The 143792-nt window shown below is 37.3% G+C and overlaps 12 protein-coding genes and 1 long non-coding RNA gene across 22 annotated transcripts; 9 read left to right on the forward strand and 4 right to left on the reverse strand.

The window, feature by feature from the left end:
• The first annotated feature begins 10655 nt into the window (after positions 1–10655).
• Positions 10656–17866, forward strand: LOC131019791 (helicase-like transcription factor CHR28). Of its 5 annotated transcripts, none has more exons than XM_057948363.1 (13): positions 10656–10897; positions 11423–11550; positions 11638–11881; positions 11961–12095; positions 12173–12600; positions 13486–13557; positions 13639–13713; positions 13831–14731; positions 14891–15021; positions 15813–16034; positions 16594–17127; positions 17284–17493; positions 17565–17866. In XM_057948363.1, the coding sequence occupies exons 2-13, from the start codon at positions 11449–11451 to the stop codon at positions 17676–17678; spliced, it is 3168 nt and encodes a 1055-aa protein (XP_057804346.1). In that variant the 5' UTR covers positions 10656–10897; positions 11423–11448; the 3' UTR covers positions 17679–17866. The 5 variants fall into 5 exon arrangements, with proteins under 5 accessions (XP_057804346.1, XP_057804347.1, XP_057804349.1 ...); XM_057948364.1 differs by having other exon boundaries at positions 10664–10897; positions 11406–11550; XM_057948366.1 differs by having other exon boundaries at positions 10664–10897; positions 11406–11550; positions 12197–12600.
• A 20804-nt stretch (positions 17867–38670) lies between these two features.
• Positions 38671–43776, reverse strand: LOC131019793 (probable LRR receptor-like serine/threonine-protein kinase At1g06840). Its single transcript, XM_057948369.1, has 20 exons — positions 43451–43776; positions 43284–43374; positions 43048–43195; positions 42899–42970; positions 42745–42816; positions 42526–42669; positions 42361–42432; positions 42203–42274; positions 42046–42120; positions 41887–41955; positions 41597–41665; positions 41391–41462; positions 41208–41294; positions 41060–41128; positions 40470–40987; positions 40223–40396; positions 39808–40137; positions 39470–39720; positions 39243–39377; positions 38671–39163 (listed from the first exon to the last, which is right to left on the reverse strand). Exons 2-20 carry the CDS (start codon positions 43372–43374, stop codon positions 38828–38830), a joined length of 2856 nt encoding a protein of 951 aa, XP_057804352.1. The 5' UTR covers positions 43451–43776; the 3' UTR covers positions 38671–38827.
• A 489-nt stretch (positions 43777–44265) lies between these two features.
• LOC131019820 (histone acetyltransferase TAP1) lies at positions 44266–46501 on the reverse strand. Its single transcript, XM_057948432.1, has 8 exons — positions 46359–46501; positions 46215–46285; positions 45940–46000; positions 45622–45805; positions 45172–45271; positions 44897–44997; positions 44660–44753; positions 44266–44580 (listed from the first exon to the last, which is right to left on the reverse strand). The coding sequence occupies exons 1-8, from the start codon at positions 46409–46411 to the stop codon at positions 44501–44503; spliced, it is 744 nt and encodes a 247-aa protein (XP_057804415.1). The 5' UTR covers positions 46412–46501; the 3' UTR covers positions 44266–44500.
• An 84-nt stretch (positions 46502–46585) lies between these two features.
• LOC131019827 (uncharacterized) lies at positions 46586–47486 on the forward strand. The gene is made up of 2 exons (XR_009100465.1): positions 46586–46723; positions 46836–47486. It is a non-coding gene; the product is annotated as an uncharacterized LOC131019827 (long non-coding RNA).
• A 76-nt stretch (positions 47487–47562) lies between these two features.
• LOC131019798 (BTB/POZ domain-containing protein At3g08570) lies at positions 47563–51517 on the forward strand. Of its 2 annotated transcripts, XM_057948382.1 has the most exons (6): positions 47563–47701; positions 47825–47879; positions 49442–49520; positions 49599–49665; positions 49744–50886; positions 50959–51517. In XM_057948382.1, exons 1-6 carry the CDS (start codon positions 47699–47701, stop codon positions 51460–51462), a joined length of 1851 nt encoding a protein of 616 aa, XP_057804365.1. In that variant the 5' UTR covers positions 47563–47698; the 3' UTR covers positions 51463–51517. The 2 variants fall into 2 exon arrangements, with proteins under 2 accessions (XP_057804365.1, XP_057804366.1); XM_057948383.1 differs by lacking the exons at positions 47563–47701; positions 47825–47879 and adding an exon at positions 49076–49223.
• On the reverse strand, positions 51417–52861 carry LOC131019819 (acid phosphatase 1). 5 transcript variants are annotated; one of them, XM_057948429.1, is made up of 4 exons: positions 52667–52861; positions 52087–52442; positions 51805–52017; positions 51417–51733 (listed from the first exon to the last, which is right to left on the reverse strand). In XM_057948429.1, exons 1-4 carry the CDS (start codon positions 52667–52669, stop codon positions 51556–51558), a joined length of 750 nt encoding a protein of 249 aa, XP_057804412.1. In that variant the 5' UTR covers positions 52670–52861; the 3' UTR covers positions 51417–51555. The 5 variants fall into 5 exon arrangements, with proteins under 5 accessions (XP_057804412.1, XP_057804413.1, XP_057804414.1 ...); XM_057948430.1 differs by having other exon boundaries at positions 52827–52856; XM_057948431.1 differs by having other exon boundaries at positions 51417–51717; positions 52667–52769.
• Positions 52862–75946: 23085 nt separating this feature from the next.
• Positions 75947–79745, forward strand: LOC131023057 (uncharacterized). Its single transcript, XM_057952599.1, has 4 exons — positions 75947–76936; positions 77018–77229; positions 77323–77872; positions 79455–79745. The coding sequence occupies exons 1-4, from the start codon at positions 75947–75949 to the stop codon at positions 79743–79745; spliced, it is 2043 nt and encodes a 680-aa protein (XP_057808582.1).
• A 2284-nt stretch (positions 79746–82029) lies between these two features.
• LOC131023058 (protein FAR-RED IMPAIRED RESPONSE 1-like) lies at positions 82030–83397 on the forward strand. The gene has a single exon (XM_057952600.1). The coding sequence runs from the start codon at positions 82030–82032 to the stop codon at positions 83395–83397; it is 1368 nt and encodes a 455-aa protein (XP_057808583.1).
• A 6800-nt stretch (positions 83398–90197) lies between these two features.
• LOC131019807 (26S proteasome regulatory subunit 6B homolog) lies at positions 90198–93708 on the forward strand. Its single transcript, XM_057948400.1, has 6 exons — positions 90198–91012; positions 91678–91908; positions 92051–92209; positions 92598–92750; positions 92931–93014; positions 93397–93708. The coding sequence occupies exons 1-6, from the start codon at positions 90527–90529 to the stop codon at positions 93529–93531; spliced, it is 1248 nt and encodes a 415-aa protein (XP_057804383.1). The 5' UTR covers positions 90198–90526; the 3' UTR covers positions 93532–93708.
• Positions 93709–95014: 1306 nt separating this feature from the next.
• Positions 95015–98811, forward strand: LOC131019799 (uncharacterized). Its single transcript, XM_057948384.1, has 5 exons — positions 95015–95803; positions 96096–96201; positions 96978–97101; positions 97316–98206; positions 98283–98811. The coding sequence occupies exons 1-5, from the start codon at positions 95638–95640 to the stop codon at positions 98628–98630; spliced, it is 1635 nt and encodes a 544-aa protein (XP_057804367.1). The 5' UTR covers positions 95015–95637; the 3' UTR covers positions 98631–98811.
• A 10636-nt stretch (positions 98812–109447) lies between these two features.
• On the forward strand, positions 109448–111274 carry LOC131019808 (uncharacterized). The gene is made up of 2 exons (XM_057948401.1): positions 109448–109658; positions 109786–111274. Exon 2 carries the CDS (start codon positions 109866–109868, stop codon positions 111042–111044), a length of 1179 nt encoding a protein of 392 aa, XP_057804384.1. The 5' UTR covers positions 109448–109658; positions 109786–109865; the 3' UTR covers positions 111045–111274.
• A 1029-nt stretch (positions 111275–112303) lies between these two features.
• On the forward strand, positions 112304–114296 carry LOC131019804 (uncharacterized). The gene is made up of 4 exons (XM_057948395.1): positions 112304–112400; positions 112483–112571; positions 112801–113691; positions 113768–114296. The coding sequence occupies exons 1-4, from the start codon at positions 112319–112321 to the stop codon at positions 114113–114115; spliced, it is 1410 nt and encodes a 469-aa protein (XP_057804378.1). The 5' UTR covers positions 112304–112318; the 3' UTR covers positions 114116–114296.
• Positions 114297–122577: 8281 nt separating this feature from the next.
• Positions 122578–123021, reverse strand: LOC131023059 (uncharacterized). Its single transcript, XM_057952602.1, has one exon. It carries the CDS (start codon positions 123019–123021, stop codon positions 122578–122580), a length of 444 nt encoding a protein of 147 aa, XP_057808585.1.
• Between the last annotated feature and the right edge of the window lie 20771 nt (positions 123022–143792).

Consider the following 143792-nt stretch of genomic DNA (forward strand, 5'->3'; position numbering starts at 1 on the left):
AGTCAGCCCTCTCATTGATGGATATCAAGCAGGATCAGGGTGAAACACTGCGGGAGTACACAGCGAGGTTTAATCTTGCCGCTCTGGAAGTACCAGAGGCAGAATCACAAATCAAAAATTGCGCATATGTTCGAGGACTCAGGCCGGGGATCTTCTTTGATGAATTGCAAATCCGACCAGCAAGGGATTTTGATGATATTATGGCAAGGTTGCCGGGATACTTACAGTTAGAGGACGCTAAGATGGCAAGAAAAGTGGAAAATGATAAACATAAGGTCAAAAAAGCTGAGGAAGCACCCGAGAGACAGAGACATCAGGAAAGAGCCCCATTCAGAGGGTTGCCTCCGAGGGTACTCCCGCCCCAGGGAGGAATGCCATCCCATCAACAACGCACTGTGAATGAGGTTACGCGATTTACTGAGTACACGCCTATGAATAAACCACAAGATGAAATTTTCCATCTGATAAAAGACCAACCATTCTTTCGGGCACTGGGAACCTATCGGAATGGGCCACCCCAGGAGGGGTCTAATAACAAGTTATGTGAGTATCACAATTCTTTTGGACATTACACAAAATATTGCGGACATCTTAAGCACCAATTGGAGTTATTGGTGCGCCAGGGATATCTCAACCAGTTCATTGACAGAGGAAATGAGGGCCAGAGGCGGAATGATCAGAAAGATCAAAGGGATCAGAGGGATCAGCGAGATCAGAGGGATCAGAGAAATAACCGAGATCAGCGACAAGAGCAGGGAAACAACAGAGATCGTAGGCCTGAGGACAACCGGGATAATCGCAGAGAGGGGGCAGAGAGGCAAGCCCCTCCTCCACCATACAGAAGGGAAGTGCATATGATTTGCGGAGAGAATGGGACGCCCACATCAAATCGGGCTAAGAAACAAGTCGTCAGAGCAGTAAAGTCAGGGTATTACCACAAACAGGTCATGGAAATTACGAGTGCGGCAGAGGAGCCGGCGATCACTTTTGGAGCAGAGGATATACGTACGCTAATGTACCCGCATGATGACGCGCTGGTCATCATGGCGGACATAGCAGGCTGCATGGTTCACCGTATCTTTGTTGACTCGGGGAGTGCCGTGAATATCTTGTACAAGGAATGTCTTCAAAACATGGGTATTGAAGTAAAGATTGAGCCAACGAATGCCCCTTTGTTTGGGTTTGGAGGCGAGATGGTCATGCCGCTGGGTTATGTGGAGTTGCCATTAATCCTTGGTAGTGCAGCCGCTAGCAGCCGAGCAAGGATGGTACGATTTCTAGTTGTAGACTTGCCCAAGCCCGCGTACAATGTCATATTGGGACGGCATGCCTTGACGGCGTTCAGGGCAGTGATCTCCATGTTCCACTTGAAAATGAAATTCCCCATAGAGGGGGGAAAAGTAGGGGAAGTTTGTGGGGATCAAACAGCGTCAAAAGCATGCAACGTCCAAATGCTTACACACTCATCGGGGCAGAAAAGAGAAAGAATGACAGAGGGACCAGATGCAAGGAAAAAGGGAAAGGTGGGCGAGGTGAATGCTTCGGCAGAGGAGCGTCAAGAGTTGGCGGATTTATTGAAAGACAGAGATTGTACAGAAAAAATTGCGTTGATATCCACCGGCGATGTCTGCAACATGATCGAATTGTTCCCTGGAAAAGAAGGGTTTCAGACCAAAATTGGGTCTAACATGAGTGATCAAGTCCGAGACGAGCTCATTGTTTGCTTGCGCAGAAATGCGGATGTGTTCGCATTCAGCACCGCCGATTTGAAGGGAATCGACAGAAAGCTGGCAGAGCACTGCCTTAATGTGGATCCTAAAATCAAGCCAGTAAAACAACGAACAAGGAATTTTGGGGCCGAGAAGGACGCTGCAATAAGGGAGCAGGTTTATGGGCTGTTGGAAGCAGGGCACATCGTGGAGGTGCAATATCCAGAATGGATTTCAAACGCGGTGATGGTACCAAAGAAGACAAATACGTGGAGGATGTGCGTAGATTTCAGAGACCTGAACGCCGCTTGCCCGAAAGATCACTATCCTCTACAATATATTTTCTCGTCCCTGTACAGATCGAGAAGCTGATCCACTGCGGCAGAAGAGGAAGCGGATCCGTCCGGATTAGAGGGCAGAGGAGGCCTCATGCTGTATTCAGAAAATTTTCGGGTGCCTTTGCCAGTGGGATCCCGTAACTTGTTCACGAAGCCTACTAGGGAAGCAGAGAAAGCAGGCATATACATGGGAGCAGAGGGCAATGCGCCAGACCCTACTCCAAAAGCAAAGAAAGGAATAGCCTTCTCCAGCACTGGATACCACCACACCGGCTTCTTTGAGGAATTCTTAGGGATCTTCATCAGCTTATTTATCTCCTCATCTTGGAGATTATCCATCAAGGCTCGCAGATCCAGGGTAGCAAGTTGCGCTGGAGTCGCCCCCGCCATCTCCAACGCCTTGGAGGCGGATTGCTTTATCACGTAAGCAAAGAGGGGCCCGAAGTCCGCCAGATACTCTGGAGTCCGTTTGAAGGCCTCCAAGGTACCCTCCAGCATCACCTCTAGGAAGTGCTGACCTTGAGGAGACAAGAAATACTCCAAGCGCTGATCTCGTGCTCCCAGGACGTAAGCACGGGTTTGGGCCTCCACAAGTGTCTTCCTCCAATCACGCCTGGCTTCCCTATAATCTTTTTCATACCCCGCCTTGAACCTCATAAGGCTCTCATGGCTCTCCCTTGTCACCCTTGTCAGCTCAGAGGCCAGGGACGACTTCTCCACCTCTACTTGGGCCAGCTGGGCTTTCAGCTCAGCAATCTCTGCCTCAGCCCCACTCAGGCGCTCCACTACCCCAGCAACAGCGTCGTCACGTTTGGAAATATCTGCCTGCTCTTTTGCTCTTTCCTTCTCCAACACATCATAATCGTAAATGCGCTGGACAGCTCCCCAGAGCCGAGTTTCCACCTACAGGGAAATAGAAGGGATTAGGTCAGAACAAAGAAATCATCTTCACCAAAGGAATGATTTTCTCCAGAAAAAGGGGCTCCATCAGAACAATCAGAAGGTTAATAATTTAAATTTTTAGGGACACTAGCTGCAAAGTACCTGAAGAGCAGTCTGGGCAAGCAGACTTGCCAAACCCCCTCGTGTCAAGTTCTCCATCTTTTCCTTGTCTTTCGAATGAACACGAGGAGATAAGGCATTGATAAATCCCTGTCCCGACAAGCTTGAAATCGGACCAGGGACAATATCCTCCGATTCATCTTCAGCAGGGACCACAGCCTTGCCCTTGCCTTTTCCCCCAGCAGAAGGAGGGACCTTCGAACCACCAGCAGACTTCTTCGCTGGCTCCTTGGATTTGCCGGCCTTCTTCAGGCCCTCTTGCTTCTCCTTCTCACCTATGGAGATCAGGGAACCCCTCTTCCTTTTCTTCGAAAGCTCAGTAAGGGTGACACCCGGGGCCGAGTCGGGTGAGGGAATTTCGCCAGTAATGTCCACAATCTGGACATCTTCTTCATCGGCACCAGATGCACCACCAGTGCTGGAGCGACCGCGCCTGTGAACAAGGCTACCCGCATCAACCTCCTCTGCATTAAACGAGCGGGAGGTTTCCACATTCTCCTCTGGAACCTCTACCACAGGGGGAATGGTGGTCAGCTCAGTCCCGGTCGGTTGTTCTGAGGGGACTTCTACCACAGGAGCAATGTCAGGCAAATTCTTCCCGCATTGTTTCCTCCAAGACATATCTGCAGATCAGAATTCTACACCGTTAAATCAGGGTAACAAAAACTAATGTATTTTTTAAATTCATATTTTTTACCTATCGATTTCTTGGGATACAGGGGAAATAGGCCGTTATAAGCCAAAGCCGAATTATTCTCGGCAAGATATCTACAGGGAAGGGGCTTGTCGGCGTTCAGGGCATTGAGATGAGTTATAACCCCCATGTCAAATGCGGATGGGGAACCCGGAGAAGCAGGTCTATAGGTGGTACGAGGGTCATGCCATTCCAGCTCCGCAACGCCATGATTGCGCCAGGAGCCGACAAGAGTGCGCACGTAGCAATAATGACTCAAAAAGCCCTTATCAAAAGAATTTAGAGAGGAAAGGAAGGTGGTGGGATACTTCTGGAGGCCAGCAAAACTGTATAAAGGGCTGCCCTGCATACGGAGCGATTGGGTTTGAAAAAATAATTGAGCGGTGTCTCCAACACCGTGAGCTCGGCACAGAATGTGGAAGGCATACAGCCTACGGATAGCAGAGGGGGCGACTTGATAAAAGGGGATACGGTAATGGTTGCAAACCTCAGCTAAAAGAGCAGGGGGAGGAAGCCTTAGGCCAGCATCAATCTGGGCCTTCCAAATAACCACCATTCTAGGATTACGCATTCTCGCAGGGGGGGTTGAAGCCTTAGAAAAAGGTTCAAACTTCAGGTCTATGGGGTTACGACATTTAGCCTTCATTTTTTCCATCTCCATAATGCTAAGACAGGACTCAGGAATAGGCTTGGGAGGTTGGGGTGTCTTTTTGGTTTTCTTTTTTGGTCGGGAAGGACGGGGAACGGTCGGGGAATCAGGAACAGTTGGAGAATCATGAGAGGTAGAAGGGGAAGGAAGATGTTCAAGATTCTGGGGCTGGGAAGAAGAAGATGAGACGTCACGGGGAGAAGGAGGAGGCGACTGCGAGGTTTGAGGAGCGGAAGTGGAGGCCATGGTCAGAATAGTCAAAACCTAGGGTTTCTAACACGCTCAATCAGAGCACCAACAAATTTCAAAACCACTCTACAACCAATCACAAATATCGGGAGAATAGGGTACGCAAATTACCTAGGTCAAGGGAAGACTGACAATGAAAACTGGAGCGGAGGGGTCGCGGAACAATACGCCGGAACAGGAGGGAGGATCGCCGGAAACTGCAGATGAAGAAGTTCGGAAAACTTGGAGAAGAAGAATAGTGAAAAACGAAAGTTCGAATCGACTAAGTAAAAATGTACGCGGGCAACTACTAACATGCGGGATGGACGACACGTGGTATACGGAAATGAATCGACGGCAGAAAATCGTTACGGGGAGGCGAAAAGACGCAAAGGTTAAAAAGTAACCTCGGGGTACGGGAAAAGCACTGTAGACTGGGCGGGCATTTAATGCGGATGACATCATCCACGCAGGCGAATCCTCTGACTAGTTGCACTACTTCAGAGTGAACTAGCCAGATTAAGGGGTGGGAGTAACAAAAATGCCAAAAAAGCAATTAACAAGGTTTATCTTTATCTTCTTACAAGGATAGAATTCTCGTGTCTTCATGATTTGCAGGAACTAGGGAAAACAGCATGGTGCGAGCTTTAACAATACTTCGCTGGTTGAACACGAAGAATGCCCGGTTCAACCAGACCAGAGGGGGGAGTGGTTGATGAGGAGTAATATGTGTAAAGTAGGGAAAGGATGCGAATCAGAGAAGTCATCAGAGTCAGAGAAGTCATCAGAGTCAGAGAAGTCATCAGAGTCAGAGAAGTCGTCAGAGTCAGAGAAGTCATCAGAGTCAGAGAAGTCACCCTTACCAGAGAAGTCACCCTCGCCAGAGAAGGCATCCTCGCTAGAAAAAGCGGGAGAGCCCCCGTGTGAAGATGAAATTACTATCCTATCCTTCGATCACGCAAGGCGCATGTATTGTAGGCAAATTTACCCTTTTGCCCATCTACGTAGTCTATAAATAGGGCCCGCACTCGTGCATCGTAACTACGCTACCTCTTATTTTTGAATACAATAGCTATTTTCTCTCTCGCACCCAGTTTTCCGATCGTTTGTGTTACTCTTTCCGATCATCTCTACTAGGTATAGTTTATGATTTTAGCTTTGTAGTTTAGGTGTTGGTTTCGTGAAACACCAGTATCAAATTGTAAAGCTATCATTACTGACTCTTTAGCTTCACTTGACCCACTTTCCATAAATATTTTGAGTCATCGGCATATGATTCGCACAATATGCAAGTTACTTGTGTGCCACTGTTATATATATAATTAACAACATAATTAGAAGTAAATTGAAAAATCTAAATCATTATTCAACGAAGAATTGAAAAACGAACGTCAATTTCATTTATAATTTCGAAATTTTATTAAAACAATGGTCAATTAATGATTTAATGGACTTGAACTAAATCCAATTTTACGTATGGATTCGGTAGCAAAAATCCCGCGGAATTTCTGTTCATTTGTTGTGATTAATTGCTTGTGGAATATTCCTTGTATGAGTACTTCTTATCATAAAATATATTTAAATTCGTGATAAAATAAAAATTGATAAAACATAAATTATATCCGGTGAGATACAGATGTGTGCACATACGTATAGAAACAAGCAAATTGACGTTAGAAGAGTATTAAACATAAAAATTTGCTTGTTTTATAAAATGTGTTAAGCAAATTAATGCGTCCATATTATTTAATAGTTTTTAGATATTTAATACTCCCTCCGTCCCAACTTTTAGTATCCAACTTTCCATTTTTGGCCGTCCCACATTTTAGTATCCATTTCTATTTTTTGTAAAAGTAAGTGGGGCCCTTACTCCACTTTAAGTATTTTAACTCTTACATAAAATGTGGGACCCTTATTCCACTCACAACACATCAATCACTTTATTAAAACCCATGTCGTTCTCAACTGGATACCAAAAGGTGGGACGAAGGGAGTAATTTTTAGATATAGAAATTAATTAAAAATTTAGAAAAAAAATAAGGTTGATGACACTAGAAATAATTCCTATACTAGAAAATAGATAAAAGCGATAAACGACACCAAATATACGTGGTTCAATCACTAAATGATCTACGTCCATGGAGTTGCTCGAGATTTCACTATCTTTGTGGGTGATTACACTGTACATTGTTCATGAATGAAAGAGAGAGGGTCCTTACATCTAACAATGGAAGTCCTATTTATAAACATCTAAGTGGCCTTGGCCCATTTAATATCTAGGGCCCATATAATTAAGCCTAGATCGTTATGACAGAGCTGAGCCACGGAGAGTAATACAAAGCTGATATAGAGCCGGCTTAGTCAGGACGAGAGCCTTGATTGGTCAGAGCTGGTGTATATCATAGCTGGAAGATGGGGCCGAGCAATGCCAAATCAGCCCTGTCAAGTTCAGAGCTGCACCAAATACCTAAAATAAACATTATTAATAATAATAAGAATAATAGAGATATTCTGGTCATGTTATGCACAATGATGGTACCTATTTTACTCCTCATCAAAGAATGAATGAGAATTGAGGAAAATTAGAATGAAGTGATTATATAATGCCACGTATGATAGAGTTTATATTGCTATAATATATAGATAGATAGATAGATGTGAATAGTACATCTAAATAAGTAATTATATGTTATCATTATTGTAATGCATTATTACGAATCACTCTAAAATTAATAGGATTTTTTTTCAAAATCTGTATAGTGTGTTCTTTTTTGCACTTTTCTATAATTTAATTATTACTAAATTAAATTTAAAAATTATATTCCCTCTATACCATAAGAGTGTATCACTGGAGAATGACACACACTTTAACATCTATCTATTAATATATAAAAGAGATACAGGTTGAAGAGTTCACAATCTTTCTCTCTCCTATGTGGCACTCTCACAATTCTTTATTTTACACTCTTTGAATTCTACAAGTATTATGTATTCTCTTTGCTTCCTACCTTTAATGTTGTAAATAATTATTATTAATTCAAGTAATAATTATATATATAATTGTTTTTCTTTCCTTATATATTTAACCGTTACATAAGCAATATTAATTTGTATTTATACAAGATGCATATAAATTTGAAAAATTCATATCCATTATATATATAATAATGTAATTTTAAATTTTTGCACTATATATTTTTATTTAATATATAATAATAATATCTATCTATTTATCTATTACTATATAAAAGAGATACATGTTGAAGAGTTCACAATCTTTCTCTCTCCTATGTTATTTGAATTTTTATGACACTTTTTCAGTTCATAACCTAAATAAAAGTATATATTGTATGCAATTTTTATATAACTATAGACAAGATGATTCTCAAAATTCACTTTGATCTTTCAAACTCTATACGAGATAATGTTAAAAAGTCAGAGGTGGTCTATCAAGCTTCATACGGGATGTACTCAATTGGCTCCAAACAATATGATGCTCATAAATTATAAGTGGCTTGCCAAACCCCAAATGAGATGATGCTTATAACTAAATTCTGATCCTTTAAGCTTCAAACAAGATAATGTTTAGCATTCATTTGCGGTCTTTCAAGCTCCAAATGAGTGATGATTAGAACTCAACTCCGATCTATCAAACTATTGACGGGATGATGATTACAAGTCAATTATAGTCTTTCAAACTCTAAACGAAATGATGCTCATAAGTCAATTATGGTCTTACGAGTATTTTGGCTCCAAACAATATGATGGTCACAAATTAGATGTGGTTTGTCATGTTCCAAACAAAATGATGTTCATAACGTAATTATGGTTTTTGAAACTTTAAATGAGATCATTCTTAGCACTCAGCTCCAGTCTTTCAAGCTCCAAATCAGTGATGCTTAGAACTCAGCTGTGGTCTATCAAACTATAGACGATATGATGCTCACAAATCAGTTATGGTCTTTCAAGCTCCACACGAGATGATGCTCACAAGTCAGTTATGGACAAGATGATGCTCAAAAGTCTTGTAAGGTTCGGATGAGATGATGTTCATACATAAAATGTGATCTTAAATTTTGTCTATCAATTTATAAAAATTACACTCCTATAAAATTAGTAAATCTTTCCTATACGATTAACAAAAAATACGATGTGTCAATCCTTCATTATATTCTATGTCAAATAAAGCTAAATCTTTTTTCTTATTACTTTTCTAAAATCTCCAACCTCACATCAACTTTTATGAAAATTTCATCAAATAAAAATTTATATAAAAATGCAATCTATTTTAATTTTCAACAAAAAACTAACATATAAGGGTGCGTTTACTTTGATGGATGAATTTATCCATGGAAAAAGATGGATAACAAAAATTTATGTCTTTAAATGTCTCCTTTATTCTCCCACATTTTACACAAAAGATCAGTTCACACAAAAAATGGAGGGATAATATTATCCATCCTTGAAGTGAAAATAAATTTAAAACGTGAGAAAAGAAATGAGATATTTAAAGACATAAATTTTTATTATCCATTCTTTATCATTGATAAATTTATCCATCAAAGTAAACGTATTCTAACAAGCAAAAATGTTTGAACTGTACCAGCAATTTATTTTGGTCAAATAAAATTAAAATTTAAAAATAATTTATATAAAAATTACTCCCTTCGTCCACGAAATGAGTACCCATATTTCCTTTTTGGTCCGTCCACCAAATGAGTACCCATTTCCTTTTTTGGTAAGTGTACCCCACACATCCCACTCACAATAAAAGTGGGTCCCTTATTCCACTTACACACACTTAATCAATTTCTTAAAACCCGTGCCACCCCCAAATGGGTACTCATTTCGTGGACGGAGGGAGTATTTCATATACTACAATAAAAAAATAATATATACTAATAATTATTATAATATAAAGTGGTTTCCCATCGAATTTCGACCGGTTACACACTAGTTTTAAGAAAAGAGTTGGTAAATAATGTGTTGAGTGAAATGAGTTGTTGTGGTTGAATTTATTAATATAAGGTTATGTAGAAATGAATTATCATGGTTAATTAAAAAGAGTAAGTAAAATCGTGTCGTAAAATGAAAGTGATATTTTTTTATGGAACAAACCAAAACAAAAATATGATACTTTTTTATAAGTTAAATATAAAATTTACTTTATTTAAAATGTCATTTAATTTATACCATCATGACCGTGCATGTACTAGTACAAAAGAAAGAAAGAAGAAGAAATTAGAATCTGAAATTTGCTTTTTTGATTACGTGGATCATCAGAAACGCCCTCCGTCCTTTTAAGGTTGTCGAATACATAATGGTAGAAATCTATGTGGAGTGGAGAAGCCAATTTTGAGTTTCTTGTTCTATCTTTCCTAGATTCTTGTCAGTTTAATCAACTCACAAACTCACATCCCACCAAGTTCTAACTAATCACCACCATAAATTTTTTCCATCATTTTAAAAAAAAATTGTAAAAGGAATCTGCACTGCCACAAGAGAGAACAGAGCGTGGTTTTTTTTTTTTTTTACTATTACTGTACTTACCCTAAATTTAAAGCTCACTAATTATTTATTACTATAAATTAGTGATCTTTCTTATTTTTAAGGGTGACTAATAACCTCTTAATAAAAGTAGAAGTTGGTTATTTCCCATATTCTTATTCTGCTCCTCCTATTTTTTATATTATTTTATTTAGGACATTTTAAGGGTTTTACTTAAAAAAAATAAAAAGCGCACTAATTTTATTTGAAAAAATAAATTGTTTTGAATAATAAAGATGACAATACTCATCTTTTAACTAATAGGTTGAGATTTAAGTATTTATAAAATAGTAATGAAGAATTATTATTAATAATTCTTTTGTTAAAAAAATAAAAATAAATCTTGATTAGATTCGAAAATCGATTGAAGTAAAAAAAAAAAAAAAGTGCTAAATAGGCCTCGTTTGAATTCGAAGTTGGGCCAAGAAGTTCTGTAAAAAGAATAATAAGTGTGCAATAAGGGAGGAATTAAATTAGAGAGGTCGGATTTAAACATAAGATTCACTGACGTCTGGGAGCGAGAGCGTATGCAAGTTTAAACAAGGAAGCCGATACCAGTAGGTCTGTGTGCGTGTGTGTGTTTCGAAATCCGAGAATGTCGTTGGGCTAGGGCTTCGATGAGAGTCACTACTCCCCCATTCGCCCTTCAATTTGCTGAATCGCGAACTAGGTATGTTTTTCCCAAATATTTTTTCTTTCCAGTTTTTTGATTTCTTCCATGTCTTTTGACTGAATCCAAAAGGAAATTTCTATGATAATTTAGTTTTCTTTTGTTTTTTCCGTCTCCTTTTTTTTGGATTTTTTACGCCCAATTGTTTATAGTTGAATTGTTTTACTTAAAAGAACTATGTTTTGGAGGGAATTCTTGAACGCAGCTTAATTAAAACCCATTTCGGCTGAGATTTATCTGACTTGCTGAGTACTGAGTTTTAATGTCCTTATTCTTTTTTTCTCTCCCACTTCTGCTCTCATCCATGCATGTAGTTTGATTACATCTGCATCCACTCTTTAATTCGTCATTTAGGACACTATCTGGTAATTCAATCAATATTCTCGGTTCTTCATTCGATATCGTTATGCACGAGGTTGTTTTGTTAATTGATTGAATAACACATTCTGTAATTTTACTGCTGCTCGAGTTTGCTACCGTTTTATATTGAGGTCCGTTGTTGTGTAAGTTCCTTTCTTGAACTAGGCATTCGATGTCCATAAATTCTGTTGATGACTGAACATGTGGATCCTCTGGATGGTGTACTAGGATTCAACTGGAGACCCACAGTAATTGGTGGAGTACTTAATTATTTGAGGCGTTTTTCATGCGCAGTAAGTCCGAGATGTTTCTCCCAGAATATTTTGCATGTCAGTATCTCTGTTTATCGCGTCCTGAGGTGTTGACCGTATGAATTGCAGATTAGCTCAGCTTTTGGCGGCTCGTCTCAGTTGATAATTGCACCCAATAATCATTCTTTTGTTGCGATGGCTTCAGCCAATCAGCCCGATCCTATAGATATCAGTTCTTCAGACAGTGAGGATTCAGATTTATGGGAAATACTAGACAATTATAGAGATGAATCTCCAGTTAGGGATACCGCCATTTCTATCAATGATGGGATCCCTCCATCTCAGGCATCCTCATCTCGTCCTAAGTCCACAGGTAGCGCGTAATTTATTGGTCATTAGTCTCTTTGCTGTGATCCAACTGGTGTTGCTCATTATATAGCCTCCAATTGCAGGTCACAATGTTTTTTCTCGTGAAGATCCTTCATCTTCTAAGAGGCAAAATGTTCAGTATGAGTCTCTAGTGGGGGACATCATCTCTTCTAGCAGTTTCAGGAAACTTCCACTTACTTGGGCGCCTAATTCAACAGGTAGCACCTAAATTATTTGTCATAAGTCACTTATTGCAATCCAAGTGGCATTGTAGTCAGGTATCCTACAATTGCAGGTAACAATGGTCCTTCTCTTAAAGATCCTTCTTCTTCTAAGAGGCGAACGGTTCCTGATGAAATCCAATCAAGACCACAAAAGCGTTTGAGTATTGCAGAGACCGCTGGATCTTCAACATCAAGGATAAATAATAATAATCATCCTATGAAGAGAGTCCTTCCCGGTTTTCAGTCTTCTACCTCTAACCCACGATTCCACAATCTAATAGAAAATGTGGGTGCTAGTGAAATTCGTGAAACATATGGAAATTCAGCATGGTCAAATCCTTCTAATGGAAGTAGAGTATTACCCCAGACAATTATGGCTGGAAAACATTCTTCAACCACCCCATTGGTTGGTTTAAATGATTCTTTCTATCAAACTGGGGCAGGTGAAGAGAGGCCTGCTGGACCTGATGAGAGATTAGTTTATCAAGCAGCTGTGCAGGTACTATTTGTGTATTTTATTGGTTTTTGTCTTCATTTGTGACCGTTTCAGTTATGAAATCAATTATGAAATGAGTGCTTGTTCATAGATTGTGGTTAGTCTGGGCCTTTGAGTTTGTGATTTTGCATTTGTTCAGACAAGTGAAGCAGTAGTATTTACTCCATGGTCTTCGGCAGCCTGTGGTTTTCAGTTTCCTTTTACTGTCCTTTCTTCTTTTATATTCTTGAGGGATTTCCTTACTTCTGTAATTTACTTGTACTATCAGAAGTCATAGAAACTTATTTTGAGTATTGACTATTGTATCTTCTATAAATATTTTTTCTGATGTTCCTTAAAAAAAATCTAGTCTGAACTGGAGTCATGCAACTGTGCTTGGGTATATGGGTATAGTCATGGAAAAAAATACATGAATAACATGCAAGTACATCATTTGGTTTACAACATTAATTATCTGTTCCTGGTCATTAATGGTACAAACTTTCCATAACCAAAACTCCCTTACCTTACCTTGAGCAGCAGAGTCAAGTTTATTCCTTTAGCAAGGGATAAAGGGGGATTTGATTTTAATCTAAAGTATGTAGAACAAAGAATTATTGGGGAAGCTATCAATTGAAACAGAAACCTAAAGGTAATTGTCAATACCTTGTTCCAAGCATCAATAGTACTCCTCAACACTTAGTGTGTGTCCTTTCTATATTAGGGCTCAGGGAACTTCCAATTCAAGTTCAACTCTGTTGAATTGCTATTAAGCTAAAGCTTTATGAGTATATTAAACAGATCATTGTTTAATTTGAAACTTTTTACTCTCATTTTTTCAATTACCTTGCTGTATTATTTCAATGTTGTTTCTTTTTTGTGTATTGGATTTCATATGTTTTAATGCAGGGTCTTCAACAACATAAAAGAGAAGTTAATTTGCCTGATGGACTCTTATCAGTTTCTCTTCTTAGGCACCAGGTCCCTCTCTGCTTATTTATGACACTTCTCTAATTGCATTGGGTATATGTGGTTTTAAGCTTTAACCTTGTCACTTTTCAGAAAATTGCTTTGGCATGGATGCTTCGTCAGGAATCATCTGGTTTATGCATAGGGGGAATCTTGGCTGATGACCAGGTCAGCATGTTAGTCATTAAAATTTATCATATTTTCCTGTGTTTATTTTAATTTAAAAATTCCTCATTTTTGGATCGTTCTTTCCTTCAATCTACATTATAATTTTTCACACCCTAGGGCCTGGGCAAGACTATTTCAACAACTGCACTCATCCTAATGCAAAAGATGTTGGAGGCCAAATCTAAAGCTAAGGAGTCATCTACTCTCAAAACTGAAGCCTTTAACTTGGATGATGATGATAGAGTTAGTGGTTGTGTTGCTCTTGATGGTGCAAACCAGATTGAAGTATCTGATGGTTTAGCAATACTTCCACAAGCGAGTAATTCAATAATCCGCAAAAGTAGGCCAAAAGCAGGGACATTGATTGTTTGTCCAGCCAGCGTGGTCCGACAATGGGATCGGGAGCTAGATGAGAAAGTCACAAAAGAAGCTAAACTTCGTGTTCTAGTATATCATGGAGGCAATAGGACCAAGAATCCTGATGCATTGGCAAAATATGATGTTGTTTTAACAACATATGCTATTGTATCAAATGAACTTCCAAAACAACCTATGGCTGAAGGGGATGATGATGAACTAAAGGATGGAGACCGATATGGAGTATCTTCTGCATTTGCCATGGAGAAGAAGCGAAAAAAGCCATCAGTTAATAAGAAGTTCAAGAAGGGTAAAAAGGGTGTTGATGTGAATGCTTTGGATAGAAATTGTGGTACATTAGCAAAGGTTACATGGTCTAGGGTTGTTTTGGATGAATCTCAAACGATAAAAAATCACAGAACTCAAGTAGCTAGAGCCTGCTGTAGCCTTAGAGCAAAACGAAGATGGTGCCTATCTGGAACTCCAATACAGAATTCTATAGATGAGTTATTCAGCTACTTCAGATTTTTGAGATATGATCCATATAATGACTACAAAACCTTTGGTTCTTCGATCAAGGGTCCTATAGCTAGAGACTCAGTTAAAGGTTACCAGAAGCTTCAACTTGTCTTAAAGAATATCATGTTGCGCCGGACGAAAGGTGATTCTGTGCACTATTCAACCATTCGTTCAGTTCCATCTTTTGTGTTGTGGAACTCATGAGATTCTATATTTTCCTACAACTTCATTTTTATATTTCCTGATCGACTTGTTTACCTCAATAATATTTGATTTAGATTCATGTTTCTCACTGTGATAGGTGACAAAATTGATGATAAGCCTATAATCAACCTACCTCCCAAAAAGGTACACTTAACAAGGGTGGAATTTTCCTTGGAAGAACGGGCTTTTTATGAGAAACTTGAGTTTGACTCACGCAAGCAATTCAAGGTCTGTCAACTCATTCTATCTCCCCAATATATATATCACCTTACCATCTATAGTTTGCCAATGTGCATACGACTGTTGCAACTGGTGATGCTGACTCAGTCCTGAAGATGTGGTCAAAATGTGCTGTACTGTGTCCTCTTTAGAAGTGGTACTTCATGTCTTAATTAATTGTCAAGTTTTCTTTTACCACTATATTTTTATATAGTTTCCAAGACTGTATAGTCTATGGTGTCTTTCACGTGAAAGAAGTCAGTTGCGAGCACCTTGAAATACCTGTATATAATGAAAACCTGCTTGCAATTGCTGAGGATGATATATTTTTAAGCTACTCTAGTTGAAAAGCTTACTTCTTAGTTTGATGTCTGGTTATTGTTTGCATAAATGATATGATGTTGTAGCTATTGCTACCTCTCAATGAGGATATTACTTCCTTGTGCTAGTTTAGAACTATTGAGTGTCTACCTTGTGAATTGAACAGCCACCAACAACATACACCTATATATCGGCTTCGGATGTTTAAGCTAGGACAAGGCTAAATTAAAATAGGGAAAACTTCATGCAACATTCTGCTAGCATGCTTGATGCAGATTTCAAGCACTGAATTTACTAATAGAAGAAAATTTCCATTTTATTGATTGTGGATCTGGTTCTTGCTTTTGATCCGTAGAGAAATGCTCCGTTGTAGTGAAAAAGAAATTATGTCCTCGTAACTTGAAATGTGGAAAACATGTCAAACACATTCATTATTGAGATTGCAACATGTACAAAATCTGTGGTTTTGTTTTTTGCAGGCTTATGCTGCTGCTGGTACTGTCAGTCAGAATTATGCAAATATCCTATTGATGCTTTTGCGTCTGCGCCAAGCTTGTGATCACCCATTACTTGTCAAAGGGCTCAGCTCAGATCCTGTTGGAAAGGATTCCTCTGAGATGGCCAAGATGCTTCCCAGAGAGCTGCTAGTTAATTTATTGAAACAATTGGAAACTTCACTGGCCATATGTCTTGTATGCCGAGTACGCTCTTTTCCATACTACTTTTGATTGCTGCTTAATTTGATCTCTTGGCCATATGTCAGTTTTTGATTTTGTTTGTTTTGGGAGGAAGCACTCTTTTTTTATGGTTTGCTGAGAATCCGTTGTCAAATGAACATGACATGAGGATGTCTAATTTCAAATTGCAATCCAAGTCAAGATTATTAAAAGAAGTCAAGGTTTGATTAAGCATGAGAGTCTTCAAGTTTTGCTGCTTGCTAAAATAGCCTAGCAAAATTAATTATTGCAATTAATGTGTTTTATAGCTCAAGGTTGCAGACTTGATTGTCCAGAAGAACAAGAAAGTAGTATGAGTTATCTTCATAGGAGATCCTCTTTTCCTTATTCAACACGAATACTTCCAGTTATTGGCTTAATTAACGCAAACAGCAAGAATTAATGTGGAGAATTTGTCCTTGAAAGGGAAGGGACTGGAAAATTATACTTCTTGTTTAGGATTAAAACCCGCATCTGATAGTTAAATATTTTTGCATGGTGCTGTCAGTTACAAGAATCTGATGTATAATTTTATGTGCTACAGGATCCTCCTGAAAATGCAGTGGTCACAATGTGTGGACACGTTTTCTGTTTTCAATGTGTTTCAGATCATTTAACTGGCGAAGACAATACATGTCCTGCCCATCAATGTAAAGAACAACTTGGTGCCGATGTTGTATTTTCAAGAGCTACCTTAAGGAGATGCCTGTGTGTTGATGTGGATGATGATAGCCCTGTCCCATACGAACTGCGTGATGAATCTGCAGTTCTACAGAGAAACTACGTATCATCAAAGATAAAGTCCGCTCTTGAAATTCTGAAGTCGTGTACATCAAAAAGTCGGAGTTCAGAGTCCCATGATTTGGGCATGTTCGATGCGTCATCATCAGCTGGTCGTGAGTTTGAGCCAGCCAGTATAGCACCTGAAAAGGCTATTATTTTTTCACAATGGACTAGCATGCTAGACTTAGTTGAGATGTCACTGAAGAATAACCATATCAGTTATCGGAGGCTTGATGGTACTATGTCAATAGTTGCACGAGACAAGGCTGTTAAAGATTTCAACTCTGATCCTGAGGTGGGGATCCCCATATTGTTTATGGTTAACACTAGTTGGCTAGTTTTTTTTTTTTTTTTCTGGAATCCTCTAGTCTCGTTTCTTGTAGTAGTTGGTGTTTTTTATTATTATTTGCTGCTGTTCAACTTTTTTCCTTCGTATGTATGGTTTCTGCAGGTGGATGTCATGTTAATGTCTCTAAAAGCTGGGAATCTAGGGCTTAACATGGTTGCTGCGTGCCGTGTAATCCTTTTGGATCTTTGGTGGAATCCGACAACAGAGGATCAGGCTGTTGATAGAGCTCACAGAATAGGTCAGACACGTACGGTTACTGTATCACGTTTAACAGTCAAGGATACAGTTGAGGATCGCATCTTGAGTCTTCAGGTACTTGCTGTTGTTTATTTTTTGGATATAAATTTAGAGTTGGGTTGTAACTGTTATTGATGTGATTTCAGGAGGACAAGAGAAAAATGGTGTCATCGGCATTTGGGGAAGATCAAAGTGGCAGCCACGGCACTCGCCTCTCAGCGGAAGACCTGAGATTTTTGTTTATGGGAACAGGGCGTTGAACAACTTGTTTTGCTTTTTTGTTGCCTGCAATGCAATGGGCAATTTTTGTATCTATATTGCACCCAAATGCTTGCTTGTACATATTCAAGTGGGAAATGTATATGCTGCAAACAGTTGTAGGGCTGATGGATGATTCTTGACTTAAAACTAGGATATACTTCTAATTTAAACATCATCTTCTTGTCTATGTACATTATTGTGGTTATGTACAAGTGTAGTGATGGTCAGCGAGGATTGATGGTCGGGAAGGTCTGTTCCAGTTCCGGGCAGGAGATCCATACTAGTTGTTCTGTCGCCGTATAGAGACGAAGTCGGAGGCTGCTGAGGATGAGGTGGAGATATTTGGGGTGAGCATGGATATTATATCCAGCATGGTAGGTCTCTTCAGGGTATGGAACATCATCCCTGATTGACATGCTGTGTTCACCTAATTCATCACCACAATACACTAATGGTGGTTACTTAGTGTCTCTTTCAATGCAACTCACAATGTTCCTTCCATTCCTGTCACCAGCTCCAGGAATACAATGCCACTCATGTCACTCACCAAATATATAAATCTTTGACATAGGTGGAGATGTGAGCAGAGGTGCCGAAATCAGTCCATTTGTCGTCGCGGTGGATGATGTGGGCAGATCAGCTTCCCTATGCAGGTAAAGAATGCCTGTCTTGCAATGCATGATGCATCCTATAATAATCAACAAACTCGTTTAGCATCATGCCTCCTTGCGAAGCCACACCACCTCTCTCCAACTCACCTCTCTTTTCAACCCTCCCCAAATTTTTCACCGACACCTCCTTCGATTTTAGGCAACGTTGACTATTTATTGTATCCAACAATCACTTTTGTAGAAAAAGTGATTGTATTGTTGTTTATTTTTTTTAATTGATGTCCCTCGTGTTTCTCACTCAAGAAATATACATAGAAACATTAAAAAAAATTGAATATTGATATTGTTATTTGGTAGTATTTTGGTATGTGTAGTTTCGCACCAGAATGCTAGTTATTCAATTTCTAGTTTAGACTTGTTCCTAATGTGTGTTGTTTATTAAAGTTAACATGTGTTCATTAAATATAGTGTTTTATTCATCAAAGTTTTAGTACAATAATTTTGCATGATTGATTATTTATATGGAATCTACTACTCGGCAAGAGAAATGACGTGTTTATATGGCTCGAATAATTGAAATTATTCTAGGTTTAGGATCATTGAATAATTGTAATTATTCATTAAATATCATATTCATGAATAATATTATTTTATTCGACATAATGTTTTCCTTATTCATAATTCACATTGTCCTTATTTGCATAAATATGATTTTTGTTTGCTACTTCTTGAGAAATATTCAAATACTATATAATCATGAATAACAAGGAACAAGCAACATCTTCAACAATATTCTTGAATAAATTTTATTCACGAATTGGAAATCGAAGCGTTTACTTAATGAATATGTTTTGTTAATTTAATGAATCTATATATAATATAGAAGAGGAGTTTAACGTAAAAAAATTTCCACCAAAATTTCTCTATCTTTATTTTTCTTTTTGTAGTTTTTGATTCTCTTTTAAAATCATCAACTTTAATTTATAAAAAAAATATTCAATATGGGTGTTAAATTAAAGATAATGACGATATCTTTAATTTGATGTAAAAATTATAAAAAATAAATTTAAAACCAATAAGTTATTATAGTTTAAAGTCACAAAATTATTTTTTTTTCTCTCTCCTCTCTCTTCTCTCCTCTATCATATCCTCTCATTTCTCATTTTTTAAAGGGGTGGTCTTGGATACACCCGGGTGTACCGTACAACCGGGTTATACCTTAACTTAAACTTTGACCTGCACCCTGATTTGAACCTATATTTTGATCTAACCCATATAAATAATACTATTTTGAATACAGGTCAACCCGATTGTACGGTACACCCAGGTGTACCCAAGATTTTGCGTTTTTTAAATGTTACGGTTCTTTCATTCATTTTCCCATATTCTTTCATTTTATTTTTTTTATGTTTTTACTATATATTAGTAAATTGAAGAGTTTAATTTTGTAGTAGCACATTTATTTAAATTTACTGAAATTGTATACATTTTATTTTTGAAAATGAATGATACATATCTCATGTTAAACCCTTTATTTTTCCACTTTCCAATTGATAAAAAATTGTATATGTTGATAGTAATTTTATTTTAAAATTTGAGCATAAACAAAATGACCACATAAATATGATTTAAATATGTATTCGAAAACTATATTAATCTATAGTTATACTATATGTAAATAAATAGTTTTGTACATCTTAGAATACTATATGATCCATAATGATACTTATTATCATTTATACTTGCTTTTGATATTTCATAATTTATATATTTATACACATTATCAATTAAATCAGTTAATTGCTATTTCAAAAATTGAAAATTCAAATGTTTTCATATTGATATTTTTATTGAGATTATATTGTGGATAATTTATTTTTTATTGAGATCATATATGTTTATATTTACTTATATATATATATATATATATACATATGTTTAATATTTATTTATTTAAACTACTATTCAATTTCGATGAAGTCGTGCATCGCACGAGCGGGCACATACTAGTAATTATATTAAATTGGTGAATAACAAGGAACATGTTACAAAAATTGACGAGTGCGTGATGGATATTTTATAAATTTAGTTGAATAAATAAATGATTATGATGAATAAAACACATATTATTTCACGAATTTTAAATATTAATTTGAAGGATACAAAAAAACGAAAATAAAACATCAACATATATATGTAAAAAAGCAGCAAATAATAATAATAATATAGTGTTAACATGTTGGCGGCAAGGGTTATGGCAGGACCGGAGGATGATCGGGAATTTCTACCCGAAGATATTCAAGAGATTGTTACGGTGGCTCGGGAGAATGGGATGTTTGGCGTTTTTCATATGTTTCGCATGGCTAATAAGGCTGCACACGCTTTGGCGCAGTTTGCGCGTAGTGTCGAGAATAGGAAAGTGTGGAAGAAAGATTACCCTCGTTGGTTAAGGGATATTGTAATCAACGATGTTGAGTAATAAAATCGCACGTCTTCCCTCTCAAAAAAAAAAAAAAAAAAAAAAACTGTATCAATGTAAAATGAACTTGTATTAAATAAATAACAGATGAACAAGAAAATTAAAAAATTGAATTGCTACAATCAAAATCAACTTCACAAACTTGGCATGCTGATAACGTAATGCTTGTGATAAAATAAAAATAAAAATATCATTATAATAAAAAAAAATTATAAACGTGGAAGAATAGACACATTATGCCTGTAAAAAAACTTTAAATATAGACGTCAACTGCAGCAAGTAAGGAATATGTACCTATCGAAAAATAGTAGTATAAATTTTTTCTAAATATAATAATGAGGGGATTTTTAAAATGGCCACTTTCATATTGTAAAATTAAAAATTGTCAACTAAGATAAAAATATTAAAAAATGGCCAGTATTACCAAAATATCCTTCACATTAAAAATTAAAAAAATGTCCACTTCATTTTACCCTTTAAATATCACCCCTTTAAAAAATCTCGCAATTCACAACCAGTGTGAATTCACAATTCACAACCAGTCGAATTCACAACTAGAATTTTTGTTTGTGAATTCACAACAGGTCGAATTCACAGCCAAAATTTAATTCACAACCAGAATTTTTTGGTTGTGAATTCACAACCAGTCGAATTCACAACCTAAATTTAATTCACAATAAAAAAAATTTGGTTGTGAATTCAAAACCAGTCGAATTCACAACGAAAATTTAATTCACAACCGTAAAACCTAAACCCTAAACCCTAAACTCACTCTAAACCATAAACCCTAAACCCTGAACCTTAAACAGTCGAATTCACAACAAGAATTTTTTGATTGTGAATTTACAAGCCTAAGCTCACTCTAAACCCTAAACCCTAAACCCTAAATCCACTCTAAACCCTAAAACCTAAACCCTAAATCCACTCTAAACCCTAAAACCTAAACCCTAAACCCTAAACCATAAACTCACTATAAACCCTAAACCCTAAACCCTAAAACCTACACAATCGAATTCACAACAAGAATTTTTTGGTTGTGAATTTACAACCAAAATTTAATTCACAGCCAGAATTTTGGTTGTGAATTCACAACCAGAATTTTTTGGTTGTGATTTCAAGTAGTTGTGAATTTGAGTTTATAAAGTTTGAATTCAGAATTAAAACTAGAATTTATTTTGGTTGTGAATTCATAGATTTAGTTGTGAATTCAAGAATATTAAGTTGTGAATTCATAGATTTAGTTGTGAATTCAAGATTATTAAGTTGTGAATTTATAGAGCTAGTTGTGAATTTAAGAACATTAAGTTGTGAATTCATCGAGTTGGTTGTGAATTCATAGATCTAGTTGTGAATTTAAAAACATTAAGTTATGAATTCATAGATCTGATTGTGAATTCAAGAACATTATGAATTTATAGAGCTAGTTGTGATTTTTTTTCAAGCTCAAAGTAAAATCAGTAATTCATATTACAAAATAAGGTTTAATGAAGAAAAAAAAATCTGGCGTCGTGTTTGAGGAATTCTGCTACACCGACTTCCACCACCCCAAAACCAAACCCAACCCTAGCTGATCCAAAAAAAATCGGAGGTATGCACTTTGCTGCTGAGATCACCATCTCAGCCATTCTATGGCACGACTGTTTGACGAAAGGCTTGAGAGGGAGTCCACTCAGATTTAGATCAATCGAAACTAAAATGCTTTACCAAATTGTCACTCATATCTAAATCAATCGCAGCAACTGTATACCTCGGAAATCGCACGACAAATCCTCAATTTAGAAGGAGTGGTGACCGTCGTAGGGGCTGGGCTAGGGCTCGCGTGACTCGGCGGCTAGGCCAACAGAGAAGGCGCCAGTGATTTAACAACTGGCGATGGCGAGAGTGCGCCGGAAGGCGAAGTCTAGCAGCAGTGCAAACCTCAAAACGGAGAAGAAAGTCCTCGCCGACCTGAAGCAGAGCTGCGGCTGCGATTTCCCCTGCTGCGACTACCGCGTCACCGATCGGAATTTTAGGAGATGCAGAGGACTCGGCGGAGGACGTCGACGAGGTTGTTGGTGGAGGGGCCGAAGTTGGCGGCGGGGGAGCGGAGGTAGGCGAGATGTAGGTGGATCTAGAGGGGATGAATTGGGCGGTGGATTTGTGTGTGTGAGAGAGAGAGGGGATTGAGTGACTTGTGACTTGCCATTTTTAAAATTTTAAAGCAAGGGGTAATTTTGTACTTTTACACAAAAACTGATCATATTTTAATGTTTTTATTTCATAGGCTAGATTTTAATTTTACAATATGAAAATGGATACTTCTATATATTAACTCTATAATAATTGTAAACAAAAAGTGTGTTGGAATTGATAAGTAAAAAACGGCGGATAAATAAGCATACCACAATGATAGGGATGAAACATATCTTTTCCAAACTAAAATGATTATGCGCGGCTTAAATTCATAACAAATCGGTTACAATATGTCCCACTGTATCTGAGACTTTTTTTTTAGGCACGAAAATTAAAAAAAAATGTGTTTAGTTATTTAGGTATAGTAGGTAATAAAGTGAAAAGCGATTAATTTGTTATTCTATTTATTTTATTCTTTCTAATTTTTTGTAGAGTAACTTTAATTAAAATCTGAATAATTTTAATTAAATAATTATAATTAAAATATTATATTTTCGAATATTAATTAAAAAATAAACATGTTTTTTTTTTCTGCCCAACTGATTCATTCGACACCTAATCAACAGAATTTATATTGCAAAAAATGAGATAAAACACAATCAAAACAAAAGCAATTTCATTTCTTCAAATTTGGGCTTGCCGCCAGTTTACATATTTGGTGTTCCCACAAAATTTTAAAAAGACCTCCTATAAATGCATTAACATTTCAGCCACTCTCTCTTATAAATGCATTTACAATTTCAAAAACTACTACACAATGTGTACAAATTTAACAACACAAAAGAGGAATCAAGTGATGCAATTTATCCTTGAAGGCAGCACAAATGCACAAATCACATTAGAGTTACAAACCCTATCTTTTGTAAATCACTAATGCACAAATCACATTTGGGTTACAAGCCCCAATATTTTGTAAATTTCATATCAGATATGAATGAACAAATCTCAGGGTTGTGCAAATCACCTCATCATTGATTTGAAGAGCTCTTGACAGTGTTTTTCAGCAATAGCTTCACATTCTCCCCATGATTCCGTCGATGGGTTCCACGGGAAGTAAACAGGGGCGAAATTAGGAGGAGATACCTCTTCTAGTTCAGATTCAAGTGTTCCGCCATCACCGTCGCCGTCGACGAGCCCACACGCCCCTGGTTCCTCTTCCGTCATCGGAGGGTAACGATTAAATAGCTCTACCCTACCACCGCTCACTTCCATCAATGCAGGGGAAGCTTTACGGAGGCGAGACAACGGCGGGATAGAGGGAGAAGGGAGACGGTATTTCCTCAAATTACCATATCTCCAAGGGTTAGTGAGGCTTGCCCCGCCGCCGGCGAGCCCACACGGATCCTCGACACCATCGACATTTGGGGGAAGGCGATGGTTATTTAGAGGGGTGGGGGGCTGTGAGGGTGATACAGAGGGGGGGCGGTGAGGGTTTATCCACCCATCGTCTCCACCGGGTTTATTGACCATAGATTCGAGGTCGGCGGCGTAGAATCAGAGGGGAGAGAGGTATCAGAGCGACGCTTGAGAGAACTTTAGGGTTAGAGCGCGGAGCTAGGGGTAGGGCAGGGGGTCACTGGGCCCCCCTAGGATTTTCAAAAATAGTAGGGGTATTTTCGTAATTTTATATTTAAAATAAAAAATATATAATTTTATCTACATTATTATCACGTTGAGCTATTTTATACTGTAATTTGTATACAATATTTAGAGTTGAGACGTTTTGAAGAAGTGAACAAATAATTAATTTATACATATATTGAAAGTTATTTTGCCTTACAAAGTTTTATGGGCTTTTGGCAAATAAAATCACAAACTATTTCGAATTTATAATTTTAATGTGATTTTTGAGTGTGGCGATTAAATCACTATTTTTTCAATTTCCAATTAGGTCCCCTATTTTTTTTATCGTCAGAATATTGAATTGCAGCTTACATGGATTAGTAAAGATGGCGTCGTTTTTGTGAGGCCTAAACGACGCTGTTTCGTACAATTTAAATTAAAAAAATTTCAAAATTAGAAAGAGATTGTATCCTGTATTTGCACCATAATTTTCAATATATAGTAATTTTATTGCAAAATACATCGTAACATGAATATGAAATGGAGAAATAATTCACACAAACTTCGAGTTAACAATTTGACGATCGAAAAAAATTGGGAGGACGAAATTGCAAAAATTAAAAAGATGGATGATTTACTTCGCCACACTTCCAAAGTCACGTTTAAAAAAAAAAAAAAAATTGGACCCACCTGAATTGAAAGTTTGGCTCCGCCCCTAGTTAGAGGAGAACATTTGAGAGAGGATATTGTTAAATGCCAGCTGGATTTCATTAAAAGGGGAGGGGGTGGCCGAAAGGCATGTAATTTAATTTTTAAGATTGTAATTAAGCTTCCCAATTTTAAGTTAAATATTACAATATTAAGAAAGGTCTCACTTACAGTGAGACGCCAAAAATAGAAAGAGTCTCAGATACAGTGGGACGGAGGGAGTAATTAAAAGATTACCAATTTAACCTTTTCGATAAAAATTAATAGTTAAAACTGAAATTACATGATCCGTTAGATCCATCTAATTTAATGCTCATGATTAATTCTCCATTCTCTAAACATATAGCCTTCTCAATAGATCTGTTCTTTGGGTTATGATCCTGTGAGAACTCATCTATTTGTGAGAACGAAAAATAATTTTCTTACATATATAGTACTTTTTTTTTTTGAATTACATGAGGTACATATCCGCACGTAAGTGGAATTAAATCTGATCTCTCACAAAAAAGAATTTTTGAGTGCCTTAATTTTATAACTTGTCTAGTTAAATTACGTTTCACTGGCTATATGTGTATATATATATACTTATTAAGGATTAATGCTCCCGTTTTTTAACTGTTGAAAGGAAGCAATGGAGATTAAAACTCTTTTACCGCATGGGCTATATGTGCATATATATATATATACTTATTAAGGATTAATGCTCCTTTTTTTTAACTGTTGAAAGGAAGCAATGGAGATTAAAACTTTTTAACCGCTTGAATGTTCTTGAAGTAATATGATTAATGCTCATTAGGAAGTGTAATAATTAATTTGACATTATTTTGCTATTTAATTTCCCGGGCGGCAAAAGCGACGGATAATAATTTTAAAATAGATGCTTGGGTTGAATGAGTTTCTCTCTCTCTCTCTCTCTCTCTTTTTTTTTTTTAAATTGATTGGGTTAATTTCATAATTCGTAAGTAGTGAGTGAAAGGATTGTTGAAGATAAAAATGGCCACTTGCAATTGAAGAATATAATGTATCTATCGTGCATCCCATTGAGCTTTGGCAGGAATATATTTTATGAATTATGAATTGGAAAAAGAAGACAATAATTTATTGAAAAAAAAATGTTAGAGGCATGACATAAATTATAATTAGAAAAGGGATATTTGCCGTAAAATACACGAACTTTCAATAAATTCTGAATTTTCCCCCAACCTTTAAAATTAAAAAAAAAATACATCACATCTCAATTTTTTCTGATTTTTCCCAGAGCGACTCTTTCCGGTGAAATTAATGCTGAGGTGGCATACTAATGCCAACATGGAAAATAAACTAAATAAAATTTACTCCCTCCGTCCACCAATTAAAAGCTTATATGAAGAAACACGGGTTTTAAGAAAAAAAGTGTATTTTTATTAGTTGAGTGGAGAAGGGTCCCACTTTTTAAGAAAAAATGTATTTTTATTAGTTGAGTGGAGAAAGGGTCCCACTTTTTTGTAAAGAATCTTTGACTTTTTTTATTAAATAATGAATAAAAACTTACCAAAAATAGGTAGGCCTTGTTTTTGTGGACGGAACAAAAAGGCAAGTAGGCCTTGAATTGGTGGACGGATGGAGTATTTTTTATTAGTTGAGGTGGCACATTAACTTAAATTAGTTGATCCCTCACGAATTTCTCTCAAAAAAAAAAAAAAAAAAAGAAAGCCTCACAATTAACTACAAATTCTGGTCTGAAACTTAAGCTCCTTAATCAAACAACTCTACTATCTTATTTTACATCATATAATCAAGCTCAATTAAAAGTCTTCAATCACAAAAGTATCGAGCTGCTCAAACAAAAATACTCAAACATACTTCACAATAAGTAACATCACTACAATCAAACCAAATGCAAAATTCATCATTTTGATCCTCAACTCCATCATTTTGAGGCTCATCTCCATTTATTTAGTCAATGTCTTTTCTACAGCATATGTACGAGCTTCGTCGAATTCCTCTAGTGAATCTGAATCTCCAACTCTATCGTAATTCACATCATCCATCAAGCTTCGATTGTGCAGTTGCTCCAAGGCTTTATCTCTTTCAGATTTCATTGTCAAAAAACAAGTTTTGTAGTGCGTCGTCAATTCTGGGTCAATCCACTCCCAAAAGCCACAATCTTCCCACTACATGAAATCGAAAATCAGGAATCAAAATATAGGAAGAACAAAAAAAATATATATAGAATCAAAATATACCACTATGCATCGACAATAAGCATATCTTCGCTTTGGGTTCTTACTGGTATGTGAAGTTTGGATGACCACAGGTATCTCATGCTTGTAAATTTGTAGCGGAATTTCGGGCGCCATTTGAGAATTTGAGGGTGAGCGTGATGAGTTGTTTCCCATAGACATGGCTTCTAGATTTCTTCACCTAAATTGCTGAGGATGAGAAGATTCATTGTTCGAATTGTTGATTTTCATTGCTTGGTTTGCTGTTGGATGAGCAGATTTGTCAATGTTTTGAAGAGCCCCAATTTTTCTTTGAGCAGATTTGCTGCCGGATAGAGGAAGAGAATGCAGATTTCAAGATCCCTAATTTTTGTTTTAAAACTCTCACAAAACGGCGTCGTCTCATACAATTGAGAACGACGTCGTTTTAGATCGCCGACGATTGTGCCACGTTGGAAATTCAGGCGGCCATCTCAGCTTCGATTTTGGGTATTTTAGATGCGTGGGAAAAATCAGAAAAAATTGAAAGGTGGTGTATTATTTTTCAAATTTTAAAGGTTGGGGGAAAAACCAGAATTTATTGAAAGTTCGTGTATTTTATGGCAAATATCCCTTAGAAAAATACATCGAGATGGATGTTTATTCAATTTCTATCTTTACTTCCTTTATCTGCAATAATAATAATAATAATAATAATAATAATAATAATAATAATAATAATAATAATAATAATAATAATAATAATAATAATAATAATAATAATAAGGAATAATTGCATAGAATATCACCAACTTTGAAGAAAATCCGTATTCCCCATCATCTTTAAAAAATCCACAAAATATCAAATACTTTCAAGGTTGTCCAATCTCCCCACATTCTTCTTCATGAAAATTACAAAGCTACCCAACATTTAGACAAATTACAAAAAAGACCCCACCTTAAACTAAGCATCAACAAGGAACCCCAACATGCTACCATTTAAGGCAAAATCACCCATAATTATAATGAAATTTTAAAAAATGGTCCAACATGCTTCCGTAACACTTCAAAATAAATCTAAACATAAATCAACATTATACCTTTCGTCGACTGGTCTTCTTCAGGAGTCAGTTCTCGTCGCATTTTACGGACCGTCTGCCCTCCAGGCTTCGTCCAACCACGCACTCGCAAGAGATGGTTGCAACCTTCCTCCTTCACTAAGTGCCAACGTCAAATATTTTTGTTGAAAAATGAAAGATAATTTTTACTAACCCGGAAAGTTGGAACAAGACAAATCTTTAAAAGAAGAATTATAAAATATTTAATTTATTTCATATTATCTCCCTAAGGGAGGAGACAAACTTGTTTAGCTACTCATTGGTAGCTAATACTTGTATACATAAAAGGAAGCTAAAACTAAAATTGAAAAACTTTGAAAACAAAATTTAAAATTACAAAGATAAATTCTAGAGAGAGAGTGTGTTGTGTGAGAAGTGTTGAGAATTTTTGATGATCTCTTCTCTCCAGAGCTCGGGTTTATATAGAGGTTTGATTCCCTCTATAATTGCTTGGTAGTTGGCCTTGGATTCCTTCGTTGTGGCCAGCTAACTTGGATGGTGATGGCCACCTTCTTTTGTCGGCCATGATTGCCGACACTAGTTAGTGCCTTCACATGGAGTTGAACCTTCCTTTATCTTTTTGTGGTAATGGTTGGTGAGGTCCAGCTGCTTTATCTTCCACCCAGCCTTGTCTTTTGCTTTCGGTGAGTGGTCCTTTTCCTGGTCCCATACTTCATTATTTCTTTGATAATGCTGTGAGGGGCCAGCCTACAACTTTTCCACCATTCTTTGTCTTCTTTTGATGAGTGGATTTCCTTTAGAATTACCCACTTTTGCTAGTGGATAGTTGGTCCGCAAAATCTTCCACCCACTTTTGTCGTTTCTTTTTGAGTGAGTGGCCTTCTTGTCCTGAGTTACATGACTCCCTTTTCTTTGTCGGACATCTTACTTTTTTGGTGCCCGCGGTGCTCGTCCACGTGGAGTTCTGTGCTCCTCGTATTCGTCGGACCGGAATTTTTTTTTGTTAGGCTTTGGAAAGAAGCCTTTTCCAAACTCTGGTTCCTTCTGCGTGGGACACTCCGCGCAGATGTGATCTGTCCAATGGTCTAAATGAGCCATGTTGCAGAACTTGTGCCGGGTTTCTTTACTTCCCGCACCTTGTTGTGCCAGAGAGTCTACCTTTTTTCTTCGAAGGCTTTCTCCGCGAAGCTCGTGGTTTTTCCTGTCATAGTATTTAACAGGAATGATCCAAGTCCTGCGTTATGAGAGAACTTGAATTGGTACTTCACTTTGTCCATCTCTGTGAGACAGACTCATAGTCCCCATGCACGTCTTATGGAGATTTGATCCTCCGTAAAAGTAGTGACGATGGAGATCTGGTGATCTGGTGCCTTAATTTTGTTTAAGGCCTCCGTGTCGGGTCTCCGAAGCTTAATAAAATGAAAAGCCTCATGATTCCCTTTGCCTGCTGATTCTGGAGCTGCACTGAGAAAGTATAACTCCAGGACGTCTCCTCTGTTTAGAAACGGATTGTTTGGCCAAACATCATAGACTGTTTCTTGGATCCACCTTGGTAGACCCTTGAGTTCGCTGAATGCTGGTGATATAGTATAAACTGAGGCTAACGCCCCAAATTCATACCACTCCTTGACCTCCTGAGGATTGGCTCCGGTGGTCATACAAATACGAGGATATTTTCCTCCCACGTCAACCCGGCTGTAGTTCGGATTGATTCCTTTTCTCGTATTGATTTTCTCCCATCTGGACTGGTACATCTGCCAAACAGGAGATATTTCAATAATGTTAATATCAATCTTAGATTTGTCCGTCAATGGCCTAAGACTGATCTCTCCCTCTTTTACCCCAGAGGTGGAGGGTTGACATATTGGTTCGGGCTGTGAAGCCTTAGCAATATCTTTTTCTTGAGGATCCGGTTTTAACACCTTAGCCTCAGAACTTGTGCTAGGGGTATTTGAATCCCCTACTACAGGTAATCCGGCCTGTACGGTAATGCCTGCTTCGATCATGGGAGCCATGATCCCGCGCAGGAGTGGCTTGTGGGTTGCCTCATTAAGATCCAACATCTTCTTGAGACATTCTCGTATACGGTTGGACACTCTGGATTCATCATCCGTTTGTATCCTTCCTGCTTGTTTGGCATGGAGTAAGCACTCTTGTCATTCTTGTTGTAGCATCTCCAGGTTGTCCAGGAGCTGCCTCTGGTTATCCATGATGGTGTCAACCTCAGTTGGCTCCATCCCTTGTTAAGAAATCTGCAAGAATATTTTCATTAGATTTCAAAATGACAATATCAAAATTATAATATTGGCATTCAGCTTGCCATCTAAGTAATCTAGCTTTTTCAGGTTTAGATTCTATTTTCTTGGTTAAGAAAGCCTTAACATTAGTGTTATCGACTTTCAAAACGAATTTCTTCGCAAGTAAGAATAGCGGCCATTTTTTGAACGCCTTTCTGACTGCATAAAATTCTTTCTCGTTGATGTGCCATCGCACAGCTTCACTGTCGGAAAAGAGACCGCTACAGTATCTGCACGGTTCTTCTCCATAAGGAGTGATCTTTGTGAGCACAGCTGCCCACCATGAATCACTCGCGTCAGTGTAGAGGATCAGGTCATCCTCGTCTTGTGGTATTGAGAGTTTTGGGAGATTCCTGCAAATCTCTTTCAACCTCTTCATACCCTTCCGATGCTCCTCCTTCCATATGAATGGAACATCTTTCTTCAGTAGTGGACTGAAGACTTTTCTGTGTTCTGCAAGGTTTTTGATAAACATCCCTGCAAAATTGACAACTCCGAGAAAGCTTTGGAGTTGCTTCTTTTCTTTGAGATCTTCTGGAAATCCCTGGACTTTTTCCACAATATGTTCTTGTGGAATTATTCCAGATTTATCGATCTCAATTCCCAGAAACTCCATCTTCTGGGTGGCTATGACTGCCTTCTTTTCAGACAACACTAGTCCTTCTTGTTGACAAACATCCGCAAAGATCTCCAGATGCCTGACATGTTCATGAATGTTCTTTGATGCAATAAGAATGTCATCAATATAAACAAACATGAATGAAGAATAATCCTTGAAGAGATTATCCATCTTCCTTTGGAATATCTGAGGCGCGTTGGCTAACCCCATTGGCATGACATTCCAGACATAATGTCCTTGTGGAGTTGAGAAGGCTGTGAACTTCTTACTCCCTTCCTCCATGCGAATCTGGTAAAATCCTGATTTGCAGTCGAACTTTGAGAATACCTTTGCACTTTTGATGCAGTTGATAAGGTGTTCTCTGCTTGGGATGAAATATCCGTCAAACTCAAGAATGTCATTAATCTCTTTATAATTAATGACCAATCTTGGTTTTCCTCGCTTGATCTCCCCATGATTTCTCACCAAAAATCCAGGACTGCTGTAAGGCGAATTCCCTGGTTCGATCAGCTTCAAATCAAGGTGTTCCTTGATTATATTCCTCATATCCTGTTGATCTTGGGTGTTCATCAGGATAAGTCTGAATCTTACAAACTCATGCTCCTTCCCAGTTTTAACTTTCAAGGTAGCTTTGAGTTGATTCTTGTCCCACCATGCCAAAGGATCCTCGTGGTAGCACTTCTGGATTCTCCTTTTGACGTCGGCTATGGACATTTGTTCTTCTTCCTTGATATCTTTGTGTGATATTAGGGAAACTTTGAGGATTTGAGTTTCTTCCTCGGAGAGATCTGGGAATCCCTCAGTTCTGCATTTGAGCAAAACATCTCTGAACCTCCGTTGATCCTTCATTTGTGGTCTCCGGAGTCTGCCATCATCACCACGCTTGCTGCGGAATTTAATTGGCATTGAACGATTAAAAGCTCCGTTGAGCCTTTGTACAATGATCTTGTGGTCACAATTGGTTGTGAACACCAGCCTCCTGGCTTCATTGTCCTGTGTGTACCGCTTGAAGGTTTGCAGAAAATTATTCCCAAATAATATATCTGCTCCCGTATCATGGAAATATATCGGTGGAGTCTTCCTTGTACCAAGGTGTCTGTCCTGCGCCTCTGATCAATATTTCCGTCTGTTTTACTCCCTTTGATAGGAGTAAAATCTTTTTGGAGAAATCCCTTCCCGCAATTCGAGGCAGTTCTTCTTCAACTTATGCTGGAAAAACTCCTCGTTTTGCTGTACAGATTCCTGCTCCTGAATCCACATAAGCAGCAAAATATTCTGCTTTGAATTTCTCATACAACATCCCTATAGAGATGTATATCGAGAATGGACTTGTCATTGGATCATCAATCTTTTGTTTCCGATCGTGATCTCCATTCCACTTGCTTTCCATGACCATGGCTTATAGTTGTCAAGGAAATCGCGTCCTAAGATCAGGACATCAGCTTCCTGTTCGGCTTGGCCTTCGACTTGGATTTCAAAGCTTCCGACCACCAGTGTTCCGATATATCGGTTACTTTCTGGATTCGCCAAATAATACAACGTATTGCAAGGAAATTGATTTTTCCTTTCAGTTGTATCAAATCTTGTGGAAACCCTTCTCCATCATTCGGGACATTTGAGCTTGACTCTCATGTCTGGAATTGGTGTTTCCTGAATCACCCTTCTTTCATAGGAATGGGAGAAACTTCTTGTTATAGGCCCTGAAGTTAGCCTATCTCCCTGGAATGATAGCCTTGGTGCTCCCAATCTAAGACTTTGATTGTAATTTAGCACCTGCTTGTCTCCTACTTCGATATCAATTTCCCTGATCTGGGGAATTTCTACTCAGTTCGGGTTGACTGCCTTGGCTACTTCTTTGAAAATTTCTGGTACCTCAATGAATTCCTTTCCCAGAAATAATTCTGTGTGATGGGAATTTGATAGGGCATACGATATGGCCTATTTCCTCCTGTCATAAGATCCTTCCTCTTGTAGTCCTGATAAAGTGTCAGGGCTCGGCTGAAGGATGAATCTTGTAGATTATAAGCGATTTGTGGGTAAAGCTCGGTTATAATCTTCTTGGCATAGAGATTGCCTGAGAAAGCTCCAAGAACTAAATCTTTGGCATCTCTAATCCTCTTGTCGCAGAGTGCAACATCAATCGGTTGATCTGTCCCGGGTGAGAGGGCAGATTTGATTACCAACTGAATTGCTCCGATATGGATCCATTTCATCGTACTAGCGACTTCTGGCTTCATTCTTTTGAGATCCTGCCGGATGTCTTCGGCTGGTACAAGTTAGATCTCCACCTAATTACTTGTTATCTCAATTGGAAGCGCCAATTCTCGACTGGTAACGCCGAAATATACATGATGCCTCATTTTGAATGGACTCAAGCTATGTAAGACTTGATTCATTCTTCCGCTAGAAAACCCTTGGTATGTTTGTACCTCCTCGGTTTCCTTCTTGAGTTTTTTCACGAGCTTCTTCACCACTTCTTCTTGTGGAATCAGAAAATGGTTGGTAAACCCTTTCTGATCCTCCGTCTGAGTGTGGAAAACCTCGTTCTCTTCTTTAGTCTGACTCGTCTCCGGTTGATCCATCGATGAATTCCGAATCCTCAGAGCTAAAGATTTCTTCCTGCTCGTATATACTCTCGTCAGAGGATATATCTTCGAACTGATACAGGGTATCAATTCCTGATGGTAGAGAGCGTCTTCGATATCCGGTGTGGATTCGAATCTCCTTATCCCTCTTTTCTCGTTGTCTGGGCAATTGGTAGAAATATGCCCCTTTGCACCGCACGTCCAGCAGTTGCAATCTTTGAAACTTTCATTTGTCTTGGCTTGGGTACGCCTGAAAGTTTTTCTTGCCGGGATCCTCTTTTGAGATAAAAACCGGCTCCTTGATGGTCCGCTCCGTTGGCCTGGTTTGTAGGAGCGTGCCTTCTGTCTGGTCCACATAGTTCTTGGCTTCCAAGAACTCCTCTTTGATCTTCTTTCATAGGGTTGGTACCTATGTTTCTTTCTGCTTCTCCGTTGATACAACAACTCAGCTCCAATCTCTGTTGGAAGATCAATGTTGTCGCACATCAATGGAGATCTTTTGTTGAGTCTTCTCAGTTTCTTGAGATTTCTCTGGTCTGCTGCCTTCTGACACCATTCGGACAACTTCCTATGGACATATGACATCCTTCTTGATGCACTATCAAGAGGATAATCTCCTGGTGACACGTACTCGTTGATGAGCATCTCCCTCCATGGACTCGGAAATTTTGTGAAAAAGAGGTCCTTGGCGGTTTGATCATCAACTACCCCCATATGAACATATAGGGTGTACATGCGCAGAAATTCATCGAGAGCTTTTGGCTCTAGCACTACCAATCGTAGATTGTAAAGTGCCTGTCGATATTTTTTGCGTTTCTCCTCTGCTGATCCTTCGAAAAAACCCATTCCAAGAAAATGGATTTTAATCTGATGGGTGGCCTCCTCAAGGATTTCAGAAACTGATGTTTTGGTAAACAGCTCATTTTTCTCCTTGGTTGCCGCTTTATCCCAGAATTGTTTTGCCATGCCGGCAAAATTTGCCTCGAAGATTTTGATAAATTCTTCTTTGTCATATTCTATCGTGGCAATCACGATCTTCATGGCCGAAGCCCATTCGTCGATGAGTCCTTCCCAATCTTTGAAACTGGCTTCATCGAGGTTGAGAATCAATCCGTATGGATGGATTGGTTCAAGTGTAGCCTTTCCTACAGGAGTATCCGCATCTGAGGCCTGCGTCGTCTGGTTTATTGATATTGGCTCGAATTTTCTTGAGCCCCATCCCTCTTTGACGACTCTGCTTGCTGATGCTCAGCTTTGGGCACCTCTCCTCCTTGGTTCATCTTTAGATCAACCATATTGAGGTTAGCAAAAGATTCTGCTAACTCTTGTAGATCTTCTAATCCGATTCGATCAAGGTTATTCATGTTGTTTTCCTTTCACGAGTCGGATTATATCCTCCGGCTGCAACTCCTTGGGTGTTGCATTGAGTGGTAGTGGATATGTCGGGTCTTTAGACCATTTATTCCGAATTCTTTCGGAACATGGTTTTCGCCGTTCGATGTCCTCCACCTTCTTCTTGATATCACACAAGAGGTTTAGAATTTCCTCCTGCTTGAGTGATATTTTGCTCATTTCCATCGGTAGTTCATACAGCTTGACGCCATAATACTCCACCGTTCTTTGGATCTCCCGCAAGTTGACGTTGTCGGAAGAATTTGGCTCGATCTTTTGGTAGCTAGGATAAGCTACCCCTGCTTTGTCCTTCTGTTCCATCAAATGTGATATTGATGGAGGTTGGCTCTGGCTCGTCTGTTTGCCGATTTGGCCTCGGCATTCTCTAGTAGGGCATCAAGATGCTCCTGGATGTTTGTAATGATCTCACGAACAGTCTCCTCGTCCTCGATAATGTTGAGCATAAGTGCTCTCCAATACCATTGTAATTCACCCATTAGGTGACTAGTCTCTCTTTCCAAGATTTGGAAAGATATCCTGTATACAAGACATCTCGGACACTCGTCCGGATCCATACAAAATTTTATGGAGTCTCCTCCCACATAGGTTAATTATAAAATAAATTAAATATAATATAATTCCTCAATTAAAACCCGTTCTGATACTATTTTAGGTGAGCGTGGGTATGCATATGTTATAATTGGGTAATTTGAAAAGAAGTTCCAAAAGTGGGGTTGTTGTACAATTTATTTTGAGATGGAGTCAATTTCAAATATTCAGAAAAACCAGGGGTAAAATTTTAAATAGTCGGGAATAAAATTATGGGCAATTTGAACACATATCAAAGTATTTGATATAATTTGGATTTTTAGAAGTTCATGGGAAAAATGGATTTTGAGCATAGTTGGTGATATTATACGCAATTATCCCTAATAATAATAATAATAATAATAATAATAATAATAATAATAATAATAATAATAATAATAATAATAATAATAATAATAATAATAATAATATGTGATAAATTAACTTTTCAATTATCTCACAATTTATACAAAATTTTATCACACACTACGTTAGTGGTTGTATCATGTGTTTGACCATCTGCATATAACAAAATAAAAATTAATAATTAATTCCCATTAATAAATAAACAACAAGCAAATTCAAAAAATGATGAAAAGTTCCATGTAGCCATTTCGGTTAATGCTCTCCTCAAACCCTTAAGTTAATACTCCCTCCGTCCCAATAAATGTGACCACCTTTCCATTTTGGTTTGTCCCACTAAAAGTGGTCACTTTCTCAAAATGGAAATGTTTACTTTAATTAACTCTAATTAATTAATTTAATTAAAGTTTCCTAAATCTAAACAGTCTTTAAACAAACACACAAAAACACACACACACACACATCATACAGAGACACACAACTGCCGCACCATGTCCCTCTCCTCTGCACTCTCCGGTCGACGGCGCACCGCCGCCGCGCCGCGACCGCCGTCTCCTTCTCCTTTCGCATCTGGTTTGGGTTTCTGGTTTTGGAGAAGTAGTCGCAGGCGACGCCGTTGGGGGTGGAGGAGCAGAGGTTGTTGTGAATCTTGATTTGGGGATGCTGTTGTTGTTCGGCGGTGTTAGGCTGCTATTGTTCGGCCGGAGTCGGCATCGCACCGGCGGCGCTGTCTTCTGAAATTGAAGGAAAATGGGGGGCTGGATTTGGGGATCTAGGGTTTGGAGGTGGTTCCGCCGCTCATATGCGGGCGGCGGTTACTGAGGGGCAGATAGGAAATGAGAGGGGAAGAAGGAGCGAGGGCAGTGGCTGTGGCCCTGCTGCGGTCGCCGGAGCTTGAGAGGCGGCGGCTCTGTTGTCGTTCCGACTAGAGCAGGGGAGAGGAGATGGAAGGTTAGAGAGGGAGGCTACGATCGTCGGAGATGAGAGAGGGACGCGGTGGCCGGCGGTGTTTTGGAGTGGTGTAGCAGGTTTTAGAGAAAAAGGAAGAAGAAGCTAGTAGAAGAAGACAAATGGGTTGAAGCAAGTTTTAATCAATTCATTAATTCGAACATGTTTGGTGGGTGCATTTGCCCAGATTCTGTGAGCACCATTTTTTCTTTGCTCTAGCTGGCCAACATTCAACAAAAGGAAGAAGATAGATACATCAATGTGAAATTAGAAACAGGAAGAGGGAGGGAAACAGTACAGAGCAGGGAGTATTTTCTGGAGCGGGAGTATTTTAATTAATTCATTAATTTTGGTGGAACACATTTAATTAAAATTTAACTATCATTTTCTTAATCTCCGTGCCGAAAAGAAAGTGTCCACATTTATTAGGACGGAGGGAGTAAGAAATAAAAAAATAGTTTTTTTTTCCCTCTAACTGCGGCCCAGGTCTTTTTTTCCTAGGGACTAGAGTTGCACCAAAGAGTCCAAAACATTCTCTTGAGTGAACTAGGTCTTTGCGGTCCAGGTCGGAGGAATCGGATCGGACCGAGTTAGTAAACTGGGTCGGACTGGCGGTTCGAGCAGCCGGTCCAACTAAATCAGACCGACACGGAGGTTGACCGGTCCGAACTGAACCGGCCGCTCTGAATTTATCGAACCAGACCGGGTTTTCTCGATGAACCGGCCGATTTTCTGAAAATAACCTAAAATCAAGAAATTTAAAAAAGTTGTCGGGCTTTTTTCATGAAACACTTCCCCCCAAAACATCGGCTTCTTCAACCGTAGCAGCGTCCACCACTGCTAGCTTCGCTCTCCAAATTGGCGGAAAACAGTTTTAGATGTAAGGATTCAGGGATTCCACCTCCTCAACTCTGTTGATTGATCGGGATTAGTCAAAAGAAATTGTTTGCAAAATGTCATCTAGGTTGACGAAAAAGGTGCTTAATGAACAATCAGCGGCACTTCAGCAGCTCGATCGACAGCGATGACGATTCTGATTCGCCTGAATCTTCTTTCCCTACTCGAAATCTGTTTAGCCTTCCTGAAGATGACGATGATGATATTGGAACCAACAACCACGACGGCCAGGACCAGGTCTACTCTCTCTCCACACTAACAGATGATGTTTATCACAAGTTTCTGTTTTCGCCTCTTATTCGTTCGCCACAAACAAACTGAATTACGAGAAATGCTACGAGCCTCTTACTCTTGAGAAATGCTACATCTCAAACTAGCATTATAAGAAAGTTCCTCAAATAAAGAAAAACAAAAGAATCATGCCTGCCTTACTTTCCAGGACCAAATTTCAGTTAGACAGCGCAAAATTTCACTATCACTAATTGTGTTCAACTTAATTTTGGATACGAATTTAGGGTTGGATTGTAACTGTTATTGATGTGATTAAGAGAAAAATGGTGGCATCAGCATTTCAGTTTCCGCAAGCTTGGATATATATTACTATAATTTAAGCATCATCTTCCTGTCTATGTACATTATTGTGGTTTATGTACAAGTGCAGCGATGGTCAGCGAGGATTGATGGTCGGGATGACACCACTAACGAGGTCAGTTCCTGTTCCGGGCAGGAGATCCATGGTGCCGTAACTAGTTGTTCTGTCGCCATAGAGGGACGAAGTCGGAGGAGAGGCTGCTGAGGCTGTGGTGGAGATATTTGGGGTGAGCATGGATGTTATATTCTCTAGCTCTCTCACTACCTCCAGCATGGTAGGTCTATCCTTGGTCTCATCCATGGAGCATCTCAGGGCTAAGGTCATGAATTTCTTGATAATGTCTTCAGGGTATGGCCCCATTGTCCTGTCTATGATGGAGAACATCATCCCAGATTGACATGCTGTGTTCACCTAATTCATCATCACCATACACAACATATTAACAATTTAGCATAACATATCTCTCTCAGTTCAACTCATATATACCCACCTCTCTCACTATGTTCCTCCCATGAGCTATAGGCTGCATCCCTGTTACCAGCTCCAGGAATACAATGCCAAGGCTATACACGTCGCTCTTCTCTGTCAACTTGTGCGTCAAAAAGTATTCTGGGTCCACGTACCCCTACATACACGCGTGTCACCTCAATGAAGTGTTCTCACGATAACCAACTCCTATATATATAATCTTGGAAAGACAGAGAGAGATAGAGGTACCGGTGTGCCTTTGACATTGGTGGAGATGTGGGCAGCGGTGTCTCCTTTGGCGTCTGAGACAGGCGCAAGCCTTGAGATGCCGAAATCAGACACTTTGGCAGTCCATTTGGAGTCGAGTAATATGTTGTTGGCCTTGATGTCGCGGTGGATGATGGGCGGATCAGCTTCCGTATGCAGGTAAAGAATGCCTCTTGAAGCCCCCAGTGCTATGTGCAGTCTTGTTTCCAGATTCAGAGGTGCAGTGTATTTTGCTGTTGCAATGCATGATGCATCCCATAATAATCAACAACTACTTATACAGAAAGATGAGAAAGAAACACATTGATTAATTTACCAACCAGTTAGGAGGTCATGCAGGGAGCCATTAGGCATAAACTCATAAACCAGCATCTGTTCATCCTTCTCATCACAGTACCCCACCAGTGACACCAGGTTACGATGGTGCAGACGCGACAGCATTTCAATCTCTGTGTAGAACTCCTTGTCACCCTGCAACGAGCCTTGCTGTGCACGTTTTATAGCTACCACTGCGCCCTCTGCTGTGGTGCCTTTATACACTTTCCCATATCCTCCTTGGCCTATCTGATTTCTGAAGTTGTTTGTTGCCATCTCCAAATCCTCAAAATCAAACGCCTTCACACCATCCATCTTCATTGGGACTTTTGGGACTTGAGAGGCATGAGATGAGATATGCATGGTTAGCTAAACTTAACTATCAGAAATTAAAAATGGAAGATATATCAATCAACTCACATGATTTATCCTTGACAGGTTTGGTGTGAGACGACTGCTGTCGCTGTCTCTGAAGGACAAGAAGGAGGCTCGCAAGTATCACACCGGCACAAGAGAGGGATCCAAGCACGATTCCGGCCAATGCACCTTTGCTCAGACCACCACCACCACCATTGTTTATGGTGGGCAGATCAACTGTATTCATTTCCAAATATATTAAACCTCAAAATCAATCTAGCTAGTTATATTCAAGGCAAGGCATACATACAGTTGGCATAAGGTCCCTTGGCAGTGAAGTTGAGGAGGTCATAAGGCCCAAATACATCACTCCCGGGTATAGTGAAGTGAGCAAACACAGTTGCAATTGCTTGAACCTCACTAGGTTCAAACACACGAGATTTGTTATAGTCCGGAAAGAAGAGCAGAAACATTCTCAGCCTCGGACCACTTTCCCATGAGATGGACTCAACATGAAGCTGGTATTCAGACAAATTAATGCCTGTCATTATGAAATGTTTAAAGTCATCCAGATATGGCGGGAAGTTAAATATGCTGGGACTTCTAAGCCGTACTCCCACGCCAAAAGGTGCCGAGCAAATGCACTTATCTGGCAGAGCTGGGATGTATTCGAAGTTTCCCTGAGTAGCACAAATCTGTGATGCACAGCTGGGCGCTGCAGGCTTCTCCAAGCTCTCATCAGGTATGTCTGCACCTACATTACTACCTCCACAGAATGGTGCTATGTCTTGTTGGTTTGCACTTGTACACACGGGGTTTCCACTAAGCCTGCATACAGATGCAACTGTCACAAAATCTTTCAAGACTCGGTTAAGGTACATTGACAAAAATAAGACTAACTTTAGTGTAACGTTTGGAGGGACAACAAGGGTGCCGGAGATATCAGAAAGCAAGTTGCGTTCAAGATTTCTGCAGGGGACGACAGTGAGTGAGTTTGAAGGTAATGAAATGTAGTGAAAGTTAATCAGATGGCATTTTCCTGTCTTACACATTAAGTTTTGATTTTGAAGTGAAGGTTACATTCTCCCAAATATCCGATGGTACAGATCCACTCAACAAGTTGTTATTGAGAGACCTATAATGATAATCAAGAATATAAGAATTTGTAAATTGTGAGATCTTTTTCACAAGAAAAAGATGTTGACACTTGAGTGGAAACTAGATTCTTTACAATATCTGAAGTCGAGGGAGGCCAGAAAAGTTGGATGGAATGGAACCGTTGAGCTCATTGTGTGATAGAATACTGCAGATTGAAATGCATGAGTTATACACTGTGAGTGATAGAACATTCTATATAAGTTTATCAACATCCTCAGACAGAGAAAAGAAGAATCTACTAAATGAGAAACAAGAATGAGCAATTATGAAATTACTTACATGGTTGTAATGTTTTGAGATAGTCTATTTGTCATTATCTTTCCAGTGAGCTGATTTTCGCTTAGATCCCTGTGAGATGAGCATTCAATTCAATATCCAGAAGTGGACTAGAAACTCAATTATACCACTGCAAAAACATGATATGAGCAAATCATGCAAAACTAGATTTTGAGTGGATATTTTGACTGTGATGCTGTTCATTTATTGTTATTGTTATGGATCCATGCAGGAAAGAAAAACTGATAAATCAGAGAGAATTTCAAGTAAAAAGTGGGAAAGTATGAACGTACAAGTAAAGAAGGCGTCTGAGACTACTAAAATCAGGTATTGTTCCTTGCAGGCTGCAGTTTCTAAGACTCCTGCCTCAAATGAAATGAATTAGTTGTCAGTGGTGAAACCCTCTGCAATCTGAAAGCTTAGCAAATACATTCAAGTTGAGGGTGACGTACAGCTTGACGAGCTTGGTAATATTTTTATAAGAATCCGGAATCTCAGTCCCAGCAAAGTTGTTGTTGTCTAGTTGACTGCAAATTCAAGGAGATATATGTAAGTAAGAAAGCAGTGGTTGGCAAAGTAGTTGATACGGTAAGGCAGAAGAAGACAGACAGAATTGTCAAGTTAGGCATGAGCGCGAGCTCAGGTGGAAGATACCCCGAGAGGCGGTTGTTATCAAGAAGGCTGTCAACATGAAAATTTGAGGTATAAGTGAGACATTACAAGTATATATGATTGATGGTTGTGTAAGGGAGCGAGTGAGTGCTTACACGTGTTTAAGTAAGGGAAGAGTACCAATCTCCGGTGGGATCTGACCACTGAATTGATTGTTGTTCATGTGGCTGCATCAACGAGAGCGTTAGTAAAGAGAGAGAGAGAGAGAGAGAATAGATGCAGCAAACCAAGTCATGGAGTTGTGAAAATGAAGAAGTTACAAATGTTGAACACTGGTTAAGTTTGCAAAGGTTTTGGGGATTGGCCCTGATATCATGTTGAGATCCAACTGAAATTTGTTCAAGTTGGGAAGAAATCCCAGCTCATCTGGTAGAGGCCCTGATATTTGATTTCCACTCAAAAGCCTGCAATGGTAAACAATTATTCAATTAATTATCAGAAAAGAAGGATTATTAGTCATAATCATATATATGGCCTACAAGTGAACAAGTGCAGTGATTTTGCCAATCTCCTTTGGTATGCTTCCAGTGATGTTGTTCCACAAGAAGTCCCTTGCAAATAAAGCAGCCCAATTCAATCCATCATCAAATAAAACATACGAGATCAAGATGCATCAATCTTCTTACAACTTACAATATCTTCATGTGAGTTAGTAGCCCAAGCTCTGGCGCTAATGTTCCAGTCAGATTCCTTCGCAGTAAGCGCCTGCACGTATACGTCGGGACTGAGTTTATTTTGGGACACGAGGTATATTATATTATATTGAAAAGGAAAGCTCATACAGTTCTTCAACATGATAATAGCCATCAGTTTCGTTTTCGATGCATATCACCCCTGTCCATTTTGAGGCACAAGGATCAAACTTCCTAGTCCAGTTCAGATTCTTGTAAGGATCTTTCAATTTGTTTCGGACAGCTAGTAAAGCAGAGACTGCATAGCAACATGTGATTTGAGTTTAATATATGCATATGTATGTATATATTCAAGCAAAGAAGAGAAAACATATGTAAGAGCAAACCTTCTTGTGCATCAGTAACATATCCCTGCACATTTGGAGCAGACCAACATAAACAAAGCACAGCACACAATCCAACCAATCCCACTCCCATCTGCAGCAAACAACATTAGTGTTTCTCTTTCTCAGAGGAACAAAACAAAGAGGTAAGGTTTGACACACAAAACTACCTCTTTTTATTCCACTGCCAATAAAATTATGACCTTGCTAGTAAGCCTAGTACTACTACTTTTATAGTAATATCATTTTAGGACATATACATCATTCATATATTTAACTCATGTAAGAATTGGGAGTGGAGAAGCAGTCAGAAAATTCATTCACTAAGCATTTGGTAAGTGGGTTCTTTCAACACCTCTAGCTGCCACTATAATTTTTATTTTTTTGGTTGATAGGTAAGCACATTCCGAGTTTGCATTATGTAATTACATTTTACATCTCCAATATTAGCTTAATATTCACTTATTCATGTGGCGTGAGCGTTTCATTTATTTTGCCATTAGGAAGTAGTATAATAATTAATTTTGCATTGATTTAGCCATTTCATTTCCCTAGTGGCAAAAGCGACGGATAATAATTAACAAATAGATGCTTGGGTTGAATGAGTTTCTCTTTTTTCTTTCTTGAGTTGAATTGGTTCATTTCATAATTTGTGAGTAGTGAGTGAAAGGAGTTGTTGAAGATAAAAATGGCCACTTGCGATTGATGAATATAATTGTAATAAGAGTGATAGTAACTCCAAAATGCTAAATTGTCAACTCATAGGGTGGATTATCTAATCGGCCCAGGAAAGCGTCAATGTGAGAGAATTTCAAACAAATTAATCATATACTTATATGTTTCTGATTGCGACTAATCAGAAACATTAACAAAAACAAATTACAAATGGCTACATCTATTGACATCGTCTCTATCTAATATAACTACTTCAAGAAACTTCAGAAAGTCACAGCAGAGCAGTTAAAGACTGGTTGTTGCATTTACATTTACCTCACAAAAATCAAATATGCAATTTTATTACGTGATATCGAAGAATTAGCACATTCTAAAACCAATTTATGCAGTTGAATTCATCATACATGACATTTTGCAAGATAACCTAAACTAAAAAGAGAAGAAAAAAAAAAGCTACTTCATTCATTAGAATATTGGGAGTATTATAGCTGCATATACACGGTAGTTGACATCGTGACACGGAGGCCCTTCTGACTGGAGATCAACTAGTTCTTCGGGTACCAAAACATACCTTTGATGCCCTCTGGATCAGGTTCGAACCCTAGGTTGCGATAGAACTCCACAACTACAACCAATTGCAACAAACAAGCTTAACTCACGCCACAAATAAAGCGAATGATTCAGTTATATGACTGTTGACATACCTTTACTATCTGCAAAGAGTGAAATATTTCCAATGTCACGCTGCAAAAGAGCCCTTATAAGCTTCTCTATGAGGGCTTTCCCAAGTCCTTGGCCCTAAACCACCACAACAGAAATTCATAATGCAGAGTCGTAGCTATTACTCGTGTTATAATGCATGTGTTAGCATAAACATAGAGATCGTCTCTAGTCTTGAGAATTTTACTTCACTGATTCATTTTATATTGAGTCGTACATACCTGATAAGATGGATCAACAAGAACATCCCAAATCGTTGCATTGAAAGCATGATCAGATGTAGCTCGCGCCATTCCTATCAACTTCTTTTGGTCATTTCCCTCTGCCAAGCAACTTGCCAAAGTACACTAAGATATCTGTCACTTAGTTATTTAATAACAAATATTACCAAATGATACAATACTTTTTTGGAAAATCAAGCATTAGAAATTTAGATGAGGCAGATGTTATACTCATTAATCAGGAAAACATGACGGTGGGTCCAGTTACGAAATACCTTCTCCAGTTGACTTGCTAATGGAATGCAGAGTAACAACCATGTAGCTATTTCTTAGAGCTGCCGCTAGCTTTGACAGAGGCCTCCGAGGCCAACCAACCTGTTGTTTGCATCACGAAAATTATATAACGAGATCTGAAATATTATGACAAGAGTACTTCTAATGCTTGAAATGTCCAGAAGAAAACAGACATAGCTTAACATATTGATGTAATATGTTCCTATTGGTAATATGCATGAAATCCTCTACGGTAGGCACATGTAAATGCACGATGAAGAAATTACTGATTATCATGACATGACATACGATAAAGTAACTCATGTTGGCTCCCATGGCATCTCTACATTAGAGACAGGATTAATGCGAGTGATATATGCAAGATGGGAGCAAAAATATTATCCTTTAGATAATACAAATAAATAAACAATCTTTCATGACATAGTGATTACCTTATCGCATAAAGCCTGGAGATCATACACATCAATATTCCCACCGGAGGAAAATATGATCTGCTCAATCGTTCCATCAGGTCTGGTGCTCTCAACGAGAACGAATTCCTCGGGCAAGGGCTCTTCCTCTTCTTCAGTAGTGACAGGAGGCTCTACAACTTGAGTACTACTGTTTTTCAAAATCCTGCAACATTAAAAGGCTCTCCAGCTCAAACCACAGCATTACTTTACTCATTTGATTATATATCTATTGTCAAAATTTTACATATTTCAACTATTTTAGACTATCATCAGAAATTTATACTGATTTCCATTTACCCTGATCTAATAGACTCCCAGAAGCTAGCCTTGAGTCTATAAATCTTTTCTTTCCTGCTTCCTGCAGAGCAACACCAAGGTTACAATAGCTGGATATGAAAGAAATATCAAAATTGAGCAAGAAACTTAGGGCTTGGTGTATTGCAACTAGTGATATGAAAAGAATGCAGCATAAATGTCACATTTTCAGTCTCAATTAGCATAATTATTCCGTCGAAATCCCAATTCAAGCAAGAAAGATGGAAATTAGAAGAAGAATAAGTGAAGTTGTGAACCTGTGGAAAGAGGGAAATTGAGGGGAGGAAATGGATGGCAGCGGCAACCGAAAGAAACAATTCGCGGGCAGCTGCAACAGATTCAATCTTGAAATGAAATCAAAAAGAAAAACAGCAATAAGAAATTAGTAATGAGCAGCTCACAGATTGAGGTCGGAGGCAGCAAGAGGCAACACTACCAGTCCGTGGGCTGGCATTCTTTTAGGATAGATTTGTGTGGAGTGGTGGGCTCGAATTCTGGATGCACCAGATTTTCTCCTCTCTCTCTAAATTTCTGTTTTTCTTTTCTCTCTCTTCTTATTTCTTCTTCTTTTTTAAGTTTTTTTTTTTTTTAACAAGTAAAAAAAATCATTCACTTTCATAATTTTTATATTAGTAAAAAATCTAGAATAAGTGGAAATCCATTTTAGCTGTGTTGATTTATTATTTTTTTCAGAAGGAATCATCTTCCTCCCAGCCACCGCAGCCTGCATTGGTTCAGCATATTCCCCTAAATTTCAAAACCCTAGGTAATACCTATCTTCAAATTCTTTACTTCTTTTAAAAACCAATCAAATGTTAGCCCATTGTGTATATATTTATTGTTCTTGGTTTGCTTGTGTTGTCAATTCTGTGTAATAGGAAATCCGATTGCTGTATGTGCCGCTGCATATGTTATCAATGAAGATACTTTAAAATTATTATCAACATTGGAGTGATGCTGCTGAGGTTTAGGGTTCAATCGCATTGATCAGATAAAAGAGTATAGTAGTTGAGCTATCCATCTACAACGGCAAAGTTGAATCTGCAAATTATACAAGGCGATTTGGCAATTCCAATCATGTTAGACGAGAATCCAGATAATCGGCAGCAAGAAGATTCTGCCATCGGAGAATCTCCAGACGCTGCCAAGGATGGCGGTGACGATAGAAATACTGCGAGTAGCTCAAATTCAGCAATGGCGGATGGTTTGTCCTCGTTGATTTCATCTGTCATGACTGCCTTCGATTCCCGAGCTGAAGCCACTGCCCGGAGCCAAGATGAACTCGCCTCTGCACTCGATCGTCTCACTGGAGGTAGTTAAACAAATTGTCCAATTGAATACTCGTCTCTTTCAAATTGTCCAATTCCCTGTGCATAAATGGTGTTTCTCTTTGGCCTTTGAGTCTATCAGGATCTACTCAGCTAATGTGAAATTGGGTTACTAATTGTAAAATTAAATTGATGGAACATGCTTGTTATTTGGGATAATCCAGTTGTATTCTTTGAGCTACAATGAAGTATTTTTCTGAAGCTGAAATTGCTACATTTCTTGTTATTCTTAAGCTTGTCCATATTTTCAGAGCTTGACAAATTGCTAGAGGATGCTCCATCCCCCTTCATTATGCAGCACGCAGCTCGGATTTCTGGTGTTAGGAAGAGGGTTAAATCGTTAAATAGTGTGTTGAAGTCCATACAAAGGCGAATTGACAATATGGACCGGATGTTGTCAGCTGGATTAGCTCATGGTATAATATTTTTCTCCATAATGCTTCATTCTCTTTTTTTCGGATATCTTCAGCTGCTTGTATGCGTCTTCTGATACTTACCGTTGCTTGCTTATGTTTCGTTTTCTTATGAATTCTGCGTAGGTGCAGAAACAACGGGGGGAGAAAGCAGTGAGCAGCAGCATGCTCAATAACGAAGGTATTTACATCTCAATAGTCGTAGTTAAAAGCTGGATGGAAGCAACCAATTGAGATTCTAGTCAATCTTGCCTATCAACACTCAATTCAAATTCTTTTGGGGCTATTGTATTGTTGGTTTGCATTTGGTATATTTTGAGGACTGTGGCGAGCAATGTTTATTTCTTCTATTAGGAAGTGAGGCATTTGTCATCTTGTATGGCAATGGCACTACAAACTCATATGTGTTTTCATGGGAAGTTTTCTTATTTTATGGCATCACGTTCCTTTCAAATGCAGCATTTCTATCTGTGTATATTCTAATTGCATAGTGCCAGAATTAGCAAGGAAGGAAGCACTGGTTTTCCTGCTCGAATTACTAGTATATTTTGAATTGTGGGAAAACGTAACAATTCGAAATTCAATCTCCTAAATATTTAGTACCCAATCAAGTCTTCATTCTCGTCAGATTAGATGTTTTGTTATTCTTTTTCACGGTCAATGTTTGAAAATTGTGCTTTTTGTTCAAAAAGGAATAAGAAATAAGCAAAAGAAGTGCAAGATCGATCCGTGAAGAAAGTAAGAATGAAAAATAAATTGTAAAAAGATGGTAGGATATTTTTGTCTCAAGCAATAAAGGATATATATTTTTATGAAAGTGATCTGCAATGGCTAATTATAATTTTGAGCCTTTAAACAATTTTATAACTATGTGTTCGTTCGTACAGAGAGAGATGATGAAAGTTGTTTGGATTGTTCTGTTCCAGAAAAGAAAAAGTGGTAAATAGTAAATAATAGTAAAATAAAGTATAGATTAGATCTGGTTGCTAAGTGATTAATTAATAATGAAATGAAATAGTATTGGTATATAATAAGAGTGGTTACTTAGTTAGAGGGTAGGAGACAAAAGCTGGGCAGACTCTTCATCTAATAATTTGCCCCTCTTTTTCAGCATTCCCAGTCAGTGAGGTCTCTGTTTCTCTTCTTTACATGCTCAAATCAAATGTCACTCCCACCACTACTTCCCTTTTTCTTTTCACAATCTCACCAATAACCAATCTTTTTTATTTTCACAAACCCAAAAAAATAAAATACTCCCTATAGAAATGTGCATTTGTTGAAAGAAACTATTTTAATTGGTACAAAGCATTTTGTTGTTCATTAATACCTATTTCAAACATTCGAAATTTCAAATACGATGTTGGCAATGATGATTAGGCTCCTTCTCCGAATCCTAATTAATTAAAAAAAGTGAAGATCTGAAAAATAAGCAATGACGAAAGTGAAAAACTAAAGACAACTCCATCCCACAAGAAAGAGACAAAGGAATGAAAAGCAAAAGGTGCATCTGCGTAAAGAGCAAAAGGTAAACTCAAAACGCTCTTGTGTGTTATGTGAGATTAGATAAATACTCTCTTTGCATGCCTAATCCTCTACACTCTTTAAATCATACATTAATTCCCTATCGTTTTCAATCCTTGAAATTTCTTCCTCTTTTTGGCAATGTGGGCTCCTGCCTTGAACTACTTTCCCTTTCGATGCTTGCTTGAATGATTGAGCCTTCATTGCGTTTCACTGTTGCAGTCATTCAACGGCCAAGAATGGTGTGGGATCAGCCTCTCTCCGCCGCCACTCCCAAATTCTCCACCACCTTCGCCAACCGGTATCTCTTCTCTCTTGCTTTGCTTTCATCTTCATTCATTAACAATGGCTTACTTGTATTGTATTTGTACGTGTGCAGCATTTTCTCTGATGTTGCTGGGGACATCACAATCATTGTTGATGGAGAATCCTTCCTACTGCATAAGGTAGGCAACCATATCTATTAATTTGTCACTCATCAAATTTGAATCTTTACTAAAACTGTTGTGATTGCTTTGCTTAAGTTCCCCCTCGTAGCTCGAAGTGGAAAGATCCGCAAGCTCGTTGCCGATGCCAAGAACACGGGCCTGTCGAAGCTCGAACTCACCAACCTCCCCGGAGGCCCCGAGATGTTTGAACTCGCTGCCAAATTCTGTTACTGCATGAATTTCGTGATCACCACTGCAAACGTAGCCCCCCTGCGCTGCGCAGCTGAGTACTTGGAGATGACAGAAGATTATCAAGACGAGAACCTCATCGACCGCACACAAACCTATCTAACACAAGTTGTGTGCCCAAGTCTTGAAAAATCAGTGCAAGTTCTATCTGCCTGTAAGACCCTTCTGCCTCTTGCTGAAGAGATAGGCATCACAGAGAGATGCATCACTGCCATTGCCATGAATGCTTGCAAGGAGCAGCTGGTTTCGCGTTTAGATGATTGCCGTGGAGATGTTAAGGAGTGGTGGGTGGAAGACCTCTCTGGTTTAGGGATCAGTTTCTATCGTAGGGTTGTGATTGCCATGGGGCAGAGTGGTGTTAGGGGAGATAGTATAGTTGCCTCTTTGATGCATTATGCACAAACATCGTTGAAGGGGATAGGGAAGCCACAGATATGGAATCCGGCGAGAGCTACTACTCCTAGCCTTAGTTTGATTGAGAGTGGACAGAGGGCTATTGTGGAAACTCTGGTGAGTCTGCTACCTATGGAGAAGAACTCCTGCGTTCCATTGAACTTCTTGTTTGGGATGACGAGGGTGGCTATCATGGTGGACGCGTCACTAGCTTGCCGGCTTGGGTTAGAGAGGAGGATCGCCTACAAATTGGAGATGGCCTTGCTGGATGATCTGCTTATACCTTCCCTTCAAACAGGGGATTCCTTGTTTGATGTTGATACCATTCATCGGATTCTTGTTCAGTTCTTGCATCGGATCGAGGAGGAGGAGGAGGAAGACGAAGACGAATGTGGTGGGTATGAATCGGAGGAGATTGGGTCTGCGGGGCATGGATGCTTGTTGAAAGTTGGGAGGCTTGTTGATGCATATCTAGCTGAGATTGCTCCTGACCCTTATTTGAGCCTTGACAAATTCATTGCTATGATTGAGGTGCTGCCTGATTATGCTCGTGTCATTGATGATGGTCTTTACAGGTCCATCGACATCTACTTAAAGGTAAAGCCTAAAACCCAATTTCCTATCACACTTTCCCTTTTTACACTAATATCTCTGTGTTTTCTTGTTTAGTCACATCCGATGCTGAGTGAGCACGAGTGCAAGAAGCTATGCAAGTTGATCGACTGCCAGAAACTGTCGCAAGAAGCGTGCAACCACGCTGCCCAGAACGAGAGACTCCCGGTGCATTTGGTGGTGAGGGTTCTATACTTTGAGCAGCTCCGGATGAAGAATGCTCTGTCGGGGAGCTGTGGAGACGGGCTGCTGTCGCAGAAGATGAGCAGCAGCGGGGTGGCCAGCGCTGCCATGTCCCCACGAGACACGTATGCCTCGTTGAGGAGGGAGAATCGGGAGCTGAAGCTGGAGATATCGAGGATGAGGGTGAGGCTGAGTGATCTGGAGAAGGAACAGGTGGTGATGAAGCAGGGGATGATGGATAAGTCTAGGCAGCAGGGTAACACTTTGTTAACCTCCATATCTAAAGGGATTGGTAGGATTGCTATACTGAAACAACACAAGATCAAACCAACTGAACCCAAAATTTCTAGAAGGAGTAAGAGGCTCTCTCTCTCCTAGTCTTTTGCTGATGATATATATATATATTGGCACTCATTTAATTTAAGTGCAAAAATGGTGTTTTGAGTTTATTACATAGATATGATTAATTAATCAAGGGATAAAGTACATGGGATTAGGAAGCTTGAAGGTGCGATTGCCTGTATACTCTCCTTGAAGATCACTCCACTGATCTCCCACATTCCCCCATATTCTGTACCCTTCTTCTGCCAGCTGCTTCCTAACTGTAGACTTGTATAGTATCGCGCTTTGCCCCTTATACGCACCACTCCTACCATTAATTAATCATCCATCACTTTAATCAATACGGAATTATGTTATGATTGAGTAGTTTATCCGTACCTTAAAATGAGACGGTGGTAGGCGAAGAAACCTTGGTTGTGCAGATTGCGAATGGTGGCCTGCCCCAGCGTCTCTTCATCCCTGCCCGTAACCAGGAACACCTTGAACCCTGTCGCGATCAATTTCACGAACACTCTCAGCACATCTGGAATCGCAGAGCACCGCCCGCTCAACGCCCATGCCTTGAACCCTACTGGATCGAACGGATCGCACCTGAAATTTAATCGCTGATTAAATTCTAGATCCCTGAAATTGACTGTGAAATTGATCCATCCATCTCACCCGTAGCGCCTCCCTCTGTAGTACAAGAGGTTGGAAATGCAGGTGTCGTCGACGTCAAGGATCCAAGCGTCGAGGCCGTCGCCGGAGAGAGTTATGGAGTCAATGTAGCTGCAGATGCTGTCGACGATCACGCTCAGATCCCGCTCGTATTGGCCGCCCATCATGTACGCCTCCACGTGTCCCGAGCACTCCGCGGGGACCGTCCGCCATGCTCTTATGTTGTTCGCCTCCACCGCCATCCGCCAGCTCAGGCAGTACCCCGCCGCCTCCTCCGTCTCGCTCCGCCACCACGCGCTCGCAGTCGCCGCCTTGGAGCATATCGCGAACACCACCAACACTATCGCCTCTCGCATTCTCTGCATGCTCCATCCAAACATTTATACCGCCAATCCAATTAATTCTCCCGCTGCCAATAATCAAAACACACGCACACACACACTCACACGCAAGCTGTATGACTAGTTAATTGATAACTGAAAAAGGGGGAGGATGCGAAGAACAATTGCATGCACGCACACAAAGAGCAGGGTAGGGAACTGGAGGCGAATCTCATTGATTATTATTGTATTTATAGAAATACCATGAAGAATATTGACCAAGACGGGAGGGGAAGTCAATGGCGGATAGCAAAGACTCTACTGTTTCTCTTCTTCCTCCTTCCTCCGATAAAAAATACTAATATATTTTTAAAAAATACCAAATTTCGTGATGAATATATAGGAAGAAAAAGGTTGGTGCACCTCCACGTGGCTGTCTCAATTTGTCGACAAGAATCTGACCATTGTTCGTCAACTCTAAATTGGAATTATATAAGTCATAGTGTGAGAAGCATATGCAATTTTAAAACAATTTTGGGGAGAATTTAGTGCCGAATCAAGATGGAAAGGTGGAGAATTGAAGAAATTGTGAATCCCACTCTCTTAAAAAGCTAAGACCAAGTGTACCAATATTTATGTTCCCATTTTAATTATTCTGCTTGCTCCTTGACAATTTTCAAAAAAAAAAACAGAATCAATAAAAAGTTTCTTAAATAATCTAAACAATTCAATTCGAATTCGTTGCAAAAGACTTGCCTAAAACAAAAAATTGTTCCAAATAAATTCAATATCATCAGCACTTGTCCACTCACATTGAATTTTCATAAACAAAGCCGCCGAAATTAGAGAGCACCTAAATATTCTCCATTTCTAATACTAGTATTTTAAGATTCGTAATTCTATTATATTTAACAAGATGATGTGGCGTGAAAATGAAAGATACCAAATAAGACAGTCGTAGTTTTGCATCCAAACGAAAATCCACATGAGATTACATATGAGTTTCTATAATTAAGATAAACTAGAGGCCGATTTTTCACAGAATAGGCAGCCTTTGGAAATGTGAGGTGCGATTTTTCTAAGAAGCAAGCTGGAAAGAGCCTCGAAGCAAGGCCCATAACTTTCAATCATCTATTTTTGAAATATTACATATTATTGTTGGTAGCACAATCATGAAATCGTCCATGAATTTAGTTCAATGTATGCTCACATGAGAGAGAGAGAGAGAGAGAGAGAGAGAGTGGCATTGGCGTCATAGGGCATGATATCAAACCACGTAGAGACTAGTGGAATGTTAAAGGAAATGGAACTTTTTCCTCATATCTCCAAACCTCCAAACCCCTACTTTGATTCTTTTGTAGTCTATTTCAATAACATCTATCATGTTGCCACCCCTTATTTCTTCTCCACATCTTGGCACGTGACATCTCTCATCAGGGGCGGATCCAGGATTTGAGGTTAGGGGGGGCTGAATTTATTGATCTACGACGTATGTAGACATTTACACGGGGGTTCGGGGGCGGGAGCCCCCGAAGCAAATTTTTTTGAACATTCCGTACACTTTATTTTCATGCATTTTTTTAACAATCACTTAATATAATAGATATATGTTTGCAATTCAATTAATTCAACATCAAGTAGATTGAAAGTATACAAAACAATACTTTTATGCATTCTTTTAAAAAAATATATTTCATTTTCTAAACAAATAAACTAACTTTCATTGTTAATAATTAGTAATTTTACTTTTAACTTTAGAATGGACTCAAATTCAACATTAAAAATTAATTAAGAAAAAAAAAAGGATAAAAATAAGATAAATGTAACAAATCAATGTACAAGAAAAAAGAATTAATATGGATAGTTGGATATACTAGAAATAATGTATTATATTTTTTCTTCTATTTCTTATTTATATACACATATGCATATATATTGATATATTAAGTGAAATAAATTTCTATATTTAAAAAAAAAAAAAAAACTCAAAAATTGGGAGGGGGCTTCAGCCCCCCTAGCCCCCCCCTGAATCCGCCACTGTCTCTCATAGCCTCAAGATATTTCTACATCCACGATCATCACGTTGGACTGATATTCAGTTAAATTCATTATTTCTATTTCATATCGATTTGATATGTTTCTAATATTCTTTACATTTGTAGTACTTTCTCCCCTTATAAGACCTGTTAAGGGATTCGCCCCATTCTAAAATGGTACTAATGCAAGCCCAAATTCAATGTGATTTATCTATTATTTATGTCGTAGTCTAATTTAGCATTTTAAATATTAGGCCAACATTTTTGTTAAACTTAAAAGAATTTTATACACATAAATAATAGATATTTCTTTTATACATTGATTTTATAGTGGGTATATTTTTGTTTTTATCTTTCAAATAGGGTAAAAACTACCATTAACCCTTTCAAATATTAGGCGAACGTTTTTGTTAAACTTAAAAGATTTTTTTTTCTTTCTCAATTCTTCACTATATATATTGAAGAGGACTTTGTGAATAATATCAAACTTAAAAGCTTATGAAGGCCCATTAATTTCCTAAAAACGTACAAAAAGGAGATGAACTTTTAGGGCACCAACAAAAAGTAATGATAATGCAAATTAGTGACTTACGTATATTGGGCAGCTATAAATGATGACTTCACCGCCCATATAAATTAACCAATCCTATTAACTTTGTTTAATACATACATGTTTCCTGGTTGTAGCGTTAATTAGGTATGGATACACATACAGCATCTCCAGCCAATCACAATTTGTTATCCATATCATCCACTTCTTCACCCACTTAAGCTTATTAAAATCCACTAAATTTGCCACATATTAATTACTAATACTGACCCACAAAAAGCTATTGAGAAGATGCAGGCATTTATACGGAACATAAAATCACATAGATTCTCTGACTTTGTTGCCATGAAAATGATGGCTGATCGTTGTCATCGAGTATTATTTGAATTGAGAATAATATGCTGCATAGTTCTAATGAAAACTAGAATTATTATGAGAAATGAGAACCAACCTCAGCTTTTTATAATTCTATATATGCGGTCATGATTTGAAGATTTTCTTTTATTTATTAATGCTTAGGAGGATAAGTATGCAATTTAAAATTTCTTAATCTGATAGTTGGCGAGAATCATGAGATAACTTGATATCAATGGTTTTGTTATTCCATTAATTTTTTCTTGTCCGTTTTTTTAATTGTTTATTAATCTTAGACATTAATTGAAATTATTATTTAGTTTAGTCTCTGATGAGTATAGAATTAAGCTAAGTATTTAGACGAAGATATTCTTTCGATTCTCCTGAATTTTGTATGCAAGAGAGAAAACTTAGAGTATTCTGAGGTGTGGTGAATAGCATGTTTTTATTATTACGGAGATGAACTATTTATAGATATTACAAGAAGGGTATTATAGTAATTTCATGTTAATACACGCGCTCCGCGCACTAACTACCTAGGCCTAAACAGATATATCTTAAAAAGGGTGTCAGATTCTTTGTCGGAGCATTGTCTATAATGCCAGTTCTAAAGCCGCCTCTCTGTCTTGACCTGGAACTGCTCCTCTGGTAATCGGCTCTCTAGCTTGATCTGGAGCTACTTCTCTGATATCCACATCTTTGGCTTGGTCTTCTCTGGACCGATCTTCTCTGGTTCGGTCTTCTTTGACTCGGTTTACTCCGGAGGCAGATTTGAAGATGAATGTCCTCTGATGCTACTTGTCTCCTCTTATACTCTGGTTTATTTAAGTAGGCCACGTGTCATGATCTTGGGTCAATACGTATTTCACCACCCCTCATCAGTCTCTATTTCACATATTTCATAAAATTGTATTCGTGCAACTATATAATATAATAAATGTAACTTTAATATACCTAATATCCAATATACCTCGTATGCAATTTCAATATACGTGTGCAATTTCAATATATCATAAAAAGTACTTGTGCAATTACAAAATTATATTCATGCAACCATATGTGAGTTAAATTAAATATCGCTAGGGATCAGCATAATTGGTTCAGGACAGAAAGGTCATTGGTATGTCACAATGCAATTTACATGTTAAAGTATGTGCGGCTTTTAGTTATGAATGTTACAACATATCATATGTGTTTCCATTTTACTAACGTGGACAATGATTGCATGATATCCTACATTGAATATACCTCGTACTCATCCCATATTTTCAGATAATTAAGGTTGGATACGCGTGGAAGGTTAAATGAGCGCATCAAGTCACTTTTGAAAAGTATTGTAATATAGTACCTAATATTTTGCTTAGTATAATTTTGAGTCTCAATTACTCTTGAGATCATGTTTGACTTATCAAATTTGACTCATATTATCTTTCTGTCTTGACTTGTCTTCTTTTAAATTCAAGTTTTATTTAAAATATTTTATGTAAGCATTTACTACTTTTATATTGAAAAGAAATTATTTCAAAATAAATTAAGATTTTTATTATATTTTATGATAATTCCGCTGTCAAAAATTATTTAAGTTTATATTAATACTCTAAGTGTGCAACTTCATTATACGTTGTGTGCAACTCCAATATACGTAGAATTCAATATATCTCGTGTGCAACTTCAATACACGTCGTGTGCAATTCCAATACACGTCTTGTGCAACTCAACTTTATGTCGTGTGCAACTCCACTTTACGATATGTGCAACTTCAATATACGTCGTGTGTAACTCCACTATACATCGTGTGCAATTTAAATATACGTCATGTTCATTTTATTCGATCAAAAAGTAAACTATAATTAATCTTTAAAACGTCTTAATTAATTTTTTAAAAAAATTCATGAAAAAATTATTCAAAATTTTGTCACATTTATTATTTGCACAGATCTGTGCATTGATCAGATAGAATATGGAGTCAACTAGTGTGTAATCCATCGAAATTCGACGGAAAATTCTATTAAATTATTATTTAAATTATATGATATTCCACCCATCCCTAAAATTAAGCATATCACCCAAAATTATGCATACTCTATTTTAATTTTAGACACTATCCCACATATAATTCTTACAATTTTACCCTTTTAATTTACACTATTTGCTCATAATTTATTTAACAATACATGCATAATTTTGGGGGACGGGGGAATATTATTTGTGTATAAATAATTATTTATATATAAATTATTTTTAAATTTATTTAATTTAAGGTAATATAGTTGAAATTATATTAATCTGAATCATATTCCTCAATTAAATGCTAACCTTTTGTTAGAATAATAAATATTCTTTTTGTATAAATTTTTATTTAATAATATTTTGGGAAAAGGTCAATATTGAAGATTTTATTTCATATGAGCATCATCTCGTCTGAACCACCCTGTAGGATCATATAATCATCTAAAGCTCGGAAGACGACATCTAATGTTTGAACACCAGACTTTTGAGCATCATCTCATCTAAACCTTAAAATACAAAAAAATGAACTTTTATGCGTCAATTTTTTTAACATCACTATCTGGAGGTTTAAAAATCAAATTTGACTTGTGAGATTGTGTGATTTGGAACTTCTAATATCATAACTAACTTGTAAACATCATTTTGTATGGAACTTGAAAAAATCTTGACAAACTTTTATGCATTATTAGCTTCAAATATTATAATTGGGTTCCAAGAATCATCTCGTTTTGAGTTTGAAAGAATAAATTTAACTTGTGAGTATCATCATTTAATTGGATTCCGAAAATCATCTCGCTTGGAGCAATTCAAATTGTATTAGTTTCAATCATTCCGTCAGTTAAATATAGATTTTTATTTTGGAGAGCAAGAGCTTCTTCTTGTATAAGTTTTATTTTAGTGAAACCTTATAAAAAAATCAATGTGAAATGAGGCGATTTATATGAATTCTTCACTCGATTGAGATTATTATAAATTTAATACATAATTAAAGATTTCTAATGTATTTTAACATCATATCCTCTATTGTTCTTTATCTAAATTCTTCATTTCTGCATTACTAATTTCATAATTTATCTATTATTATTATTTTTGTTGTTGTTGTTGTTGTTGTTGTTATTATTATTGACGAAACTGAAACAAATAAAGTTTTTAGATATGAAAAATATATTTTTCTTTCCTATACAAATAAAGTGTACGGATATATTTTATAAAAAATAAAAATAAAATTTTAATTATTTTGATAGACATAAAATAAGATTTTGTTTTAAAGTACTCATGTTATAGAATTTGTGCCTTATTATTCAAACATGTAAATCAATGACTGAACCCGTTTATAATTTACATACACATGCATGTCTCAATTCAAAATTGCTTTTATTTAAAATTAAGAAGATAAATATTATATATATATATATATATATATATATAATTCATACAGTATAATATATTGCAACATATACATATAATATATACACTTTTGAGAAATATAAAATTAATAACAAATATACATCTAATCATTAACATTCAATTAAAATCATTTATTGTATATAAACTATAGTAATTTTTTTCTTGTTATGTAAATCTAATTTTTATCGAGATAAAATAAATAACAAAATTTATTAATTTAGATTATATGTAAGTTAATATTACTATATATATTCACATTTATTATTAATTATATTTATTAAGATGAATTTTTATCGAGATAAAATAAATAATAGTAAAATTTATTAATATAGATTATACGTAAGTTAATATTATATATATATATATATTTATTATTAATTATAATTATTAAGATTAATGAATCTTTATATGGAATGTAATAGTTAATTAATTAACAAATGATGAAGATTATATATGGTAAATTATTGAAATGGAACAGTTCTAAGCATGCCACATAAATTAAGTTTTTTTTTTTTGTTACAACCGAAGAAAGGAAAAAACCCACTCACACTCTAGCTCCTAGGGTGACTCGAACCCCTGACTTATTGATTGGAGGATAAGCGTCTTACCAACAGACTGCGCTTCATCGTCATAGATTAAGGCTTAATCCTATTATAGAGAAGATTTAAAACCTTTATAAAAGACTACTTTACTTTCTTTCTTTTTTAACTCTTTTTGCTTAATTACCGTCAAATACGTTGGTTCTTATCAAATAGATGATTCAATATTGGTCATTTGTTTTAATGCAATCGACGGTTCATAATAGTTTTTATTTCTTACGTCAAGGGTGATTTCTATTTTAACCCTGCCAGGCCAACCTATATATCATCATTATTATATAACCCTATCCAGGCCAACCTATACATCAAATTAAATAAACTATTTTGTATTAATACTCCCTCTGTCCACGAAAGAACTTCCTATCTTTTCTTTTTGGGACGTCTACAAAAGAACTTCCTACCTATTTTTAGACTATACCCCACCACTTATAATTCTCTTACTTTTCACTTTTCACAACTCCCAATATTAATTATAACACTTTTTCACCACTCCCAATACACTCAACTACCTTTTATCAACTCTCAATACACTCAACAATATTTTTTCTTAAAACCCGTGCCACTCCCTCCTATGAAGTTCTTTCATGGACGGAGGGAGTATAACATTGTAATACCTTTTTGATTTTGGTAGTAGTAAATGTTTATATTATTAAAATATTATTTAAATACTAAATATTACTGTTGAGATTGAACATGGATATAAAAATATTTCATAATTGCATGTTATTAATACATATTATATGCAATGTAATAATATATAATACTATTGTTTAGTCGATATTGTTTTAATACTTCATACAATATTGTAGTACATTTCCAATCTTGTGGTAGTAGCTGTTGAAATTATTAATACTCCCTCTCTGTCCCTCAAATAACTTCATAAGAGGGAAAGATACGGATTTTAAGATAAAGTTGTTGAATGTATTGAAAGTGGTGAAAAATTGTTAGCCTACAATTATTCACAATTGGTTGTCAAAAGTTGTAACTAAAAGATAAAAAAATTGTAAAAATAAAAAGACAAAATAAGAAATAATGAATAACCGATCATGTGCATAGTGCACAGGCCAACCTTAAACAATTCATTCTCTCTCTTATTAATAATAAATAAGTAGTATAATAAAATATATTTTAGGTTGAAGTAGATTATTGATAAAACATAGTAGAAAATAATTTTTTATTTAAAGGTTAGGCTAAGATGGGTTGTTGATATAGATAATTTTATAATTAATATTGAAAGTGGTGAAAAGATAAAAAAAAATAAGAATAAATGGGGTATTATTAGTGGTGGAGTAGTGTCCCAAAATGAATAGAAGTTATTTGGGGGACGACCAAAAAAATAAAAATATGAAGTTATTTGAGGGACGAAGGGAGTATATTATTTAAGTAGCGGATATTACTATAAGAAATTGAGACATGAATGAGTACAAAAATATATTTTGATTGAATTTGAGATTAATGAGTATATAAATTATAAACGGGAATAAATATATAAATTTATAACAACTTATATTTATAAAATTAAATGAGCTCGTGTAACTAATCAAAACTGGGACGAGAACGAGTATACATTTTAGATGGGTAATTAAGAGCATTTATCAACATGTCTTCGTGGATTTTTCTCTAATTTTAAGTGTTTTGTTATTCAAATTATTTGGGTATTAGTAACATACATTCTTGACGGTTACGAACATTTTATCAACATGTTTACATAATTTTTATTTTCTAATTTATAATCTCTTAATTTTGTATATGAATGTTTATTTTTTTAATATTTGAATCTTTATTGAGACAAATAATCAATTATTGTGATAAATTATATTTATAAATGTAAGGATATTTAACATATGTTAGAGCATCCACAACAGATCTCTTAAAATTTTACTCCTAAAAATACTCCTAAAGTCTTCCTTAAATTATTTTTAACCCTTATTTTACAATTGCACACAGCAGCTCTCCTATTTTTCATTATCTATTTTATAAATTTAGGATTAGATTTAAAGGGGTGTAAATTTAGGATTAAATTTGAGGGGTGTAAATTTTTTTGTGGGCCCAACTTAATATAGGCAGAGACGGACTCACGTTTCCTACCATGGGGGCACGTGCCCCCACAACTTATTTTTTTTTTCATTAATTATATATGCTGCCCAACCCAACCTTTCCAATCCTAGGCCCAAAAGTAATCGTGCCCCCTTAATATTCTCTTTTATATTAATATTCCCAAATCCCAAGCCTCCAACCCCAAAAATAAATCAATACAGACTTTTTGAAAGTATATCGTAATTTTTTTCATATCAAAGTATTGAGGAATGCGGCGGTGCATATTCTCTAGACTCTAATAGCAAATTGTGCGCTCTCTCTCTCCTCCTTCCATCGTGATTTTATTTTAATTTTTAATAGGTATTATAAAAATAATTTATACTATAAATTTATAATATAAATTAATCTGATTGCTTCTTCCGAGAATTCTATCTATTTCAGTTTTGATTTATTAAATTACATGATTTTTATTTAGATTTATATAGAAAGATTTTATAAAAGAGCATTGGAACCACCATTTATTATTGAAAAAAATGATGATAATGCCAAATTAAGTAGGGATAATTTTGATGCAAAAAACCTTCCTACAGATCCAAAGTTGAGAATTCAAATTTTGGATTATAATATAAATATTCGAGATGAAGTTCGAAGGACATACATATCGAAGGGTCAATTGTAGTAGACTTGAAGTATTATGTAGTAATTTTTTTTAACATATTTTTTATATATAATTATATTGTGCCCCCATAACAAAAAAGTTCTGGATCCGTCCCTGAATATAGGTGATCTATTGGATGATTATTTTATCTCACTTTTTATTATTTTAGCTCAAATTTAAAGTTATGATTACTTTTGAGAGAGATCTGTTGTAGATGCTTTTACTAAACATTTTTGTGATGAGAACAAATAATAAAATCATTACTTACATAGTAGATTTATTACTTTGATATAAATATTATTTTATTTATTGTAATTATAAATGTGACTAAAATAATTACCCATAAAAATTCGACAGGTTACACACTAGTATATATGTATTTATTTATATATGTGAGTTGAATCTAATCTAGCTAGATACTCAAAAGGTGCATTCTTACAATTAATTATTTGAGGTACTAAAGAAAAATCAATATTTGTATTAGTGTCTTAGTAAAATATAAATACTTGGTTTGAACCCTAAACTTTACTGTTCGCATCGCTTGGTGTTCCTTAGAGACAGTAAAATATAAATACTAGAGTATATATATTTTGATATTACTAAGACATATATAGTACTTACTATGTAAATTTATATCACTTTATGCGCATGCGTAGAAATAATAAAACTAGCCCTTTTCATGGTGGATAATAAGATCTATGCTACACATAAGTTGGACAACTTTGAATGTAATTCAACAGGTTAAAGCTTTTGAAGATTCGCCCACTCACTCCTTTTGACAATGCACAACCAATGGTGCAAATTCCTATTTATAGTAGGCTAAATCAAGTCTACACCTCCCCACTTTCTAGTACCATTTTTCATTTTGAATTCTCCTACTATTAAATAGACATCTCAACTTAAAATATGGTTAGGTCTCACACCAATAACCACTAAATTTCTTTCCAATATGATCTGAAAAAATCAATTTTTCTTTGTATGCACCACGATTTAAAATATGATGTTATACAGTCATCAAATACTTACTAAACATACTTATTAATATTATGAATAAATCTATGTCTACATAATATGTATATACATAATACCCCTATAAATTAAACCGGTTTGATCCGGTTTGATATACCCCGGTTCGGTTTTTTATATTTTAATGCATTTCTTTTATGCCCTTATTCAAATTTATGGTAACTTAATATTTCCATCCAAAATCAAATTCTATATCCACATTTCAACAATCATCCCATATAATGCTACAATACAATCGGCAATTTTGAAATAGATTGATATTGGAAATATTTGGAATAGAAAATATATTTAATTGATATCAATTGTATTCTACATATTCTAAATTTTTTTGGACGCATATCATTTGTCCAATACAATTTTGTCAGCAATTATCTATTTTGCCCAATTTAAGATTCATATTATCCAACAGAAAATGTGTTTTATGCAATCCATAATTCAATTACATTTTTTTTAATAAAAACAAACTACTATAAATTTTCCTCAAAAAAAATGTTATTTAAGTAATTGTATAAATACATTCAATATATAGTACAAATATAAGTAATCACTTACTTATGTTATGAGATTAAAATAAAACTAAAAATATATTATGTGTGAATAATCATTTTTTATGTTGCAAGAATAATGTCATACATTGATCACATCAGTCGATTATTTCATGAAATTATACTATATTACCTTATACTAAACACTAATATTAATACTATAAATTATAAAATTGAAAGGAATATAACTAGGATAATAATGTATCATAAACCATACATTGATCACATTGTTCGAATATTTAATAAAAATATAGTATATACTATAAAAATATAGTATATATATATAAAAGATCGTGGGGAAAATGAATTTCGAGCAAAGTTCGTGATATTATATGCAATTAACCCAAATATATATAATATTGTCGTGGGGAAAATGAATTTCGAGCAAAGTTCGTGATATTATATGCAATTAACCCAAATATATATAATATTTTTAATGGTGTCAGACGTTACCGACATTATTTCAAAAAGGCTATAGTATATTGCAATAATATTTTATATATATATTTCAATCTTTAAGTAAATATAACTTTTAAAGTTTTAATCAAATATTACATAAAATATATAAAATTAAAGTTATTGTCATGATTATTAATTTGATATGCATATGAAATATTTTATAACTAGTTGAATTTAACAATTTTAGAAAGAAATAAAACAAAAAAAAGATAAAGAAAAATGAAATAAAAAGAAAAAAATATAGTTTAGAAATAAATCTTTAATTTTATTATAACTACAAAATTGAGTGAAACAAATAATGTCACAACGTTAACCACATTGTCCAATTAATGAATTCAGTGTCCGATGTCCGATATTCGACAAGGGACACCCAATGCCTGACATCTGGCCCTCACACCACGTGAATTCGGGAGTAACTAATAAAATGATCAGATACACAAAAAAATAAATAATAAATAAATAAATGTAGTGACCCGCTCTTTTATGTTATTTAATTATGGTATCGCGATAATTAATATCGCATCCTTCAGTAAATGGAACCCAGTTGCCAGTTATATATGAAACCAGCTTATGATCCCGATTTTTTTTTTTATCAGAGACGAAGTTATTATTTTAGCCGTATGCTTTTGTAACGCATGAGAAAATCGCGATGAGTATTATTGAGCTATTCAATAATTATTATTTCCAAGTTATAACTGACTTAGCGAAGTCATGTTATTTATTAATCGAGAGACAGAAGCAGTTATATTTTAGTGCTACTAGAAGTCGAGGAATTTTCCGACTGCAAAGCAGATTAAATCTACGGATTTAATTTAAGTTATATCACAGTTTATCAAGTTATCAGGCAAGGAAAAAAAAAAGATATCAAGCAGATACAGAAATGCGACGATTGAAAATCGAAGCCAGTATTTTATTTACAGTTCACAAATTACAGTCTAGTTCCCAGCTTGGGGAAAATCGTTTAGTATATTACAAAGGATTGGACTCTACGTGGCCCACTTAATGCCTTTCACTCAAGTGTGGACACATTAGTCAAAGAAAGAGAAAATTCAAAAGTATGAAATGTAGAGGAAAGAGCCGACCACCCTCTGGCCTCTGCACTCCATCTCTTCAAGCAGCCTCCAATGGCTGCAATGTTCCCTCAAGCTTTCACCTCCAGCCACCCTATTCCTGCACACCTTAATAGCATACTCAAGTATGCGATGCTCATCTTCCTATTAATGCCAAACACCCAACAAATGCAATACTCACTCTCATCTCACTTTCATCAAAAAGTTCAGAGAATCAGTTCCAGTTCGGTTCGGCAGAAGCTCTCAAGTTATTTCCTCAGCTAAAATCAGTCGGCTATAACAATCCATCAATCCATTTCAGTTCATTCAACAGCCAACGCAAGCATTCAAGGTATTGATTATATCTCAAATACCCAATTCAGTAAACATTCATACCAAGCATGATCATGAGTAGTTTCACGAGAATAGACGAGGTATAAGCATCTTGAACTTAGTAAGTGTTAGAACCGGGTACACGATCGAGATATTACAAAATAAATATTTTGAGATATTACAACTCAAAATAATTGAAAATATTACAAAAGAAAATAATTTGAGAAATTACAACTCAAATAATTTTATACAACTGAAATATACTGTATAAATAAATTATACGTATAATAAGTCGAGTCGAGATGAATCTCTTCTCGCAAGAAGATTATCGCCCCGGTAGTGCTCTTCGGTTTAGGCGTATCTTCCCCAAAGGTAAAACGACTTCGTCTCGTCGAATGTAGCACCACAATCCGGCGAGCTCCGGCGAACTGAATAAGGATCGAGAACTGAGCTAGACTTATGTTGTGAGTTGTGTGTCGTGAGTTGTGAATTATGATTCGTAAGTTGTGTGCTATGAAGCTCACAACACACCCATATTTATAGGTGTTAAACCAAGTGTGAACGGCCGGTGTGAACGGCCGGTGGTCAACTCCGTCGGCTGCGGTAGGTGGCCGCAATCGTTGAACGCAGAAGTAGAAACTGATTTTTCCTCTTCAACATCCAAACTTTGACATACAATATCTCACTCACCGGAAATCGGTTTTGAGACTTCAAGTATATCACGTTGATCTACTCGAGATGTAGATTAACATCCAATTATTATTTTAATTAAATAATAAATATTTAATTAAATAATAATTTTCAGATATGGCATAAAACCATATTTCCAACAATCCCCCACATGAGTGAGAAATCAGTATGCGAATGTATGCAGACATTTAGCTCAGTTCTCTTAAGTAACAACATTGCATTTGGAAAGGTAGCTTGTGGCTTTGAACCTGCCATAGTCAATATTATCGAGTATACCGGCGGCCTAGTGGATATGGTTCCTTGAACTAGTCCTCCTCGGTGTATACTGAGTCAACAATATTGACACAATATTGCTTCAATCCTTATTCGTTCTCACGTTTGTGTCCATTACAGGCCGTGGAACACCTCTTTGGATTCATAAGTGTTTCAATCGAAGCGGCCCCACTTCACACTTACATAGGTGACTCTTAACTCAAGTATCCTGCTATATTTGTCCCCTTCGAGGAGTTCTAGAGTCATTAAAAGTCAAAGACTTAACCTCACCACGTGCAGGTTTCTGAACACTCACTGTTCTACAAGGAATAGGCAATTCGAGTGTTCAACACACGGATTTTCATAGCTTAGTTGTCCCATTGAACCAAGTTCTTGGGATCCTCCAGTCATCATGGTTGGGTTGCCACTATGATTATCCTTAATTTGTGGACTTCAAACCCATTCCCCCTAACAGTTTATACATCTGATCTCGATGGATACTTTTTGTCAAAGGATCCGCTATGTTATCAATTGATCTTATATAATCAATTGTGATAACTCCACTAGTGATCAAATGTCTCACGGTATTATGACGTCGACGAATATGTCTCGACTTACCGTTATACAAATGATTTTGTGCTCGTCCGATAGCAGCTTGACTATCACAATGAATTATTACGGACGATACAGGTTTCGACCAACATGGAATATCCTCGAGGAAATTTTTAAGCCACTCGGCTTCTTCACCAGCTTTATCCAAAGCTATGAATTCTGATTCCATGGTCGATCTAGCAATACATGTTTGCTTCTTGGATTTCCAAGACACAGCACCACCCCCACAGTGAATACATAACCGCTCGTTGAAAACGAGTCTTTTGCATCAGATATCCAATTTGCATCACAGTACCCTTCAAGTACAGAGGGTTCCCTAGTATAATGAATCGCATAGTTTTGAGTATATTTCAAATATCTCAAAACCCTTTCAAGAGCTTTCCAATGTTCATTACTAGGGTTAGCTGTAAAGCTGCTCAACTTGTTGACCGAGCATGCTATATCGGGACGAGTGCAATTTGTTAGATACATCAGGCTCCCAATAATCTTCGCATATTCTAACGCGTCAACAGGTTCTCCCTTGTGTACACTCAAATGCACATTAGGTTCCCATGGTGTCTTAGCTATTGGCTTGTCAAAAGCGTTGAATTTCTTTAACACTTTCTCAACGTAGTGAGATTGTGTTATAGTAATACCATCAGGTCTTCTTAGAATTTTAATTCCAAGGATAACATCAGCTAAGCCCATATCTTTCATGCTAAAATTTTTACTTAGCATGCCTTTGGTTTCTTGAATCACTCGGGAATTACTTCCCATGATGAGCATGTCATCTACATAAAGACAAACAATAACATATCCGTTATTAGAATTCTTAATGTAGACACATTTATCGCACTCATTGATTCTGAATCCATTTGACAACATTACACTGTCAAATTTTAAATGCCATTGAAGCGGTGCTTGCTTCAACCCATATAAAGACCTTTGAAGTTTGCATACTTTGTGCTCTTGCCCAGGTACTACAAACCCTTCAGGTTGCTTCATATATATTTCATCTTCCAACTCGCCATACAAGAACGCAGTTTTCACATCCATTTGGTGAATCTCGAGATTGTGCAAGGCAGCAATAGCGAGAAGCATCCGAATAGATGTTAGTCTGGTCACAGGTGAATAGGTATCGAAGAAATCATACCCTTCTTTCTGCCTGAAACCTTGAACGACAAGTCGGGCTTTGTACTTATCTATAGTACCATCAGATTTGTACTTCTTCTTTAGGATCCATTTGCATCCTAAAGCTTTACTTCCAGGTGGTAGATCCACTAACACCCAAGTATGATTCTGCATAATGGAATCAATCTCAATATCGATGGCTTCTTTCCAGAGAGCTGCATCTGAGCCAGACATAGCTTCTTTAATCGTCACCGGTTCGCCATCTAGCATCAAGACAACATAATCCGGTCCATAGACATTAGCTTTTCTAACTCGTTCCCCACGTCTCGGTTCTACATCCATAGGTTTAGACCTTGGTCTTTTCCTATTAGGTGGTACATGATTAGAACCCGTGGCATCATCTACTTGAGTAGAATTACTAGCTACTTCCATAGGTTTAGAACCTGTAGCATCACCATCAACTCCATCATTAGAGTTCGATGTACCTTTATCCTTGTTAGGATAGATATTTTTCAAAGAATATAGCATTCCTTGATTCTATCGTTGTCCCAACATGTATATCAGGTATCTCCGATCTGTGCACTATAAAACGATAGGCACTGCTATTAAGTGCATGACCAATGAAGATACAATCCACCGTTTTAGGTCCTATTGTAACTTGCTTTGGTAAAGGCACTTCTACCTTGGCTAAACACCCCCACACTTTGAGGTATTTATACGAAGGTTTCCTTCCTTTCCATAGCTCATAGGGAGTTACATCTTTCCCTTTGAGTGGAATCTTGTTCAAGATATAGTTGGCCGTTAAGACAGCTTCCCCCCACATGTTCTGGGGTAATCCTGAACTAATCAACAAGGCATTCATCATCTCCTTAAGAGTTCGATTCTTGCGTTCAGCAACGCCGTTAGATTGTGGTGAATAAGGTGCAGTCGTTTGATGTATTATACCACTTTCGTTGCATAATTCAGCAAACGGAGCTACATATTCTCCACCTCTATCACTTCGAACCATCTTAATTCGACATCCAAGTTGATTCTCGGCTTCATTTTTGAAGTTTATAAAAGCTTCAATAGCCTCATCTTTACTTTTCAATAAGTAAAGGTAACAATACTTTGTGCAATCGTCTATAAAGGTGATAAAGTACTTCTTGCCACCTCTAGTTTGCACGAACTTTAAATCACAAACATCGGTGTGAATAAGTTCCAAAGGTTGAGTGCTCCTTTTTACCGATTTAAACGGTAACTTAGCCATTTTGGCTTCAACACAAACTTCACATTTTTCTTGTGAGTTGTATTCATCAACTTTTAGTAAATTTATTTTTACTAATCTCTTTATAGCATTTAGATTAACATGTCCAAGTCTACAATGCCATAAATCAGAACACTCAATCAAGTAAGCAGAAGAAGTTGATGCATCTTTATTGATTTTAGCCTTGGCAGGCTTACAAGCTCTTATACCAAGTTTGAAAAGTCCTTCGGAGGCATAGCCTTTCCCTAGGAACTTTCCCCACTTGCGTATTACAACATAGTCAGATTTGAAAAACAATTCAAAATCCTTATTCGTAAGCCTAAAGCCCGAAATTAAATTCTTTCGGACAGTTGGAACGTGTAATACGTCTTTTAATGTGATCTCCACGCCCGACGTGAGTTGAAGAATCACATCTCCCATGTCAAGGACTTGGGATGTCCGCTCGCTAGCCTCCATTATCGTTTTGTTTTCCACTTCCTTGTAGTTGTGGAACAACTCACGATTTATGCATATATGGATGGTAGCGCCGGTATCCACGAACCAAGCGTTCGGGTTGTCCACATGTTTCACCTCAGAGATCATGGCAGCAAAGTCATCGTGGTTCCAATCGTCGAAGTCCTTCTCGACGTTGTTCACGTTGCCATTTGCTTTCTTCCGCTTTGGCTTGCGGCAATCCTTAGCCATGTGACCTTTTTTGTCACAATTATAACATACACCATCAAACTTTGATGGTTGACTACCGCTTTGCTTCCCTTTACCCTTATTATTAGGGTTAGGGCGACCACGTTTGTTGGAGGGACCGCCTTTCTCGGCGAGATTGGCCTTTGCCTCCATCGGAGCTTTTCCCTTTTGATCACGACTTCTCACGTGATCCTCCATTTGAAGCTTGGATATTAATATCGGCACGGACATCTCCGAGCGCTCATGCTTCAAAAGGTTTTGAAATTTCCTCCAACTATGAGGTAATTTCTCTATGATGATTGCAACGAGCAATGCATCCGCCAAGGGCATCCCTTCGGCTTGAACCTCATGTGAAAGATTTTGGAATTCTTCCACTTGGTCCATCAATGGCCGGGAGTCGACCATTTTGTATTCCAACCATTTGGCGACAATATACTTGGTAGTATTTGCCTTGTCCACTTGATATTTCAAATCAAGGGCCTCCCACAATTGTTTCGCGGTTTCATGAACCTTGAAAACACGGTAGAGCCGTTCGTCCAGAGACATGAGAACGGTGTTACGGCACAAGTAGTCGCCGCGGCACCAGTTCAAATATCCGGCACGAATTTCTTGGCTTGTCTCCCCTTCACTCGGGGTTGGAGGTTTATCCTCCATCAAGAATCCGGCAAACCCCACGGTTGTGAGGTAGAATAGCATCTTTTCTTGCCAATATTTAAAATTCTTGCCCGAGAACGTTGATAGTTTCTCGGCAAGACCAATAGTTCTGGATGTTTGCAATGGGGCCATGGTTGACGTTGAAGCGCCCATTGATGCAAACGAGGAAAACATTGACGACGTGGTTGAACCGATGGTTGCAGAGGTGGTGGCGTCGTCCATATTGACGTCGGTGTGAGCCATTTCTCGAACGTGTATCAACGGCAGAGAAATAATCTTCTTGCGATTGTTAGAACCGGGTACACGATCGAGATATTACAAAATAAATATTTTGAGATATTACAACTCAAAATAATTGAAAATATTACAAAAGAAAATAATTTGAGAAATTACAACTCAAATAATTTTATACAACTGAAATATACTGTATAAATAAATTATACGTATAATAAGTCGAGTCGAGATGAATCTCTTCCCGCAAGAAGATTATCGCCCCGGTAGTGCTCTTCGGTTTAGGCGTATCTTCCCCAAAGGTAAAACGACTTCGTCTCGTCGGATGTAGCACCACAATCCGGCGAGCTCCGGCGAACTGAATAAGGATCGAGAACTGAGCTAGACTTATGTTGTGAGTTGTGTGTCGTGAGTTGTGAATTATGATTCGTAAGTTGTGTGCTATGAAGCTCACAACACACCCATATTTATAGGTGTTAAACCAAGTGTGAACGGCCGGTGTGAACGGCCGGTGGTCAACTCCGTCGGCTGCGGTAGGTGGCCGCAATCGTTGAACGCAGAAGTAGAAACTGATTTTTCCTCTTCAACATCCAAACTTTGACATACAATATCTCACTCACCGGAAATCGGTTTTGAGACTTCAAGTATGTCACGTTGATCTACTCGAGATGTAGATTAACATCCAATTATTATTTTAATTAAATAATAAATATTTAATTAAATAATAATTTTCAGATATGGCATAAAACCATATTTCCAACAGTAAGCACCCCAACTATGCAATCATAAGCAAGTGACAGATTACATATATGAGTAAACGAGCATAAACTGTGTTTATACAAAATAAGAAGATTTCACCTTGTCCAGTTCACATTAAGAATCAGTTGAACGGAATTGAGAAAGTTAAACTTAGCTTTGGGGAATAGGGGCCGACTGCCCAAGCAACTGCCGAACCCCGACTGCCGGAACGGAGAGGAAAGGCGGCGAACACTTGTCTTCTCGCCCGCATCAGAACAACAACGACACCGACCGAAAAAAGGAGAAACCGACCGGAGTTGAGAGGGAAAGACCGGTCGGATTTCGTGAGAGAAAAATTGAGTTTGAAACTTCAGGAGAGATTAGGGCTTTCGATCCCCTTCACGATAGAGACGGGGAGAGAGAGAGGCGGGTGCAACCGGCGCCGACTGAGTCGCCGGATTCCGGGCGAAAGGGTAGCAGCAGCAGCAGCGATGATTCCTTGAGAATCAGGGCTCGATGTTGGGCTCTGGGATGCCGGGGTTTGACGCGTCACCGGTCGAATCTGACCGGAGCAGATGACGACTGAACGGCCGACCCAACCGACCAGAACTTGGCCGAGAGAGAGAGGGAGAGATCGGCTTTGGGGTGAGCGGCTCCAACAGAGAGAGAGAAAGAGAACAGGGCCGAGAGTTTTGAGAAGAGAGAGAGAGGGCTTGATTTTATTTTAATTATTTGAGCTTTTCCCTTTTAAATTTTTGGGCTTGAGTTATTTTAAGATTTGGGCTTCCTTTTATTTAAGTTTGGGCCGAATTTTGAGCTTGTTTGTTTTAAAAGGATTGGGCTGAGATATAGTTGTTGATGGACTTCTTTTCCAAATTCTATACATATATTGTTGGGCCGATTTATTTCATTTGGGCCGATTTATTTGCTTATTAAGCTAAGATTAATTCTTTTCAGTCCACATTAATTATTATTTGGACCCCTATTTTAATTGTTTTGGGTCGAAGACTTTTTAAGTTGGGCTTTAATTCTTTCAAAGCTTGAGCTGAAGTTACTTCTTTAGTTAAGCCTAACAGTATCTGTTTGGATGGAGCCCAATTATTTATCAGTGGATGAGCTGATTATGCAGTAAATGAGCCGCCCAGTCTATTAATTATTGTTTTGGACTTCAGATTTAAAGCGAGCTATCATTGTTTTTTCATTAAAGCCACTGGTTTACTTAATTAATTGGCTACTCTCTTTTGAGCCGATTGATTATTTGAGGTTACATTAGTAATTATGTTTTTATCGAAAAGTCCGATAATTTCTACAAGGTCACACCTCGATTAAAGCCGAGTTAGTCCTTTATCTTCGATCGAGTACAAATGCGAGGTTTATTTCACAACTAGAATATTACGATGAGGAAGGAAGAAGCACAACTTTATTCGACCGCGTTATACGAGAATTAGTTAAATCTATTAACGTGGATTAATAGTTGAATTCCCGATTATCGCTCAGAAGATTAGTACATGCATACGAGATTTATGCATAGTTAAATTACGCTTCTCATTAATTGAGAATTTTTCCTCAAGCCAATGTCTTATTTTACATTCTCGTGATTAAGGTCAAGCGCGAGAGTAAGAACTACTCAAGGAGTCAGTACCTTAGCAAAACCTTGCTATCAGGTGGGCAATTTCTTACGTGTAAATAAAATGCTATCAATGAACTATGCAAGTTGTATGCTTTATTATGCCTAAATGAGTTAAGCTTTTATTATGCTTCACGCTATGCTGTTTATGCTACTTACGCCTTATGTGATTTACGCTTGATTACGCTTATTTACGCTTGAATGCTTTACGCTAATAAGTTGATGCCTGTGTTTGATGCTTGCGTCTGTTGGGGGAGGCCTCCCTCAACAGTACGATGCCGTGTCCGCTGAGGAGGGCCTTCCTCACGGCGCGATGCCCGTGTCCGCTGAGGGAAGCCTCCCTCGCGGCGCGATGCCAGTATGCCAGTGTTTCAGCGTCCGTTGGGGGAAACCACCCTCGACGGTACGATGCTAGCGTCTATTGGGGGAGGCCTCCCTCAATAGTACGATGCCGTGACCGCTGAGGGAGGCCCCTCTCACGGCACGATGCCCGTGTTCGTTGGGGAAGGCCTTCTCCACGACACGATGCTTGTTTATGATTCTTAATGATGAAGAATGCGCTCATGCTGTTTATGAATCTGGAAATGTTTAATGAGCAAAGGATTTGAAAGAAAATTTATGCCTCTTATGCGAAGCGTGTTTATGATTGTTATTGATGTTAAGTTTATGCTTTAGTTTTGGCAACTGCCCACTAAGTACTCTTGTACTTAGCCCTACGTATGTTTATGTTTGTGCAGGTTGAGCTGTGATGGGCGATGAAGTGTTGCTGAGTGGAGTTTTGTCGATCCTAAAGTAGGCTCAGAAAGGATACATGTCTTCATACATGTATCTCAGTTATGCTTTCCGCTGTAAATACTGATTATTTCAGTTATGCCTTCCGCTGCAAACTCTGATAATGTTTTAGTCAAGCCTTTAACTATGCCTTTTTCCCTTCAAGGAATATTTCACGCGTATTCAAGTTCTTTGAGTATCCTTTTTATGCGAACTATGCCTTTTTCCTTTCAAGGAATATTTCACACGTATTCAAGTTCTTCGAGTATTCTTTTATGCGCCCTTTCTAAACCCGCTTCTTAATTTTCCGTCCCCAGTCATGGTTTTCCCGGCTTAATTATCCTTAATTAAGGCCGGTCGTGACAATAAACAAACAAACAAAAATGTACATTACCATCATTGCTATACCCAAATATAAATTGTATTGCTTTTTTTTGGGGGGGGGGGGGGTTGGAAAGCAAAGTTTGAAAAATATGGTTTGGTTTATATTTTGGAAAAAAATATGGTTTACGGTTTAGATTTGGTTTTTTAAAATTATAGACCAAACCGTAAACCATATTATTATTATTATTATTATTATTATTATTATTATTATTATTATTATTATTATTATTATTATTATTATTATTATTATTATTATTATTATTATTATTATTATTATTATTATTATTATTGTTATTATTATTGTTATTGTTATTGTTATTGTTATTGTTATTGTTATTGTTATTGTTATTGTTATTGTTATTATTATTATTATTATTATTATTAGGGTAAAGTAGCAAATACCCCCCCGACGTTGGCGTCCCTATCGCGTATAGCCCCCCATAGTCAGGGTCAGCGCTGTTTACTACCCTAACGTGGCAAAATCGTAGCAATTAAACCCCCGCCACTTAACGGCCCTAAACTCCGTCTGAAATTTATTTTTATTTTTTATTTATTAAAAGTGGGGCCCTCACCAACGATTTTCAGCGGGAGACGAAGGGGTTTGGTGCTACTCCTAACATACCCAAAGGTCTTCTCCACTGCCATTCCAATTTCAAATCCGAAAAACCCTTCTCCTTCGCCGCTGCTCGTCTGTGAATTCAAACCTTGCATGCAATGGCAGAAGATGAAAAGGACGGTTCAGGGTAAGTGTGTTGCTTGAGAAAATTGCGATTTAGCTTCGTTTGTGTTTGTTAGTTCGAGCACTGATTTTTTTTGTTTTGCGTTTCAGTAACGTTTTTTAGTGCTTCTTTTTCAACTACGGGGGGTATTGGGAGAAGAAGCACGCCTGGTGTTATGAAGAGGTAAATACTGACTTTGTGGAGAGTGCAAATATTGATTCATTGACATTCGAAATGATTGTGAAGAAATATGAAGAACTAGGCTTCCGAAATCCTAAAGCATATTTCGTGCAAGATTCGAATGAAACTTACGAGAATGGACTTTATGCTATTTACGATGAGGAATCGATGAGGAGAGTGCTGGATTTAGGTTTCATTTATGGTTGGGACGAGGTCTGTATATACATAGATCATGAGATGCTTCCTTTTCCTTCTGAATTGGTGGATAGAGTACGCGGGTTCCTAGATGAAGAAGAAAGGGTAAAGCTTGATAGGTTACAATCAAAGGGGGAGAGTGAAAAGTCGCGATTGATTCAGGGTGAAGGAGGTAAGTTTGATGGAATTCAGGGTGATGGGGATAGGATTGAGGGAATTCAGGGTGATGGGGATAGGATTGAGGAAATTCAGGGTGATGGGGATACACTGCCTAAATAGATAGATGAAGATAGGATTAAGGAAACTCAGGGAGAGGGTAGAGATCAGAGAGGGGTAGATGCAAGAGAAGGTGATGCTTTGGTCGAGGAAGATCTTCATACTGTCAACATCATGGAGTTTGATGACATGGAAATTCAGGAAGGAGAGAACAGTGAGTGCAGTGATGAAGATGGTGAAACAGATGAAGATGAGATGGATGATGAATCAAGTGGAGAGGAAGATGAGATGGATGATGAATCAAGTGGAGAGGAAGATGAGATGGAGGATCTTGAAGATGGTTTAGACGTAAGCTCCAAGCTTGGGCAAACTTTTGGCTCTGTCAAGGAAGCAAGGGATGTTGTCAATCTCTACGGAATAGAAGGTGGATATAGGTTGAGGTTTGTCAAGAATGAGAGTTCAAGGCTGAGGGTTGTTTGTCTGAATTCAAAGAGCTGCCCTTTTCTGTTCTATTGCTCAAAGATAGGCAATGATGGAGGCATGGCTGTGAAGACATTGATCTTGGAGCACAGTTGTTACAAGCAGTGGACTGTGCCAAGTATGACACAAACTTGGCTTGCAAACCACTTCAAAAGCAGAGTATACAAGGATACTAAGTTCACTGCAAAGCAGATGCAAGAAGATATCAAGATCAATTTCAAGCTTCATGTTTCCTTGTTCAAGTGCAAGAGAGCAAGAAAATTGATCATGACAGAGCTTAATGGAAGTGTCATCAATGAATTCAAGATGTTAGAAGCATATATTCAGATTTTGAAAGAGAAGAATCCTGGATCAAGGTGTGAGTTACAACTTTCTAAAGAAGCCGCGGAAAGGGGTGCAAGAGTTTTTAGGAGATTGTTTGTCATGTTGGATGCATGCAAACGGAACTGGTTAATAGGTTGTAGACCTATTATTTGCCTAGATGGATGCCATCTGAAGAGCCTTTCCGGGGGTGTATTATTGACGGCAGTTGGGAAGGATGCAAACGACCAAATCATGCCATTAGCATGGGCGGTTGTGAGCAAGGAAAACAAGGTTAATTGGACATGGTTTATGTCATTGATGAAAGCTGAGTTGGAATTGAAGGATGGTGAAAGTGTTACCATTATTTCAGATATGCAAAAGGTTAGAATCTAAATCTCATTCAAGTTGTTTTATTTACTTCAATACGTATTAAACTGATGGATGATTAACTGCCCTTTGTAGGGTCTTATAAATGTCGTGGAGCTCATACTTCCGCAAGCGGAGCATAGATGGTGTGCTAGACACATCTATGCGAATTGGTCGAAGAATTGGAGAGGCCCCGAGTTGAAGAAGCGTTTTTGGATCTGTGCTTGGAGTTCTTACGAGGAAGAGTTCAAGGAGAACTTGACTAAGCTTGGGGAGATCAAGAAGAAAGCTGCAGATGAGCTTATGAGGTATCCTCCACGTACGTGGTGCCGAGCCTACCAAGATTTCAGGTGCTCTTCGTACATGGTTGATAATAATGTGTCCGAATCATTTAATTCTAGTTTGTTAGAAGCTAGGAGCAAACCAATCGTGAGCATGTTAGAGGATATACGAGTCTTGGTGATGAATAGGTTTAGGGATAGAAAGAGGATGTCGATGACTTGGAAGAGAGAGTGGTCCCCTGCTGCCATGAAGGTGTTCATGGCAGCTAGGGAAGATTCTACCATTTGTCAGGTGTTGTGGAATGGTGATAATGGGTATGAGATTGGTGAAGGGTTGGAGAAGCATACTGTGCTACTCGACAGGATGCAATGCACTTGCAGGATATGGGGGTTACGTGGCATTCCTTGCCAACATGCAATTGCAGCAATGTACCATTCAAAGATGAATCCGGAGAGTAAGATTGCACATTGGTATCACAAAGACACATACGAAAACTCTTATGTACACACAATTCAGCCTGTTCCAGGGGTGAAGTTCTACAAGATAAAGGCCCATGCTCCTATTGAGCCTCCCGCAGTTGAGAAAAAAATTGGAAGGCCTAAGAAAGTCAGGGTGAGGGCTAGCAATGAATCAAGGCAGAAGGCTCACAAGCTTTCTAGGATTGGGCAAGTACAGCTTTGCAGCCAATGCAAATCCACCGGGCACAAGAAGAATCATTGCCCCAATGCATCAACTGAAGGATGTTGGATTTGTATACTGAAAGCAAGAACTTTATGCTTGTATACAATGATTCCTGTTATTCACTATTCTTATCTCCTATCTGATTGTGTTCATGATTGCATATGTATGTTCTTTATCTCTGTATAAGTAGATTATATGGTGTGTTGTAGATCACAGAAGACCATATAATTGGAATAACCTTAAGAGATATAATATGATCACAGCCGAAATAACTCTAGGACAAGTTATTGGTTTAGGCTGCAGTATAGATGGAAGTAGTTTGTCTTGGCTACTTGTCTATACTGGTACATCATTACGTATTGATAGGACCAACAGTTGAGATGTATTCTTCTATCTGACTTAAGTGAAGAATCAAGATCTCGGTGACTCATAAATCTTAATACTAATAAGTATTCAGATATATATGTTAATTCGTATATCACTTTGACTTACTATGGGCGAGAGTTAAATACTAACTCGAGTACTCTGTATCTTGGGTGATAGCGGTTAATATATGATATTTGACTATCTGTATTAGTACCCGTATCCGGTATAGGATAATGACATCCCCTTAAGGAGCTCAATAAGGTTTATTACGCTAAACCCTGCAGGTTGATTAAGTTCAGGCGTAATAATAAAGATTGAGTGGTACTGCTTAAGGAATTATTAAGAGATTAATTAATTTAAGCTGTCAGAGCTCTAATTAATTAATGGATGTCGGATATTTTAAATACGGAGATTTAATAAGTCTAAATACAAGCCCCGACTCATCACCGGCAATAAAGGGGTAAGTCAGTATCGGTTCTCTAGTGGAATGAACTGATATTTATAAATTAATTATGGTCTGGGCTGACCATAGATAAATTAATTTATTTGAGGCCCATCTTTATTCCTTGTATCTGGTCCCTGGGCTGGCCCAATGTCTCCTAGCCCAAGTAGGGCAGAAATCGCCTATCACAAAGAAAGAAGCGCCCCATACGTATTTAATTCTCTATTAAATACAGCTGTCAGCTCTCAGGAAAATATACTGATAAAAATTAGGGTTTTGAGAGCAGAGGGGGGCGCAGGAAATCGTGTGAGGCATTCTGTCTTGGGAATTTCCATAGCTCGTTGTCCATCCAACGTTGGGAATTGAGCGGGATACAGTCGAGAAGATCAGAGCTGGAGTCTGAATCATTCGACACAATCATCAATCATCTGTGCATCCGATTCTCAAGTAAGTTTTCCTAACACCTGTGTGCAGCTGTTAAATTCATAGGAGCATGTTAGGAATTAATCGTTGTATGATGAATTAATAATAATCCAAGAAACGATCATCGGGCAATCGAGTATTAATTCAATTTAATATTCCTTCAAAGGAGGTTCTGTAGCTTCTACTTCCAAGGCTACAAAAAAAGAAAATGTTGGATTGGGAGTGCATGTGAATCTGGAGACTGGTAAAACAACAATCAATGTAAGTATTTTGCATACATTACTTTGTGTATTTGGTATACTACATATATAACTTTCGTCGTTGTGATTTTTTTGGCAGCCTGGCATGCCATCTGCAAGAGTTGTGTCACTGGGGGATGTTTCAACTCAAGAGAGCTCGGATCCAGGTGTTAGATTTCCAATTCCAGATGAAAGGGAGTGCAAGAGAAAATACAAAGACATAGGCAAGAACAAGTCTACGAAGCTGCCTTTTAAGCCACCGGGGCTCAGATGGAAAGGCAAGAACAGTGTCACTGCCGCTGCTTTGGTCGATGAAGCGGTTGCTAAGAGAACAAGGCTGTCAAAGGCTAAATCATCACAAAGCTCTGGCATTTCTAATGTCTATGACTAAGAATCTTAGTTTGGTTTTGATTTAGCTGTCTAAATTTGCTTTTGGATATGCAAACTTGTTTAGATATGCAAACTTGTTTAGCATTATGCTTTTTTGAATTAGCTTTGATGTTTGGATACATTGCTTTTGGATATAAACTTGTTTATGCTGTGTTTACATTACTTTGAATTGGCTCTGATGTTTACTATTAAGATCAAAAGGATGTTGACAACAACATGTTTTTATTGCCAAGAACAAAAACATACCATTAAGAACAAAAGGATGTTTCATTATCATCCTTTTCATTGACAATTGACAGCAACATGTTTTTACAAGAACATTACAAAAAAAATCATCCAACTAAGCATCAACATTGAATAAGCGATCCAACTCTTCTTCTTCCATTCATCACAATCATCCTTCATCTTTTGCAGGGCATACTTCAATTCGCCCTTTTCAACATCAAATTCACAGCTTCTTGCTTGAAGTTTCTTCACTATTTGTCTACATTCTTTCAATTCATTAATAACAAATTTAGCTCTCTCACCTATGGGCTCGTCATGCCACACAAAATGCCCACAATTCTTCGACTGAAACAACAAAAAATACACACCAATTAAGGGTGCGCCCATGATTATTCAGAAATTGCACATAATTCATCTGGTAATTTCGAACTCAAAAGAAAGAAAATTAACCTTCCAATTTCGACATCCATAGAACATGCGACCAGGATTATCAGCTGTCCACGAAGTCATTAAAGGTGCTATCACCCTTGCGCCATCAATTTTGCACATACAAAAATGTGGAGAACCTTCCATGTCCGCATCTGTCGTCCTTCTTCGGAATGAATTGCTCGACCCACAAAACGAATTGGAACTCATAGGTATTATATATACCAAGAACGAATTGGGGAAATTATGAGTTCTTCGATTGGAACAAATTTAGCACAAGAACAGAAATTGAAATCGAAAAACTAGGGTTCTTCGATTGGGGAAATTATGAGTTCACAACCCTAACATTTGATCTTAAAACCGTTGGTGAGGGCCCCACTTTTAATAAAAAAAAAAAAAAATCAGACGGAGTTTAGGGCCGTTAAGTGGCGGGGGTTTAATTGCTACGATTTTGCCACGTTAGGGTAGTAAACAGCGCTGACCTTGACTATGGGGGGCTATACGCGATAGGGACGCCAACGTCGGGGGGGTATTTGCTACTTTACCCTTATTATTATTATTATTATTATTATTATTATTATTATTATTATTATTATTATTATTATTATTATTATTATTATTATTATTATTATTAATTGATATATTTATACATTTATCAATTAAAAATGATAATTATATTAAAAACCTTGAATTAAAAGTAGTTAAATATAGATGATAATGAAAATCTGGGAAAAATAGAAAAAAAAAATATGAACTGTTCAAATGAGAGAAAATCTGGGAAAAATAACTGTTCAAATGAGAGAAAATCTAAGACTGTTCAAATGAGAGAAAATCTAATGAAAATCTGGGAAAAATAGAAAAAAAAAAAATATGAACTGTTCAAATGAGAGAAAATCTGGGAAAAATAACTGTTCAAATGAGAGAAAATCTTAGAAAAAATAGAAAAAAATAAAATCTGAATTGTTCAAATGAGCAGTATAGGATTCGAACTTGGGCGAAAGGCTATAGGTATAAGAAACTTTGCCACCTTGTCCGGTAGTGGCTTCCGCAACAATTTATCGTTGAAAAAGTATTAATAACAAAAATACTCATTTTTGTTATTATTTTTTTTTGTGGGACATTTCATCGAGCATTTGGCAGGTGCTTGTTTTCAGTATTATTTTTTCGTCTTTTTTTTTCTTCGCTTAGTATCAATATTGTATTGCTATAGATATATTCTTTGATACAAATTTATCTTTTCTCCTCAAACTTATCGTTAATTAGACAACTTCCATAATAAATATATTCCAAAAATTATCACCGAATATAGACGATTTTTTCCAAAATATCCTCCATGAATTCAATCTTATCACCGTATAATATTCTCCATAATACATATGATTGTCCTAAAAATAAAATGAAACGGTCATATATATATATATATATATATATATATATATATATTTGTTTGTGTCCAAATCATATGTAGTTATAGAAAATAAATTAAGTGATAAAAATAAACTTTAATTATTGTATACACGTAACATTAGAACTAGAAACTACAATATTTTTTTAAAGAATGAAACTAGAACTCTGAAAAAAGGTGAGAGACGTTTCAGAAGAAAAAAAGGAAAGAGAAAAAGAGAGGTTCTACCATGACGAGTACAGAAGAAGCTATCCGTGAGTTATTTGGAAACGAGGAGGATGAAACATCATTCGTGAGTGAAGAATCTGATGACAACGAGGAGAATGTGAACTCCGACGAAATGCGTGATGCAAGAACGGAAGAAGCTTTTGAGGTGATGGTGCGAGATGGACCTCAAATGGGAATGTTGTTCGAATCTAAAGAACAACTATACGAAGCTTATAATTCATACGCAAAGGTAAAAGGATTCAACATCTTTAGTAGAAATACTTCATCTAATGGTAACTATTGTAGAATGACATGTGATAGGGGTGGAAAAGTTTGTTCTAAGAAATATACGAAAAAGACAAATTGTCTTGCTCATATTAATGCAATAAGACAACCCACTGGTTTTTGGATGGTTTCTTCTGTATGCATAGAACACAATCATGATCTAGATATGAGTATGTCTGCTTTTATGCCGGGTCATAGACATTTAACATTGGGCTTGAAGAGGCAGTTAGAAGCTAATGACCGTGCATGTATACGCATCTGTAAAAATGTGAAGTTGATGGAGGTTCTAGCTGGAGGGCCAGAAAATATAGGAGCAACGACAAAGGATTGTAGAAACTTCATTGACAAGAGAAGACGATTAAGACTTGGCGAAGGAGATGCAGAGGCCATTAGTCAACTCTTTAGTAGATTGCAGAAGAGTGATGCACGGTTTTTTCATTTGATGGACATTGACGACCATGGGAGGCTTCGAAATGTGATGTGGATTCACCCTCGTAGCATAGCTGCATACGAGGAATTCCATGATGTTGTGAGCTTTGACACCACATACTTGGTTAACCAATACCATATGCCTATAGCGACGGTTGTTGGGGTTAATCACCATAACCAGTCTATATTATTAGGATGTGGTCTATTGACGCATGAATACGGTGAATCGTTTAAATGGTTTTTCAAGAATTGGTTAGGAGCAATGGGAGGTGTTCAACCTACTGCAATTTTGACGGATCAATGTGATAGTATTAGAATTGCGGTGAGGGAAGTTATCCCAGAAACTGTCCATCGTTATTGTTCGTGTCATATTTTGCAGAAGGTCCCGGTAAAGCTCAAAGGATCTCATGATCATAAAACATATTCTAATAGTTTCTATAGGTTGATATATGATAGCCTCAGCATTTCAGACTTCGAAAGACGGTGGACTGATTTCATCGCTGAATATAGTTTTCAAGATAACAGGTGGCTTAGGGATTTGTATTCTGAAAGGGAAAATTGGGTGCCCATTTACTTGAATCATTTATTTTGGGCTGGTATGGTGTCCACCCAGAGAAGTGAGTCGATGCATGCCTTCTTCGATGGTTATGTTAATTCGAGGAGCACATTGAGCTAATTTTTGGATCAATATGAGGTGGCCGTGAAAGACAAAATTCAGAAGGAGCTCAATGAAGACTACAAGTCAAAGTGTACGAGTTTGCAGCCTGTTTCGCAACACAAATGGGAGGAGCAGTTTGCACGTGTGTGCACAAACAATGTGTACAAATTATTGCAAGAACAAATAAAGTTGATAGGAAATTGCAATGTACAAGAGGTTGTGCCGCTTGGAGAAGGTAATGTAGTCGGGGTTGAGAGTTTTGAAGTGCTGGAATTGTGCATGAAGAGTAACTACTATCATAAAAAATACACCTTCATTGTGGAATATCGTCCAACTGGGGAATATATCTCTTGCACCTGCCGCAAATTTGAATTTAAAGGTATTTTGTGTGCTCATGTTCTAAAAGTTTTAGTGTATAAGGATATGCCTTCTGTGAACGAAAGATACATACTAAGAAGATGGCGGAAGGATGTTTATAGGCCGCATTCTTGTGTTGTTTTCACGGGTGGATATCCTCACATGACAAGGGAATATAAAGCATTTCAACAGGTTGAACGAGAATTTCAACAATGCACGGATTTGGCTTATAATTATGTGGAGAAAATGGACTTTGTGAAGAAGAGATGTGTAGCCATAAAGGATGCGCTCAAGAATTGAGATTCTACGAATGCTTCTAGTGATCCCGTGTCGAGTAGCACTGAAGAACGACCAAATGCACGGACTCCATTATTAAATCCGGTAGTTGCTCGTGTGAGAGGAAGACCTAGGGGACGTCGGTTTTCGAGGGGTCATGGAGGCAGAAGCACCCGCGGTGGAAATGTGAGCACACAAGGTGGTGATGTGTAGTAGTATTTGATTTTGTGATTTGCTACTTTCTTTCTAAGAATTGGTTTTTAATGTATTTTCATTTTAAGTGCTACTTTGTGAATTGATGATTTGACTTGATATTAGTTGTTTTAATTGATTTTTTAAGGTTGGGCTTACTATTTTAAGGCTCGGTCATATTTCGGGTTAGGCTTGCTATTTTAAGGCCTGATCATATTTCGGCCCGGCCCAGCCCAAACCGGTATAATTCAAAAACTCAGTGGATTGGGCCGGGCTGGCCCGACCCGACCCATTTGACACCTCTACATCCGACCAACGTTCATGGACTATATTATTCACGCATACTAGCATTATTTCATGAAATTATACTATATTACATTATACTAAACACTAATATTAATACTATAAATTATGAGAATCATTTCCCAAATCCACCACATTGTTCGATTATTTCATAAGAACTAGCATTTGCACCTCATGCAATGCATAAGAAATATTTTAATATTTCTATATTTATATAAAATTGATACCAACTGTTGGGAACTTATTGAAATATCTTAATCCTTGTTTTGATGATACCAAAATCCATAGGCCTTAATTGTAATAGACTAGAACTGTTCGAACTCAAGTGTTAGAGTTCTTTTCTAGTATAGTTTGCTGTTCTGAAGACTAAAGACTGAAGGACTAATGACTGAAGAATGAAGACTAAAGTTACCAACTGAAGTATCAGTTGAAGAATCAGTCCGGAACTGGTTACTTAATGCGTGCCACGTGGATTCAGCGGACTGATACTAAAGTCAAGTATCAGTTAAACATTCTTCCTCGGACTGAACATCCAACGTTCAAAGGAAGCCACGTACTCCAAAAGTACAGCCGTATTAAATGCAGAGATCTCAGGATCCTCCTTTCTCTGCAGAGGTCATTCCTATTTGGTGGCTACTTTATCAGAGACGTCGCATCTCCTGCTTTTCAACATAGCCGTTCTCACCAAATAAGGAACCTCGAAGATTGAAGCCTCAGCCCAAATTCAAAAAACTCTCCAACATGTGTTAGTTTATTCTTATTCTTAAAATACACATAAAGTCATTTCATTTAGGGGTTATTGCCGAAAAATGCATGTAGTTTGTCAATTTTCTGGTTTATAACATGACTTTATAATTTGACCAGAAAATACATCAATTTTCAATTTAATCGCAATTATAACATGACTTTATAGTCTGACAAGAAAATTCACCAAGTTTCAATTTATTCTCAATTATAACATGACCTTATTTAGATTATTTTTCATCATAGATGTATTAATATTTATTGTATTTATATTAAATTGTTATGTATAAAATATTGTTAATTAATTGATTAATTTTTATAAAAATTAAGTTAGATGATTAATTATTTTTAAACCATCAATATAATATCTTGATATATATATATATATATATCTACATTTTCAACACACAAATGCACACACACACACACACACACACACACACACACATATATATATATATATATATATTTGATTTTAATATTCTATTAATATATTACATATATAATAAGTATTTATTTATTTAAATTATGAAATTATAAAATAGTAGGACCAATAAATAATTTAGGTACATATATAATAGAAACTATGTTAAAAAGTAAATAATATTATATATTATTTACATATAGATGTATATTTATCAAATATATATGTATATATATATATATATAGTATATTGTGAGATGAAAAGAAAATTAAAAATATTTAATATATTAAACTTTGATATTATTATACTACTAAATTAATTACAAGGTCATGTTATAATTGAGAATAAATTGAAATTTGGTGTATTTTCTTGTCAGACTATAAAGTCATGTTATAATTGCGATTAAATTAAAAATTGATGTATTTTCTGATCAAATTATAAAATCAAGTTATAAACCAGAAAATTGACAAACTACATGTATTTTTCGGCAATAACCCCTTTCATTTATGTATTAGAATAGCTTCTAGTGTGTTTCGGCTATATATTCAACCGTATTTTATTTTTATTATTTTTTAAGGTTATTTGATTACTTTGAAACAAGAAAGTAAAAAATATATAAAAAATCGAAAACCAAATCACATTAATACAGTTTGGTTTGAAATGGTTTTGATACTAATATAGTTTGGTTTGATTTTAAAAAAAATATAAAACCGTATTTTACGCTTTGGTTTGGTTTTGATGTCAACCCGCACCGCACCAAACCAAACCGCGAACACCCCTGTCCATAATATTTTATAATTTAATTTTTTATAGTTATATGTTTTCCTTTTCAACTACTCCCTCCGTCCCATTATTCATGGCACACTTTCCTTTTTGAGTTGTCCCATTATTCATGGCACGTTTCCTTTTTGGGAAAAAATAAGGGGTGGATTAAGCATTAAAATACTCCCTAATTACTCTTAAATAAATCATACTCCACCGTTTAACTCTATTCTCTCTCTCTCTCTCCTCCCCCCTACCAGTCGCCGCCTATCTCCCTTCTCTCTTCAAACACCACCGCCCGTCGCCTCCACCGCCACCACCGCCCTCGCGCCCCCCCACCACCCGGTCGCACCCGCGTCGCCGAAGGAGGGCGGCGCCGCCGACAAGAAGAAGAGGCGCGCCGTTCATCTTCTCCTTCATCCCGCGTCGTCCTTCCACGTCGTCCACGTCCGCCGTCCATCTTCTCCTTTCTCCAGTGCGTCGCCCTTCTCTAGGGCTCTGATTTGTGGAGTTGTGGATTCGAGACGAGGCCGTGGATTTAGGAATATAGGGCTCCGATTTGGGGATTTAATTTCGAAACTTGTTTGGAATTAATTTCGATCTGGTTTCTGAAAATTTTGTTTGGTTTCTGAAAAATTTATTTGGTTTCTTCGATTTCTTCGATTTGATTTCTGCAATTTCTTCAATTTTGGGAAGAATTTTTAATTTTTGTTTGGTTTCTGCCATGGAGAGAGGGAGAGAGGGAAGGGAGAGAGAGGACGGGGGGACGGAGAGGAGCCGACGAGGCGGCGCTCGCCGGCGCCGTGTACCAGTGAGGCAGAGAGAGAGGGAGTGTGTGTGACTGTGTGTGTTTTAATTAAAATAACACTACACATCTAATTCCCTTAATTCTACTCTTCTTAATCTCCGTGCCGAACAGTAAAATCACATTATAAATGGGACGGAGGGAGTATAATTTTGTATTTTGTCTCTCTACGATTAGAATAATGTAATAATAATAATAATAATTATTATTATTATTATGATTAGTATTATTATTATTATTATTATTATTATTATTATTATTATTATTATTATTGCTATCATTTTTAATTGATAAATTAATAAATTTATGGAAATTTTTAAATAATATTAAAAATCTTGAATTAAAAATAGTTAACTATAGATGATAATGACATTAAGTAAGTTTTTTATTAATAATTCAAACATAATATGTCTTACATAAATTATATATTTTATATGAATAAACTATTATTTATAGGTGAAAAAAAGAAATAAATCAAGATTATTGATTAAATTGTTGGAAACATTTATAATGAAATCATGTGATTTATTATTTAAGATAAAAAAATATATCAAAATCATTTTCGCTTTAGGACCAAAACCAACATAGAAGCTCGTAGAAGAAGAAGAAAATAGATTAATCATATACGATTAAATTAGTTTACTTTTTTTTCCCAACATTGTCATTACTTATTTTTTTTCCTTAACTTTTAACTTTAGTCATTTAGTATGGTTTTTACCAAGTTTTATCTTTATTTAATTTTTATTCATTTTTTAATCAAATAAATGTAACTAAAAAATTGAAATAATCAAAATAAGTAAAATTTAATTTTAAGATCGAAATCTTTCAATCAAAAGGAAAAATGAAACTTAAATAATTAGTAAAACATAATTTAACTTAGTGAATTAGTGTAAACGCAAATTTTATTGTATTCAATAAATGAAATACAAAAATGTGTACAAATCTAAAATATATGGATTGAGATTAATTTGTTGCGGGTTGCGAATCTCCACTTGATCATCTGATTATCCTCTTCAAATGTTACTTGAAATCTTTGGAGGGAAGTAAGCCTTCTTGATCTCCTTGGATTTGGTTTGATGACTTGAACTTGAATTTGAATTTGATGTGTTTCTTGAAATCTTTGGAGGGAAGTTTGCCTTCTTGATCTCTTTGGATTTGATTTGATGACTTGAACTTGAATTTGAATTTGATGTGTTTCTTGAAATCCTTGTAGAACGCCTTGAACCTTGAGCTTTGGGCTTTATAACGTTGATGCAGAGGGCCTACGCCTTATTTCTGGATCGAGCGTTGGATTTAACTTGAGCTTTTGGGTTGCTTCCACGAAGAATGCCTTGATTAGGGCTGGGAATCGGGTCGGGATCGGGTACCCTACCCGAAAAAATCGGGTACCCGACCCCGAATAAGGCCGGAAACTGATACCCGACCCCGAACCCAATTTCTTAATCGGGTACCCTAATACCCGACTCGGGTACCCGAATCGGGTATTCGGGTACCCTAAATTACCCGAAAACATAGAGATCCTCTAATTCAAACCAGGACAGCAAATTCAAATCGGCAAATTCAGCCGAAATTCAACATTAACAGTGAAATTCAAGGACCAAATTCAATTATTCAAAGCAACAAATTCAATTATTCAACATTGACATAGGAAATTTGTATTAAAGAAGAAGAAGAAGAAGAAGAAGAAGAAGAAGAAGAAGAACTGGCGAGTGGGCGACTGCAAGCGGAAGGCGAGGAGAACGGCGATGGTGGGCGGGCGAGGCGAGGAGAACGGCGACGACGGGCGGGCGAGGGGCGCCGCTGGGTCGCCGGAATTCTGGATCGAGTGGGCGCCGCGGGCGGACGAGGCTAGGAGACGGGCGGGACTCGCACCTGGCTGGGGACGACTCACGAGAGGCCGACGCCGCTGGGTCGTGGCGGGTGGCGGGTGGGACGACGGAGGCCGGCACCGGCGCGCCGTTGGGTGACTCGAAGAGGGAACAGATGGAGTTTGGAAATTGGAATAGAGGGAGGCGGTGGGAGTTCAGCAGTTCAGGGAACAAAATGGCTAGGGCTAGATTAAATTTCAAATTGATTAAATTAATTAAATAATTTAATATATATTTAATAAATTAATCGGGTATTTCGGGTATACCCAATACCCGATCGGGTATACCCGATACCCAATTTTTTCATACCCTAAATACCAGATCCCGAACCCGATCCCGAATTGTTCGGGTATAGGGTACCCGATACCCGATTTTTTCGGGTCGGGGATCGGGTACCCGATTACCCGATCCCGAAATTCCCAGCCCTAGCTTTGATTGTTGGAGATGACTTCGTTGTAGTGAATTACTCATTCAATGCTTGAGCTCTCAAATGATTTGTGTGTGTTTAGAAATGATATGAAGACCCCTATTTATAGTTGTAGTAAGAGTCAAGCTTTGGGCCAGAGCCCACATGATTATGGGCTTAGGACTGACGTGGCACAATCATATTGGCTCTTGAAGATTGATATATATTAATATTAGATTTGACTTGCTGTCAAAGAAATTGATCTCTATCTTTGAAATATGGTAAGATTTTTATTAATAATATATCATATTTAATTTTGGATTTCATAAGATTCCAAAATAAATAAAGATATAAAATTAATAAAATATTTTTTTATATCCTATAAATTCCGTGTGCCTACAGTTAGTTAATTAATTAGTACAATATATTTATGGTAAAAAGTTCTTTAATTATTGTGTAAAGATACAACTTTGACTTTACTCATTTTTACCTAAACTATCGATTAGGGTATATATGTAAAACACTATTAATTAGCATTAATTAAGTATTAATTATGTATTAATAAAATATTTTTTTATATCCTATAAATTCCTTTTTTAGCCGTCTCATTCTTCTTATCTCATTTTCATAAAAGTTTATAGTAATTAATTTTTTAAAAAGTGTAGATCATATCACTTTCAACTAATTTACACATTATTCTTAATTTTCGTGTTGAAAAAGAAATGAAACAAAGAATGAGACGGGGAGGAAATATTAAGAACCATCAAGTATTGTTCTTTGGGCCTCCCTTGTTGATTGTGGACCTTTTACCCACAACTCGTTAAGTAAAGACTTTGAGAAAAGCCCATAGTTTAATATGTAAATATGAGGCCCAAATCCAAAAAATTCTTTCTCCTCTCGATGTTTTCGTCTTCAGCAAGGCAGCAACTGTAAAAGAGTATCAAAAGGAATTTGAATTGAGAAAAACATAACCCTAATCGGAAAGCAGAAGCAAGATCTAAGAGCAACAATGGCAGCGACGGCAATGGTGCTCGATCCGAAGCCTGTGCCCACCTCAGAACCGCCGCCGTCTCATCCGGCCATCAAATCTGATGTTCTCGCCGTCGAGGAGGAGGATTTGTACGGGCGGCTGAAATCCTTGCAGCGGCAGATCGAATTCATCGATATCCAAGAGGAGTACGTCAAGGACGAACTGAAAAACCTAAAGCGGGAGCTTCTGAGGGCGCAGGAGGAGGTGAAGCGGATTCAATCTGTGCCCTTGGTTATTGGCCAATTCATGGAAATGGTTGACCAGAACAACGGAATCGTCGGGTCCACCACCGGGTCGAATTACTACGTCCGGATCCTGAGCACCATCAACCGCGAGCTCCTCAAACCCTCCGCCTCCGTCGCGCTGCACCGCCATTCCAACGCCTTGGTCGATGTGTTGCCCCCTGAAGCTGACTCCAGCATCTCCCTGCTCAGCCAATCCGAGAAGCCTGATGTCACCTACACTGTCAGTCTCTTCTATTGCTATGTTGGTTTTCGTGTTGAGCTTGAATTAAGGGATTAATTGTGTTATGCAGTAAATTGAGCTGATTCATTGTAAGACTGCTTGTTCTACTTGATGAATTAGGCTGTCCAGTTTGATTAATTTTTCTTAACTGGTGGAATTGGTATGGCTTTGAGTATTGTACAATTAGGCCGGGGAAACCATCTAAATTACGGAACACATAGAAGATTATAATTTATAAGAAGATTAAATGAGTAATAACAGCCATCAAGGCATTAGAACACATAGAATACTACTTCCCAACCTAAGAAATGACTTCTTATTCGATTATTACTTTTAAGAAATCATGATGGACTTGGACTCTGGCTTCTACTTATTCTGGGATGATGGCCATATGGTGAGAAAGATATATGGAGTCCCATGTTAATTCATAAACGTCTCTCAGGTGGGGGGGGTGGGGGTGGGGGTTACTCTAGTTTGACATTAGTGGTTTTTAGAAGTCTTATATGTATGCTAGATAATTGTAAGAGCTAATAGCTATTCGTTGCAACACTTTTTTAACAATAAGATACTTGACACTTTTTATAATTTTTGTTTGCCTTTTCTATGTAGCTTCTAAGTTTTGACATTGTTCTCAAATGACTTCTTTCTGTTTATTACGTAACCAGGATATTGGTGGATGTGATATTCAAAAGCAAGAGATTCGTGAAGCTGTTGAGTTACCTCTCACTCACCATGAACTGTACAAGCAGATTGGTATCGACCCTCCTCGTGGTGTGTTACTTTATGGCCCTCCTGGTACAGGAAAGACCATGCTTGCAAAGGCTGTAGCAAACCACACAACTGCAGCTTTCATTAGAGTGGTGGGTTCGGAGTTCGTTCAAAAATATCTTGGAGAGGTACTTTGAAGAATTCTTGCACTTGCTTACAGCTTGGGTTCAGTGTGATAATGAAGTTCTGTATTTATCGCTTTCCATGTCAACAATTAATATATGGATCTGAATATTAACTAATATGATAATGTTCCTGTTGGAAATTTAGGGTCCTAGAATGGTCCGTGATGTATTTCGTCTGGCCAAGGAGAACGCACCTGCAATTATCTTTATAGATGAAGTAGATGCCATTGCAACAGCACGTTTTGATGCCCAAACTGGAGCTGATAGAGAGGTTCAGAGGATTCTTATGGAACTTCTAAATCAGGTATTTAAATTTGAGCAAGTCTTTCATGAATCAAAGTTGGGTAGGAGTCATGAAGTTAGTTCGTCCTTCCATTCCATCTTTTGACTCTAATTGATGGGATGGTTGCATACATGATTTTGACTATAAAATTATTTTGAAGTTTAGGTATCAACAAAGTGCAAAGTTCCCTATTAATATGTTAATGATGTCTTGTACAGTGAACTTGGGATATTATACTTCTATCACCACTAAATACACACCTGTGCCTTTTGCTTTATGCCTATGGCTCCATGGGGTTTTGCACCTTTAATTATTGTTATAATTATTAGTTGTAGACTTGTCGTAGTGGTGGTAGTACTTTAATTCCTCAGTTTTCTCAATCTATGTGCATTGATCTATGCTCTGGTAGATGGATGGATTCGATCAAACTGTGAATGTAAAGGTCATCATGGCCACTAATCGTGCGGACACTTTGGACCCCGCACTTCTCCGTCCTGGTAGACTTGATCGTAAAATTGAATTTCCTTTGCCTGATAGGCGCCAGAAGAGACTTGTTTTTCAGGTTAGTTATTGAGAAAATTATATCAGCAATGCCTCATTTTTCACCTGAGTTAGTTTGATCTTGTCTAAATGCTTCTTTTTATATGGAATGAGTTCATCTTCTCTTCCTGAATTTTTTGTAATGATTTTACTGGGCTGTATATTATATCTTCTCCATTTATTTTGGGTTGTATCCGAGCAGGTTTGTACTGCCAAGATGAACTTAAGTGATGAAGTTGATTTGGAAGACTATGTCTCTCGACCTGATAAAATAAGTGCTGCTGAGGTTTGTTTCTTGGATTCCATCTTCTGTTTCATACATTGGAATATCCGCCTGCAGTTTATACAACTTCCTGACTTATCACCTTGCTTTAATTTGGGTACTAAGAAAGTTTAATTGCACGAGTTTTTGCCCTTTTACTGTTTTGAGTTAAATATTTTATTTAATACCAATAGATTATCAATGTATTTATACTACAGCAAACTCTTTTAATTACTGATCAGTGATCAGTACATGGTGAGAAAAATCGTTTATACTTAGTTATGTGCTATATATATTGAGAAAGAGAGCATGCTGAGTTTTTTCCCCCTCAATACATTTTCTGGGTCTAAACGATTTTGGGGCTAGAGGAGTCTTAGAGAAATTGGAATTTGGTGGTTGTGTGCAGATTGCTGCTATATGTCAGGAGGCAGGTCTGCATGCTGTGAGGAAAAACCGGTATGTCATACTTCCCAAGGATTTTGAGAAAGGATACAGAAGCAATGTTAAGAAGCCAGACACTGATTTTGAATTTTACAAGTAATTGCACCTTATTTTATTTTCTTCTTCTTCTTCTTCTTGTGGATTTGTATCTATGGCTTAGTACTTATTGTATTACTATGGATACTGTAACATCCACGTATCCAGAATACTTATTATCCGTGTTAATTTCTGAGTTGAATACTTGGTTGTTGTGCTAATTGAATAGATATTTGGGATCTTTAATTGGTAGAAGAATTGCTTGGTTTTGTGTGAATTTTGAAATGCATGCACCTCCTGCGAATAATGAAAAGAAGGGGTGGGGGTGGGGGTGGGGATGGAGTTATCTTTACTTGAAAGGAAGAATTGGATTGGAGGCGCATTTGCTTTGCAGATTCTCTGAGTGGGCTCCCTTCCCATGTGAACGAAAGACTTCTTTTATCATGCTTGTGTTTGATAATGCGACGAGACTCCAACTCCTCTCTCTCTCTCTCTCTCTCTCTCTCTCTCCCCCATTGTATCTTGTACAGTTTGAATTGAATGCATACATATGGTTATTGCAGCTAACTCTCACGTGCATATAATGTGGTTTAATGTTATGTGGAGTGTTTGCTCGCCTTTTAAACAAGAGAGTTACATGAATTTTAATGGTGTCGTATTCCACCTTGAATGTTTTGTGTTTCTTAAAGAATTAATAGAGATGGGGTGGGGTCGTTGGGTATATGTGCGAGATCCTGATGCATCTCTTTCAATCATACAATAGTTGAATGATAGGTAGATATCACACATTTTGCTTTCCTTTTCTTTGTTTTGGGGGAAATATATGGATTCCCTTTGTCTTTGTAATCCAAAACTCTGTTTTATTCCTCCTCCACAACCATTTATGTTGCTTTACCTACTTACACCACCGCCTAATCTCACTCTAATCTTCATTCTTACCCGCCAAAACCGGCATTTATGAAATATGGGCCCCTCTCCCTTCGCCAAATACTATCATTTCCTTTTTTTAAATCCAGAATCTCACAAACCCACGCAATTTCTGAATTTTTGCCCACCACTTATTTTTTTTATTCCAAAGTAAAAATAAAAATAAAAAAATTACAAGAAACACGAGTCGGAATCGTATTGAACTGAAAGACATGGTGCTTAAATTAGTATATAATCTGCATCTCTCCTTTTCTTTTTTTAAAGGAAAGAAAAGTCCAATTTCAATAGAGGCAATATCTACATATGAATTCATGATTATGAAATTTAATTACAGAAACAACAATCTAAAATATGTCCAATTGTGGTGGTGTTTATGAAAGAAGCAGCTGGTGGAGAAAGGGAGGGAAAATCATTGGCATATAAGAGTGATAATGATTAAGCAACCACGTAACTTGGGTTATGATGGCAGATGAATTTGCTAAAATAATTGTGAGATCCAATGCAGTGAAATTAATGCATGATAATGGGCCAACGTTTTGGTAGAGTTTCCCCATCAAACCACTCCATCCACTTTCTCCTTCCTATAAATTTACATCTCATTTATGGATTTTAACCCTACTTTTCCACTTGCAAATTTCATGTTACTTCCTCAATCTTATACAATCAAGAATGAATTATGAGCAACATTTTCGATTATTCAAGGGGGTCTTCATTCTTCAACACGGTCAACACTGAATTTATGTGTAGAAGCAAAATTAATGTTGGTGTATATGGATGTACACCTAAAATTTTGAAAATTTCGAGGTATACACATGACATACGAATACTAAATTTAATAAGGAGAGTCAATTTAAGAGCAAGATCTCATGAGAGTAGCTGGCCAACATTAAAAAAAATGTAATTATAAGCATCAAATTAAATAAAAATTAGAGAGAGAGAGAGAGAGAGCACAGCTGGTGGGTTTGTGTAAAATTTGAGTGTCAGCGAACATGCGCTTGCCTCCTCTCCTCTCGAGTCTACTGACTCACCACCACCTTCCTCTATCATTCCACACCCATCATTTTACGACGTCGTCTCGTCTGCATACCATAACTACTACTGCTCTATTCAAACCCACAAAAGTCTTCCTTCTTCCGTGACTCGTTCTCTCTCTCTCTCTCTTTCTCTCACACACGCATTGCGTGCTTCTCTTCCCTTTCCAGTCCACTCCACGCCCGCCGCACATGCTTCTCCTCCTCTCCTCATGAATCGGACCTTGAGAGAATCCGTCATCGGCGCCGGCCGCAACCACCGCCGAGGCCACAGCATCAATGGAGTCCCCAATTCCAGGGATTCCACCGACGACAATCTAGATCTCTTCTCCAAAAGCCGCCGCAGCCTCTCCGTCGCCCCTTCCGACGAGCCAGATGGTATTTACACTCATCTTCTCCCCTCCAATCACGTTACTGCTACGGATGAGACGGAGATGAGACTCCGTCGCATGTCTTCTTTTTTTTGGCAATATCTACTAATTATGATGAGTAGGGGATGGTTTTAGTAGGTAATTAGTGGAAACGACGTCGTGCCTGCGTTTTTCCTTTTTCCATTTTTGCAATCGTTGAGTTGAGTGCTGTGCGCCTCTCTTTGTTTTTTCAGTTACCGTTACGTTGTTTGAGCTGCTTCTATCCTTTCCTTTGATCTGGAGCTGATTTTTGTGTTTAGTGCCGTTGAAATTGGGGAGGCTTTCGCTTGGATCCGCGAAACCGGGGAGGACTGGATTAGATGATTTATTGTCATCGGGTGATGGAGGGAAGCACGACTATGATTGGTAATTCTACAAATCTCGTTTTCATTTTTTTTTTTCCATATTCATGATCAGATCTAGCTTGTGCCACGGTCGACCTCCTTTAATAATAGTTTTTCTTTATCTGATACTTTCAGTGATTTCCGATAAATTTCGTATGCATATGGTTTATTCCTTCCTTCTATTTGTTGACAATTTTTTAGCTGCTAATCAATCTGCACTGCTATCGCTCTTTTGTTAATTTAGGGATGATAACGTGTTGGTTTTACCATAACGCCATGGATAAACAACATATCTGAACTGATGTGATGAGATAGCTTGCTAATAAGTGTAATTGTGTAAACAACCTCATAAACTTAGTAAAGAGTAATTGGAGAGACGGCCGGATATGGACTATTGGTGAACTTTTTTTTATGAGAGTTATATCTCGAAAAAATGCCATTATTAGACATTTCGCTGAATCAAGATTGAGCTCGCATGCTGAAAAGAAGAAATTATCTTGATATGAATTTTCCAGATCAGGAAAATTTTAGTTGGTTTCTGCACGAACTTTAAACATGAAGAGATTACTCGAAATTTTCCTTAAGTCATAGATTATTTCATGCAGTTAGGCTTTGATATAAATCAAAACTTTGGGCTCAGGTAGTCAGGTTGCCTCATTGTTCACTACCAATATACGTTATTAGTTGATACCATGACATTGAAGTCTGAATCTGAAGATAATCCAACTAATTTAGTTGAAAAATTGTCTTGTTCAATCACACTTCTATCAATTAATCATCACTTCCTTTATCTAATAGGCTTCTTACTCCTCCTGGAACTCCGTTGGTCCCTTCTTTTGATGGAAATGAATCACAGGCCGGTCTCATGGCTCCAAGGAGTGGTCCATTGGTCCGATCAATCTCGACAGCCAAAGCTTCACGGGTATGCCAATCTGCCTTGCTATGTTATACAAGCTTTCAGCACATCTTTGCTCCTTCTTTCTGCTGCTTCTGTGTTGATTATAAAACACAGTTGTATCTTTATTATATTTGCTGAAGTTGACTTACTATTTTATCACATTGTAGTATTTATATATTTTACAGTATTTACTTCCCTTTTTGAATGTTTGTGATCAAACCAAGTTTTTTATTTCCAGTTATCAGTGTCTCATTCAGAGAACAACCATGTGGCGAAACCAACTCGAAGCAGTTCGGTGACCAGACCTTCTATTTCTACTTCCCAGTATAGCACCTATTCCAATAAATCAACATCCATTCTCAACACAAGTTCTGCTTCTGTTTCATCTTATATCAGACCGTCTACACCTACCAACCGACCCTCATCAAGGCCTTCTACCCCTTCTGCGCGTCAGACAGCATCTAGATCTTCAACTCCTTCTAAACCCCGTCCTACGCACAGTACCTCTTCGATTGATAAACCAAGAGCAACCCAAAATTCAAGACCATCTACTCCCACTTCTAGGCCTCAACTTTCTACAACCTTGAATTCTCCTGCTCCTCGCACTACATCAAGGCCATCAACACCAACCCGTCGAAATTCCACACCATCATATTCTCCCGTATCTGGACCATCAACCCCTGGTGGGCGTAGTCTCACAAACGGGAAAACTGCTACTTCAGTTTCACGACCAAGCTCCCCTGGACCACGAGTTCGGGCTCCGCCACAACCAATCATACTCCATGATTTTCCACATGATACACCACCAAACCTTAGAACCACTTTGCCAGATAGACCAATATCTGCTGGGAGGTCCAGACCTGGTGTGGCTCTCACTGGAAAAGGGAATGCAGAGCCCATCACAAACAGTGCTAGCATTGCTAGGCGACAGTCATCTCCAGTGGTAAGCAGGGGAAGGCTTCCAGAACCCACTGGAAGGACCCGAACACCTTCCAATGGACCGTCGAATGATGTTGTTGACTCAAGGAGAGAGTTGTCATCACGGAAACCTGCAAAGACATCCGCAGATAGCACAGGGTTTGGCCGTACAATCTCAAAAAAATCTCTTGACATGGCCATACGGCATATGGTAATCATCCCTTATCTTACGTATCAACATTTGATTTTCTAAATAGAGGGTTGATTAAGTTCTTGTTGTATCGCAGGATATACGAAATGGAAACAATGGGTTTCGAGGATCGAATCTTTTCCCTCAAAGCATTAGATCCAGCAATCAGAAAGTACATCCAGGTACAGCATCCGGCAACAGAAGCCTGTCCGTGGCAGAAAACGGCAGCCGGTTTTCTGAGAGTGGCAGTGAGGAAGACAAGTCTCAGTGTTGTGCAAAATTAAGCAACATTGATATTTACGAAAGTTCCCGGTACGACATGATTCTTCTGAAAGAGGATCTCAAGAACACAAATTGGCTACATAGTATTGATGATAAGTCTGACCAAGAATCCATCTTTGATAATGGATTTGAACTTCTGCCAGAACCATTTGATCCATTATAGCCTTCGTGACTTTGTTTAGTCCCGAATTTTATTATTCTTTTAATCATGAAATGTTGAGGGACATGAGAATGTGATTTATCAATTATCATACATACCCCTATGAGGTGCATAGGCATTGTTGTTGTACGAGATATATTGTAAAATTTTAACAAAGAAACAAAATATTTTAAAATTTTAATAACCTATTAGTTTTAAATTCATTTTTGATAATTTTTATATCATATTAAAGATCTTCTGACGAACTTAAACTTAAGATGCACATTGAGTATTTTTTATATAAATTAAATTTGACAATTTTTAGAAAAAAATTAAAATCATAAAAAGAAAGGAGAAAAAAATAATAAAAAAATTGATGGGAGAAGAGAGAGAAAATTTATGCACTTAAAATGAATATAAACTTAAAAGGTTAGTCTCCTTAAATTTGTGCACTTAAAATGAATTCATTGAACATAAGAAGGCATGCACACAATCGATTACTTTAATAAAATTAAACATTTCATTTCATGAACCTTTTAAGTTTTAACTAGGGGAATCTAATTCTATCAAAAAACTAGGGGACTCTAGCTAATAGTAGATACATATTTTTTTTTTTTACATGTAATGTTAGTACATACGTATCATTAATACAACTTGAGTATACTTACTTTGATATCTATATTTTTATGTTTTGTTTGATATTTTTGTTTTTGTAAACACTCCCGATCTCTATAAAACACATTTCAATTTATAAATTAAAATATTCATAGTACAAATATTATTTTAATAAATTTTTTTATATAAATCATTATGAATTATGTATTTTTCAAGTATTGTGTACTTTTCATCATCATCTTGATTTTATTATTTTCATGAGATCGTAATAATTTGAAACACAACCAACAATATAAGAAGTAATAAAATGTAATAGTTTATATTATAAATTAGGATTATATATGTGTATATACACTGCTAAAATAGAAATTTTATTGAAAAAAAAGAAGGTCTGAAAAGTCCTTGAAAGCACAAGCGCAAACAAGGGGTTGAGCCTCAGAAAAGAGAGCTCAAAAAAAGGAAAAAAAACATCAAAACTCTCTCAAAAGGGAGAGAAACACGCAAACAAGAGAACAACAACCAAAACAATGCAGGGAAGGGCGGAAAGGCAGCCTCTAAAGCACCGGCCAAACCAAAGCCCCCCCCCCAAAACAAGAGAAAAAGCCAAAAGCCGACGACAGACGAACAACACAACCTCCACACGGGAACAACATCAACGCTTCCGGGGGCAGAGCTGCGCTGAGCAGCGCTTCGGGGCAGGGCTGGCTGCGCGCTGTGCAGCGCAGCGCTTCCAGGGTAGGGACAGACGAACCGCACAACCTCCACACGGGAACAGCAGCGACGCTTCCGAGGCAGGGCTTCTCAGAGCAGCGCTCCGGGGCAGGGCTGTGCCGAGCAGCGCTTCCCTGGCAGGGCTGAGCTGAGAAGCGCTTCCGGGGCAGGGCTGCACAGGGCAGCACTTCGGGGCAGGGCTGCGCTGAGCAGCGCTTCCGGGGTAGGGCTGCGCCGAGCAGCGCTTCTGGGGCAGGCCTGCGCAGGGCTGTCGAGCGCTTCCGAGCAAGGCGCCAAGGACACAAGAACCTGCAAAACCAAGAAAACACAGGAGAGAACAAGGCAAACAGACAAAGCAAAAAGGCAACAGAAACAACCACCACCCAGGACTGCCTACCAAAGGGAGACAACCCTTCCAAACCAGGCCAAACAAACCCCTTCACCACCCTCAGAAAAGCGAGGGAACCCAAGAGGCTCAACAACCAATCAGTCTCCAACCACAGACCCAGGCCCTCAAGAACCACCATCCTCGAGGAATGTGCAGAGCTAAGGCAATGAGAAGCAACATCAACATAAAACTATAAAGAAAAACGACGAGAAAATGCGATATGATTGATGCCTAATTATTGAGATCACGGCCCCTAAACTTTAAATCTTTATCCACCAATTTCCATTCAGCTAATCTGGGATCCAATCTTTATCCACCAATTTCCATTCAGCTAATCTGGGATCCAAGAGGTCGATACTAAATAATCGACCAAAGTCGGTTTGAACAAGAAACTGGCTGCCATGGAAAGCATAGGAATCAATAGTGAAGGGATATGAGCAGATACCACTTTCTGATATAAGGAAGTCTTCCCAAGTTGAGTTAGGACGCAAGAGTTGGAAGTTTTGACAATAGAGCGAGGTGTTTTGGAGACGACGAATCCATAACTGAGGAAGCTTAGTAACAGTTTTATTGGTAGGATCATAGAGCTCAAAGTCACATGTGAGTTTCCTAGTAGAAGAGTCTACTCTATCATAGAACTGAATTTGAGTAGAAAAGAACAAGACACAATTACCAAACTGAACAGGCAAGGCATCTTCCTTGGGGCTCAATAGGATGGGCAACTTCTCGAGCATATTCTCCTCCAAAACGACGTCGGAAAGCTTGTCCGACAGTCTGAAGCTATAGACGTCGTCGTGGTTCAACACGTAGAGTATGGAATCCACAACGCAGAAGCTAGCCAATCTGAAGCTACGCGGGATTCGAAGATTAGGGCGTTGACAGCCACTATGAGACAGATACGACGAGGTGGAGATCTGGAGAGAGATAGCCATGATTCGCAAGCTTTCAATCCCAAACCGTCGTCGATCCCCGCTCTGAACACTCCTCCTCGCGTTAAAAACGATGGTGATCGTTGAATATCCATTAGCTCTAATCTGACTCTCTTCTCGATCGCGAATTAGGGATTAGGGATTTAGATCTGATTTGATTTTAGATTGGCGTCCCTTTCGAATTTTTAGTGAAGAAATTGATCTTGGGAGATTTGAGAGAAAATACAAGCTTAAGAAATTTTAAAATTTTGGGCTTTTCATTTTGGGCTATAGGAAGAAATGTTGTGGATAAAGTTAATGTTATTTAATTTGGGGCTATAAATTTATAATTATTAATAATTATTATTTTAAATAAGGGGCTATAATGAGTAAAATAGATACTATTAGTTGAATTACCTTTTAAACTAAGTGTGGCTATTTATTAAAACCATAATAATAATTATATGAGTACAATAATAATAAATTACATGTCGTACTAAAAAAATCAACAATCAACAATTTTAATTAAAGAATATACCAATTGGAAGTATTAAATTTGAGTTATTTTCATTTGTTTTAAATTTTTGTGTTCGGTGGTTTGTTCAATGTACTTTATTCTTCAATTTTAATTTGTACTTATTTAATAAATGAAAATTTTAACACGTTTATATTTATATTTATATTAATAATCAAATTTTGGTATAATATTTAATTTTATATGAAATTAATTATTGATTTTTTTTGGGGGGGGAATGTATAATTTAAAAAATATATATGGGTGTGATTGAAAAAATTATAAAAAAAAACTAATTGGAAAGGAAATATAAAAAATATTCTTTTAATTTTTTACATGAAAAATTAATATTCTTTTGAATTTGTATTTGATGTACATGATTGAAGTAGAATTACATTTTTAAAAGGGTTAACTGCCGCTAAATTCAAAAGCTTTTTGAGAATTCGCGATATTCTCATCAACTTCAAAATCGGCGAATTAATACATGAATTAAGAATCTGTTCTTAATGTTCCCAAAATTAAAAAATCCCCCCTATCTGAAGCTGACATGGACACCGGAATGTCCAGCGTGGCGATGTCGGCCGGCTAAAGGAACAACGTCATTTAGTTTTAATCAAAACGACGTCGTTTTGATTTCCAACTACAATTTAAAAAAAAAAAAAAAAAAAAAACTTGATTTCCAACTACCACCGCCGAGCTCCGGACTTCCAGCCACCAAACCACCACTGCCGCCGAGACCAGAACACCCCTACTGCCACCGCCCATCTCAAGCCACCACCGTCGATTCCACCTCAATTTCCACCACAACCGCCGCCGATTCCACCTCAATTTCCACCGCAGCAATAGCCACCGCCGCTAGACCAGAACACCCCTACCGTCGCTGCCGCAATTGCTCCTCCCGCTACTGCTGTGGACGGAAACTCCACATACACGTACAACAAACCAAAAAATCCCTAGATCCCCAAATCCAAAAATCCCTAAATCAACAATCCCCAAATTCACAAACTAAAATATGGGGATGAAATTGGGTGAGGGTTGTTGACGAGCCGAAAATGGAGAGAGAGAAAGACGCGATTGACGGCGAAGAAAGGGCATGGTTGCTCTCCTCCGATCCCGAAGCCACAAACCCTAAGTCTCGATGCTCTTCGCGTGCCTCTTCTTCACCCTCGTTACCATTTGCCCTACTTCAAAGGAGGCGGCGGCGTGGAGCAGGTGGAAGGTGAGGGAAGCGATGTGGGTGGATGAGGCGGCGATGTGGGTGGGGATGAGGGTAGATGGAGGAGGCGAACGGGGTTTGGGCAAGGAGGTAGGCTTGGGGGGTGTTTGCAGGCGGGGAGTTTGGGAGGTGATGGTCGGGGTGGCGCCGGGGGTTTGGAAAGGTGGTGGTCGGGGGTTTCGGGAAGGGGGTAGGTTTGGGGGGGTGTTTGGGGATGGGGTAGGGTAGGTGATTTTTTTTTTAAATTAATTATAAATAAATAAAATTATTAAAAAAATTAAAACAATGACATGTCATAGCTGATTTGGCATGAAATTGACATGTCATAGGTATTTGCCATGTCATCTCGCCGGATTTTTTAATTTTGGGAACATTAAGAACGGATTCTCAATTCATGTATTCATACACCGATTTTGAAGTTGGTGAGAATATCGCGAATTCTCAAAAAGCTTTTGAATTTAGCGGCAATTAACCATTTTTAAAATGATATTTAGTACAAACACGGGTTTGACGTTTGAGTTTGGACCATGAGATGGATGGTGCGTAAGTGGTGCCAAAATAATTGAAAAATTAGAAATTCTTAAATATATTTTTTATATTCTTATTGGAATAATTTAGACCATGAGATGAGATAATTTTATGTTAGTAATAAAAACTATTCATTTCAATTTGTAAAAGAAAATCCCATTTTTTGAAAAAGTATATAAAATATACTCATTTTTACTTCTCTCATTTAATATAAACTAATACCCCCGTACATACGATGCACAACGAACATCGAAATTGAATGATATTTTAAATAAATAAATAAATAAAATTATTTAAAAAATCTAAATATAAAAAAATGCAAATTATTTTTTGAAGTAAAATAATTCGCATCAAATATACAAAAAAGTATAGATTTTTAACTTTGTATTTATAATAGTTGAAATACAAATTTATAGACAATTTCAATTATAAACAATAAATTGGTATTTCAACTATAGAAAATACATTCTTCAAAAAAAAAACTATAGAAAATATAAAAAAAAGGGAAAAAAGATTTAAGTTCTTTACTGTATAATTGGTGTGAATTCTTTTATATTTAAAAATATTTGACAATTATTTATATTTTTAATTATATTTAATACTTTTATTTATTTATTTATTTATTTATTAAAATATTATTGAATTTCAACGCGCTCACCGTGCATCGCACGGACGGGCGTACTAGTTTGAAATTGATTTAGGTGGCAATTTTGTGAATAATAGAAAAATTAAAGTCAAAAGTTCAAACTCAAATTAATATTTGTAAATTTTCGCATGCACATTTAATTATGTGTAGATAACTGCCATTAACTCTTTTTTTTTTAAGAAACAACCATTAATTTTAATATTCCATTTATATATTTTCATTAATTTTTTCATTTTTTTAATTGTAAAATATTTAATATGCATATCAAATTAAAGATCACGATAGGAGCTTTAATTTGATACTATATTTTATGTAAATATATGATTTAAAATGTACTCCCTCCGTCCCACGAATCTTGACACGTTTTCCATTTTGGGCCGTCCCACGAATCTTGACACGTTTCCTTTTTGGGTAATAATTATTACCTTCTCTCTCCTACCTTATCACCTTTATTATATTCTCTCTCCTACTTTATCACTTTTATTACATTTTCTCTCCTACTTTATCAATTTTATACTTTATTAATTACACACTTAAAACACTAATCTACAACTCCTTAATTCCCGTGCCGAACCCAGACGTGTCAAGACTCGCGGGACGGAGGGAGTACAAATTAAATTTGTTTAAATATTAAAATTTTATAAATTTCTCTCTCCTCTCTCATCTTTTTGAAAAAAAAAATATTTTTAATTCTTTTTTATTAGTATTTTTTTAACTTATTTTTTATGGCTTTTCATAATATCAAATTTTATAATTGTAAATTCTTTTTTATTATTTAATATTCAATTCTAATATATTTAGTTAAAAATAAATTTTATTAGATGCAATTGTAACCGCAAGCAAAGTCATATTTTCCAAATCAGAATACAAATCTATCTTTCCTCTCTTTCATTATTCTCACTCTTTTATGCACACGAGCACCCATAGCGTAAGGGCGTTTGGTGAGGATTCTCACTGAACTCCTTGTGATCTATTGGGTTCGAGCTTGAATTAGTGATTGATGCGAAGGATTGGGTGTTCCAGTGTTACAAATTCCTTTAAAAAATGAACAATTGCGGTTGAATTGTTAAAAGCCATATTAATTGATGCAAAAGTGTTGCTGCCTCGTCACAATCTTGCTTTATTAAACCCTCAAGGGTATCGATTTATTAGTTTATTAACCGGACAATCTTGTTTCATCAACGATTGTTTCATATTAACCGGACATGATATCGATTTAGCTTATTTGATGTGATTCTTAAAATTTCGAATTGAGGGTTATACAGTTCTTTCTAGGGTTTATAACGTGTTTCTTTATTAAATTATGATAGGGGCTATAAATTCTTTTAAATTTATTTAAATGAAATTGTTAATTTAAAATTTAATTTGAGGGCTATAAAATAAATAATAAAATAGTAAATTTTTAATTAATTATTATTAATATTTTTTAAAAGGGGTTATAAGGAGTAAAATGAGGGCTATAAATAGAATCACCCATATCATTCATACGTATATGGACCAAACGGGCCCTTATTGAAGGAATATTAAACTTAATTAATACTCGATTTGCCCGAAGATCGTCTCTTGGATTATCTTAATTCACCATACATCGATTAAACCTAGCATGCTCCTATTAATTTAAGTGTTGCACCTTGGAGTTAGAAATACCTGAAGAATTCATAAGAATTCATCAATTCGTCGCTGAACAGGTCAGCCACCTTCAATCCTTCGTTTGAAGCCTCAAACGTCCTCCAATCGTATTTTTCCCTGAAATACAACTTCTTCCTTTTCGCAAGAGCTTTCCATGGTCGCCTGTTTCGTCCAAATCAGAGTTCTGTAGAGGAAGTTATGGCCGTTCTTCGGAAACTGCCAGAACTTGATTTCCTGCGAAAAACTGACTCCAGCTCATATCTTCAAAACTGTATCCCGCTCAGTTCCCAACGTTGGATGGACAACGAACTATGAGAACTTCCACAGAGAATTCGACCACCTCGAAATCGGCGCCCCCTACTGCTCTCTATAAAACCCTAATTTTTGTGTGTCTTATTCTGAGAGCAGATAGCTGTATTTAAAGACAAAACACAGTCCTAGGGGCCCAATAACTGTAATAGGCGTCCCTTACTCCTTCCTGGGCTCAGGAGACTTTGGGCCAGTCTAGGGATCAGATACAAGGAATAAAGATGGGCCTCTAATGAATTAATTCTTATGATCAGCCCAGATCATAATTAATTCATTCCACTAGAGAATCAATACTGACTTACCCCTTTATTGCCGGTGATGAGTCGGGGGCTTGTATTTAGACTTATTAAATCTCCATATTTAAAATATTCATACATTCATTAATTAATTAGAGCTCTGACAGCTTAAATTAATTAATCTCTTTGTAATCCTTAAGCAGTACCACTCAAGCCTAATTATTGCGCCTGAACTTAATAAACCTGCAGGGTTTAACGCAATAAACCTTATTGAGCTCCTTAAGGGGATGTCATTATCCTATACCGGATATGGGTACTAATACAGATAACCAAATATCATATATTAACCGCTATCACTCAAGATACAGAGTACTCAAGTTATATATATAACTCTCACCCATAATAATAATAATAATAATAATAATAATAATAATAATAATAATAATAATAATAATAATAATAATAATAATAATAATAATAATAATAATAATAATAATAATAATAATAATATGTCAGATCGAGATACTAGGTTCACTTCTAAGTTTTGGAGAAGCCTTCAATCGGCCTTAAGCACCAAGTTAAATTTCAGCACGGCCTATCATCCTCAATCGGATGGACAATCGAAACGAACTATCCAAATCTTAGAAGATATGCTTCGTGCTTGTGCGCTAGACTTGGGAGGAAGTTGGGAGAAACACTTACCATTAGTCAACTACGCGTACAATAATAGCCACCAAGCTACAATCTGAATGCCGCCATTTGAAGCTCTTTATGAAAGAAGATGCCGATCACCGATTCACTGGGATGAAGTCACAGAAAGACGAATTTTGGGACCCGAGATCATTGAAAGAACAGTTGAAGTAATTACAAAATTTAGAGAAAGAATCAAGATAACTCAAGATCATCAAAGGTCTTACACCGATCCAAAACAAAAAGACATGCATTTCGAGGTTAGAGATAAAGTATTCTTGAAGATAGCACCAATGAAAGGAGTCATTAGATTTGGCAAAAAGGGAAAGTTACAGCCTTGATACGTAGGGCCTTTTAAAATACTTGAAAGGATAGGAGGCGAAGCTTATCGCTTAGCTTTACCCCCAGATCTAGCAGGCGTACATAATGTATTCCACGTGTCGATGCCTAGGAAATACGTTTCTGACCCAAAGCCACATCATTTCTCGTGGGAGTCTTCAAATTTCTCCTGACCTAACCTATGAGGAAACGCCTGTTGCCATCTTAGATCGTAAGGTCCATACCTTAAGAAATAGATTAGTGTCATTAGTAAAAGTCTAATGGAGTAGGCACAGTCCAAAAGAAGCAACGTGGGAGAAAGAAGACGACCTTTTAACGCGATATCCTCACGTTAAAGACTTGCAAGTTAATTTTGAGGACGAAATTATTTTTAAGGGTGGTAGGGTGTAATACCCAAACCTTTTTAATTACTTAAAATTTGCTTATTATATATTAAAAATGTTTATACTTAAATTAATTATTTTATGACTTCATTAAAACTAACGAATTTGATTTTTAAATGTTTTACAGGTTGTCCGACTTAGAGCAAGGATCCGCCCTAGCAAAATTTAAATTTACTTATAAATAAATCTTAAAGAATAAGATTAGTAAAATAAAATACATGAAAACTCTAGAATATGTTAGATATTAATATGCAAATTGTTAATAATAAAAGTATAAGTAAATTGAATATTATAGAAGTGATTTAATAATTAATATCTAAGATTTTTTTTTCATTAAAGAATAAATAAATAAAATATCTAACATTTTATTAGCAGATAGCATTAAAATATTTATAAATTGTTAGATTTTTATTGCATAAATTAGATTTTTTCATAAAATAATAGATTATATATATATATATATATATATATATATATATATATATATATATATGGTCAGCTTCAATGGAGACCACTTCCCTATATAGAGAATAGAGACCAAATCATAGCCATTGATCTCACAAAAATCAATAAATCAGATTAATCCGAATTCTTCAAGTTTAGGAAATATCGTAAATTCCTCATTTTTCAATTCTGGGAACTAATGAACATTATTATGAACTTACGAACATACTAATGTTCGTCGATGTGTTTATAAAAAACAAATGAACCAAGGCATATGATAATCAGGCTGTGGGCTCTCTCACGCATCTCTGCTTTCTTGAGTTCTGTCTCCGCAGCTACCGCGATCTTCTCCTTTGAATCGGAATCCTTTGCAGCCGATGACGAAGATTCATCATCCTCTTTCAGGGCCGCCGCTAAACCTTGCTGGGTAAGCAATGCGCGCATCTTTATGCGCCATAATCCAAAATCATTTTTCCCCGTAAACTTCTCGGTCTCGATTAGTGGCATCGACATTTCTTCGTTTGTTGTGGATCTCCCTTCCCACAAACGGCGCCACTTGTAAAGAAAAACGACGAGAAAATGCGATACACAAAGGAATTACGTGGTTCGGGTTGAAACCCTACATCCACGGGACCAAGAACACGGAGCTTTTGTTATTGATTCACAAACTGAGAAATTACAAGTGTTACAGTATGAGACACACAATCGCTCGTTTTATAGCAAACTTAGAAAACACGAACGAAAAAACAGACTTCAAAATCCACCAGCTCTGCTCTGCTCTTCCAACTCAGCTCAGCTCTGCTAAGCTATGCTCTTCCAGCTCAGCTCTGCTCTTCCAGCTCTGCTCTGCTCAGCTCTGCTCATTGACTCTTTGTGTGAACTCTGACTCTGGCGACTGACTGGACTCTCCATCAGACAACAGAAATCACTCTTCTCCACTAGAGTAAAACACCACTCTTCATCAGAGTGTACAAAACTCGATTATGAACTTATGAAATCATTAAGAACAAAAACAAAACAATCCGATCAGACCCAATTCTCCGCTAGAAGTGAATCTCATATATGTGTATATACACACATACTAAATTTGAATAGTACTATTTACTACAAGCAAAACCTTTTTATATGACTAAAAAAGAAATTGTGGGCCGCTGAAAATAATATGTGGGAAATGAGGGCCCGACGTCTATTATTTGATGTTGGGGCCCGAGGTTAACCATTGGCCCGATGTTAAATTTCAGATAATGCTGTGTAAATAAACTCTCCAACTTGGCCACTTTAAATTAATCTCACTGCTACAGTATGCGATTTTAATTATCAGTTTTTCAAATCTGCCCTTTTTCAAATTAAAAAAAACAAATAAAAAATTAGAGAGGGCAAATCTGCTCTTGGTTCTTCATTCTGAACAGCCGCCGCCAAACATCAACTTTTCGATCTTGTTTCACAACAGCCGAGTCCCGTCATCTTCCTGCAAATTCCCGTCGATCCAAACACAGGTATATCCTCCATCCCCACTTTGTGATCCTAATTTTCCATGAGTATCAAATTATGAAGTTGTTCTACAGTGCTCTTTGAAAAAGTCTTCATTGCTGAATTTCTTTTCCCTCTGTAAATTTCTCCCAGAAAGCGAAGAAGAATTTTGTGTTTCAGAGGTTTACGGCGGTTTTGTTTTGAGGGACGAGAAGAGAGTCAGATTAGAGCTAATGGATATTCAAACATCACCATCGTTTTTAACGCGAGGAGGAGTGTTTAGAGCGGGGATCGACGACGGTTTGGGATTGAAAGCTTGCGAATTATGGCCATCTCTCTCCAGATCTCCATCTCGTCGTATCTGTCTCATAGTGGCTGTCAACTTTGAACCTTGGATTTATATCTTGGACGTAGGCGGCGGCAGATGCGACGGCGATCGTGTCGAGCAACGCCCTAATCTTCGAATCCCGAAGAGCTTCAGTTTTACTTGCTTCTGCGTTGTGGATTCCATACTCTACGCGGTGAACGAGGACGACGTCTATAGCTTCAGACTGTCGGACAAGCTTTCCGACGTCGTTTTGGAGGATAATATGCTCGAGAAGTTACCCATCCTATTGAACCCCAAGGAAGATGCCTTGCCTGTTCAGTTTGGTAATTGTGTCTTGTTCTTTTCTACTCAAATTCAGTTCCATGAAACAGTAGACTCTCCTATTAGGAAACTCACATGTGACTTTGAGCTCTATGATCCTATCCATAATGTTCATACAAAGCTTCCTCAGTTATGGATTCGTCGCCCAAACACCTCGCGAACTTGTCAAACCTTCCAATTCTTGCGTCCTAACTCAACTTGGGCAGACTTCCGTATATCAAAAATTGGTATCCGCTCAAATTCCTTCACTATTGAATCCTATGCTTTCAATGGCACCAAGTTTCTTGTTCAAACCTCCTTTGGTCGATTATTTAGTATCGACCTCTTTGATCCCAGTTTAGCTGAATGGCAATTGGTAGATAAAGATTTAAAGTTTACAGCCCGTGGTCTCAATTTCATAACTGGAGATGGACGGCTGTGTATTGATGCTGTTGGTGTCAGTAGATTGGAAGGTGATAAACATATATTTAAATCAGGTGTTAAATTTCCACTCTCATGCTTCCCTAGTGTTTCTCGATCGGTCACTCTCCTTGACTCGTGCACCCCTTGTATTGTACGGGCAGCAACGGTCGATTCATCCCAGTACGGCGAATTTTGGTGGGTTGATGTCTTCGAAGTTGATTTTAGCAAGTTATTAAGTGATGGCGATAAGAATGAAGATGGGGAGAAGAAAGAGTACATGAACCACACCGTGAGCTTCAAGCTTTGCATCGAAAACCCGTGGACCTACTCAATATGTGTTGACAGCTTGTTTCCATTTTAGTTTCTGGTTTAGGATTTATCTTTATTAGAGTAGTATATGTTAGCATGTCGTCGTGTCTTCACTTTTTGTTCATTAATTTTGGAATGATTGTATTTGGGTTGGGTCATAATCACAAACACTAGTTTGATTGATTGTTCCGTCATGAGATTAATCGTTGTAATCAAGAAGAATTATGTTTGTGATTGTGTTCTAGATGCAAACTTGATGAATATCTTACCCTTGAATTTTCATAGTGGTTGTATGTATTTAGTTTGCAATCAATTTCTTCATGTGAAGTTCAAATTGATAGATAGTTTGCATTTGTGATTCACACGAATTTGATGGATCCACTTCCATCTGTGATCCCAAATAGCGTCATGTACGACGAAACTTTAGTAAATTTGACAGGTCCGCCTACAGCTTATGGGGGGCATTGGCGCTGCTGGTACTGAATCACTTGGGCTTCTCTTATGTTAATTTGCATCCTCTAAAATTTTAAATGGTAACATGACGCCTGTTTTTCTCTTGATTTTTAGGCTTAAGACCACAACAGGGCTTGCCCTGGTGCTGAACCAGTTCCACATGCTGGTTTAAGACCACCAATGCAGCCGGTAGTTTCTGCAATCAGAATGTTGGAGGCTGTACTTTAGAAAATTCAAATGGTAATCATGCCAGTAATGGGTCGGTCAGTTCTCTGGGTTTTGTGAGCCAAGAAGCAGCAGAAACCACTGGAGAGGTACTTACTGCCTTCCTCTTGCATCTTTGTTTTTTGTATCTAGGATTGTATTTCTTGTCATTTTATTTTGTATGCTTGAAGATTTGTATCTCTTCATTGTGTTGCTAGTTATCTATTTTTTCTGTGGAAAGAGCTCTCTTATTTGTTGATAATTTTTTAGCTGCTAATCAATCTGCACTGCTATCACTCTTTTGTTAATTTAGGGATGACAACGCGTTGGTTTTACCATAACGCCATGGATAAACAACATATCAGAACTGATGTGATGAGATAGCTTGCTAATAAGTGTAAACAACCTCATAAACTTAGTAAAGAGTAATTGGATATTTGGTAGCGAGGGCCAGATATGGACTGTTGGTGAACATTTTTGTATGAGAATTAGATCTCAAAAAATGCCATTATTAGATATTTCCCTGAATCAAGACTGAGCTCCCATGCTGAAAAGAAGATATTATCTTGATGATGAATTTTCCAGATAAGGAAGATTTTAGTTGGTTTCTGCATGAACTTTAAACATGAAGAGAGAACTTGAAATTTTCCTTAAGTCATAGATTAGTTCATGCAGTTAGCCTTTGATATAAATCAAAACTTTGGGCTCAGGTTGTTAGGTGATACCAGGACATTGAAGTCTGAATCTGAAGGTAATCCAACTAATTTCGATGAAAAAATTGTCTTGTTCAATCACACTTTTATCAATTAATCCCCGCTTCCTTTATCTAATAGGCTTCTTACTCCTGGAACTCCGTTGGTCCCTTCTTTTGATGGAAATGAATCACAGGCCGGTCTTATGGCTGACAGCCAAAGCTTCACGGGTATGCCAATCTGCCTTGCTATGTTATACAAGCTTTCAGCACATCTTTGCTCCTTCTTTCTGCTGCTTCTGTGTTGATTATAAAACACTAAGTTGTATCTTTATTATATTTGCTGAAGTTGACTTACTATTTTATCACATTATAGTATTTATATATTTAACAGTATTTACTTCCCTTTTTGAATGTTTCGCGTGTTTATTTGTGACCAAACCAAGTTTTTTATTTCCAGTTATCAGTGTCTCATTCAGAGAACAACCATGTGGCGAAACCAACTCGAAGCAGTTCGGTGACCAGACCTTCTATTTCTACTTCCCAGTATAGCACCTATTCCAATAAATCAACATCCATTCTCAACACAAGTTCTGCTTCTGTTTCATCTTATATCAGACCGTCTACACCTACCAACCGACCCTCATCAAGGCCTTCTACCCCTTCTGCGCGTCAGACAGCATCTAGATCTTCAACTCCTTCTAAACCCCGTCCTACGCACAGTACCTCTTCGATTGATAAACCAAGAGCAACCCAAAATTCAAGACCATCTACTCCCACTTCTAGGCCTCAAATTTCTACAGCCTTCAATTCTCCTGCTCCTCGAACTACATCAAGGCCATCAACACCAACCCGTCGAAATTCCACACCATCATATTCTCCCGTATCTGGACCATCAACCCCTGGTGGGCGTAGTCTCACAAACGGGAAAACTGCTACTTCAGTTTCACGACCAAGCTCCCCTGGACCACGAGTTCGGGCTCCGCCACAACCAATCATACTCCATTATTTTCCACATGATACACCACCAAACCTTAGAACCACTTTGCCAGATAGACCAATATCTGCTGGGAGGTCCAGACCTGGTGTGGCTCTCACTGGAAAAGGGAATGCAGAGCCCATCACAAACAGTGCTAGCATTGCTAGGCGACAGTCATCTCCAGTGGTAAGCAGGGGAAGGCTTCCAGAACCCACTGGAATGACCCGAACACCTTCCAATGGACCGTCGAATGATGTTGTTGACTCAAGGAGAGAGTTGTCATCACGGAAACCTGCAAAGACATCCGCAGATAGCACAGGGTTTGGCCGTACAATCTCAAAAAAATCTCTTGACATGGCCATACGGCATATGGTAATCATCCCTTATCTTACGTATCAACATTTGATTTTCTAAATCGAGGGTTGATTAAGTTCTTGTTGTATCGCAGGATATACGAAATGGAAACAATGGGTTTCGAGGATCGAATCTTTTCCCTCAAAGCATTAGATCCAGCAATCAGAAAGTACATCCAGGTACAGCATCCGGCAACAGAAGCCTGTCCGTGGCAGAAAACGGCAGCCGGTTTTCTGAGAGTGGCAGTGAGGAAGACAAGTCTCAGTGTTGTGCAAAATTAAGCAACATTGATATTTACGAAAGTTCCCGGTACGACATGATTCTTCTGAAAGAGGATCTCAAGAACACAAATTGGCTACATAGTATTGATGAAAAGTCTGACCAAGAATCCATCTTTGATAATGGATTTGAACTTCTGCCAGAACCATTTGATCCATTATAGCCTTCGTGACTTTGTTTAGTCCCGAATTTTATTATTCTTTTAATCATGAAATGTTGAGGGACAAGAGAATGTGATTTATCAATTATCATACATACCCCTATGAGGTGCATAGGCATTGTTGTTGTACGAGATATATTGTAAAATTTTAACAAAGAAACAAAATATTTTAAAATTTTAATAACCTATTAGTTTTAAATTCATTTTTGATAATTTTTATATCATATTAAAGATTTTCTGACGAACTTAAACTTAAGATGTACATTGAGTATTTTTTTATAAATTAAATTAAATTAAATTTGATAATGTTTAGAAAAAAAATTAAAATCATAAAAAGAAAGGAATAATAAAAAAAATTAAAATCATAAAAAGAAAGGAATAATAAAAAAATTGATGGGACAAGAGAGAGAAAATTTATGCACTTAAAATGAATATAAACTTAAAAGGTTTAGTCTCCTTATAAATTTATGCACTTAAAATGAATTCATTGAACACAATCGATTACTTTAATAAAATTAAACATTTCAAGTAATGATAGTAGATACATTTTTTTTTTGGGGGAAATTTATATTTAGCCTATAAAATAAATAATATATTCAATAGAGCCACAAGTATAAAACTATAGTAAAAGTAGTCATTTTGTAGTAAAAAGACAAGCATATTCTCAATGAGGACCACAAATAATATAACTATAATATATTAAATAAAATCAACAAAAATCCCTCTCTCTCTCTCTTCTCTCTCTCCTGTCTCTCGATTTTTTTGTTTAAAACCTATTGTCTCTCAATTTAGAATCTCTAAATTCAGCAAAAAATCACTCTCTCTCTCTCATCTCTCCTGTCTCTCTCGAATTTTTTTTGAAAGCCTCATGTCTCTCTCGATTCTCTCTCAAACCAGATTTATTCCTTAAACTTAGGCCCACAAAATCTTCTTCCTCTCTCCTATATTCTCACATATTAACACTTCATTCAATACTACTCACCAAACATTAGGGTTTCCTCCACCAAACACCCGCCCTCCCTCCCTCCCTCATTCAATGTTTCTGAGAGAGAGCCGCTGCAGTAACTGAGAGAGAGCGGGAGTCGCCCAGCCTGGTTCCACCGCCGACGTCGACATCGCCAAACACCCGCCCTCCCTCATTCAATACTTCAGCCGCTGCACTATGAGGGATACGCCCATCCTCTGGCGTCTTCCTTACTGAGAAAGAGCGAGAGTCGACGTCGCCATCCCCAGTGCTGAGATAGAGGTTCACCGTGCAGCCCTATTCCATCGTCTGCGTCGCCATCGCCCTGCCTGAAACCCTAAGCACGCCGCCACCGCCTCGCTCGTCTGCTACCAGAGTTTCACGCCTTCCACTCGCTCGTCTGAAACCCTCGCTCGTCTGCTACCATAGTTTCGCTCGCCGCCGCCTCGCTCGTCTGAAACCGTAAGCACTCTTTTATCCAGGTAATCCATTTTTTCTTTTTTATGGAGTATAAATGAACTTCGATCATTCATGTCGCCATTTATTTGAATTTGCTTTGAAAGTGCTAAGCATGCCTGTCACCATTTTTTCTTTTTTCTTTGAAAGATTCAATTTTTTTGTGGAAAAAGAAAAGAAATAGGGTGTGTTGATAGTAGTATCATTCCTGTCGCCACATTCATTTTTTAAGTAAAAAAACATATATATACACATATATAAATCAGAAGACGTGAATCTGAGTAGCAAACAATATTTGACAATCATTCTTTTCAACCAAACTAAACGTACTGTAACCTGAATTCCCTCCCTTGTCCAGTGATAGAATTGAATGTATGAAAGTGATAATGATGTGATATTTGTCTTTTCACTACAAAATGGCTACTTTTACTATAGTTTTATAGTTGTGGCTTTTTTTAAAATTGTTTTTATATTTTAGGCTACTACTATATATTAACACTAAATTTAACTAGAAAAATCTTATACGATTGATTCAACTTATACAACGTAAACGTTGTACCAATTAAGTAGCTCAGATTACCTTTCGCCACTGACGATTGATTTTATTTAATCATTAATGATTGAGTATTGGGCTTTAAGGATTGTTTTGGCAAAGATAATGAATAAATTTGAGTGCATACGCACTGTAGAATTTGATTGCAAGTTTTTTTAGGATTAATTAGCTAAGGTAGTCAATAAAGAAAAGATTAAAGATTTTTTTTTTGGGGGGGAACGAATTGATGATGTAATTTTCTATACAATTGAGCGGCAATTTCTCTACAATTGAGAAGCAATTCCTTTTTGGTGCTGAAGAAAAAAGACTGTCATAGCCTTCACGTGGTGGACCGGTGGTATCTTAGGAGAAAACCCGATCTGGTCTAGTTCAATTTCAACGCATAACGGGCATTTTTAATACTCGACTGACGTATCAGAAATCTGAAGGCGCATGCGCGAATTTACCCATTAGGGTATAGATCAGAGAAGGCAACTTTCTCATCAATTGAAAATTTGTTTTCCATATTTGGTTTCACAGATCACATGTTGGAATCCATACATAGTTTTATTTTTCAGATATTTTATTTTGTCCATATTTTTTATTTTGTCATTTAAGAGTAGATGGAGTGATTCTCTGTTGCATTAGTATTCTCTCTACAATATATTACTCTCTTTCTCTCTCGGCTCCCTCTCTCTCACTCATCACATGCATTGCAAGAAAGGCTCCCTGAACAGTTGACTGCTCCACCGCCTACTCCACCGCTGCCTGCTTCGCCTGCTCTGCTCCGCCGACTGCTCTAGGTAATTTAATTTTATTTGTGATTTAATTTAATTGAAATTATCATTTATGTTAATTGTGTCGCCGGTGGGGGAGAGGCGAATATCATGTGAATTGTATAAGCATGATTATTTGTATTATGGATGATTTAATTTTAGTATTAGCATATGTTTGTGCCGCCGGTGGGGGAGAGGCGAATAGCATGTTAATTGTATAAGCATGATTATTTGTATTGTGGATGATTTAATTTTAATATTAGCATGATTGTTTGATGATTTTCCTACCCTCAATTTTTGACAATTTATGTTCATGAACTTTTCCTAATACAGACCCTTTAACAATAAATTTGAATTGAAAATCTGTGAGCACTTATGCCAAATTAATTATATGATGCCCAATATAACAATAAGGACCCAAAATAACATAATAAGGAACCGAGCTTCACACTTATGGACCGAGCTCGATTCAACTCGACTTGTATACATCCCTGCATTCAACACCATGTAATTAACCTCATTGTCTATATTTGTTCTCACATATACTGCACATTCCTTCCGATGCAGTAAAGAAACAAAAACTTCAAACTGCTAGTTACTCGCAAATGGGTAGGCGTAGGAGAAAAGGTAGTTCAACTAGTAATCCTCAGGCAGATCCCGTTGCAGAGGAGCCTGTTGAAGTAGCACCAGCTGCACCACCCGGAGTTCCACCCGAAATAGTGGAATATTGCATTCGTTATGAGTACGATTCAAGTACTCATCACGGAGTGGTTGCACAACTACAAGGTATGTCTATGCGTGTGGAAACGGGTAGCAGCAATCAATCTCGTGCTCAATCTGTGCCTATCAGGCATCCGAACATCTGGCGGACCTTGTGGACTCATCCTTACCGTGCAAATGAAGAGAACACGCTCTATCCCCCGTACGACTGTACATTGCTCGCATATGTACAGAGAAATGAGGGGACTGACAACGAGTTGGTGAGTACGTTTGTTGTTCCGTCCAATATTCCTAGCACGCAGAACCCAATCACATATCGATATGTTCCCGATACCTATCGATGCCTTATTAGGGATGCTATTTGTGGAATAATTCATCTGCATGATCAAGGGCTGTCGCTGTTAAACTTAAGCTTGGAGGACAATTTCGTTGTTGATGGTGGAAGATTGCATCTCTTCCACCTTGATTATGGTCCCGATACAATCATGGATAAACAGAATGATTTTATTCATCTTGCGGAGGTATTACAAAAGCTCTTTCAAAAATGGGGGATGCCTGGTGATGTTGAGGATTTATGTCATTGCATGTTCACTTTCGAGCTTGGGTATGACTATTTTTTAATTATCAATTGTTATGTCAGGTACTCTTTTTTATATAGTATATCATTTTTCACGGATGTAATTGTCATTTCTAATCAATAATATTTTTGTTGCAGTAAGCATGAGGTTTTACTAATGAACCATCTTGCGGTGTTGGATACATCGACAAGAATCACAGCTATCCGAGCATTTTATGAAAATAGTGAACTCCTTCACTTTAAGATATATTCAAAAATTCTTCGTGAGTCCAAACATGAAGATTGGACTGCGAGGATAAATAAACCTGAATGGGGACCTATCTACGATATTTACAACAGGGTGAAACCGGGCACAAACATTAGAGTTTACAACATCCGTGACATGAATGATCGTGAAGAAGTGAATCTTGTTCTTATGAAACTGTGCCGAAACTTTATCAGTCACTTTACAGAGGTACTTTATTAACTTTATAATTAAATATTATATATTGTGTGTAATTTATTTTCTATTCTTGTAGTATGATCCAAGGTTTACACATAAGATCGTCCAGTTGACTATTATGGCGGCGTTTTGGCGTAATTTATTGTCGTTCCAGAAAAAAGCAAATACTAAGACAATATGGCTATGTACTCTTCTTGGCGGAGGTAATTTTTACAAAGCTTTTGTTTAAATAATATATGAGCTAAGTGATTTTTTTTTAATGAATGAACTAATGATTGCATTTTTGTATGATAGTTCCATCAGCCTTGGGACTGGAAAGAAATTGAAAATGCACTAATCGTTGGACCCCTCCAAAGGAACTCTTGATCTGGTTTGGCATCAGCCTTGGGACTGGAAAGAAATTATTGAAAATGCACTAATCGTTGGACCCCTCCAAAGGAACTCTTGATCTGGTTTGGCATGTATGAACAGATTATTGTTATTATTATATTTTTTTTTTCATTTCTTATTTAATCATGGAATGTAAGAATCTAATTTGTTCCCTTGGGTTGTGGTTGTTAGATTTTTCTAAAGTTGATATTCGCTGCGTATCAGTAATATATTAATCTATCTATATATTAATATATGAAAACACAGTTTTTAACGGAAAGTTTTTACCGCCATCTCTTGATAGTTTCTTTCACAATTTTTATTCCCAAATTTTAGGGATTTAAATAAACGTGCTCAACTGCTATTGAATTTCTCCTGTAACAGATTTCTATATCAACAGATTCAACACAAACAAGCACTTTACGAAAGGAGAAACAACAATTTCTGAAAAAATAGAGAAACAAAGTAAAGATTTCAGCTTTTTTTTTTTTTTTTTTTTTAATTTCTAAAAACATAAAGAATTGTTTACAAATGCATTCAACTTTTTTTAAATTGCAAGGCACAGAAAGACTGAAAGTGAATGCATTATAAGAACTAGAGTAGACGATGTAAAGTTGTGATTTATGAGCAGAAGACAGAAATGAGAAAGAAAAAGCAAAGAGAAGAAGAAAAAGAAGAAGACCAGAGGAACACTGAATACACAGAAGAGAAGAAGGCGGCAAGCGGCACTGATTCAGAGATGATAAAAAATTAGGGATTCTTAAATGAGTAATGCTAAACAGCCACATTGTGGCTGCCCACAATTTACTTAAGTAGAAAATAATTTAATTTATTTGACTTATTTTTTAAAATAAAAATAAGATTTAGTCATTTTATCATATTCTCTACATTATAGTAATTTTTTTACAATTTTTTGGTAACTTTTTTATTTTTATTAAAAAATAAATTAAAAATAAAAAATGCAAAAAAAAATTAAAAAATAAGTACAATATAGAGAATATAATAAAATAACTAAATCCTATTTTTATTTAAAAAAATAAATTAAATAAATTAAGATTATCCTTATTATATTAGTGTGTGGGTGGCCACAATGTGGCTGCATAGATTTATTGTTCTTAAATATATGTTTCCATATTATTATTGCACTTATTAATTTGGAATATGAAATGAAATAATTAGATAATTCTATTCGCCCTTATTTTTGCTCCTGTTTTTATAGCATCTTATTTAAAATATATATGTAAATATACTATTTTATCATGTACTCTTAAATTAAATTTCTCTCTTATTCTTTGCATAAAAATTTGGACAATTAAGAAAAAATACGCACAATTCTCCATAAATTTGAAGAAGAAAATAGAAAAAACTCTTAATATAAAAAACACGCATAGATGATAGATCTCCATAAATTCGAAGAATAAAATATTACATTCATATTTTTTATAACTACGTATTTATATAAAATAGATGAGGACGTCGTTTCACAGGTTGAAAAAAAATTACTATCATTTGTATAATTTTTTTTTTGCTTTTTATAAATAGTATTGTAAAATAAGTATTAAATTAAATGGATAATAATTTTCTCATAGTGATCAAGTGAGTTATTGATAAATAAATAAATAATTAACTAACTATATATACTAGCATTTGCATCATGTGCAATGCACAAAAAACGTTTTTATATTTCTATATTAATATAAAATCGATACCAACTCAATTATCATATGTATAAATATAATAAAAAATAATTAATTAATTGAATATATTTAAGTTAAATATTAAAAAATAAAATAATTCACGACATTAAAAAGTATTATGAAAATGCAAAAAAAATACCCCCCCCCCCCCCGGTCCCATAAAAACATGCATAGTTTTCATTTTTCGTTCGTCCCATAAAGACATGCATAGTCCATTTATAGTAATTATTCCCCCACCAAACATCACAATCAATGTGGGACCCTTTCTCCACCAATATTATACTTTACAGGATTTCTTAAAACTCTTGTCGTCTCAAACTATGCATGTTTTTATGGGACAGAGGGAGTAATAAAATAGATTTATTAAAAAAAAAATGAGAGATGAGAGAGAATTTTTAAAACATTTAATCTTTAAATAAATATAACTTTTATATTTTAATTTAAATATGTATATAAAATATATTAAATTAAAGCTCTTATCGTGATCTTTAATTTGATATGCATATAAAATTTTTATAATTTGTCGAATTTTATAATATTAGAAAGAAATAAAATAATAAAATAAGAAGATAAAGAAAAATAAAATAAAGAGAAAAATTATAGTTTACAAATAAACTTTCCATTTTATTATAACTACGAAATTTCTATTCAATTTTAAAATTAATTTGAAATTAATTTCAAATTAGAATTTGGAAGTTATTTTTAATATAGTATAGGTGTGATATTATGTTTAATTCATGGTTACCTAAAAAAGATTTAACTAGTGCTTGATGAAAAATTAATGAAGATTATAATTAATGTTTAAGTTTGATAATTATTGTATATATTCGTTTGTAAATATTATTTAAAATATGGTGTGATTTCGATAGTCGCCGTGCATCGCACGGGCGGATATACTAGTTATATATATGAATGCGTCAGAAGTGTCTAATATAACCCATTTTAAAGCATTAAATTCCTTTAATTTCTGGACAAGCTCACTTGGTGCATAACATATCCACTGTGTAGGAAATTGGTCCAGATAGTACATATAGGGATTTGTTTGACGAATTGATCACTTTCGAAAATGATTCTGAAGCTACCATTAATGCCATGAGTATATAAGCTTTGTCCTTCCTAATGGATAAATCTTTTGGATCAAAATCAATAAGGATAAAATAGTTATAATTATTAAAATGCGATTTTTTTGGAAATTAAAAGGAAAACCTAAAAAGAAATCCTTGAAAGCACAAGAAACGCAGACTAAGGGCCGAGCCTCGTTAAAACCTTTTTACGGAAAACCCATTGGGAAAAACCGTAGAAAGGAAAAAGAGTACCTGTCTAGAAAAGAAAAGAAAAAAAAGGGGGGGAGAGCAGAGGGGTGAGTTTCCGGAACTCCGGCCTAACCATCGTCCCCAAACCCACCCGGCTCTCACCCCGCAAAGAAAACAGCCGACGCCGAGAACTAACCATAAAGCCAAGAACAGAACCAAAAAGGTAAACCAACGGCCGGTTATACTTCGTCGCCGAGGTGACCATCCAAGCAAAGATCAAGGGAAAAAAAACTAAAAGTTTCGGCCGGAGTAATGCCGTCGCCGGAAACAGAAACACCATGAGAACGTCGAGTACGCGATCTGCCCAGCAAGGAACCAAAACCAGAACAGCAGTCTTGAAAACAACCGCCCTCTAGCAGCAGCCGAGCTTCCCCGCCAAGATCTCCCTCCAACTGCTCGATAAAAAGCCCAAAAGGCTGCCAGTTCCTACCACCCGCGATGTTACCAAAGAACAAGACGAAGAGCTGCCAATCCCTCGTCTCCTCAGGGCCCTTATAGAGCCACCAACCGGAAGACCTTTTCCAGCCCACGTGGAGCAGCTGAAGCATGCCATCAAAAACCCCCACCACTCGAATAAAACACCGAAGATTCAAAGCAAACCAAAACCCCATAAGAGAGCTCAATGTAGAACCATGCGGATGTGGCTATGTGAAGACATATCCAAACGCACCGCATCCTTGATAATGTCAATTTCGAAGGCCCACCAACCCTCGACCATAGTATCCGCAGCCAAGATGTCCGCCACCTTGTTACCTTCCCGATAGATATGAGAAACATAAAGATGGAAGTTATCAAGAAGCGCGAGAATCCTTTTCCAAGAGGCCATAAAACGCCAAGGAACAAGCAAAGAGCGATCTTGGAGCAGGCGAACAATATAAGTAGAGTCCGACTCCAACCAAAGATAAAACCACTGCCGATCATTAGCAATTTGAATAGCAGTTATCACTGCGAGAAGCTCCGCCTCGAAAGCATAACCAATCCCTCCTTTTTTATGAAAGCAACCGCGCACCGTACTATGATTATCGCGGAAAACCCCTCCAGCAGCAATCTTACCCGGCACCATAATAATTTAGCTAAAAATATGTTTTACCTTAAATGCCCCTAACAAAAATTTAGAATTTTAAAAATACTAAATTTAATATATTGATGAATATAAATTCAATGTCTTTTCATTTTTCTAGACCATTAATTAAATTCGTCAATATAAAATTTTTTGTTTAGTCTCATTGAATTTATGAACTTAAATGAATTCATCATAACATTTCGGTAGTGTCAATTAATTTATGAATATTTCATGAACATTTTAGGTTAGTCTCAATAAACTTCTGAACTTTAATGAATTCATTAACATTATATTTTGTCTTTTAATTTATTTTTATGTTTTATTTGACATTTTTGTTTTTGTAACATTTTTTTATTTAAACACCCCAATCACTATAAAACACATTTTAATTTATAAATTAAAATGCTTATAAATTATTAATAAGACGTCGAACATTATTTCTAAAATAAAATTCTTCACATAAATATTATGAGTGTATTGCATCATCTTGATTTTATTCTTTCTATGAGATCATAATAATTCGAAACACAACTAATAATATAAAAAGTCATAAAATATAATATAATATATATATATATATATATATATATATCACATACTAAATTAAATTTGACTATTTACTACAAGTAAAACTATTTTAATATGACGAAAACTTGTGTGATATTAAGCATAATGTAATTTCCAATCAAATATATTATGAATAATTAAGGAGAATTTGAGTTTACTAATTTAGTTATAGTTAAGGGTCAATTATAATCTATTCATTTTCAATCATGGAATATTTTAGCTAATACAATCACTATAAAATTATAAATAAATGACTTTTAAGATAATTAATTAAAGAAACAAAATATAAACAAAAAAACATTAGTGGGGCTTTCTAGACGAAAATTTTACAAGAGTTAAGAAAAGAGCTTCGCGTTTCAGGGTAGTATCATATATTTGTCCCATAATTTTCAATATATATAACATTTTCTAATGTGTAATATAAGAGAGGAGAAAAATATTTTATTTTGAAACTTTTAACTTGTCTAGTTTCTTATTTTAAATCTATTATCACATTATAGCTCTTGCAATGGTCTCTAATTTTAAATCTTCCGGTTGAAGTGGAGCATCGAGCTTATTGGGCTATTAAGTCGATCAATTTTGACCTGCTTACAGCTGAAAAAGAGCAAGCTTTGCAAATCTCGGAGCTCGATGAGTTGAGGAATGAGGTGTATGACAACGCCAAGTGATGATACTAGAAATAATTCCTATGCTAGAAAATAGATAAGAACGATAGGTGGTTCGATCACTAAATGATCTACGTCCACGGAGTTGCTCGAGATTTCACTATCTTTGTGGGTGATTACACTGTACATTGCTCATGAATAAGATAGAGAGAGTCCTTCAATCTAACAATGGGAGTCCTATTTATAGATGACTAATTGGACCTAACTCTAAAGCCCATAAAACAGAGGAATGAAGCCCAACTCGGTGGCAAAGTTGGCTCCCGGCAGGGCTGTCCTCGGCAGCGCTACACTCTGGCAGAGCAGAGCTGGTAGCGTTGCGCTCTGGCAGGTTATCTCTGGTAGCTCTGCTCTGACATGTTGTCTCTGGTAGCACTGCTCTGGTTAGCTCTGGTAGCTCTGGCTCTGGCAGATGTCTCTGATAGCTCTGCTCTGGTTAGCTGTGGTAACTCTGGCTCTGGCAGATATCTCTGGTAGCTCTGCTCTGGTTAGCTCTGGCTCTGGTTAGCTCTGCTCTGACAGGTGGCTCTGGACCTTCTTTCTCAGAGCGGACTTCTTCTTCGTCGCTCTGCTCTGGAATTTTCCCTCTGCCTATTTCTCACAGCTTCTTTGCTCCCTGCTGCTCGTCTTTGGTATTCCACTTTGGTATTCCAAGCAAAGCCACGTGTCGTGATCTTAGGACCTTGCATATTTCACCCCTCATCACCAAGATTTACAAGGATAAGGTGAAGAAGCTCCATGATCGAAACATTGTGAGGAAAAAGTTACGCCCGAGAATGAAGGTTCTTCTATTTAATTCTCGATTGAGATTATTTTCGGGTAAGCTACGGTCACGTTGGAGTGGACCATTTGAGATTGAAGAAGTTTTTCCATATGGAGTGGTCAAATTATTCAATCCGTGGAAGAAAGTGTCGTTTCAAGTCAATTATCATAGGGTGAAGCCGTATATTGAAGGAGGAATTCATCCAAAAGGAGTCGAGTCCATTGTACTCGATGATGTGATCTATGATTGAGCATGAAGTGGTCGAGCAAACGACATTAAATAAAGCGCTATGTGGGAGGCAACCCATAATTTAATTGTTTGTTTATTTGCTTAAGTTTGAGTTTAGTTTTTATGTTGTCTTGCTTCATAGTGATTTGATGGAGTTTATTAGTTTTGTGGTTGCAGGAAGGAGTTTCTATGAATTTTATTGGTTTGGAAAATAGATGAAGTTGATGGGATGAAATTTGGAAAATTCAAAATTGGAATTATTTGAGCAACATTCAGAGCGAGCCTCGGCTCGCTGTCATCCTGGTTGACGAATTTTCTCATATTTGGGCAGTTTACAGAGTGAGCCGAGCTCACTCTGTAAAAAAATTGCGAAAAGTTGGGAGAGGAGCTCTAATTCAAAATTCTGAACTCCCTCCTTGTCTCACACCCAACCACCGCCGCACACTTCCTCTCCAGCCACCCTCACCACCATTTTCCGATCGCCACCCGTCATCATCGCCACCGGACGCCTCTCCACCGTCGGCCATCTCTCCCGTCTAGAACCCGCGCGTCGTCGACCACTGCGCGACTCAGCAGCCGCACCACGTCGTCTTCGTTCACCACCAGACCGCCAACAACCGCCATCCACCAACCACACTGCTCTGCGCGAATCCTCCAGACCCGCCACCTGCGCAGCCCCGCCTCTCCACCGTCTCCAGCCAGCCGCGCAAAGCGCAGCCTTGAATTCTCCAGTCGCCACCGCCTACCTCCAGCCACTATCAGTTCCTCGCCGCCGTTCCTCCTTACCGTCTGTCTTCAGACGGTCTCTTTTCCACTCCCGACTCCGAGCAGCTTAGCCACCCAGCGCGTCGCCAGATTCAGACGCCGAGCTCCACGCACAGAGCGGCTTTTCTCTGGCCAGAGCGCGACCTCTTTTCTCGCCGTTTGCTCTCCCGATCTGCTGCTCCAGTGCCTCCTGCGTAGGGATGTCAATCGGGCCAGCCCACTCGGTTTCGGGCCAGCCCATTCGGTTTCGGGTCATTTTCGGTTCGGGCTAGTCAGTTTTTTTATTTTTCGGGCTAAAATTTTTCGACCCTAACCCTAACCCACTCGGTTTCGGGCTGCCCGTTCGGGTCCGCAAGTTTTACGATTTTTTTATATGTTTTTTTATATATATATAGATAATCATATTCTTTTAATAAAAAATGTCGTGTTTTTTAAATCAAGACATTTCGCTTTATTTTAGAAACAAAAATTAGTTTTTTTTAACATAAGTTTACATAATATCTAACTTTAATTTCGTTTTGATAAAAAATTGTATATAGATTTAATATAAATGACTATCTTTCTTTGACTTTTATATCATAGATGTTTGTTATTAACCGTTGGAAAAAATCAAAACATATTCTACAAGCATCAAAATGTTATTATTGAATTAAAAAGTAAAGTATTAAAGTTTAAAAATCAATTATTAAGAATGTGTTCGGTTAATCGGGCCAACCCACTCGGTTTTCGGGCCAACCCTATCGGGCTCGGGCTATTTTCGGTTCGGGCCATTTGGGCTAATTTTTTTTCGGGCTTAAAATTTTCAGCCCTAACCCACCTTTTTTATCGGTCGATTCGGGTCGACCCGTCGGTTTCGGGCTTTTTTGACATCCCTACTCCTGCGCATAGCTCCTGCTCCGGCCTGAATCTAGCCGCCGTCAGCGCCTCCTTGTCACCGCCACCCTTGTTCCAGTCCACCAGACTCATCCGTACATCAGCAAGCCCATGCCAACCGTTGGAGTGATTTTCAGTCGTTCCACTATAACCCCTGTTTGTCTTGTATCAGCTCAGTCATGGGAATAACAAAGACTAGACCCGACACTATTTCTAAGGCTCCGATTGAGCAACCCAAACAACCAATGGACGAAGATGTTATACCGCAAGATATCCGTGAAGAATTCCATGCACCCTTTGCTATCTTCAATGATGCCGAAGGTAATTTTTATTTGCAGTTGAAAAAGAAACAAATATCTTGTCCACGGCGTCTTGATTGGTGGTTGTTGCAAAACTTGGGAGTAGATAAGAAAATGGATGAGTATTTGGGGTATTTGGGGCTGAGTACATATGCACATATGAAGGGTTTGGTTGGGTATGAGCCTTTGTGTTTAGAGTTTTTCTCAACTTTAGAGTTCGATGATAAAATGAAAATTTTCACTTGTCGAATGCTTGGGAATGAGGTTAAAATAACGTTCAAGTTGATGAAAGACTTATTTGGTTTTCCACTTACTGGGACACGTTCTAGACCTAAAAACTTCAAGTTGAAGGAAGCGTGGCATGATTTATCTGGTTGTGATAATTGGAATGCATCGGGTGTATCCAGTAGCTTCATCAAGGATCCGGTACTAGTTTTTGTGCATAAATTTCTTGCCTACAATATTTCAGGGAAAGATCAAGGGAATAAAGTTAATGCCAATGAAGTTTTCTTGTTGTGAAGTGCAAAGCGGAAGGACAAAATTTGTCCTATATACTTCATTTGGACCCAGCTTGATCTTATTAAGCGTCGGAGTGCTTTCCATGATTCTTTGACTCCAATCATAATATGTTTAGCGGTTCATTTCAAGCTTATTCCAAGCGGCGCAGAATTTGTTCCGGGACAAGATTCAACATACTTTCGGTTCATTGATGACAAAGAGCTTATGAGGGGAAATTTCATCAAGGATAGACACATTATTGTTCCCCATCAATGGCCAATTGATCATCATAACAAGAACAATTCAATCAACTAGTACAAATCAATCACAAATAATTAAAAACCATCAATTTGAATATCCCAAACACTAGAATAAGAATTTAGTTCATCATGCTGTAGAAATCAAAGTAGGAGAAAAAGTAAACCATGGAATTGAAATAAAGAAGAAAGATAAAGAAATAATTGCGAAATTCAAAGTGCAAATCCGTTCCAATGCGTAAAGAAAGTGAAATAAAATGATAATATAAAATTCTCTTATTGTTCTTGCTTTAAAAGAGAGAAAGGATGGAAGTTCTAAGTGAAAAAGATGTGTTTGAATATCTAAAAACCGCCTTTCTTTTGAAAAATCCCATCACAAACAGCCCGATTGACTAGTGCGTCGCGACTCACTCAATATTCTGCCCATTTTTCTTCAAGCGGTCAACCCGGTTGACTAGTGCGCCGCGGCTCACTGCCTTCTCTTCCCAATCTTCTTCTAATCACCCCCGATTCATTGTGAGCCATGGTTAGCAAGGCTCAAACACTCTCTTTTGCATCGTTATGAGCTTACTTCACAATCTTCAAATGCTTTAACATCGACATTCTTCATTTTAACACATAAAGCATCACAATTAACCATTAAACTCAAATTAACACAAAATCACCACTACTCTACACAACTTTTGCAATCAAATATGACTAAACTAATAATAAACAATGACACAAACATGACTAAACAAATCCCCCCACACTAAGCATTTTCTTGTCCTCAAGCAAAAATTTAGTTCGACGTAGTAGAGTTTGGACTTAAGAGACTTCATTTCCAGTCAACTCAACATAGACATCATATCCTCTTTAGAATCATGACCAATCATTTTCCAACATCAATGAAAATCACAATTAACCCAAAGCATGTTACTCATCTATGAGATAATCAATCGGATCAGACCCAGCCCCCCATAAGAAGTGAGTTACCTAATGCAGCTGCTTTTATCAACAAGTCTCTTTACATTTATTCAATAAAAATGAAAAACTAAATGAGGTGCATCCCTCTTATTCCCAATCTCTCAAACTTTTTTTTTTCTTTCTTTTGTTTTTGTTTTTTTCTCTTATTCTTTTTTTTTTCTTTTCATTCTTTTTTTTTTGGTAACTCCTCAAATTCCAACGAGTACAAAATCTCAAGAATGAACTACAACCAAATCAATTCGTACAAGATGAAACACTTTTGAATTAGAGACAAGTATTTAAGCAACTGCAATAATAACACTCCATCAAATTTCAGCCGGACAAATCACCTCAATCATATTTCACAAACTTGCCCCACAGCAACAAGTATAAAAATGAATACATCTCAGTTAAGTCACAATCTATGATGCACGGATTCTTAAAAAAATAGCACAATGCAGTATCGGATACGCGCAGGGTGCGGGTGCGATTAGCGTGGGATTTGCACCTGGCGAATCCTCCAAAAGAAAAAAAAGGGGATTCACGAATCGGGTGCGCGCACCCACGAATATGGTGCGTTTTGGGCTTTTTTGCAATTTTTTCAATTATTTTTGGGCTCTTTTATAATTTTTGAGTTATATTTGCATGCAATTTGAAACTTTTACATGCAATTTATTGAAAATTTTACTTTGACTTATATTTGCAATGCAATTTTTTTTTCATTATTTTTGGGCTCTTTTGCAATTTTTGAAGAACTTCATTATTGAAACTTTTACTTTGACTTATATTTGCAATGCAATATTTAATTTATAAATGTTCTTTTCTTTTTTCAATTTGATTGGTCACATATAATAAAAAATATATAAATATAACAGACGTATCCTTCACGAATCGCACCCTATAATTTTTGAAAATCCGTATCCCCGCAATTTATAAATGCTCTGATGTAAGCTTATACATAGCCATCCATCTCCAGTTATGAAATTGCGATCACGGCCCCTAAACTTTAAATCTTTATCCAACAATCGCCATTTAGCTAATTTGGGGTCTAGAGGTTGATACTAAATAAGCGACCAAAGTTGGTTTGAACAAGAAAGAGGCTGCCATGGAAAGCATAGGAATCAATAGTGAAAGAATATGGAAAGCTGCTACTTTTGGAGTGAGGAGTGGGAGGTTGATATAAGGAAGTCTTCCCAAGTTGAGTTAGGACGAAAGAGTTGGAAGGTTTGACAATAGCACGAGGTGTTTTGGGGATGAATCCATAACTGAGGAAGCTTTGTAACAGTATTATGCATAGGATCATGGAGCTCAAAGTCACATGTGAGTTTCCTAGTAGGAGAGTCTAGTCTATCATGGAATCGATGTCGAGTAGAAAAGAACAAGACACAATTAACAAACTGAAGAGGCAAGGCATTTTCCTTGGGGCTTCAATAGGATGGGCAACTTTTCGAGCATATTATCCTCCAAAACGACGTCGGAAAACTTGTCCGAGAGTCTGAAGCTATAGACATCGTCGTGGTCAGTTACCGGATTCCATCTCCCTTGCGCCTAATCTTCAACATGTAGAGTATGGAATCCACAACGCAGAAGCGAACGCCTCTGAAGCTACGCGGGATTCGAAGAATAGGGCGTGGCTCGACACTATTGCCGCCGCATCTGCCGCCGCCTACATCCAAGATATAAATCGAAGTTTCAAGGTTGGTACCCACTATGAGACAGATACGAGGAGGTGGAGATCTAGAGAGGGATAGCCATGATTCACAAGCTTTCAATCCCAAACCATCGTCGATCCTCGCTCTAAATACTCATTCTCCCGCTAAAAACAGTGGTGATGTTTGAATATCCATTAGCTCTGATCTGATTCTCTTATCGCGAAATAGGGATTAGGGATTTATATCTGATTTGATCTTAAGTTTCAACAACGCATGGATATAATTCGGGTGATTCTATTCATAGCCCCAATTTTACTCCTTATAGCCCCTTTTTAAAATACTAATAATAACTAATTAAAAATTTACTATTTTATCCTATATTTTATAAATTTATTATTATTATTATTATTATTATTATTATTATTATTATTATTATTATTATTATTATATTTTGATTTTCAGATTCTTACGATCTTCCCTGTTGCTGGAGTTTTTCTTTTAAAATTTAATTGCCTATTGTTTATTGGTCTTCATCTTCTTCAGGATCATCTCTCGTATTAATTCAGAGACGCTAGAGTCGCTTCCTCCGTCGTCATGTGTAGTGACCAATGGTTGGAATCGCGGAAGAAGTACAAATGTGCTATAATACTGATATAGATCCATCGAATGTTGAAAGAGAGGATTGCAATTGTGTTGTTCAAGTCTCAAGAATCAAGAGGCTTCCGATTCTTGATTCGATCGTATATACACTTTTATTGTCAACTATTGCGGCTGAATTCTGTCATGATATAATAAGAGTTAGTTAAACATTAGAGTGACACGTGGCACAAGTTCTTATAGGTGGCAGTTATCAAATTAGAATGATATAAAACATCATAGATGCAATTGTAACCGCAAATTCATATTTTCCAAATCAGAATACAAATCTATCTTTCCTCTCTTTCATTATTCTCACTCTTTTCTGCACACGAGCACCCATAGCGTAAGGGCGTTTGGTGAGGATTCTCACTGAACTCCTTGTGATCTATTGGGTTCGAGCTTGAATTAGTGATTGATGCGAAGGATTGGGTGTTCTAGTGTTACAAATTCCTTTAAAAAATGAACAATTGCGGTTGAATTGTTAAAAGCCATATTAATTGATGCAAAAGTGTTGCTGCCTCGTCACAATCTTGCTTTATTAAACCCTCAAGGGTATCGATTTATTAGTTTATTAACCGGACAATCTTGCTTCATCAACGATTGTTTCATATTAACCGGACATGATATCGATTCAGCTTATTTGATGTGATTCTTAAAATTTTGAATTGAGGGTTATACAGTTCTTTTTAGGGTTTATAACGTGTTTCTTTATTAAATTATGATAGGGGTTATAAATTCTTTTAAATTTATTTAAATGACATTGTTAATTTAAAATTTAATTAAAGGGCTATAAAATAAATAATAAAATAATTACTTATTATTAATATTTTTAAAAAGAGGTTATAAGGAGTAAAATGAGGGCTATAAATAGAATCACCTATATAATTCATACTTATATGGACCAAACGGGCCCTTATTTCTCACAGATTGTTGTGAGGTTATTTTCAGCGGCCCACTAATTTGGCTCGGTGATGATTTGAGAATTGGAGTATATTGTAATTTTATATTATAATGAAATTACTCTTACCTCCATAAAAAGTAAGTTTGTGAATTACAAAGTTGTAAAGATTTTATCGATACACATTTCTCATTAACAGTACACGTTTATAATAAATAAAGAAGAAATTAAGAAAATAATATAAGTTAAAATAAAAATATGAAGAAAAATTTAAAAAGAATTAAAAAATTTGATTTATTCAAAAAAAAAAAAAAAAAGAGAGGAGAAACGAGAGATTTTTCTTAACTTTTAATCTTTAAATAAATATAATTTTTACATTAAATCCAATATTTACATAACACACTACAAAAAAATCGTTGATTACCGACGGCGAAATGCCGTCGGTAACGAAAGACGGCCGCCGGTAAATAGTGTTACCGGCGGCGAGCTCCCGCCGCTAAACGGTTCGTCGGCAACGACAATAACGGCGACGAACATCCGCCGTCGGCAGTTAACGGCGGCGATGCCGCCGGAATTGTCGCCGTTAAACGGCGGAGCCTAGCCGGAGAATTAGCGGCGGCAGTCACCGCCGCTAGTTACCGAGGGCGATTTTGCCGTCGGTAGAGAGCCACCGGAGTCCGGCAGACCCTGCCGGAAAACTAGCGACGGCGATTACCGCCGCTAACTAGCGGCGGTAAAACGCCGTCGGTAACAGCCTACCGCCGTCCGGTGGGTCTTTGCCGGAGGATGGCCGGGTATTTACCGAGGGCAAAACGCCGTCGGTAACTACCGACGGCGTTTTGCCCACGGTAATGTTTTTAATTTTATTTTTTTATTTTATTTTATTTTATTTTATTTATTTATTTATTTATTTTATTGTATATTGTATATCCACAATTTATTTTCGTATTTATACGGTATTGCATACTTTAGACGAACTTCCCAGTCGGCGACCCGACTTCCCAGTGGGTCACCCATCTTGCTTGTGCTCTGTGTCAAGCACGCTTAACTTTGAAATTCTTTTCGAGTGATCACCAGTACAGAACACTCGTATTATTGATATATCTACATCTATTAATTCATTTAAATGCTATATACTCACTCATATAATTATAATCTTTGAATATGTGGAGATAATACCTGAAATATGTTGTTAATTAGTGATCGAGTTCGTTTCGGTCCTTATTTTTATCGTCGGTAAAATATTTAATTAATATTTAATAATTAATTAATTAATTAATTTTTTTTAACATTAATACACCAAAAGTGTTTTAATTTGGTTATTATAATGTGATTTAAATTTATTTGTTTATGTTAAATGCAATCATCATCATCATTGCCATAAATATATAAAACATATATAGTTTTAATAATTAAAGCACTTGAAATATATAGTTCAATAAAACATAAATTTGAAAAGAAAGTGCAAATGTAATTTTGTTTGAAAACATAAATATATAGTTTTAATAATTCTAAGCATCATCATCATCAGGCCCTGGAGGTGGCTGAGCATTATACATCCTCATAAACGCCTCCAATTGAGCCATGCGGTCCTGCATCTGTTGGCGTGCTGCTTTCTCTGCCGCCATGCGCTCCTCCATCTGTTGCCGTTGTGCTTGCTCTGCCGCCATGCGGTCCTCCATCTGTTGGCGTTGTGCTTGCTCTGCCGCCAATCGCTCCTCCAGCGTGGAGATCCGTGTCTCATAAAGCTGCCGAGACACCGCAGAACTGCCCGTGCTGCGGATAAACCCCCTACTAGCCTGACTCTGCCCGGCACTCCAGACGCCGTAGATCCGTGACCTATCCGGATGCACCACCTCCAAATACACCTCGTCTAGCCGATCCTGTCGTCCTGTGGCAGCGGCCAGTTGATGAACCTCCGCCTAATTCATACATAACAATGCATAATTGTTAGAAAATAAATACATTCACTAGATATTTGAATAAACTTAAACACTTACGTCAATTCTTGCATCTCTCGGAGACGTAAAACTTCCGTCGGGGTACATGTGGAGGCGGAGGAAGGTGGCATAGTTCGGTGAATCCTGGGGAAAATCAGCCTCCAAGCCCTGTAGATGCATTTATATAAGATAAATAATTTATATTAGTCAAGATATTAATATAATTTATATACTTAATTATTTGTTAATTACATACCATATACTGCTGCAGGATACGAGTCGACTGGGACCCGCCCACGTGCCTACTGATCCCTGTACCCTCCCCATCGGGCTCGGACATCCGGTTGGCACGTGCTCGATTTGAAACAGCCTCAACCTCGGGCTGATGCCAGTAATCCCGGAGTCCAATCCAAAAATCGGGAGTCATCCAGACGGGCCTAGACATCTCTCTCCCTTGGCGGATACACTGCTTGAGATCTGCCTTGTAGTCGCTCATCATGTCGGAGTACCTTTTGCGGGCGTTTTTCTCCCACATTTTCCTCACGTCACGCTCATCATCGGGCTGCCACATAAACTATTTCTGTTGAAAGAAAGATAATTAATTTAATATCAAACATTTTAACAATTTAATATGATATATTTATATGTATTATAAATTTAATTGTACCTGTAATTCATCAAAAAATTTATCCTTCATCGCCGGGGGCGTCAACTTCCATGTGTACCTGCCTGGGTTATCAAACATCTTAAATGTGCACGTGCAAGCTTTGGACAGGCCAGTGGGCTCCAACAAAACACTGTGTACAAGTAATTTTATCACTTAATCATGGTGTACGAGAAACAGTAATTTAAACTAAAATACTTACCCAGACGTAGGATGCCTCTGAAATACCGTCCTCCCATCAGGTGCCTTAACCTCTCTCTCTCTGATAGTGGCAGCTGTAGGGCCCCTAAGCCTTCTAGCCCGTGAACTACTAGAAGCCTGGGGAGTCTCGGGAGTCCCAGAAATATGCGTCCCAGACCCATCAGATGTATCTGCTGTAGCTTATGGCGCATTAACGCCAGATCGCCTCCCAAATCCCAAGAAACCTCGAGAGGTAGACATGATGCCTGTTGCATACAATTAAATTAACAAATATATAGCGAAACATAACATTAACAATAACTAACAAACATAACAAATTTGCAATCAAATTCAACCAAAATGTGCATTTACATTTATTCATAAGCATCACTACTATCATCATCACTATCGTTAGATGTCAACGGAGGATCATCGTCTTCTGCTTCATCGTCATCTTCAATCTCAACGACTCCACCGAGGGGATGAAGGAGAAGTGGTTGTTCAATGCCTACACTTGTGTGAGTAGGCATAATAGTAACCACTTCTTCTTGAAATGGTTGATCTAATGTTGATGTAGATGCTGCAGTAGACACTTCAACCTTTGATCTTGCGTTGACTTTGCATGCTGACCACTAATTTTTCTTTGATTGGTTCGTACTGGGATAGGGACAGTAAAACACTTGAACTACTTGACTCGCCAAAACAAAGGGATCATACTTCTTATATCTTCGTGTGTGGTTCAGTGAAACTAACTAGAAGTCTGTATCAATAGAAGTTCCCTGAGCCGACAAGTCAAACCATTCACAGTTGAACAAGACTGTCTGCTTAATTGGATACCCCGGATACTCCAGCACGCAAACCTCTTGCAGACGCCCATAAAAGTCTAGCACATCTCTATCACTACCATAGACCGAGCCTTTTATGCAAACGCCACTGTTCACAGTCGCACTCTCTCTATCATGATCAGTTGTGTGAAACCTGTAGCCATTCACGAAATAGCCGGAGTATGTTTCAATCTCCCTTAATGGTCCAGCTGCAAGCGACCTAATATAAGGGTTCAACTCGTCGTTACAAGGACGACAAACCTGTTTCACACAAATATCATTTAAGTTTGCTAGCCAATTTTAGAGTAAGTAAATGTATATTTAACATAAATTTATCGTCTCTTACATAATGGCTAAACCACACAATAAACTCGTTGTGAAACGCGACTTCAAACTCTGCATCAGTCATGTAAGGATTTGCATATCGTTTTCCTCCTCGAAGATCCTTGGATACAAAGAAAAAGTTATATGTTAACACCTATATATGATGAACACTTCTTATACGTAAATTGAACGAGAATACTCACTTGCTATATGTCTCTGCAACCTCTGCACAATTGCTCAAAATATACATGTGTGCAGCAAGCCATTCGCGCTCATCCATGTATCTCTTCGTCCCTCGGCCAAGTGAACGCCCAATAGGTTTGAATATGGCGAGACAAAGAGGATCATCATTTTCAGCAACGGGCATCTCAATATGGACATGCCAATTTCCCAGCTGTACCCCACCCAGACAACATAGCGTACGCTGGAAAATCACTGATAGTCCATATCAGAGCTGCTCGCATCTGGAAATTTTGCTTCAACGATATGTCGTAAGTGTTCACACCAACCTCCCACAGAGATTTTAACTCGTGTATCAATGGCTGTAAGAATACGTCCAACTTCATCTTTGGGTTTGATGGGCCAGGCACGAGGACTGTGAGGAACATGAATTGTTCTTTCATGCACAACCACGGAGGCAGGTTATACGGCGTGACAATAACTGGCCAAGAAGAATATTGACGCCCTGATTGTGCAAATGGGGCAAAACCATCTGTAGAGAGGCCCAATCATAATATGTTTAGCGGTTCATTTCAAGCTTATTCCAAGCGGCGCAGAATTTGTTCCGGGACAAGATTCAACATACTTTCGGTTCATTGATGACAAAGAGCTTATGAGGGGAAATTTCATCAAGGATAGACACATTATTGTTCCCCATCAATGGCCAATTGATCATCATAACAAGAACAATTCAATCAACTAGTACAAATCAATCACAAATAATTAAAAACCATCAATTTGAATATCCCAAACACTAGAATAAGAATTTAGTTCATCATGCTGTAGAAATCAAAGTAGGAGAAAAAGTAAACCATGGAATTGAAATAAAGAAGAAAGATAAAGAAATAATTGTGAAATTCAAAGTGCAAATCCGTTCCAATGCGTAAAGAAAGTGAAATAAAATGATAATATAAAATTCTCTTATTGTTCTTGCTTTAAAAGAGAGAAAGGATGGAAGTTCTAAGTGAAAAAGATGTGTTTGAATATCTAAAAACCGCCTTTCTTTTGAAAAATCCCATCACAAACAGCCCGATTGACTAGTGCGTCGCGACTCACTCAATATTCTGCCCATTTTTCTTCAAGCGGTCAACCCGGTTGACTAGTGCGCCGCGGCTCACTGCCTTCTCTTCCCAATCTTCTTCTAATCACCCCCGATTCATTGTGAGCCATGGTTAGCAAGGCTCAAACACTCTCTTTTGCATCGTTATGAGCTTACTTCACAATCTTCAAATGCTTTAACATCGACATTCTTCATTTTAACACATAAAGCATCACAATTAACCATTAAACTCAAATTAACACAAAATCACCACTACTCTACACAACTTTTGCAATCAAATATGACTAAACTAATAATAAACAATGACACAAACATGACTAAACAAATCCCCCCACACTAAGCATTTTCTTGTCCTCAAGCAAAAATTTAGTTCGACGTAGTAGAGTTTGGACTTAAGAGACTTCATTTCCAGTCAACTCAACATAGACATCATATCCTCTTTAGAATCATGACCAATCATTTTCCAACATCAATGAAAATCACAATTAACCCAAAGCATGTTACTCATCTATGAGATAATCAATCGGATCAGACCCAGCCCCCCATAAGAAGTGAGTTACCTAATGCAGCTGCTTTTATCAACAAGTCTCTTTACATTTATTCAATAAAAATGAAAAACTAAATGAGGTGCATCCCTCTTATTCCCAATCTCTCAAACTTTTTTTTTTCTTTCTTTTGTTTTTGTTTTTTTCTCTTATTCTTTTTTTTTTCTTTTCATTCTTTTTTTTTTGGTAACTCCTCAAATTCCAACGAGTACAAAATCTCAAGAATGAACTACAACCAAATCAATTCGTACAAGATGAAACACTTTTGAATTAGAGACAAGTATTTAAGCAACTGCAATAATAACACTCCATCAAATTTCAGCCGGACAAATCACCTCAATCATATTTCACAAACTTGCCCCACAGCAACAAGTATAAAAATGAATACATCTCAGTTAAGTCACAATCTATGATGCACGGATTCTTAAAAAAATAGCACAATGCAGTATCGGATACGCGCAGGGTGCGGGTGCGATTAGCGTGGGATTTGCACCTGGCGAATCCTCCAAAAGAAAAAAAAGGGGATTCACGAATCGGGTGCGCGCACCCACGAATATGGTGCGTTTTGGGCTTTTTTGCAATTTTTTCAATTATTTTTGGGCTCTTTTATAATTTTTGAGTTATATTTGCATGCAATTTGAAACTTTTACATGCAATTTATTGAAAATTTTACTTTGACTTATATTTGCAATGCAATTTTTTTTTCATTATTTTTGGGCTCTTTTGCAATTTTTGAAGAACTTCATTATTGAAACTTTTACTTTGACTTATATTTGCAATGCAATATTTAATTTATAAATGTTCTTTTCTTTTTTCAATTTGATTGGTCACATATAATAAAAAATATATAAATATAACAGACGTATCCTTCACGAATCGCACCCTATAATTTTTGAAAATCCGTATCCCCGCAATTTATAAATGCTCTGATGTAAGCTTATACATAGCCATCCATCTCCAGTTATGAAATTGCGATCACGGCCCCTAAACTTTAAATCTTTATCCAACAATCGCCATTTAGCTAATTTGGGGTCTAGAGGTTGATACTAAATAAGCGACCAAAGTTGGTTTGAACAAGAAAGAGGCTGCCATGGAAAGCATAGGAATCAATAGTGAAAGAATATGGAAAGCTGCTACTTTTGGAGTGAGGAGTGGGAGGTTGATATAAGGAAGTCTTCCCAAGTTGAGTTAGGACGAAAGAGTTGGAAGGTTTGACAATAGCACGAGGTGTTTTGGGGATGAATCCATAACTGAGGAAGCTTTGTAACAGTATTATGCATAGGATCATGGAGCTCAAAGTCACATGTGAGTTTCCTAGTAGGAGAGTCTAGTCTATCATGGAATCGATGTCGAGTAGAAAAGAACAAGACACAATTAACAAACTGAAGAGGCAAGGCATTTTCCTTGGGGCTTCAATAGGATGGGCAACTTTTCGAGCATATTATCCTCCAAAACGACGTCGGAAAACTTGTCCGAGAGTCTGAAGCTATAGACATCGTCGTGGTCAGTTACCGGATTCCATCTCCCTTGCGCCTAATCTTCAACATGTAGAGTATGGAATCCACAACGCAGAAGCGAACGCCTCTGAAGCTACGCGGGATTCGAAGAATAGGGCGTGGCTCGACACTATTGCCGCCGCATCTGCCGCCGCCTACATCCAAGATATAAATCGAAGTTTCAAGGTTGGTACCCACTATGAGACAGATACGAGGAGGTGGAGATCTAGAGAGGGATAGCCATGATTCACAAGCTTTCAATCCCAAACCATCGTCGATCCTCGCTCTAAATACTCATTCTCCCGCTAAAAACAGTGGTGATGTTTGAATATCCATTAGCTCTGATCTGATTCTCTTATCGCGAAATAGGGATTAGGGATTTATATCTGATTTGATCTTAAGTTTCAACAACGCATGGATATAATTCGGGTGATTCTATTCATAGCCCCAATTTTACTCCTTATAGCCCCTTTTTAAAATACTAATAATAACTAATTAAAAATTTACTATTTTATCCTATATTTTATAAATTTATTATTATTATTATTATTATTATTATTATTATTATTATTATTATTATTATTATTATTATATTTTGATTTTCAGATTCTTACGATCTTCCCTGTTGCTGGAGTTTTTCTTTTAAAATTTAATTGCCTATTGTTTATTGGTCTTCATCTTCTTCAGGATCATCTCTCGTATTAATTCAGAGACGCTAGAGTCGCTTCCTCCGTCGTCATGTGTAGTGACCAATGGTTGGAATCGCGGAAGAAGTACAAATGTGCTATAATACTGATATAGATCCATCGAATGTTGAAAGAGAGGATTGCAATTGTGTTGTTCAAGTCTCAAGAATCAAGAGGCTTCCGATTCTTGATTCGATCGTATATACACTTTTATTGTCAACTATTGCGGCTGAATTCTGTCATGATATAATAAGAGTTAGTTAAACATTAGAGTGACACGTGGCACAAGTTCTTATAGGTGGCAGTTATCAAATTAGAATGATATAAAACATCATAGATGCAATTGTAACCGCAAATTCATATTTTCCAAATCAGAATACAAATCTATCTTTCCTCTCTTTCATTATTCTCACTCTTTTCTGCACACGAGCACCCATAGCGTAAGGGCGTTTGGTGAGGATTCTCACTGAACTCCTTGTGATCTATTGGGTTCGAGCTTGAATTAGTGATTGATGCGAAGGATTGGGTGTTCTAGTGTTACAAATTCCTTTAAAAAATGAACAATTGCGGTTGAATTGTTAAAAGCCATATTAATTGATGCAAAAGTGTTGCTGCCTCGTCACAATCTTGCTTTATTAAACCCTCAAGGGTATCGATTTATTAGTTTATTAACCGGACAATCTTGCTTCATCAACGATTGTTTCATATTAACCGGACATGATATCGATTCAGCTTATTTGATGTGATTCTTAAAATTTTGAATTGAGGGTTATACAGTTCTTTTTAGGGTTTATAACGTGTTTCTTTATTAAATTATGATAGGGGTTATAAATTCTTTTAAATTTATTTAAATGACATTGTTAATTTAAAATTTAATTAAAGGGCTATAAAATAAATAATAAAATAATTACTTATTATTAATATTTTTAAAAAGAGGTTATAAGGAGTAAAATGAGGGCTATAAATAGAATCACCTATATAATTCATACTTATATGGACCAAACGGGCCCTTATTTCTCACAGATTGTTGTGAGGTTATTTTCAGCGGCCCACTAATTTGGCTCGGTGATGATTTGAGAATTGGAGTATATTGTAATTTTATATTATAATGAAATTACTCTTACCTCCATAAAAAGTAAGTTTGTGAATTACAAAGTTGTAAAGATTTTATCGATACACATTTCTCATTAACAGTACACGTTTATAATAAATAAAGAAGAAATTAAGAAAATAATATAAGTTAAAATAAAAATATGAAGAAAAATTTAAAAAGAATTAAAAAATTTGATTTATTCAAAAAAAAAAAAAAAGAGAGGAGAAACGAGAGATTTTTCTTAACTTTTAATCTTTAAATAAATATAATTTTTACATTAAATCCAATATTTACATAACACACTACAAAAAAATCGTTGATTACCGACGGCGAAATGCCGTCGGTAACGAAAGACGGCCGCCGGTAAATAGTGTTACCGGCGGCGAGCTCCCGCCGCTAAACGGTTCGTCGGCAACGACAATAACGGCGACGAACATCCGCCGTCGGCAGTTAACGGCGGCGATGCCGCCGGAATTGTCGCCGTTAAACGGCGGAGCCTAGCCGGAGAATTAGCGGCGGCAGTCACCGCCGCTAGTTACCGAGGGCGATTTTGCCGTCGGTAGAGAGCCACCGGAGTCCGGCAGACCCTGCCGGAAAACTAGCGACGGCGATTACCGCCGCTAACTAGCGGCGGTAAAACGCCGTCGGTAACAGCCTACCGCCGTCCGGTGGGTCTTTGCCGGAGGATGGCCGGGTATTTACCGAGGGCAAAACGCCGTCGGTAACTACCGACGGCGTTTTGCCCACGGTAATGTTTTTAATTTTATTTTTTTATTTTATTTTATTTTATTTTATTTATTTATTTATTTATTTTATTGTATATTGTATATCCACAATTTATTTTCGTATTTATACGGTATTGCATACTTTAGACGAACTTCCCAGTCGGCGACCCGACTTCCCAGTGGGTCACCCATCTTGCTTGTGCTCTGTGTCAAGCACGCTTAACTTTGAAATTCTTTTCGAGTGATCACCAGTACAGAACACTCGTATTATTGATATATCTACATCTATTAATTCATTTAAATGCTATATACTCACTCATATAATTATAATCTTTGAATATGTGGAGATAATACCTGAAATATGTTGTTAATTAGTGATCGAGTTCGTTTCGGTCCTTATTTTTATCGTCGGTAAAATATTTAATTAATATTTAATAATTAATTAATTAATTAATTTTTTTTTAACATTAATACACCAAAAGTGTTTTAATTTGGTTATTATAATGTGATTTAAATTTATTTGTTTATGTTAAATGCAATCATCATCATCATTGCCATAAATATATAAAACATATATAGTTTTAATAATTAAAGCACTTGAAATATATAGTTCAATAAAACATAAATTTGAAAAGAAAGTGCAAATGTAATTTTGTTTGAAAACATAAATATATAGTTTTAATAATTCTAAGCATCATCATCATCAGGCCCTGGAGGTGGCTGAGCATTATACATCCTCATAAACGCCTCCAATTGAGCCATGCGGTCCTGCATCTGTTGGCGTGCTGCTTTCTCTGCCGCCATGCGCTCCTCCATCTGTTGCCGTTGTGCTTGCTCTGCCGCCATGCGGTCCTCCATCTGTTGGCGTTGTGCTTGCTCTGCCGCCAATCGCTCCTCCAGCGTGGAGATCCGTGTCTCATAAAGCTGCTGAGACACCGCAGAACTGCCCGTGCTGCGGATAAACCCCCTACTAGCCTGACTCTGCCCGGCACTCCAGACGCCGTAGATCCGTGACCTATCCGGATGCACCACCTCCAAATACACCTCGTCTAGCCGATCCTGTCGTCCTGTGGCAGCGGCCAGTTGATGAACCTCCGCCTAATTCATACATAACAATGCATAATTGTTAGAAAATAAATACATTCACTAGATATTTGAATAAACTTAAACACTTACGTCAATTCTTGCATCTCTCGGAGACGTAAAACTTCCGTCGGGGTACATGTGGAGGCGGAGGAAGGTGGCATAGTTCGGTGAATCCTGGGGAAAATCAGCCTCCAAGCCCTGTAGATGCATTTATATAAGATAAATAATTTATATTAGTCAAGATATTAATATAATTTATATACTTAATTATTTGTTAATTACATACCATATACTGCTGCAGGATACGAGTCGACTGGGACCCGCCCACGTGCCTACTGATCCCTGTACCCTCCCCATCGGGCTCGGACATCCGGTTGGCACGTGCTCGATTTGAAACAGCCTCAACCTCGGGCTGATGCCAGTAATCCCGGAGTCCAATCCAAAAATCGGGAGTCATCCAGACGGGCCTAGACATCTCTCTCCCTTGGCGGATACACTGCTTGAGATCTGCCTTGTAGTCGCTCATCATGTCGGAGTACCTTTTGCGGGCGTTTTTCTCCCACATTTTCCTCACGTCACGCTCATCATCGGGCTGCCACATAAACTATTTCTGTTGAAAGAAAGATAATTAATTTAATATCAAACATTTTAACAATTTAATATGATATATTTATATGTATTATAAATTTAATTGTACCTGTAATTCATCAAAAAATTTATCCTTCATCGCCGGGGGCGTCAACTTCCATGTGTACCTGCCTGGGTTATCAAACATCTTAAATGTGCGCGTGCAAGCTTTGGACAGGCCAGTGGGCTCCAACAAAACACTGTGTACAAGTAATTTTATCACTTAATCATGGTGTACGAGAAACAGTAATTTAAA

This window comes from Salvia miltiorrhiza, chromosome 4 (assembly GCF_028751815.1).
Source record: "Salvia miltiorrhiza cultivar Shanhuang (shh) chromosome 4, IMPLAD_Smil_shh, whole genome shotgun sequence".
In the NCBI taxonomy this organism is placed as follows: Eukaryota; Viridiplantae; Streptophyta; class Magnoliopsida; order Lamiales; family Lamiaceae; genus Salvia; species Salvia miltiorrhiza.

Bases quoted from the DNA above. Each gene is read 5' to 3' on its own strand.
- LOC131019791 (XM_057948363.1), top strand. From the start codon at position 11,449: ATGACTGAACATGTGGATCCTCTGGATGGTGTACTAGGATTCAACTGG. The intron at 12,096-12,172 runs GTAGCACCTAAA...CTACAATTGCAG, and splicing joins TTGGGCGCCTAATTCAACAG to GTAACAATGGTCCTTCTCTT. The intron at 16,035-16,593 runs GTACGCTCTTTT...TATGTGCTACAG, and splicing joins CCATATGTCTTGTATGCCGA to GATCCTCCTGAAAATGCAGT.
- LOC131019793 (XM_057948369.1), bottom strand. From the start codon at position 43,374: ATGGGAGTGGGATTGGTTGGATTGTGTGCTGTGCTTTGTTTATGTTGG. The intron at 42,275-42,360 runs GTAAGCACTCAC...TCATGTTGACAG, and splicing joins CTTCCCTTACTTAAACACGT to CCTTCTTGATAACAACCGCC. The intron at 41,956-42,045 runs GTACGTCACCCT...CATTTGAGGCAG, and splicing joins ATTACCAAGCTCGTCAAGCT to GAGTCTTAGAAACTGCAGCC.
- LOC131019820 (XM_057948432.1), bottom strand. From the start codon at position 46,411: ATGCCAGCCCACGGACTGGTAGTGTTGCCTCTTGCTGCCTCCGACCTC. The intron at 44,998-45,171 runs GTATTTCGTAAC...GTTGCTTGGCAG, and splicing joins TAGCAAGTCAACTGGAGAAG to AGGGAAATGACCAAAAGAAG. The intron at 44,754-44,896 runs GTATGTACGACT...GTGGTGGTTTAG, and splicing joins TTGTTGATCCATCTTATCAG to GGCCAAGGACTTGGGAAAGC.
- LOC131019798 (XM_057948382.1), top strand. The intron at 47,880-49,441 runs GTATTTACATCT...TCACTGTTGCAG, and splicing joins CAGCATGCTCAATAACGAAG to TCATTCAACGGCCAAGAATG. The intron at 49,521-49,598 runs GTATCTCTTCTC...GTACGTGTGCAG, and splicing joins TCCACCACCTTCGCCAACCG to CATTTTCTCTGATGTTGCTG.
- LOC131019819 (XM_057948427.1), bottom strand. From the start codon at position 52,463: ATGTTTGGATGGAGCATGCAGAGAATGCGAGAGGCGATAGTGTTGGTG. The intron at 52,018-52,086 runs GTGAGATGGATG...ATTAAATTTCAG, and splicing joins TACAGAGGGAGGCGCTACGG to GTGCGATCCGTTCGATCCAG. The intron at 51,734-51,804 runs GTACGGATAAAC...AATTAATGGTAG, and splicing joins TACCACCGTCTCATTTTAAG to GAGTGGTGCGTATAAGGGGC.
- LOC131023057 (XM_057952599.1), top strand. From the start codon at position 75,947: ATGGAGTTTGATGACATGGAAATTCAGGAAGGAGAGAACAGTGAGTGC. The intron at 77,230-77,322 runs GTATCCTCCACG...ATTTAATTCTAG, and splicing joins GCTGCAGATGAGCTTATGAG to TTTGTTAGAAGCTAGGAGCA. The intron at 77,873-79,454 runs GTACAGCTTTGC...TTTTTTTGGCAG, and splicing joins AGCTTTCTAGGATTGGGCAA to CCTGGCATGCCATCTGCAAG.
- LOC131023058 (XM_057952600.1), top strand. From the start codon at position 82,030: ATGACGAGTACAGAAGAAGCTATCCGTGAGTTATTTGGAAACGAGGAG.
- LOC131019807 (XM_057948400.1), top strand. From the start codon at position 90,527: ATGGCAGCGACGGCAATGGTGCTCGATCCGAAGCCTGTGCCCACCTCA. The intron at 91,909-92,050 runs GTACTTTGAAGA...TTGGAAATTTAG, and splicing joins TTCAAAAATATCTTGGAGAG to GGTCCTAGAATGGTCCGTGA. The intron at 93,015-93,396 runs GTTTGTTTCTTG...GGTTGTGTGCAG, and splicing joins ATAAAATAAGTGCTGCTGAG to ATTGCTGCTATATGTCAGGA.
- LOC131019799 (XM_057948384.1), top strand. From the start codon at position 95,638: ATGAATCGGACCTTGAGAGAATCCGTCATCGGCGCCGGCCGCAACCAC. The intron at 96,202-96,977 runs GTAATTCTACAA...TTTATCTAATAG, and splicing joins GGGAAGCACGACTATGATTG to GCTTCTTACTCCTCCTGGAA. The intron at 97,102-97,315 runs GTATGCCAATCT...TTTTATTTCCAG, and splicing joins CGACAGCCAAAGCTTCACGG to TTATCAGTGTCTCATTCAGA.
- LOC131019808 (XM_057948401.1), top strand. From the start codon at position 109,866: ATGGATATTCAAACATCACCATCGTTTTTAACGCGAGGAGGAGTGTTT.
- LOC131019804 (XM_057948395.1), top strand. From the start codon at position 112,319: ATGCAGTTAGCCTTTGATATAAATCAAAACTTTGGGCTCAGGTTGTTA. The intron at 112,572-112,800 runs GTATGCCAATCT...TTTTATTTCCAG, and splicing joins TGACAGCCAAAGCTTCACGG to TTATCAGTGTCTCATTCAGA. The intron at 113,692-113,767 runs GTAATCATCCCT...GTTGTATCGCAG, and splicing joins ACATGGCCATACGGCATATG to GATATACGAAATGGAAACAA.
- LOC131023059 (XM_057952602.1), bottom strand. From the start codon at position 123,021: ATGGTGCCGGGTAAGATTGCTGCTGGAGGGGTTTTCCGCGATAATCAT.